This window comes from Podarcis vaucheri, assembly GCF_965113315.1.
Source record: "Podarcis vaucheri genome assembly, chromosome: 3".
Classification (NCBI taxonomy): domain Eukaryota; kingdom Metazoa; phylum Chordata; class Lepidosauria; order Squamata; family Lacertidae; genus Podarcis; species Podarcis vaucheri.
The window spans coordinates 22,436,779-22,580,957 of NC_138761.1; the positions used below are offsets into that span (position 1 = coordinate 22,436,779).

The window sequence follows — 144,179 nt, forward strand, 5'->3', positions numbered from 1 at the left end:
ACAGTTGCAATCTGCCATACGATTTCAATTTATCTGTAGTCAATATTCTGTCCTTAAAAGGAGGACCAAATAGACAGATCCACATATTAAATACATACATAAGAAGAGCTCTGCTGGATGATGCCAAAGGTCTATCTATTTCTGCATCTTCATTCCCCCTGTGGCCACCCTAGAGGAAGTTCACATGAAGGAAATGGCCATCTCTGACTTGTGTTCCTCAGTGACTGGTATATAGAAGTATGCTGTCTCTGATGCTGGAGGTAATATCCAGCCACCATGACTAGTTACTGCTTGCCTTGTCCTCCTTAAATTTGCAAAGGGTTGCATAATCCACTTTCAAAGTTGTCTAAGGCTATGTACACACTATACAGTGGTACCTCGGGTTACAGACGCTTCAGGTTACAGACACTTCAGGTTACAGACTCCGCTAACCCAGAAATAGTACCTCGGGTTAAGAACTTTGCTTCAGGATGAGAACAGAAACCGTGCGGCGGCAGTGGGAGGCCCCATTAGCTAAAGTGGTACCTCAGGTTAAGAACAGTTTCAAGTTAAGAATGGACTTCCAGAACGCATTAAGTTCTTAACCCGAGGTATCATTGTACCTTTAAAGCTCCTTCAAACCACATTTTCCCCTCAAAGAATTCCAGAAGCTGTAGTTCTGTACCTTTGGAACTCACACTCCAGGACAATGTGGCTGGCCATATTACTCCTGCACTTACTTTTTTTTATTAAAAAACCCCTTTAAAGACACGTTTTTTCCCTAAGTCTGCATTTGTGTACAGGTGTGGTAGGGATGTGATATCATACAAAGGGTTTTGGGGAGAAATATCTTTTTGAAATTTAGTAAAATCGTTAGCCACCATGTAGATCTTTCCTGAACACTGACATTGTTCACTATATTTGATGACCAGAATTCAGCTGCACCATATGAAGAGATGTTCACAATGGTGCTAGCTGCAGATGGACAGGTAATAGCAAGAAACTGGAAAACTGAAGACAGAGGAAAATTTCAGGAATGGAAAATGGGAATATAGCCAATACATTTTAACTGAAAGAGTGACACAGCTAGTAGAAACAATGAGATGAACAAGTATGGAATATGATTTCTTAGGATAGTGGTATGAGGGTCATTCTGTGGTCAAAACTAATGAACACCAACTTTGCAAGAACTTTCCTGGGGAGACTTGATAGGTTGAGATGAAACAATGCTTTGCTCTTCACGTTCTTATGTATTATGAAAATAAGAACAGTAACAAAACAGGTTGTATTGTATACCAAACAAACCAAACCAAATATGACTTTTGTGTATTGTAATTTTTTTGCATATTATTGTTCTATGTGGAAAATAAAAAGCTTTTTATAGAAAATCTGCATTTGGTTGAATTTTACTTTACTGCACTTGAAATAGTGCTGGGTATGTGTATGCATATGGAGCTCAGACTAAGCAGATGTTCCCACATTGCTGGCAGAGCAGAAAGAAGAAGAGAAAGAGAAGGAGAAGTAATAGGGTGTAAGAGAAGAATACATAACTATGCCCCCACCCCCGTCAGGGCACAGCGGAAGTGTCTCTCACAGAATTCTCTCTAGCAAACTTACAGGAAACTATTTGACAGAGGTCAGCAACCTTTTTCAGCCGTGGGCCGGTCCACTGTCCCTCAGACCATATGGTGGGCCGGACTATATTTTGTGGGGGGAAACGAATGAATTCCTATGCCCCACAAATAGCCCAGAGATGCATTTTAAGTAAAAGGACATATTCTACTCATGTAAAAACACACTGATTTCCATACTGTCCATGGGGCAGATTGAGAAGGCGACTGGGCTGCATCCGGCCCCCGGGCCTTAGGTTGCCTATCCCTGCTCTTTGAGCTTCAGCTCTTATCATGCACATAGCTGTCAACTTTCCCCCTCTTTTAAAAAGGAAATTCCCTTATTCAAAATAGGATTCCTGGCAAGAAAAGGGAAAAGTTGATAGCTATGATCATGCACCTATCTACCAAAACATGAATTGTTGGTTTGACTGCACTTTAAATACCTCACACTCCTCTGATTTGTTCTGTGCTGTGTATCACAACACCTGAATTCCAGTTGGACGTTAAGAGTATCCCTAAACTCAAGCATGTTTCCTGCAGATTTTTGTTTCTTTATTTGATTTGCACCTCCTCTTTGTCCTCTGCATGGCCACCATGCACATATGCATTGGGAGAAATACTGTGAAAGAGCAATCTAGAGGTGACCTTATGCATGAGCACCTGAATCACAGTTCTTTTTTTTTTTTGCCATACTTTAAAGTTGCACATCCACTCCTGCATGCTGGCAAAACAGCACACCAAAATAATATTGAGACAACTAGATTGTCAGACTTGCCTCAGTTATTTTAGTGGTGAGAGCTCCAGGGCTGGCTTATAATAACAATAAACACATTAAAACACAATATAAAGCATGTAATTTAGCAATTATAAACAGGATTTTCTCAGTCTGACTCAAGTCTAACTCCCCCAAAATATAGGCTTCGTATGCACCCCCTCCCCTGGTTAGGCTGAAGACAAAAGCATGAGCCATCTTTCTGCCTTTTTTGGCCATTCACAAAGGTAGCAGTGAGTTGATAGATCTTGCAAAACCAGTTTCCATGCTGTTGCTAATCCTGGATCTTTTATACAGTCAGAGGCTCTGGGTTAGAAGAGATCCTGTAAGGGCATTCAGACCCACCTCAAACTCTTTGACAGTATGAACACTCCCCTCAAATTTTGACTTTGCACAGGCACACTGTCAAGCATATGGTACATGACAATACATAGGTGCCAACTCTCCAGGGCCCTGGGTGCCTGAGCACCCACAAAATTCACCATGAAAGGGCTGGGCACCCACAAATATCTGTGCCAGGGCCATGCATGCTGCATGGCACCCACAACCCTGGGCACCCACGGTTGCGAGGCCAAGCTGGCACTCCTGTGACAATATCATGTGATGACTTGCAATGCCAGTGACTGTTGTGGAATAGGGTCAGAGAAACTTTAAGGACTACCAGACTGTCACTGTTTTCAGGTGGGACTCAGTCACATACCAGCTAATTCAGGTTGTGTAATTACAGTTGATTGGGAAGTCTTGCCTAACCAACCCCACTTCACCAAAAGATTAGACTTTTTGCATGGAAGAGAAGTGATGGGAAAATGCATTGGAAATGGTTGGATAACAACAACAACAACAACAACAACAAATACATACACACACACCCCACCCATCTGGCTGGGTTGCTGAAATATACTCGGAGTCCTGTAGTGATTTCATGCTCTTTAATGCAGCTTGTAAAACAGTGAATGAATTGCCCCCCAAACCTCAGGCTTTTATATACATTATTTACACAATGAGTCCTGTCTGATTGGCTGATTCTGCTTCCCTCCTGGAGCCTGATTGGTCTTTTCCTGCAGGCCAATCAGTTGTTGCATTCTAGGATCCTACTTGCCTATTGTTCTAGGAGCCAAGCTTAGTACATAACAATTGCATTGACACAACATCTAGCCTCCCTGCAAACATATCAGCACAGATGCTTATTAAATAGCCAACATCATCTAATCTCCCTGTAAAAATCATATTGAATGCTCGATAAACAGGAAAGCACACAGTGTGTAAACTTTTTTTTAAAAAAGAATGCAATTCCATGACAAAAAAGAAGTGTTTATTATACAAACAAATAAATTTTGGCGGTAGTTAGACTCATCCTGCTGCCGTGCAAGGCCCATCATTGGGCTCCAAATTGCTCCTTCCTCTTGTGCACCTCTTGACCATATAGTTCTCACCTTGGCCTCCATTCTCTAATGTAGTTCCCAGACAGGATGTTGTTTCCTTTCACCTTATCCTCTTCTCCATGACACAGCTAGTAACAGAAGCCCTTTTCATGTGTTAGCCCTTGGGTGTTCCTCAACACAAGAACAGGGATGTGCAGAGTAGCCTGGGTCCCTGGGCCTCTGCTTGAATAGCATGACCACCTGTCATGATGACGGGTGGTGGTGGAGATGGAGGGAGTCAACTCAGTCTGCAATTAGAAAGTAAGGTAAAGGTAAAGGGACCCCTGAACATTAGGTCCAGTCGTGGCCGACTCTGGGGTTGCGGCGCTCATCTCACTTTATTGGCTGAGGGACAGCTTCCGGGTCATGTGGCCAGCATGACTAAGCCATTTCTGGCGAACCAGAGCAGTGCACGGAAGCGCGGTTAACCTTCCCACCGGAGTGGTACCCATTTATCTACTTGCACTTTGACATGCTTTCAAACTGCTAGGTGGGCAGAAGCAGGGACCGAGCAATGGGAGCTCACCCCGTCGCGGGGATTCGAACTGCCGACCTTCTGATCGGCAAGTCCTAGGCTCTGTGGTTTAACACACAGCAACACCTACCTAATTTGCCCTTTCTGAAACAATATGCAGACCGAAACCCGGCTATCCTTCAAAAATTCACACTTCTATGAATTTTGCGGTGTAGTTCTCTAGTCAAGTAAAGTAATGGGTAAGGTAAAGGTAAAGGTACCCCTGCCCGAACAGGCCAGTCTTGACAGACTCTGGGGTTTGTGCGCCCATCTCACTCAAGAGGCCGGGGGCCAGCGCTGTCCGGAGACACTTCCGGGTCACGTGGCCAGCGTGACAAAGCTGCATCTGGCGAGCCTGCACCAGCGCAGCACACGGAACGCCGTTTACCTTCCCGCTGGTAAGCGGTACCTATTTATCTACTTGCACCCGAGGGTGCTTTCGAACTGCTAGGTTGGCAGGCGCTGGGACCGAGCAGCGGGAGCGCACCCTGCCGCGGGGATTCGAACCGCCGACCTTTTGATCGGCAAGCCCTAGGCGCTGAGGCTTTTACCCACAGCGCCACCCGCGTCCCCTTAAAGTAATGGGTACAAGAAGGTAAATGCTAGGGTAAAGTGTGTGCAAAAATGCACGAGTGAAAATGACATAAAAAAGGCATTGTGTTAGGGGAAACTGCTTTACGAAACTGTGTGCATTAATCAAAACCGCATACAAAGCATGTCGAGAGCAATCCACACTAAAATGCTGGTGAATTTTCATGAGGGCTTTAACAAATACATATCATGAACTGATGCGGAAATGTGGAAGACACATCTTAAGGGGGAAATGAAAAATTGAAATTGACAGATTCAATCATCGCTAGTTGTGATGGAATCTTTGTGTGGAACCTACAGAAGTTCCAGGTCATACAGAAGCCTTTGCATGTCTAGTTTTAAGTTAATCTTGTTGTTTCTGGTTCCTTAAACTCAGGTGCTGTAGAGGGTGGTGTCCCATCCTTGGTGCCAAGAGCAAGATCTAGCTGCCGGTTCAGTCAGCTTCTATATTGTGTGGCTGCGCCATTTTGTTTTTTTTACCTCAAGCACCAAAATGCCTAGTCCTAGCCCTGTCCAATTGCTGCATTTTAAATAGTTGTATTTATTTTACCTCAACTCTATTATTGCTTTGTATATTTATGTATTATAAATCTCCTTGGGAAGGTATCTACCCTGAAAGGTAGTCCAAAATACTTCAGTTGACACAAACAAACAAACAAACAACCCCACCCATGCTTAAGGGACCACTTCGCTTAGCCCACTGTACGTGCAGGAGGCAAAAGAAAAATGTGCTAGATGCACTGGATTGGATAGTAGCTAATAACAAGGAGAAATGCAAACTCGAACAATACAAAATCAATGTGCGGTTAGAGCTTCGGGAAAGCGTAATTTTGAGGAGTTTGCTTGAGATTGACCTGAGGGGTAAACGAAATCAAAATCTGGAAAGGGGGTGGGGAAATGATAAAGACAGTACTTTCTACAAATTGTTTGCCTCGGGTTAATGACATTACTGGCACTGTCTATTTTCCTTTATTTAAAAATACCTCCACAGACAAGCTTACATCTCACAGAATCAAAGTATGCATTGAACATGTCACATGTGTAATCCAATCTCTGTCTGTGGTGAGGTAACCATCTGCTCTGAACATGACCTGTCTGCCATCGGAGCTCAAGGAAAGGATGGGTGGATTAAAGCTGCAATTAATAAGGACAAGGGAACTTGGGTGCGACTCAGAGGTGGAGGTGGAGAGCTGTCGACCATTCCCAATGAATCATCACAGTCTAACGTTGCTTGCTCCCCACCCCCCACCCCACTGCTCCACTGCCTGCCTCTCCCTCCTTATTTTGTGGGTGCTGGGTATTGATTCTATAATGGAAATCTTCTTCTTTTACTATTTCTAGAGAGATTTCAATTTTTCCAGCTAAAATAAAACAAACATTTCCCATCTTCTAAAGCAATCGTCCTCCGGCACCAAGGCTAAACATGTTCTCTGTATGTGCCTCCTGTGTGGCTTGGGAGCTGCTGGGATTTGTAGTCGAAAACATCTGCAACAGGTGGGGAAGCCCTCTCTACAGGACTGTCTTTGAGCACATCCTTTCCCTTTGCTTTATTTGTTTATTTCATTAAAAATTATATGAAGCTTATATAAAACCACCACCTCAAAGTGGTTTACAAAAAGAATAAAACAAGGGCATTATGAGTAAGAAGCAACTGTTTAAGACATTAATTTTTTTAAAAAAAACCAACAATAAGCTAGAAATCATATTAAAACACATGTCAACATTCTAAATATGTGGAAAGGTTTGGCTAAACAGAAATGTTTTCAGCAGGTACCAAAAATAATACAGCAAAGGCACCCGCCTGATTCCAACAGGCAGGGAATTCCAAAATTCTGCCACACTAATAGATTAATTTCTTACACATGTAGGGTGAGTCATTATGTAGTACTTGTGGCAATGACAATTTTATCCATATCATTCTCATCTTCTTCCTCACCTTTATTGGGGCCAATGATGAGCAAGTGTCTGTGTTTACTCTGGAATGTTTAGAGTACCTCACTAAACCATTACCACGTGATTTCCCCATGCCTCTTTCTTTGCTCATCATCGTTGTCATTTACTACTTAGACCACACCCATCACTATATTTGGCACCGTACAACGATGACATGAGACTTGGCTTTGCCCATCGGCTTATAGTGTAATAAAGCACGACACATGAGGGAGAGGGAATTAGGAGTGTAGAGGGATAAATGTCAAATGTCAATCAAGCAAAGACAAAGGAGATCCTGAATGAAAAGCAAAACTAAAAAGGCGAGTTTTCAGTAACTTCTTAAAACGGGGGTGGATCACTTCAGGCGAGAAGACCAAATGTGGCCCTCTGAGCCTCCGGACTCTCCCCACCCCACTCCCTACCCAAGACGCACCCCCTCTCCCTAGGTCACAACCCTCATTAGTCCTTCATTTCCACTCCTTGGGTGTTTTTGCTGGGTTAAATGTAAATCAGGTATATTAAAAGGAGGATTCTCTGGAAAACAAGATCCTGGTTTGGGGCAAGTACTTTTTGGTGAGAGAATCCCAGGAGAGATTTAAAATCACAAAACATGCAGCAAAGTAAACCATGGGAACATAGGCTGTTAGACTTTTAAAATACCTCATTCTAAGTTGCTTCCAAAGTTCCCCCTTTTCCCTTAGCATAGAAAGAGACCCCAAGTTAAAAACGGTTTACTTACAAACTTTTCAAAGGTCAGATTCATGTGCTTTTCCATACAGCGTTCAGAAAACATGGACAACAAAACTTGGTTTTGTTGTAGTGGTGAAAGTTCCTGAAATGATGGTACAGGAAGTCAAGAATGGCTTAAAACATCATGGAGGTAAGGGTGGGAAGTCAATACGTTAAGGGAAATATGTGTTGCAGTTGAAGTTAATTTCCTAAAATTTCTGAAATTTTGTTAAAGTTAACGCGTGCACACACACAAAAGAATAGTTTGTGGAAAAGCCATGCAGTCAGAGCTTGAAGCAACTAGCTCGGACCTCTTTCTATGTGAGAGTTCACAATAGGCTTGATTTCCCAAGGTGAGGGGGAGTAACCTAGCTAAGCCTGGCAGGACAGCTTACTCTATGTCATTAACCCCTCCGTGCATTAATCGGATGTAAGCGTTTTGGTTACGTGAGGCTGGTGATCCTACAGTTTTTGCTTGGCTAGAATATGTCCTGGGACTCTGATCATACTGGTTGGTTTCGTGAATTGTTAATAAATGTATGTGGGTGGGTGTAGAAAGCAGCCTTTTGTACAAAAGCTGAAAATTGTTCTAATTCGTTACTCTGCCCTCTTTTGCCTCTAGCCCCACCCACTACTGGAATGTGGCCCTTAGAAATTTGCTCTGACGGGAATGTGGCTCTTGGGGTGAAAAAATAGTTCCGTATCCCTGTCTTAGACAAAGGAAGAATAAAGGCCAGAGGGACCAATGGGAGAAGATTTTTCTGGGCCTACAGGTAAAAAGAAGCTGGAAACTAGTTCATGAGAGAAGAGAGTTTAAAAAAATAGATTAGTATCTGAAGAGTGAAGAGACTAAGGAGGAGGATGAAGAGAAAGCAGAGATGAGAGATGGCAAGGACTAAGACCATGAAGACACTTAACAATGAATACCAGGAGCTTACAACTAATCCAGTAAGGAAGAGGGAGGCAATGCAAGTAAATTTATAAAGGAGAAGAGCAATCAGAATGAGAGGAAACAAAAATTAACTTAAGTGAGCAGAAGAATTCAAAACAGACATTAACGCCTAAAGAGAAGACATAAGGAAACCAAGCAAAAGGATACATTACTGCAATAATCCACCCTAGAAATAAAAACAAACTGAAGAAGTATTTCAGCCAGACAGATGATTAAAAATAGTTGGATCTTTGAAATACTGTGAAGGGAAATCTCATGCACATTAGAGCAACCAGTAGGTATCTGTATTGAATTTGAAATTGTTTTAATTGTTTTTATAGATGAAATTGTTTTGTAATAAGTTTTATTGTGGATGTTTTTACTGTCACCATCCTTTATTGTGAAATTGCTTTGAGATGCTCCGTAGGAAGCAATTAATCAATGACATGAAATTAACTGTCAAATGTAACTCCGAGACTTCAGGCCTGCTGCGCTGAATGAATTCCATAATTATTGTGAGCTGGTGGAGCCTGGTGACGAAGAAGCTGAGCCATGAATCTGAAAGACTCAAATCTCGGCTCTGGCATGAACTCACTTAGGTGGCCTTAAGGTGGTGGACTTTCTTCCCCGCCCCTGCAATGCAAGAATCTCCACTAAAGCATCCATGACAGATAGCCATCCAACCTCTGCTTAAAAACCTCCAAGGAAGGAGAGTCCACCATTTCCCGAGGGAGACCGTTCCACTGTCAGACAGCTCTTACTGTCAGAAAGTTCTTTCTGATGTTTATTCAAAATCTCCTTTCTTGTAACTTGAAGCCATTGGTTCTTGTCCTACCCTCCAGAGCAGGAGAAAACAAGTTTGCTCCATCATCCATGTGGCAGCCCTTTAGATATTTGAAGATGGCTATCATAGCTCGACAAACCTAGACAGCATCTTAAAAAGCAGAGACATCACCTTGCCAACAAAGGTCGGTATAGTTAAAGCTATGGTTTTCCTAGTAGTGATGTATGGAAGTGAGAGCTGGACCATCAAGAAGGCTGATCACTGAAGAATTGATGCTTTTGAATTATGGTGCTGGAGGAGACTCTTGAGAGTCCCATGGACTGCAAGAAGATCAAACCTATCCATTCTGAAGTAAATCAGCCCTGAGTGCTCACTGGAAGGACAGATCCTGAAGCTGAGGCTCCAATACTTTGGCCACCTCATGAGAAGAGAAGACTCCCTGGAAAAGACCCTGATGTTGGAAAAGATGGAGGGCACAAGGAGAAGGGGACGACAGAGGATGAGATGGTTGGACAGTGCTCTCAAAGCTACAAACATGAGTCTGACCAAACTGCGGGAGGCAGTGGAAGACAGGAGTGCCTGGCATGCTCTGGTCCATGGGGTCACGAAGAGTCAGACACGACTAAACGACTAAACAACAACATCATAGCTCCTCTCTGTCTCCTCTTTTCCAGGCTATACTCACCCCAATTTTGTTTCTTCTTCAAAGCTTGCTGCCCTGCTTCTTCACAGGCAAAACCTTCTCTGATATTAAGAGTCACTCTGTTTAGAGGTGTCAAGAGCTGCCATACTCTGGAGGTCGGCTCCTGCACCCGTCATGAAGAGTCAAGTGCCAGAGGCCAAAGCCTACAAACCCAACCATTTGTAGCGTTGTCCTTATAAGCAAGCGAAAGGAGAGGGTTGTATCTGCAAGGAGTACAAACACATCATGTTCCATTAGTTGTGGGAGTGATGGAGGCCATTGTGGTTGGTGGTAGGCATGGTTAGCGGCTGAACTCCACCTCCCTGACAACATGCACTGCTGCTGACATAGACCACTGCTGTCACTTCACACTGATTACGGGAAAGCATCCTATTAGCTAATAATTGCATATGAGTTAATGATATCTGAAGTCTTATCCCATCAGAGGAGGAAATTAATCCTGGCATGTCAGACACTAAAGTGAAGAGGTGTTGATGATCTATGGAAGTTCAGCGCGGCGTCTCACTGTTGATACTTTATAATTTCAGCCTCGTCGGACAAATCTGTAATGAAGCTAAAAACGGGGATTGATGTCTTGCTTCAGAAGAGAACTTTTGAAAGAGATAGGAAGGGAAAACGGGGTATTTAAAAACCAAGGATACATATAAGTCTGCATACACACAGAGACATTTCCCCCTGCTGTGTGCGGACCCATGCACAATTGCTTGAAAGGTTAAAACTGCAGATCTATGCACAATTGCTTGGGAGTCCAGCATTGGGGCTTTGCTGTTGTTGTTGTTTAGTCGTTTAGTTGTGTCCGACTCTTCGTGACCCCATGGACCAGAGCACGCCAGGCACTTCTGTCTTTCACTGCCTCCCGCAGTTTGGTCAGACTCATGTTTGTAGCTTCGAGAACACTATCCAACCATCTTGTCTTCTGTCGTCCCCTTCTCCTTGTGCCCTCCATCTTTTCCAACATCAGGGTCTTTTCCAGGGAGTCTTCTCTTCTCATGAGGTGGCCTAAGTATTGGAGCCTCAGCTTCAGGATCTGTCCTTCCAGTGAACACTCAGGGCTCATTTCCTTAAGAATGGACAGGTTTGATATTCTTCCAGCCCATGGGACTCTCAAGAGTCTCCTCCAGCACCATAATTCAAAAGCATCAATTCTTCAGTGACCAGCCTTCTTTATGGTCCAGCTCTCACTTCCATACATCACTACTGGGAAAACCATAGCTTTTACTATACAGACCTTTGTCAGCAAGGTGATATCTCTACTTTTTAAGATGCTGTCTAGGTTTGCCATTGCCTTTTTCCCAAGGAGCAGGCGTCTTTTAATTTCGTGGCTGCTGTCACCATCTCTAGGATCAGGATGTATGAATGTAGTTCACCAAATATCCTCCAACACATAAAATAATTTAGAGCTGCATTTGATTTCTCTGGCAAGAACTAGCACTCCTCCTCAGTTGTAGCAACCAGATTACCTTATTCACCAGCTTCCTGACACCCTCAAAAATCCAATCTATTTGTAATTTGTAAACACATGGTTTCTTATTTGCTACAAAAGCTGTTGTTGACTTATAGTATTATGTGTTTAATTAATCTCTTGATATCCAAGCAACATGAGGCCTTTGTTTCAAATCCTCTTTTTGCCATTCATTCTGTTGGGAAGTTTGCTTCTCAGTAGGTTTGCAACTTTGCTGATCACCAAAATGTCGGAAAGGAATTTGGTAGGCTTGTTGAGGTAATGGTTCTACATTTTTAGTTTAAATACCGGCTTAACCCAACATCCCATTCTGTGGGGGGGGGCATGCATCCTGCATCCCCCCTTTTTTCGCAAACCATAATTTAAATTAATCATAGTTCCCTTAGATGTCACAGGGAACTGTGGTTTGTTTAAAAATGAAAGCAAAAGTTGCGAACATTTTAGTTTCTGGTCATAACCAGCCGGTTATTTCCTACCTCCTCTTTCTGTTTTACCTTGACTACAGAGGGAAACTAGTTTACTGTTTTAAGAATATGTGCAATTTTATGCATGCTTTGGTATACAGTATGCTCATTTCTGCACTGCACTGCACTGCAAAGTCTGGCAAAGCGTGATTCTCTAAGGATGCTGTTCTCCATTCTGTGCATTGTTTTAGAAAGCAAAAATTAGGTAGGTTCACCTTTAAATGAGAACTGAATTGAATTTGTCTCCCACGCCCCCCTAGAGCCAGTGTGGTGTAGTGGTTAAGAGCGGTAGTCTCGTAATCTGGGGAACCGGGTTCGCTTCTCCACTCCTCCACATGCAGCTGCTGGGTGACCTTGGGCCAGTCACACTTCTGTGAAGTCTCTCAGCCCCACTCACCTCACAGAGTGTTTGTTGTGGGGGAGGAAGGGAAAGGAGAATGTTAGCCACTTTGAGGCTCCTTAAAGGGAGTGAAAGGCGGGATATCAAATCCAAACTCTTCTTCTTCTTCTCTACTGTGAACTAAGACATGTCTGACTTACTGAATCTGTGAACCAGAGCACTCCATGCCACAAGATTTTTTTGCAGCTCCCCCTTGTTATAGCTTGGTAATACTACAAAATACCACAAGATATCCATCATTATTGCCTTTAATAAGGCAGACACAGAGCTTCACATAATTACAGTACTTTACTGTGGACTGTTCCTATAGATTGTATAATTATATATCGGGATGTTCTCTAGACATAGCTTCCCTAGCTTAAGGAGAGAAAGTTTGTGTGTGCCTCTGTGTGTTTTAAACAAATCATCCAGTCCCACATTAGCACTATAAATGTTACAAACAAATCAAATCTATGGAAAGAGTGCCAGAAAACTGCACTCTGCTTTAAAAGTCGTGCCCATTAACATTAAATGTGAAACAACTCGATCTTAAAGCATCTCAGGATTTTAAAATCATAAGTTGTACAGAAACTTCCCTCGTGGAATTGCTAAAATGTTCAATTCATTATTATTTTACAAAAAAAGATTAAAAAATAATTTCTGAACATTAAAGGGCAATCAAGCACCACAGAAATTATTTAAACTTTTTCCATAGGAAAAAAAAGAGGCCACACTCTAGAAATTCTGCAAGGGTATTGATGTCTATTAAATATTTACTTTTCTCTCCAGCTCACACCAGAAAGAGTAATTTGTATTTGGCAGAAACTGGCTGCAATTACATTAGTCAATCCAAAAGCCCAACTTGCTCATGCAAAATGCAAACAAATTAGTTAAAATGGTCTAATTAGCAGACTGTAAAAATGCAAAGCAAGGCTGGCATATAATGGTGTGCTACCCAAGTATACTTTTTGCAGAATAAACAAAGAGGGAATATAAAATACCCTAATCAATCCCATACCACTGAAGAGACCCAACGGAAAACTGCTTACTTAGTGGGTTTCATTTTAGAGAAAACTTCCGAGGCTCATGTGAGGTTTATTATTCATCGCAGAGGAACTGAGGTTCTGCTCCAGATCCATCAAACTGGTGACTCACTGGGCCAAATGACGTATGCAAGTAGCACGTAGTTGTCCCTATTTATCAGGGACAGCCCCTACTTTCTTGGGACAGGGCATGGTCTGAAGATGCCTGGTACTGCAATCAGGTTGAAACCATATAAATCGGCATCTGGTCCCTGTGTGAATGGGACATGAGAACTTTGTTTTAACCCATCATTTTGCCACTCATTCTACTGTTTGCTTGTCCATTCAACTACTTCATGGGCCACTGAAAGATCAGAAAAATGGCCCCAGGTTGAATCCCCAGCATCTCCAGGTAGGGCTGGGGATGCCCCCACCTGGAACCAAGGAAAGCTGCTGCCAGTCTGTGCAAGCTACACTGAGCTAGATGGCTTCATGGTCTGACTCATTGGAAAGCATCTGCCTGTGTTCCTGATCTTCCTATGATGGATTCCAGCAACACCTGGAGGATCACAGGTTCTTCATCCATGGACCTCAGTTCTTGGCAGGCAGATGCCAGGCAGTGTTGGATTGGTGGGTCAAGTGTTTGTTATTCAGGCCTGGCCAACTGGAAACATATTGGTGATGGGAAAAGCTTGCTTTCCCCACACCCCTGAAAAAAACACCCTGGTCTAAAGAGAGACATTTATATGACTTGTGTATGTCTCCAACATCACCTATAAGGGGTGGCCAACTCCCAAGAGACTGTGATCTACTCACAGAGTTAGAAAATGGCTGTGATCTACCCCTTTTGGGGGGGTTCAGGTCAAAGTTGTTGACCTTTTTTTTTTTTTTGGATGGAGGAAGGCCCATTTTTAGGGGGAGGGTCAAAGTTGATTAGTCTTTTCAGGGAGGAGGTAAAGTGTTTAGCTTTTTTAAGGGGAGCTACTGTTGTTCAGCTTCTTTGGGGGGAGCTAATGATCTACCAGTGATCTACCACAGACGTCCAGTGATCTACCGGTAGATCACGATCTACCTGTTGGACATGTCTGACCTATAAAATTAGGATTTAACTATTTCCTTGCTGGGATGACCAGCTGCAAACAGCAACTTTGGGTAGGACTCGAACCAATGGCTTCAGGTCACAAGAAAGGAGATTCCAACTAAACATCAGGAAAAACTGTTTGACAGTAAGAGCTGTTAATAATGATAATAATAATAATTTATTATTTATACCCCGCCTATCTGGCTGGGTTTGCCCAGCCACTCTGGGCGGCTTTCAACAAAATATTAAAATACAGTACAGTGGTGCCTCGGGTTACATATGCTTCAGATTACAGACTCCGCTAACCCAGAAATATTACCTCGGGTTAAGAACTTTGCTTCAGGATGAGAACAGAAATCGTGCTCCAGAGGCACGGCGGCAGCAGGAGGCCCCATTAGCTAAAGGGGTGCTTCAGGTTAAGAACAGTTTCAGGTTAAGAACGGACCTCCGGAACAAATTAAGTACTTAACCCGAGGTACCACTGTAGTCTGTTAAACATTAAAAGCTTCCCTAAATAGGGCTGCCTTCAGCTGTCTTCTAAAAGTCTGGTAGTAGTTCTTCTCTTTGACATCTGGTGGGAGGGCGTTTCACAGGGCAGGTGCCACTACCAAGAAGGCCCTCTGCCTGGTTCCCTGTAACTTGGCTTCTCGCTGTGAGGGAACCACCAGAAGGCACTCGGCACTGGACCTCAGTGTCCAGGCTGAACGATGGGGGTGGAGACGCTCCTTCAGGTATACTGGACAGAGGTTTGACAGAGGAACTGTCTCCCTCAGGAAATTGTGGACTCTCCTTCGTTGGGAGCTTTAAAGCCGAGTGGCCATTTGTCATGGATGCTTTAGCTGAGATTCCTGCATTGCAGGGGGTTGGACTAAATGACCCTCGAGGTCCATTCCAACTCTACAATTTTATGAAGAACGGAAGGCATGAAAAACTGGTTCAGAGTCTGCTCACACCAGTGGGGTGGAGAAGTTTGCAGAGCCTTCTGAAAATTTAAACAAGTTACAGAAACCTTCCAGTACAATCTCTAGGTGTGGCAAAAGAGGTGTCTGTTTTGTTTTTTTGTGTTTTAATTTGGCCTGGCAGCACTATAAGGGAGTACAGCTTCCTTCCCTCCTGCCCAGGAAGTTGCGTTCCATGGTACCTGGCAATCGCTGTACAAATAAGCAAATGTATTTTCATTCCCTCAAGCTATCTAGTCACTTTAAATACTTGATGGGTCAGATTATGAAAGCACCACAATGATTCTGTTATTATAATATCGATACATTAAAGCGTAGCCTGCTGCCCTACAGCATAGATGGAAGATTGCTCCCTCTGTGGATTTTTAACTCTTTAATACATATAATGTTCAAACAATAGGCCTTTTGTCACTGAGAAACTGTCACATTAAAGCAGCTATTGTGTGGGAAAGGAGAAGAGACACTCCTGGTATTATCCACACGGTATGTAGCCGATTATGAGAGAAATTCACAAATTCCCTGTGGTCAACTGTTGATAGGCAGGCATTCCATTGTCCGTCAGAAACAGAGGTACTTGGAGAGACCTGTCAGGAGTAAGCATGGACCAATGGTACCAAATAGTATGGGAAACAGCCTTACTAGAAAAATTAACCAATAAACTGAAACTGACACGGGGACAAATAGAAGAAGACGCCTTCACCCCAGTATGGCTCCCCTATATCACACACACAGCCCAACAAGACAACGACAAAAATCCACCAACAGCATACGAATCAATATGGCTAACCTGATCCAAAACACCCACCCACCCCACTCATACATGAAAACAAAGACCACCACAGCCAACCACAAATGAACAACCACACCCTAGGCCAACCCCAACCTCTCTCACCACCAAAGGAACACAAGTGAATAGCAGAAAACCCGCACAAGCGACGCTGACACAAAACACCACATATATTAAGTAAAATAAAAACATCACCACCCCACCCCCACTCACCTTTTCCCCCTCCATCTCTTTCCCCCTTTTCTTCCTAATGTCTCAATAAATGAAACTGATCTGTAAAAAATGTTACTTGAAAAAAAGAGAGACATTGCACATACTTTTGTAAACCAAGAAAATCTTTAATAAAAAAAAGAGAAAGAAAAAAAGAAACAGAGGTACTGTTGCTCTCCCAACCACCACACAGGTATGGTGCTGCAATGACGATTTGGGTGAAAATTCACTATTATTTATGATTTAAAGTCATATATCCCACCTTTTGGGGGTGTTTTATGAGAAACATAGCAAACTGAAATTCCATAAAGGACTGAAGCATCTATTAAGCAATATGTAAACACAATAAAAATAAAAATGTACATGTAAAAAACCATAAACAGAAATAATTAGAAATAAGTCTGTGGGTGGGGCAGCGGAAGTGCTGGACCAATGTCTTGCCTTGGTAACGGACTGAATGAGAGCCAAAAACTGAAGCTCAATCCAGATAAGATTGAGGCGCTGTTAGTGGGTGGTTCCCTAGGCTGAATGGATGAAAGGTTGCCTGCTTTTGATGGGGTTACACTTCCTCTGAAGAAGCGGATACATAGCTTGCAGGTACTCCTGGATCCTTTGCTGTTGCTTGAGGCTCAGGTGGCCTCGGTGGCATAGAGAGCCTTCCATCAGCTTCAGCTGGTGGCACAGATGTGCCTCTATCTGGGCTAGGGATAGCCTAACTTCTGTCATCTATGGTCTGGTAACCTCGAGGTTAGATTACTGCAACTCATTATATGTGGGGCGGCCTCTGAAGACAGTTCAGAAACTTCAGCTGGTGCAAAATTCAGCAGCCAGGTTGCTCGCCGGGGCAAGATGGTTTGAGCATATAACACCAACCCTGGCCCAACTGCATGGGCTGCCAATTTGTTTTGGGGCCCAGTTCAAAGTGCTGGATTTGGCCTAGAGATCTTTAAACGGCTCAGGCCTGCAATACCTCAAGGATCGCCTCTCCCCATATGAATTGACCTGGACCCTGCAATCATCATCCAAGGCCCTTCTTTGTGTGCCTCCTCTACAAGAGGCCCAGAGAGTGGCAACATAAGAACGGGGCCTTTTCTGAGGTGGCTCCTCATTTGTAAAATGCTCTCCCCAGGAAGGCTCACCTGGTGCCTTCCTTAAATGTCTTTAGATAGCAGGCAAAAACGTTCCTCCATAGCAAGGCTGTTGACCTTTAATGATCTGTTGCTTTTCAGAAGTGGGTGGGATGTTTTTCATGTATTTCTTGGTCCTCTTGGTTTTAATGTATCAATGTGAGGGTTTTTTGTCTGTCTGATTGCAAGTTGATTTGGGTTGCCCTGGGCAAGATAAAGTGACTAACACATTTGATTATGTTGTTGATGATGATGATGTCCATTCTACAGGCTTGACCATCCAGGGCCCCATTTAGGGAGTGAGTGAGCAGCAGCAGTTCTCCCGGCATTTGAGTTCCCAACCATGCACACTGATTCCTCAGAAGTATTTGTGGGTACACTGAGGCATGGGAAATATTGTGCTAGTTTACCTGATTATAATGCTAGAGCTTCTGTCCCATTTTCTAATGTTTTTTGCACACTGCAATACCTTTTGCGTGATGGAACTGTGTGTGTGTGTGTGTGTGTATTACCAATAGACCAACTTGTAGCACTAAAATTCATTCACACCGGTGGGTGTGGTGCAACACAACAACGAATGTCATTGGACCCTCTCCACATATGCAAACTTCTGTTCCTCCATGGTTCCCCTGTGAAAATTGCGGGAAAGCACTTTACTCTCGTGATTTTCTATGTTATTTTATTAATATTAAGATGTCATTACCCCCTACCCTTTCAAAATTCTGAAATGGAACCCCAAGACCCTGGGCCCCCCAAAAAACATATCATTGTCTACCTTCTTGAAACAGAGACCATGGATTAGGTGGGGTAGTCTTCCCTAGGAAGGGCCTTCTGTCAACATGTTGTTATAACAGAAAAGGTCTGAAGAAGGAGGGATCATGTAGTTCAGTGGTAGGGGACATGTTCTACATGCAAGAGGTCCTTGGCATCTTCAGTAAGAAGGAGGAGGGACCTTCTCCCAAGCCCATGGAGCTGCTGCCAGCCAGAACTGTGGGATGTATCACCACTGAAGCAGTCAAATACAACATTTCCTGTTGCCTAGAGTGGACACACAGTGGGATGTTGTTCCAGACAGGGAGGACTTCCTGCCATACCTGATCTGGAGCATCCTCCCCCTGTGTGTGACCAGGTAGATGGGCGTGACCCTAGCAGACCCTCCAAAAGGGCTAGCCATGCAGCCATCTTCCTCTCTTCTGGCTTTTAGTCAGCATTTGGCTCACCCTTGCAGAGGATGGAAGCCAGAAGGTACATTTCTCTACAAACGTAACTGTAACCACAAGACAAAGCCTGCCTTCAGAGCACAGCTGTGAACTGAATGTAAGTGAACTTTGCTCTTACTTTTAAATTTACCAGGAACAATCCAGACTGGACAAGCCAGACTGGATTGCTTAACTTAAATGATTCTAATGAATCCATCAGCTTGCTTCTGGCAATGTGCGAGGGAATGGGCTCTGCTTTTTGCTCACTAGTGAGGAGGGATCATATTTAATCAATATATCCTCTCCTATTTTCCTCAACATTCCCACAAGAGCAGGCCATACTGGGCTACATAGGCAAATCATTTGACTTTGGGTATAAGACAGTTTCCTGTGACTATAGGCCTTAGAAGTATCTGTACCTGAAGCAAATTATTTATTTTTAATTTGCTTGTTACTGAATTTCTATCCCACTGTTCCTCCAAGGACCTCAGGGCCGTGTGCATCGTTCTCCCCCCTTTTCTATATTATCTTCACAACAACTCTGTGGGGCAGGTTAGGCTGAGAGCTGGCAAGTATCAAGGTGGTCACCCAGTCAGTTTCATGGCGGAGTGGGGAGTGGATCCCTGGTCTCCCAGGTCCAAGTCTAACACTCTAACCGACACCCCACACCACACTGTAAGAACACACACACACGCACCATCTTCCTAATTTTGGATTAGAAGATGGAGGCAGGAAAGCAATTCTGCTTCTTTTTCCAGCTCCAAGGTACCCACCATGGTAATAATTGTTGATTATCCCAGATGCCACGCAAAGAGAGCACACATTCCCCAGAGGTTTCCTGCCACCCAATCTTTTACTCGTGTAGGACATCTTCAAGAAAGGTGATCAGCATGCAGAAGCCTTGTTTGCATGTGTTGTATTAATCTCGTTGAATCGGGGCACTGGAGGATAGCTCTATTGTTGGGTACAAGCCATGATAACCACAAGAGCAACCTCCATGTTATGAGAAAGCATATCTCTGGCTGACAGATGCAGAGGATTAACAACAGGGGGCAGATATCACCTTCAAGCCCCGCTTATGAACTTCCCCGCAACGTCCTGACTGGTCACTGTCAATAGGAGGCTGAAACTGCATGGGCTGCTCATTTGGCAACTCACATGTTTTTTAACTAATCTCTCAGTGCTAGCGACTATAAAAAGACTTATTTAGAGCTTGTTTGTTACATATAATTTATTCCAGATCCACACAGGAATGCTTTTCTCTTCCTAAGCCTTGGCAGCCAGACAGTCACAAGAGAACGGCCTGTCTCTCTACATGAGGAGTTGCTTTTTCCTCTCCCTGTCTCTCTTTTTTTTGCACAGATATCAGTGAAATTGGTGCTGGAAATGCAACACTGAGCACTCACAAACATTGTGTGGATTCGTAGTACTCCCTGGAGGACTACAAACCAATGGACATTTTCGTAGCACATTAGCCCTCTGTCATTTGTGACACATCAACGTATCGATCAGGTTCTGCCTTCTGATTTCAATAGTGCCGCCCATTTTAATAAGCCATCAGAGAGGAATTTTATACAGATTAATGGCATTCACATAGCTGTTGCAGGATCCCAGTTTGCAAAGCGACATGAGAAACCAAAGAGAGCTTACTGAGTATGGATAGCAAATATTTCCATTCCTGCAAATATGGAAGATCAAAGCAAGTGAATTCATGAATAGGAAGGCAAATGGCATTTACGTCCAAGGCTTCACTCAGCAGAATGAGCAGGAGGGCCCTGAACACAGCAAACTTGGCTCCCCACATTTTGAAGCAAGGAACTAAATAGTGGGTGTACCCTATATGTGCAATAGCTATTGAGAATCTAATCCACTGAGTAAACCAACAAAGACGCAGAAGTTCAGAGTCTAAAATAGATCTAACTGCGCTGCTGTTGCTCAGTTTAATGTCTGAGCTGCACTTACAAACTAAGCAATAATCAAGTGTTCAAGTAATATACATGCATGAATCACATCACATGGGTGTGATGCAAATATGGTTTTGTCTTTTGCTTTAAAGAATATACTGCACACTGATGCAAGCTGTCTGTACACAAGTAAAAGTGTTTGTGCGAAGGATTTGTACAGTTTAGCTGTTGTGTACCTTGGTACATGGGGACGCGGGTGGCGCTGTGGGTTAAACCACAGAGCCTAGGACTTGCCGATCAGAAGGTCGGCGGTTCGAATCCCCGCGACGGGGTGAGCTCCCGTTGCTTGGTCCCTGCTCCTGCTAACCTAACAGTCTGAAAGCACGTCAAAGTGCAAGTAGATAAATAGGTACCACTCCGGTGGGAAGGTAAACAGTGTTTCCGTGCGCTGCTCTGGTTTGCCAGAAGCGGCTAGTAAAGCGAGGTGAGCGCTGCAACCCCAGAGTCAGCCATGACTGGACCTAATGGTCAGGGGTCCCTTTTTACCTTGGTACACAGACTGTACTCACTGAATGTTACACAGCTCAACCCTCTGTGTACACAGGTATTCAGATTGTTGAATGCCAATGATAGATATGGCTGTCATAGTTATTAGAGAAAAATATGTTGATACTGTGGTTTGAGAAGTCTCTGCTCCATTTCCTAATAATGCATGATTTCACTTAGTTTAAATTAATCTTATAAATTCTTACTGCCCAAACAAGCTCCTTCATATGTTTGTTTCATGACTGGATTGTTACCTATGAGCTCACAGATATATTCTCATCCCCCCCCCTGCTTGAAATCATTTTTATTTTAGCAGATTCGTTTGCTCTGTTTGGCTCCTGCTGGAAAGCCCTAGAAGACCCACAGCATGTTTTACACCTGAACTTCTAGGTCAGTGTTTTCTAATCAGTATACACCAACAAGTTTAGATATTTATTCATCTGCTTTACTCTAATCTCCAGAACAATAAAGAAAGACCTTTAAGGGTTGTAAGGAATAAACATGGTATTATTTAAGGAATAAACATGGTATTATTTAAGGGTTGTAAGGAATAAACATGGCTAGTATTGTTAGTATTGATTTCTAACTGGATACAATGAACACCTAATGGAAATATTTTGAAGTTATATTGAGGGTGACGAGTAGGGAATTCAAATATGACCTAAAATCAACTGGTTTGTTTTTTTTTTTAACTTTAGCGGAAACTCATTGTTAGGACTGGGTGATATATCATCCAAAACTAGTTTGAAGTCCATATTGTGATACTGGTTTCATAGTTTTAGGCCACACAAGTTTTAGGCTGGTCAATATATTGTCCAAAACCGGTTTCAAATCCATATCATGATACAGTGGTACCTCAGGTTACAGATGCTTCAGGTTACAGACTCCGCTAACCCAGAAATAGTACCTCGGGTTAAGAACTTTGCTTCAGGATGAGAACAGAAATCGTGCGGTGGCAGTGGGAGGCCCCATTAGCTAAGTGGTACCTCAGGTTAAGAACAGTTTCAGGTTAAGAACAGACCTCCAGAATGAATTAAGTTCTTAACCCGAGGTACCACTGTATATCACAGTGTTTAGCTGGTGATAGATTACGATGTCGAAAACCAGAAATCGCCCAGCCCTACTCATTGTTTAGGAAATGCTGACATTTGAGAGATAAACTGACTTCAAACAGTTCATTATTTAGGAGGAACATCAAGAGACAGTGGCATGCGTGGCAGGGTGGAGCCACCATTCTGACGCTGGCCTCACTTCTTCTAGCTTGGGCAGGGTGGCAGCAAGGTTGGTGCGACACTGTTGCATGAAGGAGACCACCATTGGTCCATACGGCACTCCCACCAGTGCACCTGTGCATGCCAACCTTGCTGCTGATGCACCCTGTCAAATATGCAGCTACTGGCCGCAAACTCCCCAAATCCATCTCATTGCTCCTTAGCTATCTGGTTGTACAGTACTTTCCTTGTTGATGCAAAAGTTCAGGTGGAGAAGGCTGGAGACAGACTGATGCATTCACCCACAGATATGTGAAACATTGTTGGATGAGCATGGAGAAAGTGTTCTGTTAGCCCGATACGAGCTCAGGGGTTTAGCTCAGGGGAAGGGCCATAGTCCATTGGCAGAGCAATTGCTTTGCATACAGATGCTCCCAGGTTTGATCCCCAGCATCTCCAGATAGCACTGTGGTCTAAACCACTGAGCCTCTTGGGCTTGCTGATCAGAAGGTTGGCGGTTTGAATCCCCACGATGGGGTGAGCTCCCATTGCTCTGTCCCAACTCCTGCCAACCTAGCAGTTGGAAAGCACACCAGTGCAATTAGATAAATAGGTACTGCTGCAGCGGGAAGGTAAACGGTGTTTCCATGCACTCGTGCTTCTGTCACGGTGTTCCGTTGCACCAGAAGCAGTTTAGTCCTGCTGGCCACATGACCTGGAAAGCTGTCTGTGGACAAACACCGGCTCCCTCGGCCTGAAAGTGAGATGAGCGCCACAACCCCATAGTCACCTCATAGTTGGTAAAGTCCCTTGCCTAAAACCCTCGTAAGCCACAGCCAATCAATCTGGACAATAGTGCACTAGATGAATCAACAGTCTGCCTCAGTATGGCAGCTTCCTATATTCCTATGAGCTGGGTTCTCTGCATTTTCAGCATTTGAAACTGCTATTTAATTTCTATGTGGGAATAACTGCATTGAGAGAAGCAAGTGTATTTTTTGTATTTCTTTTTGCAGGTCCTATTAAGAGAACATCTCTGAACCGGAGTGATCAATAAATAAACCACACACTCCATCTCTCTCTCTCGCACACACACACACACAAACATGCGCGAATACAAATTTCCCAATATTGCCACAGTTAATATCTTGACAGCATGGCTAAAAAGCTCTTTTTTATCACCTTGGTTAGCTTGTTGACACATAATAGACCTTGTTGAGTAGCTCATCTTGTTAATGATTCCCCGCTTTTACATATTGATATTAGAACCTGAAAAGGGAACATCTCATTTCCTGAATATGATTACCACTTACAAAAAAATCCATGTACAGAAAGAGGGAGAGAGGGGAATGTTGGCATGGAACTATTTTTAGAAATGAAACAAGAAGTTCTAAGAATTTATATTTCTCCACCACCACCCCTACTCTGGTTCACATCCAAGCACTAATATCTCTCATTTACTTTGTTCCTTCCCCCTTGAGTTATCTATGTCACACAGACTGGTCTTGCATGTCATGTTAACTATCTAGTAGGGGGTGGGGGGTTGAGAAGCTCAAAGTCTGCTTGTAACATTGCCCTGAGCTAGCATACATGCTAGGTGAAAGGACATAAAAAATTCATTGCTCTTCCATTTCAAGTTGCTGGGATATTTTAATTCCAATAGGAAAGAACCAATGTCAGCTAAAGATGGAGCTATAATTAAACTGATACGGCATTCATGGTTTCCATCAAAAACCCACAGTAGTCGTCATATATTTCTTCTCAACCCCCCACCCCATCTTTAAACTATATGGAAATCAATTATCTCAACAAACCAGCTGCAAGGACAGTATGCCAGCCACTTACTCCTGAAGTGAATAAATTATTTGAAATTCATTATTGATATGAACAACTCTCCAAGATTTAAAGCACCAGTCCATCTTTCTTTCTTTCTTTCTTTCTTTCTTTCTTTCTTTCTTTCTTTCTTTCTTTCTTTCTTTCTCCCCCCTCTCTTTGTCGTTTGTTCGTTCTCTCTCTCTCTCTCTTTCATTCTCTCTCTCTCTCCCCCCTTTCTGAGAAGAATTTTGCGCTGGATTTTGAACCACTGCTTTGCCATCTATTCTCAAGACCGCTGATTTCCACGCAGCCAAACTGTTATGCAAATAGCAAGATTTCAGGGCTTGGGTGGTGCACAGAGGCAAATGAAGCTTTGGCTGACAAAGTGCCGGGGAATTAATAGTCCTTTACATTTAGTGACAAATGTGCTCCTGATTTACCCCATCATGACAGATACAGAGTTAAAGAGGGACATCCAAGACTGAAAATACCATTTGTGTGTCAAGGATGTTAGCAACCTGGAGTGGTGATAGGCACTGGTGTGTACAGGTTATGAAATGGAGTTGATGTGATGTCATTTTGGGTCTACTGTAACCTGGTTATCTCTTGCCAAGACTTCATGTATGATTAGTCAGCTTGGAGAAGACAGCAAGCCTTATCAGGCACACTTCCTGACATCCCTGTCAACTTACGAAATGTGGTTAAGGAATTTAAGATGAGGTGTCACATCTTCATATCAAATCCCAGTGCACTCAGCACCTATGAGTTGGAAGATTCCTTCTAAAAACATTAATGAAAAGGAAAGGAAGTTAAGACGGGGTTTGACCTTGTAATGTGTTTTGCATGTACCATCTCCCTAAGTTAGTGTCTTTTATTTTTGCAGATTTCTTCTGAGCATGCCAAAAAGAAAAAGGAAAAAAGAGGGAGATGGAGGAACCTTAGTAGGGAGGGCTACATAAAGATAATCTTTCATTAAATACTAACAGGGAAGGGTATTTAGAGCTATTTGGCATGGAAAATATTAATCATTTCTGAGCCCAGAGAATACGAATAGAAATTATGTATAAAGTTTGCAATAACTTAAAAAAGAAAAAAACACTGAGCACTACATTTGGAATAGCTGAAAAATATCACGTCATAATGGAAAGCATTCTAACATTTTTTTAAAAAATCATCAAAGAAAATAGATTGTACGGTAGACTACCCTGCTATGTTCTTTCAAGATTCACCCCCTCCACAAAAAGTAACTATCAGCATGCTAGTGTTATGTTATTAACTCTAGCCAATTGCATGGTTCCTATTAATAAAGGCATTTACACTGGAAAAGATCTCCCCTGTTTTTCCTGCCTCCCGAACTTAACATTCACAGCTAGGCTGAAAAGATTTGTTACATGCTGAAAATCAACATATTGCATAAACAAGGCATACTTAAAGGGCTTGGAATATTTTACCATGTGGAAGAGCAGGCATGCCTCAGCAGTTTTTCATCTCTTCAGGCTTATTTTAACTGCATGTTTATTGGTTTTCACCATTTTGCCTCTTTTGAAGGAGGAGGGATGTAGAGGATGAGCCCGGCCTGCGTAAGTAGTATCTTAAAAGTTGTTTTGATAGCCAAGGAGCAGGGATAAAATGGGTTCAGTTCACACGTATAGGCAAAGCTATGTGATTCGCACTTCCCAGAACAATGCAACACAACCATCCATCGAAATTCACAGTGCTCTGAACTTTGTAATGCAGATCTCCAGACAAGCAATGTGTACTAAAATGTGTATATTAAGGTAAACAGTGCATTATACGTGCAAATAAATGCACATATAATACTGCATTCTATTTAGTACACAAGCAATGTGTACTAAAATGTGTATATTAAGGTAAACTGTGTGTTATACGTGCAAATAAATGCACATATAAAACTGCACTCTATTAGGGAAAACTGCTTTGCAAAAATGTGTATATATTGGGAGAAATTTGCACTAAGGTCCTAACGAATTTTCATGAGGACTTAAAAAAAATGCAAACTGATGCGGAAATGTGGAGCTTAATTAAGATTGGAAAAACAAGAAACTAAGAGAACCCGAAAATGACAGATTCACCATCCCTTTGGCAATGCAACCCTAAGCTTCTGTCCATCATTGCAGCTATGCTATTTATATTAATATCACAATAAACTCAAGATGGCACTCCTATGGGTCCCAGGCAGATTTCCATCCAGGCATTAATCAGATGAGGATCTCCTTGTTACAGCAAGTTTACTGTACCGTGTCCCTTTATGTTATGCTCTGGGATCAATCTTTTCAAACCCGGGCTTCACCTTTCATCCTAACATGTCCCCCTTTTAAAAAACTTTATACCACGGGCAGGCAATGGGGTACTCTCAAGATGTTGTGGACAACATGCATACAACAACGGCCGCTCGGATATTGCTAGCCCAACACTGGAAAGAAGAAGTCTCCACTAAGGGAGACTGGCAAACTAAGTTAATGGAGTATGTGTAAATGGCTAAATTAACTGGGAAAACAAGAAATCAAGATGACAACAAATATATAAAAGAATGGGAAATGTTTATTGCATATTTACCAAAGCAATCTATGCAAGTTAATACATTAGCAGGATTTTAAAAAAAACACTTGTAATGTGATGGACAATGTTTAAATTTGGAGGTAATTAGAGATAAAGATTTTATTGACATGCATGAATGAAGATAATACAAAGGACCCAAAGAAGGAGTAGAGGGAAGTTGGGGGATTTAAGTAGTCCTATACTGCAGATTTAAAATGGATTGTGTATACAGTTGTTATAAATGTTTTATTTTATGTTTTTCCCCTTTAATGATTTTGTTTTTTGTGTGGAAATTCATAAAAAATATTATAGCAAAAAAATTCTGTGGACAACAATTCCCATCTGCCCCAGTTCCATGGCCAATGATCAGTGTTAATGGAACCTGTAGTTCACAATAATTTGTAGAGCATCATGTTGGCTACCCCTGCTTTATGGGGAATGACCATATAGACCAGGGTTTCCCAAACTTGAATCTCCATTTGTTAGTGGACTACAATTCCCATCATCCTTGACCACTGGTCTACCTAGGGATGATGGGAGTTGTAGTCCAAAACCAGCTGGAGAGCCAACTTTGGGAAACCCTGATATATGTAGACCATATGGTGGTAGGACACTTGTTTTGCATGCGGAAGATGCAAGGTTGACTCTCTGGCATCTCCAATTGAACTAAACAGGTAGCAAGTGATGGGAAAGGCCTTCCTCTACCTGGGACCCCAGAGAGCCTCTGCCAGTCAGAGCAGACAATGCTGGACTCTATGTACAAAACATTTGTAAGGGAGCTTCCTCTATTCCCTTTCCTTCTCTCCTCTTCCTCTTAAGGAAATATAAACAACAGCACAAGAAAATGGTGGGAGAAAAAGAATGGATGCAACCCACCTTAGCGGAAACCATCATCTGAAGACTAATTATCTACTTGAGACAGGTGAAAGTGGCAAAAGGGACAGGTGGGCTGCATTTTGTGTATGATACAGGCTAAATACCGCAAGCTGGTTTTTCACAAGCACCATCATAGCAGCCGCAAAGGCAGAGAGACAAACTGTCACAAAAAGATGAGCTGGGTTGTCTCTTGATGCTCAGTCCTGGATAGACAACCATTAACAGCTGGTGCCAGCAAACAGGGGTTCAGAAGCTAGGAATACCTGTCAAGCTTTAACCGGGAAAGTATACGTCCTTTTCAGATTCAATGACTGTTAACTTAGTCATCATCCTCTAAAAGCCCTCTCGCTTTCTGTGAGCTTTCTGTGCAGATTCAGCAAGTGCAAGTGATGGCCCAGCAGTCCATGATCAAATATGGAGAACAATGGCACAGCACAGGTTGACTTTCTCCAGTGGATATTTATGTGCCTTCCTGATTGGCTGGCTGTGGGTGCACCAGCAGGGCCAGTTCAGAGTTCCCATTGGTGAATTCTCACCTAAGGGCAGACGAACCTGTCAATTTCAGCTTTCTCAGTTTCTCAGCTTCCCAGTCTTAAATTCGCTTCACATTTCTGCAGTCTTAAATTCACTTCACATTTATTAGGAATTTCTGATAACAAACACAATTTTTTGTATGCAGTTTTGACTAATGTATCTAGTTTTGCAAGCTTTCCCCCCTAAAAATGTGGTTTTGCATGCCATTTTTGCAAATGCATTCATTTTAATGCATATTTCCCCCCTAATACAGTCGTACCTTGGTTTTCGAACAGCTTAGTTTCCGAACGTTTTGGCTGCTGACTGTTGCAAACCTGGAAGTGGCTGTTCCGGTTTGCAAACTATTTTTGGAAGCCGAACGTCCGATGGGGCTTCTGCAGCTTCTGATTGGCTGCAAGAGCTTCCTGTAGCCAATCAGAAGTTCATGATTTGGTTTTCGAAATTTTTGGAAGTCGAACGGATTCCATTCGACTTCCAAGGTACGGCTGTATATGCATTTTCATGAACCTTGTTCAGCTGGAAAACCCTATCACAACATTTGGATAGGTGAGGATTTTGAAAGAGGGATGTGCACTGGTTCCCAAATCGCTCCAGGAAATGTGAATTTGAGATGGGGACGCTGCCACCACCACCACTGCTGTCCCTGCTGGAGGTTACAACTCTGTAGCCTGGCGGATCCTCAGCCACCCATCCAGCTGGCCATGCTGAAGAAAAACAGGAAGGAGAAAGTGAGCCAGGTCAGACCTGAAGAGAAGGAGGCAGCTGGAGGAGACCTTGGGGATGGGTGGGGAATCGTGTAGCTGGTGGGGTGAAGGTGGGCCTATGGGGGCTGGGGTTTGAGGGATAGGGGAGCAAGGATGCAATGGAGGTTGAGAGTGGGTGCTGGAGTTAGCTGGGCTTCAGAACAGGGTTGTCTGTATCATTAAAAACTTTAATAAAAATATTAGCATGAAGGAGAAAAAAAAGCCCCTGCCCCAGCAGTGATACTGATGTAAAATAAAGGTAAAGGTAAAGGGACCCCTGACCATTAGGTCCAGTCATGGCCGACTCTGGGGTTGCAGCGCTCATCTCTCTTTATTGGCCAAGGGAGCCGGTGTACAGCTTCCGGGTCATGTGGCCAGCATGACTAAGCCGCTTCTGGAGAACCAGAGCAGCACACGGAAACGCCGTTTACCTTCCCGCCGGAGTGGTACCTATTTATCTACTTGCACTTTGACGTGCTTGTTTTCAAACTGCTAGGTTGGCAGGAGCAGGGCCCGAGCAACGGGAGCTCACCCCATCGCGAGGATTCAAACCGCCGACCTTCTGATCGGCAAGTCCTAGGCTCTGTGGTTAAACCCACAGTGCCACCCGCGTAAAATGTAAAATAGAATGTCCTTATTTTCATCAGAGGAATGTTGGAGCGTATGTCTTTCACCTGTTGGGACCAATCGAATGTGTTCTGGTGACGTAAAACTGTTTAAGGGACCTCTGCATCCTTCATACTATAGTCTCCAAGGACAGCAGTTCCACAGCAGCACCTTTGCCATCTTGTTCCCTGGCTGAAATGATAGTAAGGATGTCTAGCTTCAGAGCTAAATAAAATCCCAAATGCATTGAGTGTCTGTCCCAGCCATGTCAGACATAGGCTTCCTGAATTGTAAGAGCCACAAGAAATCTTTTTTGAAGGCTGTTTGTGCTCCAGAAGAACGTCAATGGAAATGTGATTATCGACATCAAGAAGAGCAGCCTTTGAATCTTGGAATTGTTTCCCCCTAGGATAAAACACATTAGACCCACTTAAATAATTTTAAAATAATTTAGTTTAGGCTGGAACACATTGTGCAAGCTTTTATTCCATCGGAACATTATTCTGAAATTATTGCCTCTCTTATTATCAGGGCTATTGATTTCTTTTCTTTTTTAAGCATTCAGCTTATGTTATTTGTGGTGTCTTCAAGCAATACTATTGGTCATAATTTTTTATCTCAGCCAAACAAAAACACAGCACTTACATGTTTCAGGCACATAGCCACAGCTTGAAACTTTTTATTTTTAAGCAAAACAAAAGCTCACATTCTCTAGTTACATTGGGGCCTGGAGAAGCGCTGGATTTAGGGTGGTACAGGCAGCTTACCCACACTGGGTGCTGAGCTGAGGGGGCACAAAATAAAAATAATAGTAACAACAGCCATCTATATTTATACAGGTACCTACTGACAAGATCCGTTTAAAAGCAACTGAACCAAAATGACTTATTGTGAAAAGAAGAAATATTTGAGGAGGGGGGCAAACTGTGTCCTCTCTTAGGGTGCCATATTGCCAAGGTCCACCCCTGCCTGGAGGCATTGTAGGGGGATAAAGATGACAGCAGTGCAACCTCTCAGCCTCGTACTCCTCTTGATTCCAGATTCTTTCTTCATTTTTAAAGCCAAAACATCCACTGTCCATCTCCACCAGCAGGTAGATTTGCTGGGGAGCTCTGCCAGCCACCAGGGTGGTATTTTGGGGAGACACCAGGGTGGTGCTGGGGTAGCTTACTCAGGAACACTGCCCGGGATGCCCTCAAACCTCCCATTGGTCCGTCTTGGGTCTATTAGATTGTAAGCCCTTAAGAGCTTGGGACCAGTTTATTTGAAAGATCACCCTATCCCCACACAGTACAGTGATATCTTGGGTTACATACGCTTTACACACTCCACTAAGCCAGAAATAGTGCTTCAGGTTAAGAACTTTGCTTCAGGATAAGAACAGAAATCGGGCTCTAGCGGCGCGGTGGCCCCATTAGCTAAAGTGGTGTTTCAGGTTAAGAACAGTTTCAGGTTAAGAATGGACCTCCGGAACAAATTAAGTACTTAACCCGAGGTACTACTGTATATGCCAACTCAGCCACTTCAGTTCATAGAACCGGTCAAGTGCCACATAATGTTTGGAACTATTAGTGTAATGTAAGGAACTATTAGTGTAGTGTAGTGTAATGTAAGGAACTATTAGTGTAGTGTAGTGTAGTGTAGTGTAGTGTAGTGTAGTGTAGTGTAGTGTAGTGTAAGGAACTATTAGTGTGGCAGCTCTTTCATTTTGTTAGTTCCTGCCTATTGACACAAAGCAGGCACTTTTCTTGTTTCCTTTTTAGAGCTTGCTAAAAATTTCTGTTTAGACAAGGCTACCCAGACATGTAGGCACTATGGTCTAAACCACTGAGCCTCTTTGACTTGCCTATCAGAAGGTCGGTGGTTTGAATCCCCACAACGGAGTGAGCTCCCATTGTTCTGTCCCAGCTCCTGCCAACCTAGCAGTTCGAAAGCACGCCAGTGCAAGTAGATAAATAGGTGGCAGGAAGGTAAATGGTGTTTCCGTGCACTCTGGTTTCTGTCACGGTGTCCCGTTGTGCCAGAAGCTGTTTAGTCCTGCTGGGCACATGACCTGGAAAGCTGTCTGTGGACCAACACTGGCTCCCTTGGCCTGAAGCGAGATGAGTGCTGCACCCCATAGTCACTTTTGGCTGCTCTTAACCATCCAGGGGTCCTTTACTTTACCTTACCTTTTACCCAGACATGTAAAGCTGGTGTGTATTTTAATCTGTAAAACACAGATCCAGTACTTTCCCGGTGTGCCTGTTCAGCCCTGCACATTCCCAGTGTGTGGCAGCAATGCCAGGGTAGGAAGGTTGTCTTCATGGCATTGCTCCCCTGCAGCAGCCTTTCCTGCACACAGGCCAAGGCCATACCTGTGAAATTAGACATCTGTAACAATTGAAACAGAGGTTCTGGAATGAGGATCTGCCACCATTCAAAATGGGGTTGCATTGTTTAATTGTGAGCTCATTACAAAACAACAGTGAAATAAAAAAGGGATTAAGCTTTTGTGATATACCAATCACAGAAAGTGGCACGTCCAGCCTTGTTCCTTTTTTTAAAAAAAATTGCGCTAATGTCAGATGCCATTTTCAGATTTTAAAGCGCAATCAAGGGGAATTGCATACCAGCCCCACAAAGAGACCAGCATTTGAAGTTTGCTGGTACAGGGTTCAGAATATTAGTGTAATATACTCTGGCAGATGCCAACACATATTTTGAAAGCAGAATTTGTTCCAGGGCTAATAACCTGTTAGGAGAGGTTCACTACACAATGATATGCCAGAGCAATGACAGTACCCCATGCCTAGTGTCAATAATTCTCTGCATGCTAGTGAAATGCACATCCTTGCAAGGTGGTGTCAATCCCCATCGCCACCTCCCCAGGCAACTGGAAGGTTAAGGCAGACAGAGACCTTTCGTAGATGACATACTGTCAAGGGGCATACAAAAAATGAGCAGAAAAAGGAAAGTCTGGCTTTACAGTTGGGCATTATTTGAAGGATAAATGCTCCTCCAAAATCGTTCAGTCCATGTTCGTGGAAGGGGGCTTAGGGGAAGGGCTGTAGCTGTGTGGTAGATCATCTGCTTTGCATGCAGAAGGTTACAGGTTCAATTCCCAGCATATCCAGGTAGGAATGTTCCCTTCTAAAACCCTGGACAGTCACTGCCAAGATAGGCAACTTGAGCTAGTATCCTGTCGAGGGGCAAATTTTTGGATTCAGGCAGGTAATTAAAAAAACCCACCAAGTCGCTACATTAGCAGGGTTTATTTGCTAAACGAGAATATACAGTAAGGCACAAAAAAACAGAAATCTTGTATTCGTCTGAGTTGCTGGGAAAGCTGCTCCAGAAGAGCAGCACACCCTCCCATCCCTCCAGTCTATAAATGGCATTGGGATCTCCAATTAAGCAAGGGCCAGTACTGGGCTTTGTGCTATTTATCATCACATGATGATGTCACTGAACTTTTCCACTCTCCTGACTGGTGACTTCAAAGGACTGGCCGGTGGCCAAGGGTGACGTCTCTTTACTCCTGTGCTAACCTCGCGCATCGATGATGCCCAGGCAGCTGCCCAGTGCCTTATCTTTTGATGGCCTTTAAGGGAAGCCCACCACACTTAGGACTGCACTTTCCCACGCTGTGGTCTTAGCAGAAGCCCTTTCTCATGACATCACACATTTCTGCACAATTAATTCTGTATGTAGGACACAGCCTATGGGGATTCCATTACTAGTTACACAGTTTCAGTTAACATACAGGCCCTGTATATGTCCTGAGAGAGGGAACCTGTTGAAATGGCACTCTCTCATCACAATCATTACATATCTTCCATATTTTTCCCATGCAGCTAGCTGGACCAGTGGTCTGACTCAATGTAGGGTAGATTCCTATGTTCCTATCTACAGTGGTACCTCAGGTTCCGAACGCTTCTGGTTATAAACTCCACAAACGTGGAAGTAGGTTTCCCGGGTTGTGAACTTTGCCCCGGGATACAAACGCAATTCATCTTCCGGGGTTGTGGAAGGCCTATGTAGGGAATGCACACCTCGGGTTAAGAACGCTTTGGGTTAAGAACGGACTTCCGGAATGAATTAAGTTCGTAACCCAAGGTACCACTGTAATACGAAGTCTTTCTGTTGGTCATCAGGCAATGACTTTTCCACCTGCCTTGCCTCACCGTCCAGCCCTGGGAGCCTTTCCCAGACCACGACTTTGAGAACAGCAGGAGCAGCTGGGAAAAGAGGAGTTCAGGGATGTATTTTTAAAAAATAATTTTATACGTTGTGTGTCCTTGTTTCTCAATTTGACCATTTTACACGGTTTTGTGGTATTTTATGCATTGTGATTTCCTTTTTTTAAAAAAAATTATTATAGATTAGTAATTGTTTATCGTAATTGCTAAGAGTAAACTGTTTAATTATTATTTTCTGATTATTAATTTTACTGTTTACAATTGGATTTTAATGGATTATTGAATATTGCTTTTTTATGTTGTTTATGTTAATGTTATTGCGACTTTTTATATTGGATCAGATTGTTACTATTCATGTTTGATGTTTTATTATTATTTTTATATGTGTTGGAAGCTGCCCAGAGTGGCAGAGTGTAAATTATTGTTGTTGTTTGAAGTGACTATGTCTCCCACTTCAAAGAGGACAGCCCTCTATTTGAAGGCATCCTCTGTCTGAGGGGCTGCCTTGACTAAGCATGATTTAAATAACTATAAGAAGAGAGAGCAACAGCCAACCCCTGAACAGACTGAGTAGGCACAAAGGTCACTGCTAGGCTAGCTGCTATTTAAGCTGTGGTAAAAAAAATAAATGCATCTATACGTGTAAATTGAGGCCCTTTCTGGTAAATCTGTATCACCAGAAATTGGAGTTCCATTCTTAGTCTTGGTTTGATATAGAGTGCAGGAGAAGGAAACAGTCTCTGGCAAAAGAAGCAAGATCGTTGAGGTCAAATAAACCAGATAAGCACACTTTTTGTTTCGATCCAATGAAGTGTGCACAAGAATTTCTAAGGAGAGAAAAAGTGCATTTGTATTAATAAATTCTGCAGAGCTCCTGGGCAAGCTGTAGTGGTGAGAAAGAGAGAGAGAGAGAGAGAGAGAGAGAGAGAGAGAGAGAGAGAGTATTTTGGAACCTTATAGTGCAGAGACCTAGGCAAATGAAATCATTTATGAAGAATCAGATTCTAAAATCATTTTGAGAATGTGTTTAATGTTTAAAGTCATTGTGGTGTAGTGGTTAGGGTGTTGGATTAGAACCGGAGAGACCAGGGTTCAAATCTATCTCAGACTAACCAATCTCACAGGGTTGTTGTGAGGATAAAATTGGAGGGCGGGGACTATGCAGGGCACCTAGAGCTCCTAAGAAGAAAGAGGCGTGTATGAATGCAGTAAATAGATAAAATCAACAATAAAGTCAATGGCACACTTCCAAGTTGCTCAAGCAGAGCCTGTTGTGATATATGAAATAGTAAACAGAACAACTTTTGAGTTGTTGCCACATTGGCTTAAGAGAGCATTATGTACAGCTCTGTTGGAAAAGCTTAGCATTTGAAGGTACTACAAGGTGTTGCAGAATCTGAAATTTTCACTGCCATTTGGTGGATCTTCATAAATGCCCAATCTGCGCAGATATTTACTTGAAAATATCCGTGAGTTATGACCTTCCCTGGTATCTGAGACCCCCAACAAATGGTTAATTGTGGACCCCTTGCTCTTTGTATCCTTCTGACTGTGCCCCCTTTTGGTTAGTACCCCCAGACATATGAAACCATGGAAGAATCTGCTTCTTTGTTCTTTGTCTGAAAATACAAAATAAAACAAACTTTTCCAGGCTACCTTACAGAAATGCATGGATTGAGGGTGTAGGATCCAGTTACCTGGAAACGATGCCTTATGAGGAACGGCTAAGGGAGCTGGGCATGTTTAGCCTGGAGAAGAGGAGGTTAAGGGGTGATATGATAGCCATGTTCAAATATATAAAAGGATGTCACATAGAGGAGGGAGAAAGGTTGTCTTCTGCTGCTCCAGAGAAGTGGACACGGAGCAATGGATCCAAACTACAAGAAAGAAGATTCCACCTAAACATTAGGAAGAACTTCCTGACAGTAAGAGCTGTTCGACAGTGGAATTTGCTGCCAAGGAGTGTGGTGGAGTCTCCTACTTTGGAGGTCTTTAAGCAGAGGCTTGACAACCATATGTCAGGAGTGCTCTGATGGTGTTTCCTGCTTGGCAGGGGGTTGGACTCGATGGCCCTTGTGGTCTCTTCCAACTCTATGATTCTATGATACCTTGCTGATGCTAAACAGGTCTGAATCTGGGCAGTGCTTGGATGGGAGACTACCTAGGAAGCCTGTCACCCCACATGCTTTTGAGTTCCATGATGGGAGTCTGGTGGGGGAGTAGAAACGTACTAAAGAAATAAATGACGTCTTATAAAACCAAAACAACAAAATAAAGACAGACTTTTGCAAAAACACAACAGTAATCATTACACAGCAGGATAAAAGCAGCAAGGAAAACAGTCCCTGACACTGCGATGGCACTGTTTCCATTGCCACTTTTATCCTGCTGGGAAGATAAAAATCTGTGAAAATAAAAAGGTCTTCTGCTGGCACTAGAAGTTGGCACCAGGTGAGCCTTCCTAGGGAGAACATTCCATAAGAGAGTGGTCCACATACAAAAGAGGGCAGGGCTCCCGGACTTTTAATAGTTGTGCAGAAGTGGGAATTTCAACAGGTGTGGTTTGTTATAGTGGCAGATGGAGGCCAGAGAGAAAATCTTGGTAAAGCTTTGCTGAACAAACTGAACAAACAGTATTCAACTTCGGCAGAAAAGCAGTGGGCTTTTGTCTTTAAGGAAGGCCTTCTTCAGAGCAGGGTTACATATACAGTGGTACCTTGGTTCTGAAATGCCTTGGTACTCAAACAGCTTGGAACCCAAACGCTGCATACCCATAAGTAAGTGTTCCGGTTTGTGAACTTTTTTCGAAAGTGGAACATGCTCTGTTTTGAGTGTTACGTTTCCGATTTGAGTGCCACACTTACGTTTTGAGTGCCATGCTCCCATTTTGAATGTTACACTGAGTTCTGTTTTTGCTACTTATTTTGCGTTTTTGTTTTTGTGGCTCTTTTTTGTTTTGTTTTTGTGACTGTGTGGAACCCAGTTCAGCTACTGATTGATTGATTGTGTGACTGAAGTACATTGTTCATTGCTTTCATTTTATGGATCAATGGCCTTGTTAGATGGTAAAATTCATGTTAAATTGCTGTTTTAGGGGTTGTTCTTAAAAGTCTGGAATGGATTACGGTAATCCATTTTGCATTACATTCTATGGGAAAGCGCGCCTTGGTTTTGGAACGCTTTGGTTTTGGAACTGACGCCCGGAATGGATTAAGTTTGAGAACCAAGGTACCACTGTACTATCAAATATGCAGATGAATGTTCCACCAGAACAGAACAGCCAATCAGAGCACATGCTACCTCAGCAAAGATTATGCCATTCTGTCTAGCTGCTAAACAACACTCCGCAACCTTCCCCCTCTTGGCTGGTTGACTCTACATATTAACAGAATTAACTCATAAGTTACAAACTGAATGATCCCTGCTGTTGTTCTTCCAACAGTCACTACATCTTCTTCTACACAACAGTTCAAGATGCAAGAGCCTTGTCTTCTCTTGCATCTGGCCCCCCAGATTCCACCACAACCAACAACTTTATCTTTCCACTTCCGACTCACCTCACCTCAGATAACTTGAGACATTCAGAGCAGGTCCCCCAAAGGTAACCTGAGCATAGTGTGAGTTCGTGTAAGAATTGGACAGGTCCCAAGCCATTTGAGGCTTTAAAGATAACCACCAGCAGTTTGGATTGTGCTCAGAAATTATCTAGCCTTGAGCCAGTGCACTTGTTTAAGCACAGTCCAGCTCTGTTTCCATTGTCCAGCCCCAACTAGCGTCTGAAAATCCTTAAGCACAGCTGCAGCCTGGGATATTGCAGGCACGGAGAAAGGAGATGAGGCTAAGAAATCAGTGACTTCCCAAAGGCATAGCAAAGGCGAGATAAGATATAAGAAGAGTCCTGCTGGAACATACCCATAGCCTATGCCCCTAAGGGACGCAGGTGGTGCTGTGGGTTAAACCACAGAGCCTAGGACTTGCCGATCAGAAGGTCGGCGGTTCGAATCCCCGTGATGGGGTGAGCTCCTGTTGCTCGGTCCCTGCTCCTGCCAACCTAGCAGTTTGAAAGCACGTCAAAGTGCAAGTAGATAAATAGGTACCTTTCCGGCGGGAAGGTAAACGGCATTTCCATGCGCTGCTCTGGTTCGCCAGAAGTGGCTTAGTCATGCTGGCCACATGACCCAGAAGCTGTACGCTGGCTCCCTCAGCCAATAAAGTGAGATGAGCGCCGCAACCCCAGAATCGGTCATGACTGGACCTAATGGTCAGGGGTCCCTTTACCTTTACCATATGCCCCCAAGGAGGACAGGAGGGCAATTGTCCTCTCCTGCTGCTGTTCACTAGCGAGTAGATTTCAGAGGTATTTCAGAGTTCCATGGGAAGAGGAAAGGATTGGTGAACCATTCTTGGAACTGTAACTCTGTGAGAGGAATAGGGGTCTGCTAACAAATCACAGTACCAGGATTCTTTGGTGAGATATGTGACATAAGATCACAAGAAGGCCAATGGCCCATCCAGTCAGTGGCCAATCAGATGCCCGTGGGAAACCAGGATCAGAGCACAAGAGACCCTCTTCTCCTGTGGTTTCCAGCAACCAGCATTCAGAAGCATCCAGTGTTGTAGCAGTTGCCCCAGCTGCAAAATTGTTAGGGGTGTAAAATGTCAACACCCAGTGCTGCCTCAGTACAGCTGCATGCTTCTGTCAATGGTCTCAACTTAAAAAGGCTTCTTCATGTGAACCAGGAAGTGACCTCTCCAGACGACAGTACGACTCCTTCTTTTCTTATCTCTGCAGCTGCGATCTCCTGGGTGATGCAGATGCCTTAGGCAGTTGAATGTGCATGCATACTCCATCTGTTTCCCTCCCTTCCTCCCCCTCTGTGAGGCCCAGGTGCTGGCAAACCATGCTATGCCACTAGAAGCATCGCTGCCTCCACCTGTGGTGACAGAGTGTGGCCATCATGGCTAGTTTAAAGTGGCATGATACTACTTTAAAAATATCGTGCAGGTGGAGCCTCACTCAACTCAGTCTATTAAAATTCACATCCCAGCATTATCTCTCTCTCTCTCTCTCTCTCCTTGCCTGACTACATCTATGTACCTCTGTTTATGTACTCCACCAGGCAGATATTTTTGATGGGGCAACAACACAAGCAGTTTATGGTGTAGCCCCTGGTTTAAGGCTTAATTTTTATCAAATCCTATGCAGCCTTTAGAACACTCACACAGGACCTCTGTGGCATAAGGCGCACTCCACACTTCCGCCCTGTTTGAACAGCATGAAGGAATCCAGTTCTCCAAGTAACAGGCAGGGCAACTCGGATGAACAATGCTGAGAAGTGACAGCTTAATACCACAACACAGTGTTAAGGATTCGAAGCAATCTGTCACACCCAGCTAAGGATAGGGCGGGCTTGAGCAGCGCCAGCGCATTAGGAGTTTTGCAGTGCCAGTGGCAAAAGACACTCTCTCGGATGATTAAGGATTGGTATCTCTGAAGCACAAGGGAAGATATCATCTGATGAAGAGCTAATAACAGGGAGCCTGGTGATTATCTGACAAAGTCTCAAGATATTAGAAGAGATTATTTTTTTGGGGGGTGGAATGGAATGGGGGGGTGAGGGAGGTTTTTTTCCTACAGAAGGAGAAAAAGTCAGTGATGCTAAGGGGGAAGCTCTGAGGTGTTCATTATGCATTTTATTTCCATATCTTTCTCCCCTTCATTTTTTTCCTTCCTGCTGTTCTGAGCTGTATTTGCTGTCCACCTCTGCATATGGCTCTCACCTGTGGCTCCGAGAAGCTGTCAGCCTGCAACCACGGCCACACGTCAGGAATGGCTTTGACAGGCCGGTTAAACCAGGTGAGGGTAGCCAATGGGTCTCAAACCCTTGGTCAGTTAGGGACCTCCCTTGCATGCAAAGATAGGTTCTGGCAGATGAGACCAATAGTGGGACCAACGATCAATAAGGCGGCCTCTGCATATGCTGTAGAGGGAAATGAAAGGAAGATGGGGCTCACCCACCTGGAAAGGTAGCCCGTCTAGGAGCTCTGATCCTTAACCTCTGCTGCCTTTCGGGACATCTTCAGGAGAAGAAAAGGAGTAAACCCTACACAAATCAGTAGTGGAGTTCCTAAGATGGTTGGATGCCTCCTTCCACCAACTCTTGCTCACAAGCTGGTGTCAAGAGCATTGCTCAGCTTTCCTTTGGACCATATCAATGATGCCAAGAAGGGGGTCTCGTTGTCTGGGCAGCCCAGAACCTCCATACACACTGCCCCTGGTCTGTGCCCTGTGTGTGTCACTTCAGTGCTGACTTCACCCCCAAAGGCATGGTCCATTGTCTCTCAAGACAGATGGATGCCAACCAACAGTCAACAGAACCGGGGTGGGCAACCTCTGGCTTGAACAGGGTCGTCCAGGTGTCTCTCCAAGCCTCAAAAGCAATGATGACTCTTATCACAACACTTGCTGAGAGCAGACCCACTGATTTCAACAGGGCTACTCTAAGGTTGACTAGGGGTAGAGCCAATCCATTGTCTTTCTCCAGTCTTTCTTGTATTGGCATTTCAACCCTTCTTATTTTCAACTATACTTTCATTTTCATGGTTTCCCTTCCGCGTCCATCTCCTTTCACCAGAAAATCATAAGTTCAAACCCTCCAGTATCGCAGAGCTGTGAAAGTAATCCACATGTTAATATTTAATCCTATTTGCCTATTAGTTAATTAACCTTTTTTTAAATCTTCCAAATGAGTTATTTGCCCTCATGTCTCCTTTGTTGAAAAATTAATTTTTTTTCACCAGAATGTCTACTCATGTCTTAGACACCCCGCCCATCAGCACAACCAGCAATTATCTTCTTCATTGTCCATTAGCACAACTAGGACATTCAGACTGCAATCCTCAGTCTGCTTGCCTAGGAACTAGTTCCATTGAATGCAGAGGGATGTTGGAAGGGACCCCGAAGATCATCTAAGTCCAACCCCTGCAGTGCAGGAACATGCAGCTGTCCCTTATGGGAATCGAACCTGTAACCTGGGGAAACCCAGCCAGATGGGCAGGGTATAAATAATACAATTATTATTATTATTAACCTTGGCATTATCAGCACCAGACCCCAACCAACTGAGCTATCTAAGCTGACATGTCTAGGATTGTGCTGTTAAATGCTAGCAAACCTAAGTACAGGAAAGTAGGATAACTGAAAGTTTGGGGCTCTCTGGTTTAGGAAAAAAGATGACGTAGTGGGGGAGTCATGATCAAGGTACATAAAATTATCCACGATATGCAGAAAGCAGAGAGAGATTTTCCTCCCTCTCCTAGGGACAGCAAGGAGACATCAACAATTTGGAATTTTACCATTTGCTCATGAAATCCTGTATAGTGCTAACCTCGGGTTAAGAATTTAATTTGTTCTGGAGGTCCGTTCTTAACCTGAAACTGTTCTTAACCTGAAGCACCACTTTAGCTAATGGGGCCTCCTGCTGCCGCCGCACCACCGCTGCACGATTTCTGTTCTCATCCTGAAGCAAAGTTCTTAACCCGAGGTACTATTTCTGGGTTAGCGGAGTCTGTAACCTGAAGCACCTGTAACCTGAGGTACCACTGTACTTAGCTATTTTCTCAATGGTTCAGTTTAATTTAGAACGCAGATGCCATTACGCATATATTTTCACTACCATCGCACTGCCTTATGGTTTTCATAGTATTAACGCTTCTGTGGTTTTGGTGCACAATGGAACAGGAGTGGGCAGCAGACATTCAAAATTCCAAATGAGTGCTCTGGAGGCAAAGATGTTACCGACTGTGAGGTAAAGTGTGATTGCAGCAGATATTGTGGCAAAGAATACAGGTATCATGGAAAATATGGAATGCTTATTGATGTAGAATACAACCCACCCCCACAAACCATAGTATCTTTTTTGATGTGTATGCCTCATGCCTCATATTCACAGGCAGAGCAATCCAAATGGAGTGAGTAGAGAGAGAACCCCAAGGCCGATGAGCAAACTTCTCTCTGTTTTATGTGTGCGTTGAAATTGGAAGGCTAAGGGTTCTTTGGTTCCAGAACCCATCCATAGCATTTCTCTCTTTGGCCTGATGTAGAAGCTCCTAGGTTGGTAAATTAAGGTCCATAGAAGTTTCCACAGTAGTGGAATAGGGCTGGATGGGATTGGATGTCCTTGTTAACGGCATGTCTTAATCTTCATCCTCAGAGAGGCAGATCCAAAGCAACCTATTGCCCCTAAGGTAGCCTCCAAAACTGACTGACCATTTCCCTAATGCTAACTGAATTTTGATGTAACCTGAATTCTGTTATTAACCATTTCCAATAGTGACTGTACTTGATGCCCCAGTCAGGCTACCCAAGGGCAAATGAAACAATGTTAAAATGTACCTATTTAACATTAAAACGCAAGAAAGGACCTAACAGACTTTTAATCAAAACTTTCATATGCAAACTGTCACCTCCATATGGGATATATGCATGGAAAATGCCACACCAACAGATTTCTGCTAATTAAAAACCACTTGAAACCAGAGATTTCCAGCGAAAAGACGTCCTCAATAAAGCCAAACTTTAATAAATAATCCACCCTTCAAAGCTAAAGACCTCATTATTATTGTTATTTAATTATCGCGTAGATCCTTTGTACATTTCAGAATAGTTTAATGTCTTGCATACGAAATGATAGAAAGACAACTTGGGATATTGCATTTGTCTGTGACCGCCAAACCATTTTAAAAAACATTGACAATGTTGGAACATGATTTATGCATACATGCATAGCAGGCTCTCATGTAAAAGAAGACGGATCACTGTTCCTTAGCTAGAAGTTAAAACAACACACTTAAGAATTTATAGAAGAATATTCTTCACTGAGTTGTTTTAAGTTGGTTATCAGCAGTGGCAGACCTACATTTTGGGGGCCCTAAAGCTGGGACGCAGGTGGCGCTGTGGCTTAAACCACAGAGCCTAGGACTTGCCGATCAGAAGGTCGGCGGTTCGAATCCCCACGATGGGGTGAGCTCCCGTTGCTCGGTCCCAGCTCCTGCCAACCTAGCAGTTCGAAAGCACATCAAAGTGCAAGTAGATAAATAGGTACCGCTCTGGCGGGAAGATAAACGGCGTTTCCGTGCGCAGCTCTGGTTCACCAGAAGCGGCTTTGTTATGCTGGCCACATGACCCGGAAGCTGTACGCCGGCTCCCTCGGCCAGTAAAGCAGTTGGCCACGACTGGACCTAATGGTCAGGGGTCCCTTTATCTTTACCTTTAATGCTTGAATGGTTATTGGGGCCCTTTTGCAATTGCTTGGCAAAAAAAAAGGTGTATATAAGAAAATAATGTATACAAACACAAGTCTATTAGGAGCAATTCGCACAAAAATGTTTCACGGTGGCTTAAAAATATTAATAGTTGCAAACTGATGCGGAAATGTGAACAACTGAAGATGGGAAATGAGTGAAACTGAGAGAAACTGAAATTAAAAGATTCACCTATCCGTAGTAGAATGTCACCTGTCAACTTCTTGACAGAGAGGCAAGCAGGATGTATGCCTCAGCCCATGAAGACCTGCAGTTCCCAGTATGCTGACATTTCACAAAATGGCAAGTGGTAAGATAAGCGGGGAATGCTAGTCTTGCTGCTTGACTTACATCTCGGTCTAAAAATACTGTGATTTCAAACAGGAGTCATTTCCAAGTAAACATGCTCAGGATCAAAGTATTGACAGTCTCCATCTTCTTACGTAGCCCAGGAACTCAGTGGATAAGCTTCAGTTTAAGTATCCATTCATGCACAGTTTTTGAGATTTGCCCTTCAACAGTACATATTTCTGAAGTATCTCAGAATAATTCCCGTACCATCCACCACCTAAGCACACAAGGGAGAAGGACCCATCCCTGGTGTCCATGAATGATTTGTGAGCATGCCGCTCATTTTTGGAACTAATTAATTATGTCATGGAAAGAGGATTTACCCCCCACTTCCCCCTCAATCCTTGCTAATCTTGCATTCTGGATAGCAGGGGAGGGGGACGCAAAAGCATTTAGCAGTCTCAATTGTCTGCCGTTCCACTGCCAAAAGGAAGCTAAACTGCAAAACAAGTACAGATCAGGCAAAAAGATGTCTTGCACTGTATGAGCTTTCCCTGTAAGAATCATTTTCAAATATTAATTTTTTTCCCTTATTGCAATTAACTAACAAATTCCCCCCCCCAAGCTATATAATTAAAGAGCAGAATTTTCTAAGGGTTTTAAAACAGTCTTTATGAAATCTACTCCTGCCACTGGTAATTACAATGTACATCTTAATATACCTCTGCTAGGCCTGAGCTGGAGATAACAAGCCTGTGTGGATTGCATTTGGCTTGCGTATAGAAGGTAAAATCCTTTATCTTATCTCAATCTCCACACAACAACCAGCCTCTCTTCCAATTCAGGCCTAATCTTCTTAGTAAATAATACTGATATTTTTCACCATAACAAAAATGGAGCTGCCAGATTTGGCTCGATAACGCCTCTCATTTACACACCGTTCTCTGTCAAAATCTGCCTGATTTTTCTTAATCTCTTTAACTCATCAAAAATATACTTTTTTACATTCAGCCACGGTACGTTCCTTGCTACCAAATAATATTATTATAAATAAATCCAGTTGGCTACAGCTCTCTCTCTCTCTTTTTCTCTTGAAAAGATAGGGAGCCATCTTTTCACTGGCCTTTTTCTTTCCCACCGGTGACAAATTATTTGTTACACTATTGAATTTTACTGTGAAGTTTGGGGTTTCTAACCAAGTGGTCTAAAGTGAGTGTTCAATTGATATCATGCCCAGAAGGCATTCTTTCTTCTTTTCCTTTCTTTTACATGGCATCTCAGTTCAGTACTCTTGAGGAAGTGGCGCTTTCCCGTCTCTGTGCTTATCTATAAAACAAAAAGGGGTGCTGTAAAACTCAGTTCTTTGAGTCTTCTTTTTAGACAACACACCCTATGTTTCCCATCTTCAAGCTGTGAGTGTCATTGCTTATGCAATCAAAATGGCACCACCTCTACCCAAGGATGTGGTAACACCAGGCTTGGAGAAATCCTGATGTTTTGTAAAGGATACACAATCTTAGGAGGAGGGAAAACCCACAAAACAGCTGAGTGAGGACTGAACATGCTCAGTGGCCACAGGCTACTGACTGACTTGGAGGGTGGCGCTGTGCTCCAAACCACTGAGCCTCTTGGGCTTGCCAATCAGAAGGTTGGCAGTTCAAATCCCCGCAATGGGGTGAGCTCCCGTTGCTCTGTCCCAGCTCCTGCCAACCTAGAGTTGGAAAGCACACCAGTGCGAGTAGATAAATAGGTACCACTGTGGCGGGAAGGTAAACGGCAGTTCCGTGCACTCTGGTTTCCGTCATGGTGTTCCGTTGCGCCAGAAGTGGTTTAGTTATGCTGGCCACATGACCCAGAAAACTGTCTGTAGACAAACGGCCCACATTGGGTAAAAGTCTCTTGCACTGGAGGGGGATGGACAAGATGACCCTTGTGGCATCTATCTATCATCTATCTATCTAAACATACAAAGATACACATGCATAAACACACACTCATGTAAAAGTATATGTATATATTATAAGCAAATGAAGAATAATTCTAAGAAAATTATCTGTTGCATTCAGGTTCTACTTGTGGAACCCATGGACACCTAAGAGCTGAGTGCTGTGCTAGATTGGTTCCTGACCTGACCCAGCAAAACTCCTTTTATGCTGTTAATATTTTAAATGGAGCGTAGACCTTATCTATTCTGTGCGCAGCATTTAAGCAGGTTGGCTGGATATTAAGTTAACATTGCTTAGCTAAATGTTCCTTTCAGCATCTGCCTTCCAGATACATATTATCCCATGTCTACCCAGTGCAATTCCGCCCATGCCTACTCTGAGGTAAGGCTCGCTGATTTCAGTGGGACTTACTTCCAAGTAAGTGTGCGCAGGACTGTGGCCTTCAACTTTGGTTCTCCATGGGGAATGTATATTTTTGGATTGTCCTTTGAAGGCAGATCTTGTGCGACGGAAGGTAGAAATTTCAAAGTCCCAAGCACACATCTGACATTACACACAAAGCTTCGTTATGAGAAACTAATTAAATTCCTCCTGACCCCATGCAGCTCAAGCGGAACAATTACACTCCTGGCTGCCCTGCGCCATGCCACCTTCTGTTATGCTGTGTCATATAAAGCAACATGACATTGCATAACCTGCCATGATTTCTGGCAAATAACGTGCAAAGAATGCAGTGTGGCAGTAATTGGCGTTTTCAACGTCGAACGATAAAAAAACAACAACAGGGAAGCTGCATTGGGAGCGTTAAATGTTGTTGTCATTAGGCCAGAAGGAGAAGCCAATAAGAGTAAACATATCTAGGATGGAAACACACCTGCTACCATTTCCTGCTAGCTCTTCACAACATATTTCATTAATATTATGAGGAGAAGCTCGTTGGAGATGTGGAGCACAATCTCTTGAAAAAACACACGGAAATGAATAGTATATTGTATTTGCAACGCTAGCAGCTGTTGCCATATATGACATTGGCCCTCTGCCTTCTGAATATGCATGATCTTATACATTGATGGGCACAACATAAGATCTATTTATAGTAGCTAGATAGACAAATAATAAATTTGGGGTAGCAATTATAAATAGCATCTATTAACATATGTGACCATGCATCATAGGGCTGCTAGTCCTGGCTGTTCCTCCCCCACCCCAGCTTCCTTCTATTGCCTGGTGGGTCTTGCCACACTGATGTGTCCTTATGTAAATAGTGTCCCTGTTTACCCCCAAAGTCTGGAATGGATTGGATGTCCCCCAGGCCATTCGGATAAATGAGATTGCACTGTACTTCATTTCATTTCATTTCATTTCTCCAGTGCCCGGAGTAGATAAGGCCTATCTTCTGCATTGGAAGAGGTCACTCAAGAGCAACAAGATGGTCTTCCTTTCTCCCTATCCAGTGCATTTTTTTTTATTATAGCAGCAACCACAGTCCATGGATAGATTAAGATCCATTAGAATTGCTCACAGCACCATCTTAATTTCTAGTGTCTGTCAGCCAGGCTGCACAGGAAAAGCACGTGTCTCTGCATAGCAAATATCCTAGCCGGGCTATAGACGAACCGTCCAGCCATGAATGTAATGTTAAACATTAGAATGATGCTCCTTTTGTTGCTTGCTAGAGTATACTGCCTGTCCATATCAACCTGAATAAACATTTCAGTTAAGGCTAGCAATACGAGTTTTCCAAAGTATTGCTTTTAATAATAATAATAATAAAAGGAAGGGAAAGATCATTCATTTTATCGTGTGTATGTTAAAAAATGGGTGTTCTAGTCTCAAACCATGGGAATCCTTATGGGATGAATGGTTTCTGCTTACCCTTAAAAAAAGAAGAAGAAGGAACTACATCACAACATATTAATTGATTCTAAACCTGCAAATTAACAAAGAATACAGTTGTTTTCCAGCACGTCTGTGCTTCTCAGCTGGAGATGTGCTGTTTTTCATGCAGTACACAGCAGGTTGAAAATGGCTGTGTGCTCTTACGTGTGGGGAGGGGCAGGGGGTGCGCTAGCCACCTGACTATTTTGTGCTGATGGAGAGTTGGTGGAGGGAAGCGTAAATAAATGAATTTTCCTTGAATGGAATATTCTGTGATCTGATGCCGTATCATTTCATTTCTAAGCTCTCTATTATGATTGTTAACATGCAACGAACAAAGGAGCTGCCAGAATTTCAAGCACATGATAGTCACTTCCCCACTATTGCAACACAATGAGTCCATTAGCGTTTTTTTTAACCTTTAGTGTGTGTGTGTAATAATGATGCAATGAGTAAAGGTTTCGTTTAGGCCGAGGAACTTTTGTAGAAACACTTGGATCTGCAAATCACATAAAGTCCCCTTCCAGCCTTCTCTCAGCACCACCACTGCTTGCCCCTTCTCCCTCCAGCAGAGTCCGACCATTTCTCACAGCAGGAACACATAATAGAGAAGACATGTAGCTGAGTTTCAGAGCATCTGCTGTCCTCAATTCACTCCCTGGCATCTCTAGTTGGGCTGGGAGAGCCCAACCCTGGAGAGCCACTGCCAATCAGCGTAGTCAGTAGTGAGCTAGATGAACTGAAGGCCTGACTCGCCAGAAGGTGGCTTCCTAAATTCATACAGCCACTCCATGTCAATGCTCCACCCACTGGATAACACCAGGAGTTCATCTAGTCCAGCATCCTAATCTCACAACCAGATGCCTATGGGAAGCCCACAGGCAGGACCTTGAATGCAACAGAGCTCCTCAATCCTGCGTCTACCAGCAACTGGTACTGAGGCACAGTGCCTCTGACCGTGGAGGTACAACACAGTCATCACTGAGAGCCACTGTGGTGTAGTGGTTAAGAGCGGTAGACTCATAATCTGGTGAACCGAGTTCGCTTCCCCGCTCCTCCACATGCAGCTGCTGGGTGACCTTGGGCTAGTCACACTTCTTTGAAGTCTCTCAGCCCCACTCACCAAACAGAGTGTTTATTGTGGGGGAAGAAGGGAAAGGAGAATGTTAGCCGCTTTGAGACTCCTTCGGGTAGTGATAAAGCGGGATATCAAATCCAAACTCTTCTACTTCTTCTTCATCAATGGCCTTCTCCTCCATGCACTTGTCTAGTCCTCCTTGCAAGCCATCCAAGTTGGTGGCCATTACATTTTGTGGAAGTGAATTCCATAGTTTAGCTATGTATGGAGAAGTACAGTGGTACTTCAGGTTACATACGCTTCCGGTTACAGACTCCGCTAACCCAGAAATAGTACCTCGGGTTAAGAACTTTGCTTCAGGATGAGAACAGAAATCATGCTCTGGCGGTGCGGCGGCAGCTGGAGGCCCCATTAGCTAAAGTGGTACTTCAGTTTAAGAATAGTTTCAGGTTAAGAACGGACCTCCGGAACGAATTAAGTACTTAACCCATGGTACCACTGTATTTACTTCTGTCTGTCCTTCTTCCAAAAATCAGCTTCACTGGATTTCCACGAGTTCTAGTTTTGTGGGAGAGGAAGAAAGTTTTTTCTTGGCACACTTTCCCCATGCCATGCATGATTTTGCACCCTTCCATTGCATCACCTCTTTCTCGCCTTATCTCTAAATGAAAAAGCCCCAAATGTAGGCACCTTTCCTCATAGTGGAGTTGCTCCACCCTCATCATTATTTGGCTGCCCTTTGCTGAATCTTTTCCAACCCTGCAGTATCCTTTTTCAAGGTGTCCTAGGGTACGCAATATCCCAAATGCCATAGATTTGTAGAATGGTGTTATGGTATCAGCCATTTTGTTTCTGGTTCATTCCTTATGTCTCCCTGGCAAGGAATTTGCCCCTTTCACAGATGCTGGGTAATATTTATAACTTCACTTACTTCAAAATATGGTAAACAAGTCAGCAAAGGGTCCTCCTGCCCATTCTGCCATGTGGGCCCTGGACCTATGGCCAGAGTACTGCCCTGATGCATGAGGTGTGTGTTAATTTAATTCTCTGCAATATGTTGACATTTTCTCAGTTCTTCTGCAAGAGATCTTAAAACCCACTGGGCCTATGATCTCTATGCACCCAAATTAAGATGTAAGCGAATGTCTTTCTTCTTTTGGCTAGGACAGGCACTGCAGATCATATCTTTGTGGACTCTTTGTATGGTGCCCAACTGTTGCGGTATAAGATTATTTCTCTCCATTCCACCCAGATGGCTTTAGAAGATGCCCATGGGTGCACTCGCTGGGGTGATGCTAGTTGACACAAAGATTTTCTTTCCCTAAGTTATTTCACAGTTACATTGATTTAGACAAGCTGGTTTTGACATTCTGTTGAAAGCTGCTACCTGTTCAATAATTCTATGATAACAGAGAGATTTTCCAAGAGAAGTTCCCTTCAGTATATCTAGAAATGAGATACCATAATCTCAAGCGTTACTGTAGTCTGTGCTACTGATAGAAGTGGATTATGGGGCCATTTTACTGTATTTTGCAGTATAAATATTATGACCTTCTGCCTGGTTTGGATTTTATCTCTGAACTTTTTCTGGTTGAAGATGTCTACATTATAACCATTTAGGATTAGATGATTGTAAAATTAGCAGGCAAGGTTCATTGTCTTCCAACCCAGCCAGCCACAATTCATTACATCTGCCCAAGTGATCCACATCCAGTGATCCAGCTGAGCAAGTGAATGTGTGAAATCTGTAGCAATAGTCATTACAATGGAGGTGGTAGATGTGGGTAAAAATACTGCTGATCTTGAGTGAACCCTGTAGCAACCCTCTGAGCACGTACGGCAGTCATCCCATTTGTAAACCGGCAGCAAGTTTGCGCTCCAAAATTCAGTCTGAGTTTTCATAGATCTTTACAGGTGGAAGTTAAATGGTGATCATGCTCAAAGCTGAATTTGGGAGGTGGGGCTCAGGCTGCATGGTGAAGACCTATGATAACTGATCCAGCAGGCTCATCTTATGTTCTTAACAGCCAACAGATGTTGCTGGACATCATCTCCTACAATAGGCCATGTTCTCTGAGGCTGATGGGAATTGGCATCCAACAATATCTGGAGGTTATGCCATCCCTGCCCTACGAGGAAAGGTTGAAGGAACCATGTAAAGGTAAAGGGACCCCTGACCATTAGGTCCAGTCGCGGACAACTTGGGTTGAAGGCTCATCTCGCTTTACTGGCCGAGGGAGCCGGCGTACAGCTTCCGGGTCATGTGGCCAGCATGACTAAGCCGCTTCAGGCAAACCAGAGCAGTGCACAGAAACGCTGTTTACTTTCCCGCCGTAGCGGTACCTACCGTATTTTTCGCTCTATTACACGCACCCAACCATAACACGCATGTAGTTTTAAGAGGAGGAAAATCCGTAGGCATGCCACCCTTAGGCATTCCCTCCGTAACACACACAGACATTTCCTCTTACTTTTTAGGAGGAAAAAAGTGAGTGTTATGGTGCAAAAAATACAGTATTTATCTACTTGCACTTTGACGTGCTTTCAAACTGCTAGGTTGGCAGGAGCAGGGACCGAGCAGCGGGAGCTCACCCCGTTGGAGGGATTCAAACTGCCGACCTTCTGATCAGCAAGCCCCAGGCTCTGTGGTTTAGACCACAGTGCCACCCACGTCCCTCAAACCATGTACTGCCGCGAGATGTTGCCTGGTGTGCCGTGGGAAAAATTAAAAAGATTTTTTTTTTGTAAAAGTCAAATTAGGTCCTAATCTATCCCTCGAGCGCCCCTTGTCCGTTATTGTGACGCATGAAGCGTGTTCCCGCCCACTCCCCGCTCTCTCTTGCTTCTCTCTCTCTCTCTCTCTGTGGCGCTCTCCGCCGCTTCCTGCTGGGCATGCGCAGCTCGCCTCGCGCTTCCGTCCCGGCCCCTCCTTCCCCCGACTACCCCGCCGCTCCGTTCCTTTCTCTTTCTTGCGTGTCAGAGAGCTGCGGCGCGAGCGCGGCGGTTCCCTCAGGGCTGACAGAGGGCTCGAGGAGGAGGAGGCAGGACGTGGAGGCAGAGAAAGCGGCGGCGGCCACCCCCCACCTCCGGCTCCAGGCCCATGTAGAAAGCTGAGGGGGAGAGATAGATAGAGGTGGGCGGCGGCGGCGGCGACCATGACCAACCGCCACAGTAGTTTTAGCGGCGGCGGCGAGCAGGGACTCCCGCTCTCTCTCCGTCGTGTCTCTCTCTCTGTCTCTCCCGGGCCCGTCCGTTGAGTCTCCCGCGCGCCTCGGCTACAAGATGAGCATCGAGATCCCGCCGGGTCTGACTGAGCTGCTGCAGGGCTACACGGTGGAGGTGCTGCGGCACCGGCCGCCGGACCTGCTGGCCTTCGCCGCCGAGTACTTCGCCAAGCCGCGCTCTCCTTCCTGCCTCGCTTTGCTGCCTCCTCCCCCCACCCCCAAAGCTTGGAGGTTCCCCGGCGCCGACCCACAGGTTTGACCCCCTTCTCACACCTGTTCACGCTCCTTGCACGGAATGGGGCGGATGGGGAGGAACGGGGCTCGCCGCTGCCTCCGCTCGCCCTCCCCCCCTCCGCCGGCGGTCCCGCGATTCTTGGCTTTTTGACGGTTGGCACAGAAGGAAGGCAAGGGGGAGGGGAAAAAATTGAAACTTACACTTTCGTGCGTCCCTCCCGGCGTGACGCTGCGCGCTGTAATGGTGGTGTGCCTCGAGAGTTTTTTCATGAAACAAGTGTGCCTTTGCCCAAAAAAGGTTGGGAAACACTGATGTACTGTATGCTTATTCTGGGGGGGGTGGACTGCAGGGGAACATGAGCATAAGAACCAGGTGCCTATGGGAAATCTGCAAGCAGGACCCAAGAATAAGAGCATTCCCCCTTCTGTAGTTTCCAGCAACTGGTATACAGAAATATTACTGCCTCTGATCATGGAGGCAAATTATGGCCATCATGGCTGGTAGCCATTGATAGCCTTTATCCTCCATGAATTATTTGTCCAGTATCTAAGTTGGTGGGCATCAATGCCTCCTGTGGGAGCAAGTTCCATAGTTTAACACTGTGCTACATGAAGAAGTACTTTTCATTTATCTTTTCTTTTACATGGCAACAGCACACTTCGAAGATCTGAAGGGCTTGTCAGGAGCTCATCCTACACTCGAGTATGACCCTGGTAGAGACACATGCCCGACTGGCATGTTCTCTCCCTCCTGGTCGATCGTTCGGGAGCTATATGCCAACAGACACCAGCACACTTAGGGATCCACAGAGTCTTCGCAGCTTGCGTAACAGACCTCAGCAACTCAGCATTTTGGCTAATCTACTTTATTTACAAAGGACAACAATCCCACTTCACAGAACACAGTAACACAAACATTCTGTCTCCGTCACTTCCCACTCTGTGGAGTCAAAACATATACTGTCATGTGAAAGACAACAATCCCATGACTGCAATCATGGAGCAGGAATTCTAACAGGGCTGTCACATAGAAATACTTGTTCTCTGGTGCCCCAGAAGGCAGGACTAGAGCTAATAGGCTTAAGTTAAAGGAGGCCAGCTTTTTGTTAAACATTGGGAAAAACATCTTGACAGTAAGAGCAGCTCAACAATTACCTAGAGGGGTGGTTGTCTCTCCCTTGCTGGAGGTCTTTCTGTGGAGGCTTGGCAGTCATCATGGGAATGTTCTGGCTCTCCTGTACTTCCAGCACTGAGCAGAATTACATGGCTTGCGAGGCCCACTCCAACAGAATGATTATGCAAAAAGACAAAATTCACTAGATGGCCCCCTCCACAGAAGATAGAAGAACTCCTGTGCTAAGCTAAACCCAGTGCCCCTGGTGATGTTAATAAGCCAAGTGGATTGACAGCACTTGAAAGGATCACCCATTTATTCTGACAACTTAAAGTAGCTGTATGCTTCATGAGCAGATATCTCTCAGTGCATGATCTGGAAAAGAATCGCCTTGAGCAGAAAGGAACTGGCCAAAGTGTGCAGAATATTCTGCGCAGTTGAGGGTTTGCTGTTGTTTTCATGTTCATGTACGGATGCAATGCAAACCTTGAGAAAGTCCATCTTTCTTTGCTATAGTTAACATAAAAAGAAGAATCCCCTGGCTTTGCTAGGTCTCTAGTAGGGTTGGGGAACCTATGGTCCTTTAGATATTTTGGAGCTCTTAACATCTGTCAGGTCCAGGCAGAGTGGCCAAGGCATAGGGGTAATTGAGAGCCCTGTAACTTTCTTGCAGCCACAGGTTCCCCATCCAAGAATGGCTCCCAGATGATAGATAAGGTCCACCAATGGGGCTGCAGAAGCTACACATCAGATGAATCTAGAAGTCCAAGTTAGAACACAGCAGTAAATAAGACTCACTTCTGGGTCAGTTCCCATCTGCGCAGTCTCATACCACAGTCATGGCTTCCGCCTAAGAAACTTGGGATCTGTAGTTATTTAAGGGTGTTAGGAGTTGTTAAGAGACTCTTATTTCCCTGACAGAGCCACAATTTCCATACAGATTCTCAGGTGACCCCACTTTTTATGTCCTCCTATTATGAGAACTTCCCATTTATTCTTGCTTTCTGCTTCCAGCTCTTTAACCAGTTAAAGGTAAAGGTAAAGGGACTCCTGACCATTAGGTCCAGTTGTGGCCAACTCTGGGGTTGCAGCACTCATCTCGCTTTATTGGCCGAGGGAGCCGGTGTACAGCTTCCGGGTCATGTGGCCAGCATGACTAAGCCGCTTCTGGCGAACCAGAGCAGCACACGGAAACGCCGTTTACCTTCCTGCAGGAGTGGTCCCTATTTATCTACTTGCACTTTGACGTGCTTTCAAACTGCTAGGTTGGCAGGAGCAGGGATCGAGCAAAGGGAGCTCGCCCCGTTGCGGGGATTCGAACCACCGACCTTCTGATCGGCAAGTCCTAGGCTCTGTGGTTTAATCCACAGCGCCACCCGCGCTGATCCATAAAATGACCTATCCTCTTATCCCAAGGCTTTAAGCTTGCTCATTAGTCTTTGGTGAGAGACTGTATCAAAAGCTTTTTGAATGTCCAAGTACACAACGTCTATTGGATCACCCCTATCCACATGCTTACTGAAACACTCATCTATTAAAATATTAGTTATTTCTAAAAAATTATGTTTGTGGAAGCCATGCTGATCCTTCCTCAGCAAGATTTGTTCTTCTAGGTAAGTGGCAATTGCCTTTGCTTATCTTGACCACTCCCTTTGTGTGGTGGCACAGATTTGGCTCAGAGGGACAGGACAAATGACTAGGGAGTAGCAAAACTGTTGAAGAGGAAGTGGGCTACTCAAGGACAAGAGGCCCTCGAAGGTTTCTTGCCCAAATGCCCCCCAAACCCAGAGCCAACACTGGTCAGAAGCTGGAGGCAGGTTTTGCCTGGACAGGAACAGTGTCTTGGAGTGCAATGCTTCACTTTTGCATACTGCTGTGAATGGCAACCATTTGCTTACGTCCACAGTGACACCAAAGGACATAAGGGAGGCACACTTCCTCCCTTATCCTGGAGTCCCACCCACAGAGAATTAAATATGTTCTTATCTACATAGCCCAATCCTGGCTTCTGCTTCTAGATGGCACTTGTGAGTGACAGGAGAGTGCGATGGCTTTTATTAGGATGCTTCTGATAACTAGGAGCAGTTGAAAGCTATTGTCATTCCTCTTTAGTAGAGGAATTCATGCCAGTGCTTGATTAACTGCTGTTGGAAAGTGTTGAGCACTCTGAGCTCCCAGGCTGTGCTAAATTCCCGAAACAGCATCCCAGCCAATCATTAATGCCTATTCCTAGTGCCATGGACACCATTTACAAAAATAATGGTGCTTCAGATGGAGCTGTAACATAGACACCCCTCTATTTGAGGAATTAGATTAAAATTTTGTGACTGTGGCTTTTTGTTGCTTAGGTAACCACTGTTAACATGGCCTCGTAAAGGTCTACTTCCTCAGTTGAGACTGAAGAGGTAGAATTAATCATGAATATATTGACTGCTGCACTGTTAGAGATAACCTCCAGACAAAATGTCCCCAAATTACTGAGGCTGTCAGTTGATTAGATTTTGTTCATTCATTAATCACCTGTCTTTTAATTGATTAATTGATTATATTTAAATAAATCTGAATACTAGAAAAATCTTAACACATGTTCCTTTTTAGGTCATTTTGCTTGATTTATCTACTAATTAAATCTTGCAACCCAACAAATTACCACTGGAATTTAGAATCTTGTATGTGGCAGAGTTAGTAAAACTAACAAATATCCTACGGATGTGTAATGGAAGATAAAGTAGCAATAACTTTAAATCAATATAGTCTATTTCGTACTGAAAATGTATTTGTTAACTCTCTGGAAGGCTCTGGTTGAACTCAGTGAAGTTTAGTTTTAAGTAACTTGGGGCTAAGAATAGAGTTGCATAATACTGTATTTTGCTATCTCATGGTGACATAAGGTCTCTTCTGCACTTTCCCTGGTTGAATTACATGGGCAATTCATCATCATCATCTTCATCGTCATTTTATTTGTATGCCGTCTTTCCACACACACACAAACACAAAATCATTCTCCTAGGAGCTTCCCTTGGAATACAACAGCTTTAATCAAGCAAATATTGATGAATATGTTTACATACTAGATCTGGCAAAAGAAGCAGCAGCATGAAATCACTTGGTAGATTTTTCTTTTTTAAAATCAGGCTACAACAGATTGAAAGACCTGGGGAAATCAAAATATATTTGCTTGGCACTGAAATGACATCAAGGTAGGTTCCAGGTGAGCCTCTCAGAATTATGCTGCTGCCACTGAAGGCCCTCATCCTGAAACTACCTTTTGCACCTCATATTGTGAGGAGGGTCCATGTAAGGCCACCATGATGTTCCACATAGACACATATGGAGAGAGCTTACACAGAAGAGAGAGACTGTTAATGTCATCTATTAAGCCAGGAGTAGTCAATGGGTTGTCTCTCCAGATGTTGTTGGACTCCCATCAACCCTAGTCAGGATGGCAAATGGTCAGGGATGATGGGAGTCATAGTCTAACAATTTCAGCAGAACATAAAATTTGCAATCCCTGCACCAAGCTGAAATATGGTTGCACATTGCTTTTCAGGTGTAAGATATTTGCTAAGCTGCTGCAATACATGGAATGTTCATAAATATCCTAACTACCAAGGGGAAAGGTTTCAGCAGCTCCATGTTGAAAAGCAACACTGCTTTTCTGAGAAAAGTGAAAGGTCAGCTTGAGAGAAAACTATTCCGTGACCTAATGGAATCGCTGTGTGCTTTGGCAATATCTATGGAAAGGCAGATGCACCATAGGCCAGGGTCTATGTCAGAGTAGACACAGTGAGTCGGAGGCTGAATTTCACATATAGATTTGATCTAACCATAAGAACATTTAGCTGTACACCTCCCCACCTTTTTTTGTTCCATATGAATATGCCTTTGTATCTATAAAACTGCATCACTACAGAAATTTAATACAGGGAGAAATGGTCATGTTTTCGCTTCATCATCATTTCACCAAGCTGACATGGTGTCATCTCAATCAAGATTTGATACATCACCTTCACCACAACCTGGACAGCAGCATCTCCAAACTGATAAGCTTTTTCGGAGACCGAGACTTGAAGATACGCCGACACTATGCTGACTCTGCACCTAAACAGACTTGGGACGTGTACTTTCTAGCCCAGTATAACTATGGAAGGGTTTACTGCAAGAGACAGTTTCTCTGTTATTTGAGCACACGACATGACATGAATTGTCATAACTATTACTCAGTATAATCTGCTCGGCCTGAATCTTGGCTTTGTCAGACACAAAGGTGCAATTTACACAACCATTTCCCCCATGTGGTGGTTGCATGATAAAGTTGCAGAATCAGACGTTTGGAAAGGGCCTTGGAAACCTTATAGTTCAACCCCCTGCCCCATGCAGCAGCATAGCTGTCAACTTTTCCCTTTTCTTGCAAGGAATCCTATTCGGAATAAGGGAATTTCCCTTTTTTTAAAAAAAGTGAAATGTTGACAGCTATGTGCAGGAGACAATGACAGCAGCCCAGGCATATGCTCACCCAACTTCTGCTTAAATACTTCCAGTGCACAAAGGCATTGAACACAACTGGCTTTAAAAAAATGTAATTAGTATGGGTGCTCCTGTATCAGGATAAATGGTAATTCTTCCGTTGGAGCAAAAGTCAGTTTGTGGGGAAGAAGATCCATTGTGGTGCAAGGGTGAAAGGGTTTAATGCCTCTTCCTGTGTGCTATGCCACACACTATTTCTGTATTCGATTTTTTAAAAAATCTGTTCAGTACCACAAGATCTGCTTATGGTCACTGATTTATTTATTTTTTTTAAAAAAAGAGGGAGCAGCAATGGGTACCAGCCATGATAACCAAATGGAACTGCCAAGTTCAAAGTTCTGTGTACTTCTGAAGAACAGATGCTGGTGACCAACAACAAGGGAGGGAAAGTTGCCTTCAGGTCCTGCTTTCAGAGGCGTCCAGCTTGATCATGTTTAAAACAGAATGCTGGATTGTATGGCATTTGGTCCAGTCCAGGGGAGGTCTTCTTATTTCTTGCAAATCCCACTTGCTCCCAAGGAATATCCTGACTCACCATTTGCCTCCAAGTGAAGTCTCTGGAGAAAATAAAAAAAGGTATGCACTTGGTATTCAGGATACAGAGCGCTGCAAAACTCAACTCTATGGCACATTCTGGAAAAGTGAATGCAAATCAGACATTTGCCTTTCATTTGACGAACACCCAGCCTCCCCCGGATAGTTCTGAGTGGAGTGATTGATTGAATGATTACTTTATAATGATACTTTATAAGCTGTGCCTGTTAATATAGCAGTTTGTTTATAACAGGCACTTATATATAATGTTGTAAATACATAATGCATCAAGAATGATTGAGCTCTGTCTGGAATGCAGCGAGAAACAATACGGTGTCGTGGCACTTCGGGGTATTTTCATTTAGGGTATACTGGAACGCAGTAAGGAACAACGGGATGCTGCGGCAGAGAGGTGTGTTCAGTTGGCTAGGCATGTAGCGAGAAGCGTTAGAGTGCTGTGGTAGACATCTCTGTCTGCTTTGGCCTAGTATGGACTCTGGAATGTAGTCAGGAGCAGCACTATCCTGTTGTGAGTCTTTCCAGGACACAGTAAGAAACAATGGAATGATGTAGCTTGCAGGTATGTTCTCTTTGTTAAGTATGCAAACTGCCTGGCATACAGTAATAAACAACACAGTGCTATAGTATGCTGGTCTGCTCATTTGACAGAGTGCAAATTCTTGAATATGCAAATTCTTGAATCCATGAGGATGTGTTTCTTAGTCTAATTAAATAACTTAGTTGGATTGTTACTGCAGTGAACAGGGCCTTGGCCATCCAACTCAGTATTATCTAGCTCCACTAATGGGCAGGATTCCTTTTTTAAAAATTAAAGGTAAAGGGACCCCTGACCGTTAGGTCCAGTCATGCCTGACTCTGGGGTTGCGGCGCTCATCTCGCTTTATTGGCCGAGGGAGCCAGCGCACAGCTTCCGGGTCATGTGGCCAGCATGACTAAGCCACTTCTGGCGAACCAGAGCAGCGCACGGAAACACCGTTTACCTTCCCGCCAGAGTGGTACCTATTTATCTACTTGCACTTTGATGTGCTTTCGAACTGCTAGGTTGGCAGGAGCAGGGACCGAGTAACGGGAGCTCACCCCATCGCAGGGATTCGAACTGCCGACCTTCTGATCGGCAAGTCCTAGGCTCTGTGGTTTAACCCACAGCGCCACCCGCGTCCCATATACGTTTCTTAGTCTACTTAAATAACTTGGTTGGATTGATACTGCAGTGCACAGTGCCTTGGCCATCTAACTCAATATTATCTAGCTCCACTAACAGGCAGGATTCCTTTTTTTAAATTACTTTTTATTAATGTTTTACCTCCACCTTTTTAAATGTTTCATTAATAACAATCCACATTAATACAATACCAAACCATGCCAAATCTTCATCAAATCTTCATCAAAAGAGCCAATTAAACAATTCCAAACTAAACATTTTTGGACTCTCCAGGACTTCTGTCCCTCAGTCCTATCTGGGGATGCCAGGGATTGAACGTGGAACCTTCTGCACACAAAGAAAATGCTCTTCCAATCAGCTATGGGCATTCTCCATGTGGCACGGTGCAAGGAGAATGCAACTGTAGACAGTGGTGCAGTGGTAAATTGCAAAGTGCAGGAGCCCATCATGACAGTCAACATAGCTAAGCCCACAAGGAGAGTCCAAAAATATAGGCAGCTTGGTTTATTATGTACTCACACACAGAGAGAGAGATAGGGCATCAATACATAGCATAATACCCAATATATTAAGATCAGCAGAAAATCATGGAACAGTGAGCTGGGAGCTGGGAAAGGGTGGTGTAGTGGTTAGCCTGCTGTGACTGATCAGCATTTTGAGAGTCAAATCACTGCAAATAGGTTGCCTGGCTTCTCTTCAGATCATTTCAGACTGCCATCTTTTTGCAATAAAACCACGAGGATGAAGTATGAACTCCATCAAAAAAAGGGAACTAAGTATGCAACCTGCTTTTTGGATTTTCCACTGTGCTAAGCTATCAGAAGCAAGAGAGAACTTGGAAAGCTCATTAGCACTGCATTCATCTGCCAGAGCAAGGAAGATCCATCAATAACCCTGGCATTTTGGCACATGAGGCCATCACCCCCGCTCTGAAAATAGTCTCGGAGCAGCACTCCCTTGTATTCCACTTCCACTAAATCGCTGGTAGTAGACAGACGTTCATTTGGCTAAGCTGCTGTTTTAATTGGGGTGGCTGAGCAAGGGGTCACAAGGAATAACTGCTACCTGTTCCATCTCATGTGGAGTTCAAGATGAAGTTCATTTCAAACTAAAATGTACATGTCACCATAAATCCCAGATAGTTATGTGTATACACACACACACACACACACACACACACACACATTGTGCTTCTTGCAATGTTGTTGCCAGATGTTATCTTTGCTGATAATGGAGCCAGTTAAGACTAGAAAGAGCTATTTTGCTTGCTATATTAGCACTTCCACTTTAGAATAATCCCTCTAGCATGATTCCGTAGTATTTACAATTTTTGTAAGTACCGATTATATTTTCAAAGTCAAAGTGGAATAAAATTAGTGCATTGTAGACAGTCATTGTGCTTTCTTTAGTAGTCAGCCTTACACGTATTTGAATAATGCTTTATGAATGTAATTTGAAAGGTAAGAGCTTGATTCCTTCCCCCCCCCTTTTTAAAATAAAAAATACACTTACATGGGCAGTGTGAGCTCTTGCTGAGGATCTTCGGTGCATGGCTATTGTGTCCTTGGAGAGTTAATAAAGAAAAACTTGGTTACGTAAGTTCACAGTGGCATGTGGGTGGCATTCAGGTAAATCAGTATTTATTCGCATTCTTCCAGTAGCCAAGGGGGGGAAACCCCTATTTTGATCATGCCACTTACACAGCCAGTTTCAACTTGAGAAAATGAACAGTATAAATATCTCATTCACAAATGTCAAAAAAATAAGGGAGAGGCTTTATTTTTGGCCATCACCAGCAACTGATTTTTATGAAGGGGCATTTCAAAGGACTTCGTTCTCCATCTGCGATATATGAATAGCTGTCCGCAGAAATGATTTAGGAGCATGGGAAACGGTGCTATACCAGAACACCATGCATTTAAAGCACTATAATACCACTGTAAACGCTCCCCCAACTCCAAGAATTCTGGGAGCTACAGTTTGTTAATGTTGTCGACAGGGCTTTTTTTCAGCCGGAACTCACCGGAACTGAGTTCCAGCACCTCTCAGGTGGGCGCCATTGCTATTCTAAGCGAACAAGGGAGGTGTTCATGGTCAGTTCTGGCACCTCCTTCTCTAGAAAAATGGCACTGGTTGTCAAAGACCCCTACTCCCCTTACAGAACTACAATTTCCCAAGTTGCTTAATAATCATCCTTCTCCACAGGGAATTCTGTTTTTGTTTTTTAAAAAATAATATTTATTACTTTTCCAACAATTTAAACACCACAAAAAGAAGAAAAAAACAATACAATACCAAAACACTACATAACACTTAACACATTAAACTAACAAAACAAAACAAAAAACACATCAAACAACATCGAACAACATCAAATCAACATCAAACAATTTCAATATCTTATCTTTCATTCACTTATTTCAACAACCTCCTCACACCTCCCTTTTTGTATTCCACTTCTGTTAATTGTTTCAACAATTCCTTTCCATCTTCCTCTGTTTTCTATCCTATAATTATCTTAACACATTCTAACCTTATTTTTTCCTTTAATACTCTATTAATTTTATACCTAGTTCCTTATAACATTTCTACTAAAGCCATATAACTTCAGGGAATATACTAAAGCCATATAACCCAGGGAATTCTGGGAACTGCAGCTCCTTGAGGGAAATAGGGAGTCTCCTAACAACTCTTGGTATCCTTAGCAAACTACAGCTCCCAGAATCCTTTGGGTGAAGCTAAGTCTGTTTAAAGTGTAACATAGTGCTTTAAACGTATGGTGTGAATGTGGTCTCTGACCAGCAGCTGAGGTCTTTGAACCTGTCTACCTGTTACCTGATGTTTTAAACAGGTGAATGAACCTGGGGCCTTCTGCATCCACTATAAGCGAGCCATGGTTTCTCCACATTTGGTAGCAAATGACTTTCCAAATAGGTGCCTTATAAAGTACTCATGACCAATGTCAATAGATTACTCTTTGGCAGCTGAAATACATCTCTGACACTCTTCCCCTCCTCCCCAACCACCACCTCCAATATTATGATGCTGTGGAGCAGGGGGTGGAATTAACAAGCAATGTCATCACTCCTTGTAGATAAACACATGCGTAGAGTGTCAGGCATAAGTAGGAGATTACAGAACGCATCTTCCTAAGTGCCACTTATAAATACAACACGTGTAGCTTGCGGAAAAATGTCATCTAAAGAGAAAAGCAAGACTTTGCAACCACGGTGGATTATATCATTAGCCAAACTGGAAAGTAATCGCTGCTTGTGGCTGCCAGAATATGTCACTATCCTGGAGTCTGCTGCTTCCTGAGCAGAAAAACAAATCACCAAGTTTAAATTAATACACCAAAGAGCAAGTGGTAAGCTCTATAAAAGGGATATGTAAATTAGAAATAGCAAGTGTGTGGGAGAATATGGGAGCAGAACATGGCTTAGGAATGCCAAAGCAAACTTGCGAGATGTGGCAGACAAAAACCTATTTGCAAATGCTTATTTGCATTTATTTATTTTCTGTTTAAACCTGTATCATAAAGACAGAAGGGATCTGCTGGTGCTGTGGGCCTCTCACAGACCTCTAGTCGATCAGTGTGAGAACAAGATGCTAGATGGCATCTAAAACTAGCTAAATTATTTTGGCAATACAATGATAAAGAAACAGTGATGTGCTGTCCTTTCATGACACCACACAACAATTGCCTGAGACAGCCACCTCAGTCTGCCTAAAGATACAGTCATACCTCTTGTTATGTTCAGTTCAGGTTACGTCTTTTCAGGTTGCATCCTGTGGCGACCCAGAAGTACCGGAAAGGGTTATTTCCGGGTTTCGTCGCTCGCGCATGCGCAGACGAGCAAAATGATGTAACGCACATGCGCAGAAGCGGCGAATCACAACCTGCGCGTGCGCAGACGTGGGTTGCATTCCTTTCAGGTTGTGAACGGGGCGCAGGAATGGATCCTGTCTGCAACCAGAGGCCAGTTCAGATAAGCTATTTCATGCCACCTTTTACCAGCTGAAAGCAAAAACAAACCAACAATGGCAATGTATGGACTCCATTATTTTTCTGGCTCGTTTCAGAAATCTATATTGCCATTGTGCAAATCTATTCTGTTGACACTCTTTCATAAAGTCCCAATGAATCGTACCAACAAAATGAACTTGCTCTTCTTCAAAAGTGAAGCATGCACTGGGTCTCACTTTGTTTTAAATGCATTATATATACTCAAAGTAGAACCATACTTGTGCAGAAAGTAAAGAGAGAGAGAGAGAGAGAGACTTGACGGCTTTATGTTTGATTCACAATCGAAACCACAGTAGACGTCACAGGAGGTTTAAGACCAAGCACACACACATATACTTAGTGCACTTGATTACAGATCAGCAGGGAATAAACAAAAACACCCCCTTTTTGTTATATTAAAATCATACTTTTGTTCCCATGTTAGATGCTCATAACACCGCTCTCTCAGAAATGGAACAAGCAGCACGAAGTCGTTGCAGCTGCAAACAAATATCTCATTTACCATTTTCATTTAAATGTATTCTGGAAGGAAATGGTAAGGAGGGTAGCACACTCATTCTTCAAATGAGAAGACGTTTTAGGGGGAGAAAAAACAACAACCCAGAGTCCTTAGGAAGTCTGTCGTAATATGCATAATCCCGAATAATACACAACAATTGGGGAGGGGGAGAGATGAAGAAGATTTGCAGCCACCTCAGCAAACACTCAGGATGCAGGAGAAAATCAGCACCTGCCTAGAGGGTGAGGATGAGCCTGGAAAGCAAGTCCTATTATGAATGGTTGAAAGAGATGGAGAAAAGAAGATTAAGGAGAAACACAACAGTAGCCTTCAAACATCGGAAGGGCTGCCCCATAGAACATAGACTGTGTGCGCACCAGCACATTAAAAGCACACTTCTCCAAAGAACCCTGGGAACTATAGTTAACTCTGCAACAGAGATACAATTCCCAGGACCTTTAACAAACCACAATTCCCAGGATTCTTTGGGGGAAGTCACATGATTTAAATGCATGGTGCACACGCAACTTTGTGTGTTCTTCCAGGGCTGGAAATAATGGGTAAGAGTAGCAAGGAAGCAGATTTTGGCTAAAAGCATTAGCAAAAACCTCTGGTGGACAGCAGAGCAGGTTGCAAAGCACTCCTGCACTGGAGGGTTTTAAGCAGAGGGAGGATGGTCACCTGCCAGGAATGCTTGAGTTACATCTTGCATTTATGTCATGCAGTGAACAAGGGAGGTAAACTAGATGTAAAATTCTACAAGAGGAGAATTGGAAAGAGGAGCCAAAGGACAGAGGGGGGGTGGTTCTGAAGCACCAAGTAGACATTATAATGTATGTGTATGAAGAGATAATTCATAGTTATTAGACATGGGCATTATCAGGTGATGAGTTTATCGTTTAATATGTTGCCCCCAATGCCAGTTATCCCACTACTGCAATCTGTGGTGACTGATATCTGATAGCCATTTCACACAACCAAGCCAATACAGTGGTACCTCGGGTTAAGAACTCAATTCGTTCTGGAGGTCTGTTCTTAACCTGAAACTGTTCTTAACCTGAAGCACCACTTTAGCTAATGGGGCCTCCTGCTGCCACTGTATCGCTGCTGCGCAATTTCTGTTCTCATCCTGAAGCAAAGTTCTTAACCTGAGGTACTATTTCTGGGTTAGTGGAGCCTGTAACCTAAAGTGTCTGTAACCTGAAGCATCTGTAACCCTAGATACCACTGTATACGATAGTTTACAGTGATCACATGCGATACACACTTTATCAGCAGAAGTGATTTGGAAAACATCTCTAAACCTAGGGATGTTGATGATGAAGAAGAATTTCATTTATTAATTGCTTCCCACTAGGCACCCTGAAGTGATTTACAAAATAATAAAAACATATATAAGATAGTTACATAATACAGATGGAGACCACACTTATATTGGGTTGGTGGGTTTTTTTTAATACATTGGTCCCTTCAATCACAAGGGAGCATCAGGATAAAGACTCCCTGGAAGAGAGGGGAGTGGTTGTGGGCAGGAGCCCGAGCACCGCCCCTAGCAGGGGGCATTAGCCCCCTGCCTCCTCCTCCCACCTGGCTGGCGCCCACGCCCCCTCGGCAGGCATCCAACCAGGTTCCTTCGAGGGGGCGTGTTCAGCAGCCTTTTGCGGCGGCGCCAGCCTCTCCTCGGCCTCATTCCCTTGCGCCTAATCTTGGTCTGCCACACGGTGTTCGGGTTTCCTGGTTCTCGAGAAGAGGCATGAGCTGGGAAGAGCTTATGCCATTGCTGTGGGAAAAAGTCGCCACATTCGGCCCTCCCGACATCCTTGTCATTTAATTAGGGGAAAATGACCTTGCTTACAGAAGGAGTGCAGACTTGTTGTGGAATATAAAAAGAGACTTGGATGCGTTTGCTGCCTTGTGCCCCAGAACAACGGTGTTCTGGTCCTCCTTCCTGAAGAGAATTTTTTAGCGCGGTGCGCTGAGCTGTATGGCCATTGAAAAAACCAGGAAACCTGTAAATCGGGCAGTGGCCCGTTGGGTGCGCTTCATGAATGGCCGAGTCATTTATCATGACCAAATCCGGATCGGCGACCGGGCCTTATACCGGAATGACGGGGTGCATCTCTCAGGCCTGGGGAACGACATTTGGCTAGATAGTGTCATCAGCAGCATTAGGGATTGGTTGCAGCCGTGAGGGTATTGGCGGCGAGCCTTATTGGCTCGGGTGGCGGTTAGGCATTGGAATAATGTGTTGCGGTGTGTCGAAGTGCTGGGTGTGGCCATCGCCTATGCCTTCAATTTTTGGGTATTCCGTTAAAGGAATCTGGCGGTCGTGTACTCTGTCTGATGCCTGCTTGGTGGGAGGCCATGGCACGACCCCCGGTGACATCAGGGGAGAGCCTATAGTTGGATTAGCATCAACAGGCTCCACCTACTGTTGAATAAACCCCCTTGTTTTAGACATCCAATGCCTAAGCCAATACCTTTTCACTGCTGTAATCAATAAAGTTGTGGCCTCTTCTTGCCCATTAACCTTATATCACGTGTCCTTGTGTATTTATTTCACATTGCGGGGTCGGGTCCTCGAACCACAATCAGAGGTTGCAGTTTTGGACTGTGCAAATCTTTAACTAAACCTTGCCCCGATTGTGCAGCACACAGTTGTGCCCACTCTCCAACTTTGCACCCTGTGACCGTTCAACCAAAAACACCAGCAGTATGGGCCTAAGGTTGCAAACATGAATACGTAGTGGGGCCATATGGTCACTGAGGTTTGTTCCAATAGCTATTGATCACCTGAAGGTAGTCTCTCTCTTTCATGTTTGCCCAGAGGGGCGAGAATACCAGGAGGACTCTGCAACAGACAATTGTGTATCTCTGTGAGGGTTTCTGGTCTTCTAGACAAGGAGCTACCCTGAATGTATTTTGTTGCTGGAAATGAGGGGATATCAGGATCAGTCCTGATGGATCAGAGGAAAAGCTAATCTAGTCCAGCATTCTGTTCTTACAGTGGCCAATGAGAGAGAGAGAAACTTAAAAACATGGTGGATGGGTGAATAGAAAGGAAGAGGGAGTTAGAGTGTAGCCAAGTGGTTGGAGTATTGGCAGAGTGTTGGAGTTTGAGAATGGAGAGCAGGATTAAAATTCCTGTACATAGCATGATGTTCCATGGGTGACATTAGGCAGCCTAATTCTGGTCACATTCCACATCATACATTTAAAACACATTAAAAGCAGTCAGTGTAGACAACACAAAGATGAATGGACCAATGGGCTCCCATGGTATGAGGCACCTTCCCACTATCTATTATTAATTATTATATTATTATTATTATTATTATTATTATTATTATTACTATTATTACTATTATTTTCTTTTAGGATATGCTCATTAGGGAATATGGTAAAAGATAGTGACTGATTACCTCATGTGCCCCTGAAGTTGGCTCTAGAAGGTGGGGTTAGGAGAACCCCCAGAACAGCATATGGGGGAGAAGAGAGGGTAAGCCAAAATGCATGTCCAGATGGAATGATCGCCTTGGTGTGACACTGAATTCCTCCCTTGGTCTTTCTGTATTCCTAGATACGTTCTCCTGTGAGCTACCCATGCCAACATGAAACAACCTACACACACACACACACACACACACACACACACACACACCAGTGCAGACTCATATAATAGTTGAGTATGTATAACTCATGGACGTGGGTGACGCTGTGGGTTAAACCACAGAGCCCAGGACTTGCCGATCAGAAGGTCGGCGGTTCGAATCCCCACAACGGGGTGAGCTCCAGTTGCTCAGTCCCTCCTCCTGCCAACCTAGCAGTTTGAAAGCATGTCAAAGTGCAAGTAGATAAATAGGTACCGTTCCGGCGGGAAGGTAAACGGCGTTTCCGTGCACTGCTCTGGTTTGCTGGAAGCGGCTTAATCATGCTGGCCACATGACCCAGAAGCTGTAGGCTGGCTCCCTCGGCCAATAAAGCGAGATGACCGCCGCAACCCCAGAGTCGGTCACGACTGGACTTAATGGTCAGGGGTCCCTTTACCTTTATGTATAACTCATATAACAGTGCAGACCAGCTTCCTACATATAAACTCAAGCTAGATTTCTGTTATATACGCATTCATATACTGTACGTATATATTATAATTTGCAGCTATATGAGGGTTACTTAGAAACAACAACAACCTGTATTCTTTCTACCCTAGCTAACAAGTTTGTAATTCTGCAAACAAATCCCAACCTGAAAGCAACTGTGCAGGAAGGCGATTGCTGCAAACACGCCACGTAATGAGAAATTCCCATTTCCTGCATTACGGCGTTAGGCGAGTTGTGTGATATTGCCATTACACTTTGTCGATATTAGGAGAGGGGCCATATTTTAAAAACGTACGCTGGAGTGGAGCACACAAATGGCTGTTTGGTCTCTCCCCCTCCCCCGCCACCCAACAAATCGGGAAGTGGCATTCCGGAGCTACGATGCGGCTGCGATATCTTACAAGTCAATTTGTTCGTCTCATTTTCAGATGATGCAGCTATTTATCTCACATGACTAGGCCTATAGCGAGGTCCCTAAAGAGGAGGCACGCCACCTCACCGACGGCAGCGACAAAAAGGTCAGGTTGTTGGACAGGTCCCTGAAAAAAACATCTCCCTTGTCTTGCAACTTTTCCCTCCCCCGATCTACTGGACATGTCCAAACTGAAAAGGTCTAGTTTACCTAAGGGACCAGCACCTCCCCCCCCCAGCCCCATTTTTATATTGCTGTGGGGTTAATAGCTATGTCGTGTGGGGTCAGGGAAGACATCTGTGTCTCAGATAATATGCTTACGGTGATTACCACACATAATTGACTGACCTTCCCTCATTCTTCGCTGGCTGCAGGCCATGCCTGATAGGAGGAGATGCTCTGGAGGAGTTTATTTTCCATCACACACAATTGTGCTGCTGAGCAAATATTTTAGCAAGCTTTGAATGCATCACCTCTCAGGCTCTGGGCTTGACAGTTAAAATATGAAGGCTGCGGCCAACTTAATAATATTAGATTTTAAATCAGCTTGCAGAAGGGAGGGAAAACATGAGCAAATCCTACTTAAAGTACGTTTTTAGATACACCTAAATAAGTGCTGAACTCTGGCAGTGGGGTTTTTTTTGGAGTGGGTGGGTAGGGGGGAGAATCTATCTGCCTTGGGTTTCTTTCCTAGCTTCAACCCGCCTTGCCTCAAAGCATCCGAGAAGAGCTGTATCAAAAGACAGCAGGGGGAAAACTGCAAATAAACCAAATCTGGGAGATGCTGAACCGCAGGTGGTACAAATATGGCAAATGCTGTGTTTGTGCAGCTGCACATTTAAAGTATACCTAAGAGCATCAGGGGAATGGCTGCAGGAGCGGATTTTAATCTCAGAAGACGTGTGCAAAAAAAAGGGGGGGAGACTTTCTGCCAAGTTCACCTGACACCTAAGCAACAGTTTGATGCCCTCTCAAAGCATTTCACAGCATCTTCAATCTGTTGTTGTTGTTGTTTAGTCGTTTAGTCGTGTCCGACTCTTTGTGACCCCATGGACCAGAGCACACCAGGCACTCCTGTCTTCCACTGCCTCCTGCAGTTTGGTCAAACTCAGGCTGGTAGCTTTGAGAACACTATCCAAACATCTCATCCTTTGCCGTCCCCTTCTCCTTGTGCCCTCCATCTTTCCCAACATCAGGGTCTTTTCCAGGGAGTCTTCTCTTCTCATGAGGTGGCCAAAGTATTGGAGCCTCAGCTTCAGGATCTGTCCTTCCAGTGAGCACTGAGGGCTGATTTCCTTAAGAATGGATAGGTTTGATCTTCTTGCAGTCCATGGGACTCTCAAGAGTCTCCTCCAGCACCATAATTCAAAAGCATCAATTCTTCAATAGATCTTCAATCTATTGTTTACCTAAAACCCAAGATATTATCATGTGCAAGGGTGCATTCAGACTTGGGGATTATTTCATTAGTTTTCCTGGTTAGAATGCCAGTATTTCTATCCCAAGGTTTCTAACATTTCTTTCATACTGTTCCTTTTAACCTGTTGCATAATGGAGCTGTGGGTGTTAAAAAATTGAAATATGTTGTGCTACATTTAATTCAGTCCCATGGTCGTGGTGTGGCACAATAGCAGATGCCATTGGACATGTCATCACTCATTATGAACACGGGTGCTGCGTCTGTTCCCCCATGGTGAGAACAAAGTGCATGCCAGGAGATCACCCCAAATTTCATCCTGCAGTTTTCCATCTTATATGTGTGTGTTTTTTCTAGATGCAATTAACATGGGAATGGGCATCAGACTTCCACTAGATTTCCAGAAGTAGCTTTTACATCATATGAAAGATCACATTAAAAAAAAGAAAGTTATCAGGTAAGGAAATGTTAGGAAAATGGAATAAAGTGCTGTCTGAATGCAGCCCAAGACAAGAAACACAATTGATTAAAAAGACACAGCTGGAACAGCTCCACTTCAGTTTTATCATTGGGCCCCAGCACAGTAGTGTTGGTCTCTAGAGAGGGATCTCTTTGTCCTTTTCCAAAAAAGCTGAAGAAAGATAACCAGATGATGCTCCCTTCAAAAATCTTCTGCAGACAATGTGCCACTACTAAGAAGACCCTGAACTTGATAGCCAGCCACTGGCAAAGGCACCTGTAATGTGGATTCGACTGATAATTAGCCAGAGCAGAGGGAAGAATATAGAAGGAAACCTTGAATGTTCCTCCACCAGTGACTTCAGGGCCAGTGGAATATGAAGATGGGCCACAACTACAGCAGGGCTGGCCAACCACATCTGGAAGTTAATACAGATTACTTCAGAGATGATCCCTGTAAGACCAGAGTTTAAAATTACCCACCTGCAACACTACCAGTATACCAAGTTTGCTTATTAAAACAGCAACAGATAGATGGCAAGTGTGTTTCTGCTTCAAGAGAACTGAAAGAGAGGACACGTTTTAAGGAAAATTTCTGTTGACTTGGAAAATTGGAGGTCCTTTTTGGTGTGTGTGTGTGTGTGTTTTTTTTGGGGGGGGGTTCAAAAGAACATGAATCTTCACAGCAGACACATTACCATTGCTGATACTCCCAGTCTTGTGTCACATTGAACTGAGGTGGGCAATGAAACTGTCACGGTAGAGCAAAACAAAGAATATTGCCCTGCAACATGCCGTTGGAAGAACTAGGTCAACACTCCCATTCTTGCCATGCTTTTTCATTGCTTACCCTCACACCACAGTGCAGAAAAATGGGAAATTTATTCCCCACATCAATAAATTATCCTTTGTGTTGCACTGCCGTGTGAAAACAGGCAATGGAACTGTCACAAGGCAAAGCTGGAAATCTGATTGGCACTCTGCCTCTCTGACATCATCACAGTGAACCCTGACTGGCTGGGATCATGCAGTGGTTGAGAAAGTTGGCCTAATAATAGGGGAGGAAATATCACTGAAGGAGCAACACAACACACTGGGGACAAGCTTGGGGAAACGTTAAAAAGGCTAGGAGGGTTTTCAACACCCACAAGAGCAAACCTTACCCCCTCAAAAAGTGTTTGGAGCGCATACTTGCTGCAGCTCTAGTTCTTACCCCTACGACTCCACTCTTCAATCTCTCCTTCAGTTAGGGATCCTGATACCTCTTCCACACTCCTCCATAGTGTTGAGGGACCCACCAGAACACTATAGTACTGTATTTTTCACTCCATAAGATGCACTTAGTGTTTAGAGGAGGAAAGCCCCGTTTTTGGGGGGATCAGCTCGCAGCTTCTTTTGCAAAAGGGAAAAGCCCCCTTTTTGAGGATCAGCTCAAAGTTGTTGAGCTTACTTTGCAAATGGAAAAAAAATCCTGTTTTTATGGGGTTCAACTCACAGTTGTGCAGCTTCTTTAGGAAAGGAAAGAGTATCGTTTCTACAGTTTCCAGACAGATAATCTAATCAGCCAGTCACATGTCGCTGGGGAAGCAAACGGCCTCTGTCTGCAGAAGAAGAAGAGTTTGGATTTGATATCCCGCCTTTCACTCCCCTTCAGGAGTCTCAAAGCGGCTAACATTCTCCTTTCCCTTCCTCCCCCACAACAAACACTCTGTGAGGTGAGTGGGGCTGAGAGACTTCAAAGAAGTGTGACTGGCCCAAGGTCACCCAGCAGCTGCGTGTGGAGGAGCGGAGACGCGAACCCGGTTCCCCAGATTACGAGTCTACCACTCTTAACCACTACACACAGAAAGAACATTCAGCAATGGAGGCCTGGGCAAGGGGGCGGAAAGGGAGCCAGAGATCAACCACACATTCGCTCCATAAGACGCACAGACATCTCCTCTTACTTTTTAGGAGGAAAAAAGTGTGTCTTATGGAGCGAAAAATACGGTAGGTGTTGCGGGATCTACCAAAATACCGGTGAAGGAAGCTGCAATGGGTGGAGGCAATCAGCAAAGTTGCCTCCCTCCACAACAGGAAGTTTCTGCTGGGTATAAAGCCTTCCTTCAATGGAAGGAGTCCTTCCATACACAGAAAGTGAAGTCTGGATACAGCTCACCTTGATATATGTTACTGAAGGCTTCATGAACTAAGGGATGTTCTTTCAAATAGAAGAAGAACAGGTTTCTTGCTCCTTCTACAACTTGCTGAGTTGCAGAAAATCTTGAATGATCTCGCCATTTCAAGTTCTGATCTTGTAGAAGAGCCCTGGAATCAGGCCGGGAGCCTTACATAAGCCATCTTGGACACCAAATAATGGAAAAGGATGGTATGAATGTTATAAATACATTTAAGAAGAACAGGGTGGCTTGCTACTTTGACCATAAACATGGCAAGATGCCTTATATTGAGTAAGGCCATTGGTCCATCTAATCCAGTATTGCCTACGCTGACTGGCAGCAGGTCTCCAGATAAATTTTTTTTGCCCCACCTGGGGAACTTCTGCATGTGGTTTCATAATTTGTTGGAAGCTGCCCAGACAGTAAAACAACAGTAAAAGTGCAAAGAAATGTATGCACAGATGTGTGTTCTCCCTGCACGGAATCTGCGAGTGGCTGGGCCCATATCGTGGTAAAGGTAAAGGTACCCCTGCCTGAAGGCCAGTTGTGTCCGACTCTAGGGTTGTGCGTCCAGCTCACTTAAGAGGCCGGGGGCCAGCACTGTCCGGAGACACTTCCGGGTCACGTGGCCAGCGTGACAAAGCTGCTCTGGCGAGCCGGCACCAGCGCAGCGCACAGAAACGCCATTTACTTTCCTGCTATAAAGCGGTACCTATTTGTCTACTTGCACTTTAGGGGTGCTTTCGAACTGCTAGGTGGGCAGGAGCTGGGACCGCAGACGGGAGCTCACCCCGCCGCGGGGATTCGAACCGCCGACCATGCAATCGGCAAGCCCTAGGCGCTGAGGATTTACCCACAGCGCCACCTGCGTCCCCGCCATATCGTGGTAAGATACTATAAATACACAGGACAAACATCAATCAATCAATTTCCTTTATTGGCATAGTAAGAGTACATCATATACATGGATCAGAACACAACATGGGTAACAAAACATAGTAGGAGGTACTTTAAGATAAAACTGTACAGACATTGTGAGGTACAAAAGTGGCTCTTAGGACTTATAGCGACGTAATTTCATGGCATCACTCAAAAATCTTGCCACATTCTCCACAATGTCCTTCTTACAATTATTCAGCAGGTAGGACACGCAGGAAGAGTCAGTGTGATAGATCCCCTCCTTCAATAAAGGAGTCAAATACTTATACATTTTTGCATAAAGCGGGCAATGAAATAAAACGTGTGTGATGGATTCGACCTGTTTTGTGCCACAAGAGGCAGTCCCTTTCAGAATATGGGATTTTTGAGAATGCACCTTGCAAAACTGCAGACAGCAAAACATTAAATCTTGCGAGGGAAAGAACTCTGCATAAATGGGGATCGTAAACATCCTGGGTTCGAACAGGCCACAACTTTACTGATTACAGATGCAAGTAGCTTTTGGCATAGGTATGTATCCTGAATCAACCACCTTGACTGCTGGCTGGCAGACTATTTTGCAGGGTCAATCCTGGGTTAAGGAATTCCCTGTGAAGTATATCAAATAGGGGTGATCCATTCAGGGCTGCCACTTTTGGGGGGAGTGTTATGGCCATCAGCAGGGACGCGGGTTGCACTGTGGGTTAAACCACTGAGCCTAGGACTTGCTGATCAGAAGGTCGGCAGTTCGAATCCCCGCGACAGGGTGAGCTCCCGTTGCTCGGTCCCTGCTCCTGCCAACCTAGCAGTTTGAAAGCACGTCAAAGTGCAAGTAGATAAATAGGTACCGCTCTGGCGGGAAGGTAAATGGCATTTCCGTGCGCTGCTCTGGTTTGCCAGAAGCGGCTTAGTCATGCTGGCCACATGACCCAGAAGCTGTACGCCAGCTCCCTCGGCCAATAAAGTGAGATTAGCACCGCAACCCCAGAGTCGGTCACAACTGGACCTAATGGTCAGGGGTCCCTTTACCTTTATTTATGGCCATCAGCTCCCAAATGGGCATCCGGATAGAAGCACCTCCCCCTGGACCTCTATAACATGGCACCCCTGATTCCTCGAGGCGAGGGTAGGTGGCTTCCCAAACCCCTCCATCACCTAGACTAAAGATCCAATCCAATGCCTTATCCGCCAACAAGTTGTAACAATTGCTAAGAGGTTGGCAATACTCTCCATACAGGCCCAATTCATCTGCAGGCAAATTCCTCCCTGGCCCCAAACACGGCAACCAAATATTTCCATAGCAAGGGCATATTCAGAACCTGCCTGCTCCCCACCACTACACAGGGCGGGAGGATGGGGAATCCAGCTTTGACTGAGCTAACGAGTCTTTATATGCCCAGTGAGAGGACCTGAGTGAAGACCAGGAGCTGAGGTTCTCCACAAAGCCAGGCCCACCCCCTGCTTGCTTCTGATAGGTCTGTTCAAACACAGCTTGCCTGTGATAGGTCCTATTGAATACAAGCCTCCCAGCAACCTACATAACCAGAGGAGGATGGAGTGTTGGCTCCCAATGGTCCTGCAGGGCCAAAGGTTTGTCCCAGGCTAACACCATGGTCATAAAGGGACCCCTGACCATTAGGTCCAGTTGTGACCGACTCTGGGGCTGCGGCGCTCATCTCGCTTTATTGGCCGAGGGAGTCAACGTATAGCTTCCAGGTCATGTGGCCAGCATGACTAAGCCGCTTCTGGCGAACTAGAGCAGCGCACGGACTATGGTCATGCTGGGCCACAATTGCGGCTTACCATCATACAAAGGTATGATAATGATAATGATAACAACAACAACAACAATTTATTATTTGTACCCCACCCATCTGGCTGGGTTACCCAGCCACTCTGGGCGGCTTCCAACAAAGATTAAAAATACATTAATATGTCACACATTAAAAACTTCCCTGAACAGGACTGCCTTCAGATGTCTTCTAAATGTCAGGTAGTTGTTTATCTCTTTGACATCTGATGGGAGGGCGTTCCACAGGGCTGGGGCCACTATCAAGAAGGCCCTCTCTCTGGTTCCCTGTAACCTCACTTCTCACAGCGAAGGAACCACCTCTGGTGAGACAGTCCATGGGCAGGTAGGGTCTCAGCCTGCGTACCAGGTGGAGCTGGTAGACAGCTGCCCTGGAGACAAAATTGACCTGCACCTCCATGGACAGCTGTGAGTCCCAAATGAGAATTCTTTGTGAGTAAGGAAGCAACATATGCCCAAGGGAGTGCTACAATTTCAGCAAACTGGATCAGGGCAATAGCTGCATGTTCACCTCCGGTGGGGGACGGCGTGCCACTATTTTATTTATTTATTTATTTTTTGCTTTCTCCCATTATTTCAGTGCTATGCAGGTAAAACATTTCCCAAATGGCTTCCAGGTCTGGTCATTTCATAGGTCAGCAATTAGCATTGTGTCTCCCACATCACGATATTTATTTTTTCCTTAATTGTGCAATGCAGATGCAGGGAATGAGTCTTGCATCCTCAGAAAGCCCAAAGGAAACATAGTCTATGACTCAACCCTAAGATCATGAACATTTTGTACTGTAGCTGCCACTTACAAAAAAAATATAAAAAAATCTGTCCGAAATTCGAACCCGTCATCTCTCAAACATTTAAATATAATTCATTAAAAAGAGAAAGGGAGGGGAGGGAATCATGTAGCAACTGCATAACAAGAAGAGGGAAAATGTACACATTCAAAACATATGGGTGATCTTTAGAAAAATCTCAGCATCACTTCATAATTATATACTACAAGTTTTAATTAACTAAAGCTCTGAAAATCATAATGCCTTATTAAAATGCAATTAATCCTTTGATTAAAAAACAAAAAGCACAAGTATTTACAACAAAAACACAAGTAGAATAATTACAAATATCATGTACCCATTTCTTTTATTTGGGTGTCACTTATGATGTCTCACATTCCCTTCATTAATTCAAATACACACATTATCTCAAATCCACAGCCGATTGAGTGACAGTGGCCACCAAACACACAGCACTATATCCTATTGATTTCGGCAAATCCTGAACAATGCCATTTGCATGCTTGTTTCTGTAATAATAAAGATATGCCATTCAGAATTAAAGGACCGGCCAGACTAGTGGCAACTAATTGTGTTGTGTGTAATGAGTGCAATTTCAATTTGATATAACCCTCAGCTTTTCTTGCAGCACTCGCTAAGTACTTTCAAGTCTTTGTGGGGAAATAATTGATTTTTTTTGTGCTGTGGGCACAAGAAAATTATTATGATCTTTTGAATAATGCCAAAGAAAGGACCATGAATGATTTAAATTGGTATGTGAAGAAGGCTTCACTGTGGATTGCAGTTTGACTGACACCCTACTAATGTAGTATCTAGATTAGCAATTTTTAAGGAGGCAGCCAATGTAAAAACTGGTAAAACAGAAAAACATTGCTAACGGGGATTTTGATTTTGTTCTCCAGCAAGGGAGAACAATACGGTCATTTCATGCATGTCGGACAAGCACTACACCATTTATTACATAAATGCCCTCGTTTTTGTCTTTATGCCATGTGAGTTGGAGGTTACATTTCAACTGATAAGTTTTATATTATATTAAAAAAAAATTCTAGATGCAATAGCTCAGTGCAAAGTTACCCCAGCAGCTGAAGCCTATTGGGCATGAGGGGCTGCTGTGGATATTTATAACATCTATTCCACTGTTCAGCTTAACCCCGAGAGAGAGAAAATTGGGCGAGCCCTTTTTGCCTAAAAGAAAATTATCTTCCCCTCCTTTCCGATATTGCTCACCTTCTCCTTATCACACATTCTTTGTCATATTATGTGGCAGAGATCTTCCAAGCCATCTCAAATCTGAGACAGCTGGCACTCTATCCTCAATATACTTTTACTTGGAATTAAGTCTCATTGATCTCTGCTGAGTTTGGTTCCAAACCATTGTGTTTCAGATCACAGCCTATGTGTGTGTGCCTGCGTGCTATCTGCCAGTCCAACATCAGAAAATTATTAATTGCACAGTTTTTAAAGCATTTAATTGATCAATTGATTAGGCTTAAATAAATTAACCCAAAAAATCACCTAACATTTAATAAACAAAAGCAACATTTATTGTATAAAGATAAGGTCATATTTAAAATTTCCTCCTTGTTCCTATAATACACCAAAGTCATTATTATTATTTTTTAAAAAAATTTATAGTTCCTGAGCCTTCAGCCTTGGACCTCAATATTTTAAAAATCCCCATTGGATTCGTCATGGAACAGCTCAACCCTATACATGTCTGCTCAAAAGTATGTTCCACTTACTTAAGTAAGTGGATGCAGGATTACAGCCTTAAAAAAAAAAACTGATTAATTCACCAGCTGATTAGAGTTGGTGGTGTCCATTGTAAACTTCTGCATTGATTTTAAGCAGATTCGCACAGAAGTAAATTTAATTCAAATTGATGGAACTTCCTTTTATGTGACTAGTATGGCTGGGAGTGAAATATCCCTTAATAATTGCAGTGTGTGTGTGCGTGTGTGTGTGTGTATTTAAATCACCCATCTGCACATAACCAAATATACACATTCTCCAAAATGTATCACATACCTATAATCAAACATGTATAGGTAGGTTTGGATCAAATCTACATGTTCATCAATGGCTACTAACTAATTGCATCTACAGGACACAGGCTTCTTCTGTTTAGGCCTCTTGCTTCTTTTCTCCGAAATGCAGAACCTATTTTCTTAGGCAGCCCCATCGCCGCCAAATGTGTGCATCTCGTGAGAAGCAAACAAGCACCATCTCTCCCCTGTTTTCAAATACAATTCCACCTTAAAATGCATACCTTCCAAACCTTATTCTTCAGAGGCGGGAATGTTGTTAATTTAGTTGGTCGTAACTAAATAGTTTCTAATCTGGAGCAGGAGTCTGCTGAGAATATTGGACAGTTTAAAGGTTAATCACCATCGCCTGGTTACACAAGTGAGGCAGAACTAATTCCTGCAAAGGCAAATGGCTTCCAGTTTTATCAGCAGCGCAGATTAGAAGTGTTAATATACAGAAGAGAATAGATGCTCAAGGGCCAGTTTTCCCCTTATCGGCAAACTTTGCAACAGAACTCGGCTACTGCACAACCTCTGCACTTTCTATAATAAGGCGACTCATTTTGCCTCTCGAGCAGAACTATCAAACAATCCTCCCCAAACCACTGCCACCAAAATCAGGGTATTACAGACCACAGCTAATTGGAAGATCACTATAATGAAGTAAAAAGATAAAATACTTTTGGCTGCAGGCCTAAAACGTGGATCAGCACAACATAGGAAGCTATCTGGCTATGTCACATTCAGAGAGATTTACATAAACAATAAACTCAAACCGACTGCCCCTGCAAATACATCTTTGTTTACAGCTAATGCAATCTAAAGCACTGGTTGTAGAAAAGAAGAAAGCAAGGCGGGGGGCGGGGGGGGAGAGGGAAGGAGAGGGGAGAGGAGATGTATTTACATATTTCAAGTTATCAACAGATCCAGTAGCCACCGACCCAAACAGCCCGCAACCCTGGTTATTTTGAAATGTACTCCATGCAGAGAAAATGTGCTAAGATATGCAAATAGACACGCTATACAGTATTTAAATATGGGTGCTCTTCAACGTTCGCCTGTGTTTCCTTTGCCGGAGGAGAACGGGCACCTGCTCTTGCCTAAATGCAGCTCTTGGGTGGAGGAAAGCCAGGACAAGCAAGGAGGAGAAAGCGAGATCCATCAATATTGCAACCGCTATATTTCTCAAATAAAATTTATTGACAGGGGACTTGGTGGGTTTGATTGTTTGCTAAGGGAACGCTTTCCAAACGGCTGAAGACAATGAGAGGGCAGTGCATAGGAAAGAGTCAGATTAATGCAGAATGATAACAGTAATTCTGTCTCCGATGCTAATAGCTGCACTCTCTCCGCTCTTAAAGACCTGATCCAGTTTCTATTTACTGTCATGGTGACACCGGTCCCATATTCTAGCGTTCTTAGATAAAAGCCAGAGGAGCTCAGAAAGGCATGCAGTTTGATTTATGAGGCAAGATGCATAGTTATAACTGCAACAGCAATAAACTGGTTGTCACTTGCCTGCCACATGTTGCCACCTACGAGCCACATCTCCCACAAGTCGTAAGCCAATGCATTGTAATGGCATGGGATTTTCGTGGAAGTGTTAACGAAAGGTGACAGAGAAAGCACACCGACAAATTCTGCAGGGGAAATAAAAGGACAATTGGTATATGAAAACCTTAAAGAAGGCTTAGAGACAGAAGGGGCTCTTTGTGGAAGACAGGAAGGCGTATTGGGTTAGTCAAGAAGAGGGAGAACTTAGCAAGAACAAGGGAAATCTTTGTCTGAAACTCTGCTTTCCCTGCTAATAATGTCGAAATTTATATGCATCACATCACATCAGTGGCATAACATATGCATCACGGACATCTGTAATCTATTCCCATGATTCTTCCAACTCAAAAGATGGAGGTATTATGTACACCTGGTGCACATCTTATTGTACAGTGACAGATTTACATGGCCTCCCGTAACACCCTGCTTACAATATCTCTACATTTTTAGTAATGTGAATCAGCCACAATATTGGAGATTCTATTGATCTGTTTCCCACTTAAAGCAAAAGCTGCAAAGAGGGCACAAAACTGAAATCAGACAAGAGAGTGAGTCTGTAATTAAAAATACAATGAGTCACACAACTAATTCAAGTCCATTGATGCCAGTGGCTCTGCTCTGATTATGACTCAGGACAGCATTCAACTAAATAATTGTGCAAGTGCAAGGATTGTCACTACCACAATGGGGCATTCGCTCCTCTTGTCCCCGCCCCCGTGCACCCCGCGTGGTCTCCAAACCTGCTCCAGAAGGTTGGAGGAAAACCTAGAACAGATGTGGTCATTGTGCTGGGGGAGGAGAGTGTTCAGTTGCACAAAGAGAATTCTTGTGCTGATGTAACCTTAGCAATACACTGAACATCGTTCTCTGTTGGTTACAATGCAACGTTTCATCTCATGTTGAATCCTTGGACAGGGTTGACATTCTGTGGAGCTTGCTGGCTTATGGGAGGCCCCCGGTAGCCACTTTCCGAGAGTCCGTAACATGTATGTTTCAGCGTTCAGCAGGCATTCGATGGAAATATTGACATGGGGCACTTCAACATGTAGAATCCCAAACAATGCAGGTGGTCTCTTGGAGCTAGTCCCTGTGATTACGAAGAGATGAACTTTGTGAGGATAATATGAACTGAGAAAATTTGAAAAACCAGGGGTTTGGGGAAATAGGGGGTTATCACCAGAGGTTGCATACAGCTGAAATAATAAAGGGAGAAGGGGAAGCATGAGAACGGCACTGTGAACTTAAGACACACAAGAGTTGTAGCATAGCAGCAAACTGGTATATCAGCTAGCTCTAAGGAATGAGTGAATCTGTTGGTTTCTCATTTCTTTTCAGTCTTTAGTTCTCCCCAGAGACATCTGATTGGCCACTGTGGGAAACAGGACCCTGGGCTAGATGAGCATTTGGTTTTATCCAACAGGGCTCTCCTGTCTTAAGAACATAAGAGCCCCTTTGGAGCAACACTGCCTTGGGATGGAAGAAGCTCAACTGCCTCCCATCAAAATAGATGGTTAAATGTGCCTATGCATTTAATGTGTCTATTTTCTACTTTAAAAAAACCCACCAAAACAGTTATAGAGTTTATCAGGAGAAGAACCATGGTGAGTGAATGAATGGAAAGTTAACCTTGTCCTTCCAGCATGATGAATAGCCACCACACACCAATTTCCCAGCCTTTCTCCCCAGAAGAGAAGCTAGAAATATGTGGAGCTGACTCAACCACTGGCCAGACCTTCGCTGACTTGTAGCAGTTCTCCAGGATTTCAGAAAGGAGTCTTCTCCTGCCCTATATGGAATTGAACCTGGCAGCTTTTTTTGCACACATAGTATGTGCACTAGCACAGAGATATCGTTCTTTCCCTGATGCCAATGGCAGTTTACTTCTCAGGGGACCCAGCAGCTTGGAGGAAGGAGGTTGACCGATACCGTAGCACAGGGAGAAAGCATGCAGATGTTTGCGCACTTTGAAATTATATACCTTGGGTGTGGGGACTAACGGGTGGACAGCAAAAGTGGATCCTGCAAGCCAGAATGGTTGCAGAGACTTGTACTTCCAAGGTTGCAAGGATGAACAACCACCTGGTCTGAAGATCTCACTGCCCCTTTCTGTATTTGAATATATAGCTCACCTGCCTATCTGTTAGGACACATGGACTGCTTATATTAATGTTTAAATTAGGACTGATGGATTATTCATATTGTTAATGTGAGCTGGCATTGTTTCCTTCTCTCTCTCCCCCCACCCCCTTTTCTGTTATACTTGCAATCACAAGTATTTTAAAAACCACTGCTGGCAGGGAACAAGGCCATCTTGCAGGATCTTATGGCATGCGGATATATTTACATTAGTTTCCTAACTACATAATTACGAGATATTACTTAAATCTTAGATCAAATGCATCACGTATTGTCACACTATATCATATTATAAGAACACCCATAGTTATAATTTCTTCTCTCTTTTTTGGTACAGAATAAAAGACCACCAGTTTTGTTGAAAAATCTGGAGTGTTTGCATTCTTCCCTCTCAAAGCAGTTTCTAAGTAGTGATTGCCATCCCATCCCACAGTTTCCTCACCTTCCTGATCGATTTTTGGAAGATTACTGCTTCTCCAGCTTTTTGCTACCATTATCAGAGCTGTTATCAACACATGTGATACCAAAGCCCTTTGCTCTTTCTTTATAATTTATCTACTGGCTAATGTGGCCTAACGGCATCACAATTGGATTCATTTGCAGTTTGCGCCTCTTGATCTCATTTATGGTGCTTCTGATGCCTTCCCAAAATAGCCTGCACAAGTAGAGAGGAACCTTTGGGCCAGGATACTCCAACTGTGTCTCAATCGACTCTCCTAACTCTCCACAAGCCACACCCCCTCCCCAGTCACGCCTTCAATTGGCCCTGCTTCACATCCTCTGTATTTTTGCTTGGCTGGGGTGTGTCCTTGAACTTTGATAAGGCCTCTTACCAGAGTTGCCGGGGTGCCTAATAATAATAATAATAATAATGATAATAATAATAATTTTATTAGTTACACCCCACCCATCTGGGTGGGTTTCCCCAGCCACTCTGGGCAGCTCCCAGCATATATAAAACTTGAATAAAATGGGGGAGCAGGTAAGCCCCGGCACACATAATCAATCACATGATGTGGCATACATGAATGGCAATGCCCATGAATTTTGGGGGGGGGCTGGGGCCCTCAAATATTTTATTGGGGGAGCTGAAGACCCCTCAACCCCTAAGAGTCAGCTCCTATGCCTCTTGCTTACCTGGAATGAGGATAGAGATCTGAGTTCACTGTCTTATGGCTCTGTTGGATTTTGACAACTTCTTATGAGCAGCTGCCCTTCATTATTTTAAGGATGAATTTGATGATATCTCTTTTTACCCTTATTCTTGCCGTCTTCTCAGACCCTCCAAGTGTCCCTATTTTCCAAGGACAGTCCCAGATTTACAGAAGCCATCCTGGTTTCTGATTTGATTCCAGAATGTCCCACTTTTCCTATTTTCATTGGAGAAATGTTGGAGAGCATGGAGTTATCCGATCCCCCAGCCAAGGAAAAAAAGTAACTATACAACCTTTAGAAGACAACAGAAGGCAGCCCTGTATAGAGGAGGTTTTCTAAAAAAATGTTTTATTATGCTTTTATATATGTTGGAAGCGACCTAGAGTGGCTGGAGCAACCAGTCAGATGGGTGGGGTATAAATAATAAAATTGTTGTCGTTGTTGAATAGGGTGTCCATATTTTCATTGGAGAAATGTTGGAGGGTATGTCTTTATACTGAACAGTGGGAGCCTATAAATTTACCAAACAGATAATTAGAATGGCCTTCACGAATACACATCTTTACCATGGCGAGTAGACAAGATGGTTTCAATCCCCTTTGCGGTCCAGGGACCTCTGTCCAGATACAACCAGTGCTTAAAAATAAATTGCATTATTTATCTCTGCTTCCTCCCACCACCAACAGGCAACCTAGCCATCCTCTTCTGTTGTTTAGATTTTCATTCCAATTCCATCACTTTCCCCTTCCCACAGACAAGGTTCCTCAGGAAGCCAGCCTTGCAGCTTTTCAGAAAAAGATTAGACGCCCATCTTCCTGGGGTGCTTTAGAATATTGTTAGGGTAACTATTGTGGTTTCAAACCACTGTTAGAAAAAAGTATGGGTGAAAGACTAGAGTTAACAGGATGAAGGGACAAATGTTGTGCTTTTTAAAAACAGGGATGGGAAGCACCTGACTCCTCAGATGTTAGGCTACAAATCCCATCATGCTTGGCTATGGACCATGCTGGCTGATGGGAGTTTGAGCCCAGCCACATCTGGGGATCCACAGCTTCCACACCCCTGATTTAAAACAACAACCAGATACATTTATTTTTAAAATTATTAGCCCCTTCATTTGCAACTTAAAACACCATGGGTAGAAATAACAAAAACAACTAACTGCCTCCATGGAACTTGTGACACAAGAGGTTGTTGGCATTATGAGTGGAAGGCTGGCATATTCCTAGCTTATTTTAGCCTTGAAACAAGACCTCCCTCTGTTTTTGACCCATCTTCCATCTTGAAACATCCAAAACAATAGCTTTCAGGTGATTAAAAAACCAAGCAGCCTTCTAACACACTCCAGGCATCTTGGGGTAGGCCGCAGAATGTTTTCTGCCTTGTGTAAAAATCACAAACCCGAAGGCATTCCCAAATAATTATTCCCTTGGCCGTGTTGCAGTCATCTCTGCAAACGCTTGAGCTGTCAGCTCCATCCCGCCAGTGACGGCTCCCTCTCAAACTACATCTGTTACATTAGGGATTGCATGATGACCCTGACTCCAAAGATGAAGCAACGTGCCCTGGAGCTGGCAAATCAATCAGGTTACACGCCTCCACTTTAAGCCAATTTCCAATTATTTCAGGTGCAGGTTTTAACATGTGCGGCTTGCCCTCCCACACTGTTCCCTTTCTTAATTAGCATATTAAGACCCCATCTTCCCCATTTCCACCCCAAAATAGGAGCCTGAAGGCATCTTGCAAAGCCAGTGATTCTCAATTACAGCATCTCACTGATAGCCACGATGGCTTCTTCTTCTTCTTCTTCTTCTTCTTCTTCTTCTTCTTCTTCTTCTTTTGCAATGGGTATGACTGGGTAGATATGCCTGAGTAGCTGCTTGGTACAACTTATTTCAATTAAAAAAAATAAAAATTCCTTCCAGTAGAGGAACCTTAGAGACCAACTAAGTTTGTTATTGGTATGAGCTTTCGTGTGCATGCAGACATCTTCAGATACACTGAAAATGAAAGTCCCCACTCTCTCACATATATAGTGACAGGGTGGGGAGGGGTCAGAAGGGTGGTGGGAATGGGTGATTGGCTGATAGGTGTGGTAAACCTGTTGACGACAGTTAACGACTGCAAGTGGTCTTACAGGAAAAAACAAGGGGTGAGATGGCTAAAAATAGCTTTACCCTCTCACTATATATAAGGGTCTGGTGACTTCTGTTTCAGTTGGCAGACCAACACAGCTACCTACCTGTAACTAGAATTATTTCAATTAGTTGCTCAAAGGAAGAGCAGCAATCTGAATTAACAACTGACCTCCCTTCCTATTGGAATGCCCAGCTGAAGAAGGGAAGTGCATAGCAATGGGTTTCCTTTCTTGCCACTCCAGAAGACAAGTTGCTGGGAAATAAATGGCTATCAGCATGTGTGTCATAAGACTAGCAAACAGAACAAGTTAAAGGAAGAAAGAAGACAAAGGTTTGGATCCTAATTTCCCTTTTGTGAATGAACAGACCTTGCTGGGGTTGGATTAGATTACCTTTGGGGTTCCTTCCAACTCTACAATTCTATGATTCAGTGACCTTTCCTACCTCTTCCTTCCTCTGTATCTCCTCTCTCTCTTTCTCTCTGCGGGTTGGAAGAGACCTTTCGGAACAGGATATTTTCATTGGAAAGGGCTACCTCATTCCCAACAAGAAGCAAAATAAATAACAAGGCAAAAACCTCAGTCAGTGGTATGCAACAGGTTGATTGGTAGCCGCTGGAAGAACAGGAGGCGCTAGGATTAGCAGCAGAAGCTAACAGCTGCTCTTAACAGAAATGGTCTTTGTAGCAGCTTCCATTCTGTGAAACCTCACTTCCCCTGGAAGATCACCAGATCCCTAGCTGGAGCACATTTCAGAAGCAATAGGAGAGTTCTCTGATTGGGCAGGCCTTGGTGTGGAGCAAATAGGAGAGTTACTTTCATGCAGCCAGATAATGCAGTGGCTATGAATGGGAAAGGCCAGAGCCATGATCTCGCTTATTATCAACTTTGGGCTTATTTGCATGCAGAAGGTCCCATGTTCAAACCATGTAATCTCTAGGTCAGGATGGGAAAAGCACCTGCTTCAGACTGTGGAGAGTGGCTGCTAGTCAGTGGTGTAGTGGTTAAGAGCAGTGGACTTGTAATCTGGTGAACGGGGTTCGATTCCCCACTCCTCCACATGCAGCTGCTGGGTGACCTTGGGCTAGTCACACTTCTCTGAAGTCTCTCAGCCTCACTCACCTCACAGAGTGTTTGTGGTGGGGGGGGGAGGAGATTGTGAGCCGCTTTGAGACTCCTTCGGGTAGTGATAAAGCGGGATATCAAATCCAAAATCCAATCCAAATCTAAACAACACTGAGCTAGATGGACCAATGATCTGGGCTCAGTGTTAGGTAGTCTGATTACCACCTTGGCCATGAATCCTGAAAGACCTGCTCCCTGCCTTGCAGACATCTTTCCACTTGGGTAGGAGGATGGAGCACCGACTGACTCCAGCTACAAAAGCTGAGGATGCTGAACAGACTTTTGGACTAGAATGTTGTTTGGGATTTTTTGTGTGTGTTGGTTTTTTGCATATTTATTTTAGATATTGTTGCAATTAATGTAGAAATTGTTTGGTTTGGTTTTGTATTTTTTAATGTTTTGTTTCTTGTTTATGACTACTTTTGTTATGTTATGTGTTTTTTACATGTTGTAAGCTGCCTTGAGCGTGGTTTGAACTGTGGAAAGGCAGCATGCAAATAAAATTATGTATGTACAGTGGTGCCTCGCAAGACGAAATTAATTCGTTCCGCAAGTTTTTTCTTCTTGCGAGTTTTTCGTCTTGCGAAGCACGGTTTCCCATAGGAATGCATTGAAAATCAATTAATGCGTTCCTATGGAAACCGCTTGCCAGGCTGGCGGTGCGGAGAAGGGCTTTTCTCCCCACCGCAAGCCTTCAGGACAGGTACGGGAACAGAGGGGAAGGGGCGCAGCGCTTCTCCTCTGTTCCCGGGGCTTGCAGAGGGAGGAGGTTTTTTCCTCCCCACCGCCAACATTCAGAACAGCATTCTGAATGTTGGCGGTGGGACGGAAAACCCTCCTCCCTCCGCAAGTCTTCAGGACAGCCATCCGAAGGCTGGCGCGGGGAGAAGCTCTCTCCGCCCCACCGCCAGCCTTTGGAGCAGCCTTCCGAAGGCTGGCGGTGGGGCAGAGAGCTCTCCGCCCCACCGCCAGCCTTCGGAAGGCTGCTCCAAAGGCTGGCGGCGGGAGGAGGGCTCTCTGCCCCACCGCCAGCCTTCGGAGGAGGTCCGAGGACAGTGGGGAAGACGTGCTGCGCTTTCCTGCTGTCCCGGAGATTTCCCTATGGGCTTTCGTCTTGCGAAGGAAGCCCATAGGGAAATTCGTTTTGCGAAGCGCCTCCAAAACGGAAAACCCTTTCGTCTAGCGGGTTTTCCGTCTTACGAGGCGTTCGTCTTGCGGGGCACCACTGTATGTGTGTTGTTGTTGCTGTTTAGTCGTTTAGTCATGTCCGACTCTTCATGACCCCATGGACCAGAGCACACCAGGCACTCTTGTCTTCAACTGCGTCCCGCAGTTTGGTCAAACTCATGTTAATAGCTCTGCCACTGAGGCAATGTACACCAAACATTTAAAAACAGCTAAAAACACATAGGCACTAAAAATTTAGTACCAAAGTATTAAAAAGGAGTACAAACAGTGCTAAATAGGAGTTCATCTTCTATTTACTGAACTGCAAAAGCCTGGATAGATAAAATGTTTTGAGTTGGTGCCTGAAAGAACTCGATAATGTGAGAGACAGATACGCCTTTGAGGGAAGCTTGTTTCAGAGTCAAAGGCCTACTGTGGAAATGGCCCTTCTGTGAATCATCATCATAGCAGGACTTGCTCTCGGGTAGAGTCAAATAGGTTTTTTCAAGTAGATGTATTAATTCAATAACTAAATATTCTCCCACAAATCAGAGTTAAAAAGGAAATATCGGGGGGATTCAAGTGGCACCACTGTGCTGACGAAAAGTATCAGTCAGCCGAATACCAAGCAAGGCAATTTTCAGCACTCCCCACCCTCCATAGCACCTCATCTCCCCAAGATCTGCTCTGGAGGGTTGAAGGACCCCTTGGAGCAGATTTGGGTGGATGTGGCAGGTTCCAGAGGGAAGAGGAATAGCTGGAAGCTGTCTTCCTTCCTGTTGTAGACTGACTGGACACAGAGGAAAAGTGGGAGGCACCAGCTGGGGAACCCCCATGGGAAGAAGACCAGGTGGTGGGACAAGTGGTCAGAAGGAGAAGCCTGGGAGGAGGTGTCAGAAGCTGAAGAGGTAGCAGGGCGTGGTGAGCAGGGAGAGTCAATGGCAGAGAGAAATCCCAAATCAGAAGCAGAGGCGGAAGCCGGAGAAGAGGGAGGCCAAGAGGCAGAGATGAGTCAGGCTGGTGACGAAGCCAGGGTGTCTCCCCCTCTGGCTGTGACCATCTCTCCTCCCCCTAGTCTCCCAGGACCAGAAGAGGGAGGGGCAGAGACAGGCATGTTGGGCATAGTAAGTCTCTCTGAATTCCAAGGGGCTTACTCCCAGGTAGACGGGTATAGGTGTTTAAAAAGAAGACATGTGCCAATGATTGTGCAGTTTCAGTGCATGCTCAAAACCTGCCTGTTTACAGAGGCCTTTGATTTATGCAAAACAACAGGAATTTTCACTACGACGCCTCCACATCATTTGGCTTAAGATATATTTAGTTACTGCTTTCATACATTGCAATCCCTCGTGGGGAAAAACAGTTCACATAGAAGGATGATGCATCCAATGCACACGGAACCTCTGAACACAAACTTTGTCCTAGCGATGTGCCAAGATGTTTCCCAGACCATTTATCCTCAATGAATGAGAAAGTAAACTTAGTTAGAAAATTATCCAAGCGAATAATGAGTGGGATGTTGGCTTTTTATTGCATTTGCCTTACTTCCCAGGTGACCAGTGTCTTCTTTCTCTTTCTTTCTTTCTTTCTTTCTTTCTTTCTTTCTTTCTTTCTTGATCACTCATAGCCGAGTAAGATTGTCTTCCATAAACACGGTTTTAACAATGAGTCCATAAGTGACTGTGGAGGCCAATTCTGGATCCACACATCCTTCCCCAGTGGGGACATTGGTTTCTGGGCAGGAGTTGATCACAGTGTGGATTTGCCAAGCGTGCCTTTCCTCTTAGCACATTTCTCCTTTGTGTCCTGAGTTCGAGTGTCTTCAAAGCCCATGACACCTTTGGTAAACGCTGTTCTCCAATTGGAATGCTCGCATTTTTAAAAATTTGCCTTGTCTTTAAACCTCTTTTGTTGACCACCAGCATTACGCTTTCCATTTTTAAGTTTGGAATAGAGTAGTTGCATTGGAAGATGATAAGCAGGCACCCAAACAACATGACCAGTCCAACAAAGTTGATGTTGAAGAATCATTGTTTCAACACTGGTGATCTTTGCTTTTTCCAGTATTAGTATTATTGGTATTAGTTCACCTGTATTCCCAAGTGATGTGTAAAAAATTTCGGAGACACTGTTGATGGAATCTTTCAAGAAGTAGGAGATGGCGTCTGTAAGTGGTCCATGTTTCACAAGCATACAGTAAGGTTGGTAGTGCAATAGCTTTGTAAACAAGCATTTTGGTTTGTCTAACCTTTTGTGAGTGCATTCTGCCCATCCGCACTCTTGCAGTCTGCACCCTTCAGCCTTCCAAAGTGCCTGCACTCACCGGAAAGCGCAGCGAACATGGACATCATGGAGCTTTTAGGAAGTGTGGGCTGGGAAGATTGCAGAGTGCCAAGAAATAATTGCACAATGAAAGAGGCTGTTCACTTACTCACACCCGCTTGGCCACGTCATGTGTAAGGCAAGTGTAAACTGCAAATTTTGTGAATTTCTCAAGCCTCCTGAGAAAGAGGCAGAGACAAGAGGAATCCAGCCTCTTTCACATGGCACAAAAAGTCATCTGGAAATCTGAAGGCAAGATTCGTCATAGCACTAATTGGTAGCATTAAATTCTTATCTCCTTTGGGTGTGCATGTGTGGCTTCAGGTATCCCTACTGCCACACTCTTGCCGAGAGAGAGAGAGAGAGAGAGAGAGAGAGAGAGAAAATGTGTGTGTGTGTGTGTGAGAGAGAGAGAGAGAGAGAGAGAGAGAGAGAGGGGTGATCAGTATTATCAGAGCTGATCCTTGAATGCAGCAGCTTATACACAGTCCACTGCTTCTCAAGAGGAACTCTGAATTGGGGCCAGTGGTTTGGTCTGTGCCCCCACCCTGCCCCCTCTTCCTTTTTTTCCTTCGTTTTTTTTTTGTAGACTTATGTTTTGCAACATGCTGTGAATTCTGGCCTATTGATTAATGGGTCTTTCAACAAAAAGCAACCTTAATCTTTCCTTAATTGCCTTAATGGCTGTACAGCCTCGCTTTTATTCTTTCTTCCCACAATGTTGTTGCAAATGCTTTTGTGTCTTAACTTGGTGCCCAAACTAAGAACTTAGAAGAGACTGGCTCCTGTCTATTTCTCTCTGTGCGTGTCTCTTTCTGTGTCCTTCAAATTCCCATTCCCAAATGCCTTTTCATTTCCTTAGCTGATGGATGGCCCCTTGCTCGATGGCAGATTTTCCAAACTCCGCATAAATAAGCCAACACTTAACACAGCAAACAGTACGTCATGAAGAAAGGGCTCCTTTCTGATTGTTTTCAGTTCTACAGTCTGGATTCAGAGATCACGCAGGCAACTCCATAGGCACATGCTATATGTAAGTATTTTGTCACTCAGACATCAATAACGTTCAAATCCACACTGAGAATTTCCATTACGGCTATAATCATTCTCCTGCTAAAGACTGCATATGATTTGTGCATTTGAAGGCCAATCTCAGACATAAATACTGTAGATTTCGAACAAATTCTAAGAATTTACCCATTCCATGGTACTATTCAATAATATCCAACAACATCAGAGTAGACCCCTTGAACTCAATGCACCAAAGTCCATTGGTTTCAATGGATTTGCTTTGAGTCCAATTAACATTGGATACCCCACACGGACTATTAATATGTGCCTGCCCCATGCCTGTAATAGACATACCTTCCAACATTCCTCGGATGAAAATAGGGACATTTCTTATTCCCTGCCAACTGATCTTCCTTGGCCCCCACATTTTTATGCCCCCCCCGGGTATTTCCACCACCACTACCTCAATGGGGCACACACACCCTCCAGGCAGAAGTCAGGCAGGCACCCCAGTGCTGGCAGGGGTCTCTCCCAACCCCACCTTGCAGTGCCAGGGACTGAACCTGGGACCACTGAGCTATAGCCCCTCCCCATTGATTTCAATGGTTCTGCACTGATTATGACTAGGTTTTTCTTCAACCCAGTGTATAATTAATGATGATGATGATATTATTAATAATAATAATAATAATAATAATAATAATAATTATACCCCGCCCACTCTGGGCAGCTTTCAACAAAATATTAAAATAGAGTAGTCCATCAAACATTAAAAGCTTCCCTAAACAGGGCTGCCTTCAGATGTCTTCTAAAAGTGTGGTAGTTGTTGTTCTCTTTGACATCTAGTGGGAGGGCATTCCACAGGGTGGGTGCCACTACCAAGAAGGCCTTCTGCCTGGTTCCCTGTAACTTGGCATATCGCAATGAGGGAACTGCCAGAAGGCCCTCGGCACTGGACCTCAGTGTCAGGGCTGAACGAAAGGGGTGGAGATGCTCCTTCAGGTATACTGGGCCGAGGCCGTTTAGGGGTTTAAAGGTCAGCACCAACACTTTGAATTGTGCTCGGAAAGGTACTGGGAGCCAATGTAGGTCTTTCAAGACCGGTGTTATGTGGTCTTGGCAGTCGCTCCCAGTCACCAGTCTAGCTGCCGCATTCTGGATTAGTTGTAGTTTCCGGGTCACCTTCAAAGGTAGCCCCACATAGAGCGCGTTGCAGTAGTCCAAGTGAGAGATAACCATAGCATGCACCACTCTGGCGAGACAGTCCGTAGGCAGACAGGGTCTCAGCCTGCGTACCAGATGGAGCTGGTAAACAGCTGCCCTGGACACAGAATTGACCTGAACTTCACTCTTCTCTTTTCCAGGCTAAGCATACCTGGTTCCTCCAGCTTTCCTCTCATGGGACTTTCCCCCCACCGACCACCTTCATTGTACTCCTCTGAAACTGTTCCAGTTTGTCCAGATCAAGGAACCTTTTTTGACCTGATGGGCCAGATCGCTATCTGTCCTCACCCCCCATAGGCTGGTGCTGACAGGTGGGCTGGACAACCCTCTTGTCAATCACCAGGCATCGTTATGTCAGATGACTGACAGGCGGTTTGTCCCACCCAGGTGTCCCTTGCGCAGCACTTCCCAAGGACTCAATAGCCAGTTGGCTGCCAGGTACTTGGGAACGATAGCGCATGGGGTTTTGCCGGCCCTTTGCTTGGCAAAGCTGCTCTCTGCATGGATCGACTCTGTGATTTAGTGTCTCTCCCTGCATCACACATGACATCACATAAGACATCAGGTATAGGGTAGGTGGGTGTGGTTTGGGGGAAAGGCCAAATTGGGATCTGTGTCAGGCCAGAGGTTCCCCACCCGCAGTTTACAAGCTTTGCACAGAAGAATTCAAACTGCAAGATCCAGAATTGGACACTGTACTTCAGATGATATATCGCTAGTGCAGAACAAAGTTCCATTAATTCTGCGTCTATTGATGCAGCCTAAAATTTTGCCCATCCTTTTTGGAGTCATACCACACGACTGACTCGTGTTCTGATCACCTACAATCCCATAGCACAAGGTGGTCCAATGCAACCCTCAAGGCATTTTGGGCAGCCCTTGGCAACATCTGAGGGGCCCCTCTCCACAGGCCTCAAACTGCTTTCCTAAAGCTGGGTAAGCAAGATGCTAGATTCTTCCCACCTCCTCCCCTAAGTCTAGTTAGCACCTTCCCAGCTTTGGAAAGGCTCCTGACAGAGCCAGAGGCAAAGTGGATGGAACAATGAATGTTAATTTTACCTTTGTATAGTAGGCTGGGGTCTGGAAAGTCAGGGGGCAGCCTGGGGACCAAACAGAGTGCCAAATGAGGAGGAGTTTTCCCACCCTGAACCTATGACTAAGCTGCATTCATTTCACTGAAAAACACTTACGACACAGGATCTGATGCATCCATTCAATGCAGCAGAGATGACCAATGTCTCACTGTGCATTGGTGTACACTGTACACTGTACATACTATTTACCAGATTGCCTAAGAACATTACTAACCAGTAAACTTTACCTGTAAACAAGGCACGGCCTTGTTTGGCAACTGCATCTGACACACCTTCAGGTGCCAAATGAAAACATACCTCTGCCTTTGCAGGAGTCTGATGGCATTGATGGGACTCTCTGTCAAAGTTTTATGACAGTCCAGAGTTAGAGATGATAACTTCATTTGTTATATTTTACCTGCTTTCATTGCTTATTTGAGTGTGATGGCACCATTTTATTTTTCTACGCTGTAATCTGCCCTGTTTTAGCAATCTGAGTAATGAATAAAACAATAAAATTAATTTGCTGGCATGTACTACATTTCAAAATCTTGGCTATTTTTGTTAAGAGCAGGGAATGGCGAATATGCCTGTTTCTAATTTTTCCTGTCTTGAATTCAGTTCTCAACATTTCCGCAGCAATTTGTGAATTTTGGTTAAAATGCAAATACAAATTTATAAACATTTTCGTGCACATTCCCCCAAATGAACACACTTTTCATGCAGGCACACATTTTTGGAAAGCAATTTCCCCTTACTATGATGCATTTTGTACGTTATTTTCACTAACCTATGCATTTATTTGCACACTTTACCCTAGTATGGGCATGTTTGCACACCTTATTTGGCTGGAGAACTGAACTGCAAATCTATTAAAAGTGCAATTTTTGAAGGGTGGCCTCTTTTTTATTTCCATATTGTTCAGAAAGTTTTAATTAAATGCGAACTGAACAGAAATTTCTACCCCATCAATAGTTACGAGTAGAATGAGTAAGAAAAACCATGTAGATTTGTTAGATTATGGCTGATGGCAGTGGTGGGGGTGGGGAGATCACTAATAAATTGATGGGAGATAGATAGATGATAGATAGATAGATAGATAGATAGATAGATAGATAGATAGATAGATGATAGATAGATAGATAGATAGATAGATAGATAGATAGATAGATAGATATAGAGGGTAGACAGACAGACAGACAGATGAATGTAGCATTATTCATGTGTTTAGTTGCTATAATTCTAGTGGTCAGTCCTACAGAAAACCTGGGCTCAGTAGGGCTATCTGAAGACAATATTTCTAGTGCAGGAGGTTTTTTTAATCATTGGTGGAAATTGTTAAGCCTAGGGAATTAATTGGATATTGATTACAAATGATGGTTTCTTCTTTCCTGTACAAGTCCACGAATTATCTCCAGGAGGGTTCACACATTTATAGCACAATTTTGTTTTATTTTTATTAAAGATTTTCTTGGTTTACAAAAGTATGTGCAATCTCTCTCTCTCTTTTTCAAGTAACATTTTTTACAGATCAGTTTCATTTGTTGAGACATTAGGAAGAAAAGGGGGAAAGAGGTGGAGGGGGAAAAGGTGAGTGGGGGTGGGGTGGCGATAGTTCTATTTTACTTAATATATGTGGGGTTTTGTGTCAGCGTTGCTTGTGCAGGTTCTGTGCTATTCACTTGTGTTCCTTTGGTGGTGAAAGAGGTTGAGGTTGGCCTAGGGTGTGGTTGTTTGTTTGTGATTGGCTGTGGTGATCTTTGTTTTCATGTGTGAGTGGGGTTTTGGATCAGGTTAGCCATATTGATTTGTATGTTGTTGGTGGATTTTTGTCATTGTCTTGTTGGGCTGTGTATGTCATAAAGGGGAGCTATACCGGGGTGAAGGTGTCTTCTTCCGTTTGTCCCTGTGTTCGTTTCAGTTTATTGGTTAATTTTTCTAGTAAGGCTGTTTCCCATACTATTTGGTACCATTGGTCCATGCTTACTCCTGACAGGTCTCTCCAGTGTCTGGTTATGATGTGTCTGGCTGCTAAAAATAGGTGGGTTATGAGTTCTTTGTGGTGTAAGTGGGCATTATTGTCTTGGAAGATGTTTAGTAGGGCCAATTCTGGGGTGATTTCTAATACTTGCTTAGTTATTTTACATATTTCTCGTATGGCTGTTGTCCAGAATTGTTGAATTTTGGGGCACTCCCACCACATGTGGAGGTATGTGCCTGTGGAGGTGCACCCTCTCCAGCATTTTGGTGAGGTTCCTGGTCGCATTAGCGCTAGTTTTCTTGGTGTTAGGTACCACCTGTAGGTAAGTTTCAGAGTGAGTTCTTTTCTTTTTGTTGATATGGATTTAAAGGGGGGTTTAGACCACATTCTGGTCCATTGAGTGGGGTTAATCTCATAGCCTATGTCACCCTCCCATTTTTTTTTTATTGCATCTAGGGGGTTCGTGGGATTTTGGAGTAGTATTTTGTATATTGCGGATACCATCCCTTTACCGTGTCCCTTTGTTGTTAGGAGAAGGTTTTCGAAGATTGTCAGGGGCCTAGTTGCTGCTGATTTTACTGCTGGATTGTTTAAGATGACATGTAATTGGTGTTGTGCTAACTAGGGCATTTGGGTGTCTTCTAGTTTGTCCTGTATTTCTTGTGTTGACAAAGTTTGTTATTTTTATAGAATATTAGACGATATAAGCCTTTGGTTTGCCAGGTTTTTATCTGGAGGTTTTGTGCTGCATGGTGGAATAATGGGTGGTACGCCAGGGGATGGGGTTGGGGATAGTTTGCCTATTTCTGTTTTCCATGCTTTGAGCATGGTCTGTGTGTACCTGTTAAGTGTTGTGGGAATTTTCCTTAGTTTGGGAGGAGTGGGTATGCTGTGGTGCAGGTATTTTCAATTGTGTCCCTCTCTAGGTGTATCCATTGTTTTGTCTCATCTTCTAGTATATATGGGATTATATGGCATATTTGGTTGGCAATGTAATATGCTTCTATGTTGGGGATTCCCCATCCTCCTTCTGAGGTGGGGAGGTGCAGGTATTTGGGGCTTATTCTTGGCTTTTTATGTGAAAAGAAAAAAAGAGTGTACTTTTCTCTGCCATCTGCGGAGTTGGATTGGGGGAATCCAGATTGGGAGCGTTTGGAATAGGTAGGTTAATTTTGGGAGGGTGATCATTTTGATCATGGCTATTTTGCCTGAAGGAGTGGAATTCATGTTGTTCCATCTCTTTAGGTCTTTGTTAATTTGTTGTCACAGGGGCTTGTAGTTGTGGAGGTAAAATTTATTGAGGTTTCTGGTTATTTGTACCCCTAGGTATCTGAACTCGGTGTGGCAAAGTTTTATTTTGGTGACATTAGTGAGTTCTTTTTGGGTGTGAGGAGGGGTGTTGAAGCACATAGCTTCTGACTTTGCAAAGTTTACCTGTGGGCCCGACTTTGTGTTGTTTAACGAACCAATGGGGTTGCGCTGACCTAGCGAGTGGTGGGTGGGGGACTAGTGGGATTAGGATTAGATTTGGGTTAAAGAGTTGGGGGTAAATTATAAAGAGTATCCTATATGTAGTCATATGGATGTTTTAGGGGTATTTTGGGCCTTCTGGTGTTTAGCCGGTTGGTCCTAAGTCTCAGCTGGTGTGGAGGGCCTTGTTCAGGGGCAGGCCGTCCTCCCTGTCATTTGCGATAGGGGATGGTCAGTGAGACGGTGTTAAGCGTCTTTGTGACACCAGTGTTGGGTATGTTGGTAGCCATGTGTTGTGTTCTGTTGGTTGTTACAATGAGGCAGAAGGGGAAGCCCCATCGGTACTTGATCCTTGCTTGTTGGAGATGCTGGGTGCATGGGCGTAGGCTTTCCCTCCGATTTAGGGTGTCCTGAGATAAATCCTGTAAAGCCAATATTGGGTTGTCTCCGTATCGAAGGTTGGTTGAGTTTCTGAAGTTGTTCCATGCCTCTTTTTTCTTTTTGTAGGGTGTGAAGCACACAATTATTATTACAATGATGTCTCTTGGGGGGGGGCATATGTTTTAGGGTTCTGTGAGCCCTCCCCAGGTCGTCTACCTTGAGTGCCAGGTTTCGGATAGTATTTTTCAACCAGCGAACAATTAGGTTTGCTGGGCTTTTCTCTTCCACTTTTTCAGGAAAGTTGTAGAAGTGGATGTTGCAGCAACTACTGCGATCTTCGGGGTCTGCTTGTTTGATTTTCATTTCTGTGTTTTCCGTTTCTATTCTTTCCAGGTGGGTTTCTAGTTCAGCCAACTAATGATTAAAAAAGGATGTGTACAAAAAATGGAAAAGGGGGGAAACCACCAAAGAGGAATTCAAACAAATAGCCAGCACATGTAGGCACGAAGTCAGAAAAGCTAAAGCACAGAATAAGCTCAGGCTTGTTAGAGAAGTTAAAAGCAACAAAAAAGGCTTTTATGGGTATGTCCGTAGCAAAAGGAAGAACAAAGAAACAGTGGGGTCACTCAGAGGAGAAGATGGTGAAATGCAAACAGGGGACACAGAAAGGGCTGAACTCCTCAATGCCTTCTTTGCCTCATTCTCCGATAAAGAAAACAATGCCCGACCTGAAGAATTTGGAGCAAATGATTCAGCAGAGGAAACACAGCCCAGAATAACTAAGGAGATAGTACAAGAATACTTGGCTAGTTTAGATGTATTCAAGTCTCCAGGGCCAGATGAACTGCATCCAAGAGTATTAAAGGAACTGGCAGATGTGATCTCAGAACCACTGGCAGAGAATTCCTGGAGAACAGGCGAAGTCCCGGCAGACTGGAGGAGGGCAAATGTTGTCCCTATTTTCAAAAAGGGGGAAAGAGAGGACCCAAATAATTATCGCCCAGTCAGTCTGACATCAATACCAGGGAAGATTCTGGAGCAGATCATTAAGCAAACAGTCTGTGAGCACCTGGAAAGGAATGCTGTGATCACCAATAGTCAGCATGGATTTCTGAAAAATAAGTCATGTCAGACTAACCTGATCTCGTTTTTTGACAGAATTACAAGCCTGGTAGATGAAGGAAACGCAGTGGATGTAGCCTACTGTAATGAATATAGGGGTTGCTCGTGCGTAAGTTGCCGCCACTCCTGGCTATGTTGCCTTGTTAAACCTTTTCTGTCTGGACAGCCCTTCACTTCGCGGCTGCCTCAGTCGCTAGCAGAATCTGTCAGTGGGCGTTTCTTAAACCTTTTCCAGCATAAAAGCTGTTTGACGCCAAGTCTCCTCCTACTCTCCCTGCGCGGAAGTCTTCTGCGCAGGGAGGGTGTGGGTAGCAGAGGACCCGTGCTCTCCCCGCTGGTGTCCAGCGAAGAGTCCTGGAGCCCTCTCGCCGATTCCCCCATCTGCCCCCCTTTATCCCTAGTGTTGCGCTGATTTCCTTCCCCCACTGAGCTACCTCTCTCCCTGCTGGGTCCCTCTCCAGCATCACTTGAGAGCCTTCCCTCCGCCTCTGGCTCCGATGTCAGTTCCCTGACATCCACCTCCCCCCCAGGACCCCCTCCACCCCCGGCCCGACCTGTTGACCCAACTTCGTCCCTTTCTTCGGCCGACGATGCGGGGAACCCCCGGAAGGAGCTGTCGCCATCCTCTGAGGATTCAAAACCCGCTTCCCACCTGCTCTGATCCCTTCCCGCGGGGTGGGCCTCCCAGTCTGATTCTTCTTCCTCCGAAGCCTCTCCTCCCTCCTCTTCGGAGGCAGAAAACCCCACAAAATCCTCTTCATCGTCTGTGGTTCCAAATTGCTCCTCCCAGAATCTCGCTAGTGGTTTGGGTTTATCTGGGAACAGGTGGTGGAATTCCTCCACACGATACCCGTCATTGATTGCCTCCGCGGGAACCCACGTGTTTTCCGACCCGGGTTCTCCCTCCCAAGCTACCAAGTACTCCACCTGGCATCCTCGCCACCTTGAATCGAGTATTTCCGTGGGCAGGTTGTGGTGTTCCCTCTCTTCTATCTGCGGGTGCGTGGTGACTTCTCCCTCTCGCCCTGGGAATTCCCGCCCCTCCCTGTACGGTGAGAGTAGGGACCTATGGAACACCGGGTGTATCTTCATGCTGTCCGGCAATTTGAGCTTGAATGCCACGGGGTTCACCTGCTCTGTTACCTCAAACGGTCCCAGCCGCCTTGGCTGCAACTTCTTGCACCCCCCCCTAAAGGGTAACCCTTGGGTTGACAACCACACCCGGTCTCCCACCCGTATGATCTCCCCTTCCCTACGGTGCTTGTCTGCCTGCCTCTTGTAAATTTCCTTGGCCCGTTCCAAGTTCATTTTAAGTTGCTGGTGCAGGGCTTCCATTTCCTCCACAAACTGCTCTGCCGCTGGTACGCTCCACCCTTCCTCCCCACTCCCCAGGAAGGCCCTAGGGTGACACCCATAATTGGCCAAGAACGGGCTCATTCCCGTGGACACATGTTCAGCGTTATTGTACACAAATTCAGCCAGCGCTAGTTTCTCTACCCAATCGTTCTGCCTCTTGCTGACGTAGCAGCGTAGGTATTGCTGGAGTATACTGTTCGCCCTTTCTGCCTCCCTGTTGGTTTCCGGATGTCTCGCCGTCGAGAAGCTCACCTCTACCTGCAGCAAGCTCATGAGCTTCCTCCAAAACCGGGAAGTAAATTGTTTCCCGCGATCCAAAATTACCCTCGAGGGAGCCCCATGCAACCTGAAGATGTGATCCACAAACAACTTGGCTGTCTCCTCAGCAGTCACCGCATGTGAGCAAGCTATGAAGTGGCACATCTTTGTCAGTAGATCGACTACTACCATGACCGATGTCTTCCCCCGGGACTTGGGCAAATCGGTCATAAAATCAATGGACACCACCTCCCAGGGTTTTCCCGGCGTGGGTAAGGGTTCCAGTAATCCTGCGGGGGCAGCCCGCTCCCCCTTTGCCCTTTGGCAGCGGTCACACCCCCGTACATATTCCCGTACATCCTCCCTCACCCTGGGCCACCAGAACTGCCTGGTGACGAGCATCATGGTTTTGTGCTGTCCAAAGTGCCCAGCCGTGGGGTTGTCGTGGAGTTGTTTGAGTACCTTCCCCCTCAGGGTCTCCCCCGGTACATACAGCACCCCCTTATAGTACAGCACCCCTTCCTTTTTCTCAAACCACCCTTGTTTTTCTCTTCCGTCTCGGAGTTCCCGGACTTTAGTTTGTGTGAACACATCGTTTCTAGTAAGCCCGGCCAGTTCTCGTTTTCCCACCAAGGTCCCCCCCACACACACCCATCGGTCCTCGGGGATCACGTGTCGTATCTCCGGCGGTCCCTCTCCTTCCATGTACTCCGGCTTCCGGGAGAGAGCATCTGCTCTTACGTTTTCCTCTCCTGGCACGTATCGGATTTCAAAGGAAAACTTGGAGAACTCCTGTGCCCATCGAATCTGTCTCTGGTTGAGTACTCATGCGTTCCTCCAGTATTCCAAGTTCTTGTGATCTGTACAAACCTGGATCTTGTGCTGTGTCCCTATTAGCAGATGTCGCCATCGACAAAACGCCGCATAGATCGCAAGCAGTTCGCGGTCATACACAGTATAGTTTTGCTCCGACTTGCTCAGCTTTCTCGAGAAAAAGGCACACGGTTTCCATTCCTGCTTGCTCCTCCCTGGCTGCAAAAGAACCACCCCAATGGCTCTGTCGGACGCGTCGGTCTCTAGCCTCATGGGTTTCTCCAGATCCACATGCAGGAGCTGCTCTTCCGAAGCGAACGCCTTCTTCAGTCTTTCAAAGGATTGCTGGGCCCCCTCTGTCCAGACGAACTTCCTTTTGCTACTGAGACAATCTGTGATGGGCGCTGTCAAGTGGGCAAAGTTCTTGATGAACTTCCTGTAGAAGTTGCTGAACCCTAGGAACCTCTGCACGTCCTTCCGGGTTTTGGGGGCCTTCCATTCCAGCACTGCCTGCACCTTGCTTGGGTCCATCGCTAGGCCTTTGTCTGACAACTTGTACCCCAGAAACTCAACTTCTCTGGCGTGAAACTGACATTTTTCCAGCTTGACCCACAAATGGTGCTTCCGCAGTCTCTTTAGCACTTCCCTGACGTCTCTGACATGTTGCTCCTCATTGTCCGAATAGATTAAGACGTCGTCCAAGAAGGCTATGCAGTTCTTGTACAGCAGGGACCCCAACACGTGGTGCATGAAAGCTTGAAAACAGGCGGAGCCCGACTGTAATCCAAAAGGCATAACTAGGTACTCAAAGGCCCCCAGGGGTGTGAACATTGTGGTCTTCCATTCGTCCCCCTCCCTCATCCTAATCAAGTTGTATGCTCCCCTGAGGTCCAGCTTGGTAAAAAAATTCCCCTGCCTCACCTGTGTTAAAATGTCGTCAATTCTGGGCATTGGGAAGGTCACGGGTTCCGACACCAAATTGACGGCCCTAAAGTCCACAACGAGCCTGGGTTGATTTGTGTCTTTTTTGTCCACAAAGAACACTGGACTGCCACCCACCGCCTTTGATTCTCTTATGAAACCTCTTTTCAGGTTCTTGTCAATAAATTCCCGCAACTCCTTCATCTCCCTGTCCGACGTGGCATACAGTTTACCCACCGGCAGCTGCGCCCCTGGGAGCAAGTTGATTTGGCAGTCAAAGGGTCTATGGGGGGGTAGTCTATCCGCCTCCTTCTCGCTGAAGACCTCCTGCAGGTCAGCATATTGTGGTGGCACCTCCCCTCTCGGCTCCACAGCTATCCCAGCCACCCTGGCCATGGTCATTCTTGGGGTTTCCCCCCCTAGACAGTGTTCCAAGCAGTAAGCGGACCCAAAGGTGACCGTTCTCTGATGCCATGCCACCACTGGATCATGTTGTGCTAGCCAGCTCATCCCTAATATTATTGGGGGTCCTGCCAGTGAGGCTACGTGAAAGGCAATATCTTTGTGTGCCTGGAAACCCTCATCCTCATTGGTGGGGTCTGGTGTGTCACTTCCCCTCCCAGAAGCTCCCTGCCATCAATGGTGGTCACTTGCAAGGGAAAATCCAGGGGCAGCAGGTGGAGCTGGTGCTCTAGTGCGAAGTCCTTGCTGAAGAAATTGTAGGAACTGCCTGAATCCAACAGCCCCTTCACCTTGACTGGGTGCCTATTCGGGAGCTCTAGCACCACCTCTATGGCTATAGCCGCCCTGGGAGGGTCTGGTTGGGGCACTTCTATTGGTTGCTGGCCTGGCTGCTGTGCCCGCTGAGTGGCAGCCAAGCGTTGGCGTTTCCCTGCTCCTGCCCCTTTTCCACCTCCTCCTCACCTCCTGCAGCTCCCACCATCCCTTGCTAGGCCTTTCTTTGAGGGCAGACCCTGGCAAAATGTCCTGGCCGCTGGCAGAGGAAACACTTCTTGGTGGTTTTCCAATCCTTTCCCTCCCTCTTGCGACCTTCACTGGAGTTTGAAAGCTCCCCCCGCGCGTGCCATCTATTTCCATTGGCTCCGCCGGCGGGGAGGGCTTCCTGTCTTACACCAATCGCAAGCACAGCCTTGGTCAGCTGATCCATCGACTGCGGGCGGGGCGCGCGGGAAAACTCGTCCTTCACCGTTGGGGACAACCCCTCCTCGAACAACATCTGAATGGGTTCAGAGTCCAATTCCCACCCGAGCCGGTGGACTAACATTGCAAAGCGTGACCAGTAGTCTCTAACTGACTGGTTCCCCTGTTTACAGCCCATCAGTTCCTGCCGAGTCACACTTTGCTGTACATCACTGGAATACATCGCATCCATCCCCTGGAAGAATTTCCTCAGGTCTTTCAAGGCGGCATTCTGCGTTGCCATTAGGGGCCTGATCCATTCCCTGGCCCCATCCTGCAGATGTCCCACAATATAGGCCACCCTCTCCGCATCGTCCGCAAAATCCTTATGCTGCAGTTCCAAAGTGTACTCTATTTCCGTTCGGAACGCGTTGTAGTCTTGGGGCCTCCCCCCAAACTTGTGTACTAGTCCCGGCACTTTCCTTGCTACAGGGGTGGGTCTGACCTGTGCATCGTGAGCCCGCCTTTCTTCCAGCCGCGCCGTCAGAAGAGCCACATGCTGTTCCAAATCTCGGTTCCTCTCCACCAGATTTTGCACTCCAGCTGCTCCCTCCGTAGCGCCGGCTTCTCCGGTCTGGCTCATGATGCTGCCTGCCTGTCACTGCGCACAAGCAACGTCAAAGACTGACGGATTGCTGTCATGAATATAGGGGTTGCTCGTGCGTAAGTTGCCGCCACTCCTGGCTATGTTGCCTTGTTAAACCTTTTCTGTCTGGACAGCCCTTCACTTCGTGGCTGCCTCAGTCGCTAGCAGAATCCGTCAGTGGGCGTTTCTTAAACCTTTTCCAGCATAAAAGCTGTTTGACGCCAAGTCTCCTACTCTCCCTGCGTGGAAGTCTTCTGCGCAGGGAGGGTGTGGGTAGCGGAGGACCCGTGCTCTCCCCGCTGGTGTCCGGCGAAGAGTCCTGGAGCCCTCTCGGTGATTCCCCCATCTGCCCCCCTTTATCCCTGGTGTTGCGCTGATTTCCTTCCTCTGCTGAGCTACCTCTCTGCCTGCTGGGTCCCTCTCCAGCATCACTTGGGAGCCTTCCCTCCGCCTCTGGCTCCAATGTCAGTTCCCTGACACCTACCTTAATTTCAGCAAGGCATTTGACAAGGTGCCCCATGATATTCTTGTAAAGAAGCTGGTAAAATGCGGTCTTGACTATGCTACCACTCAGTGGATTTGTAACTGGCTGACTGACCGAACCCAAAGGGTGCTCATCAATGGTTCCTCTTCATCCTGGAAAAGAGTGACTAGTGGGGTGCCACAGGGTTCTGTCTTGGGCCCGGTCTTATTCAACATCTTTATCAACGACTTGGATGATGGACTCAAGGGCATCCTGATCAAATTTGCAGATGACACCAAACTGGGAGGGGTGGCTAACACCCAAGAGGACAAGATCACACTTCAAAACGACCTTGACAGATTAGAGAACTGGGCCAAAGCAAACAAGATGAACTTTAACAGGGAGAAATTTAAAGTATTGCACTCGGGCAAAAAAAATGAGAGGCACAAATACAAGATGGGGGACACCTGGCTTGAGAGCAGTACATGTGAAAAGGATCTAGGAGTCTTGGTTGACCACAAACTTGACATGAGCCAACAGTGTGACGCGGCAGCTAAAAAAGCCAATGCAATTCTGGGCTGCATCAATAGGAGTATAGCATCTAGATCAAGGGAAGTAATAGTGCCACTGTATTCTGCTCTGGTCAGACCTCACCTGGAGTACTGTGTCCAGTTCTGGGCACCACAGTTCAAAAAGGACACTGACAAACTGGAACGTGTCCAGAGGGCAACCAAAATGGCCTGGAAACAATGCCTTATGAGGAACGGCTAAGGGAGCTGGGCATGTTTAGCCTGGAGAAGAGGAGGTTAAGGGGTGATATGATAGCCATGTTCAAATATATAAAAGGATGTCATATAGAGGAGGGAGAAAGGTTGTTTTCTGTTGCTCCAGAGAAGCGGACATGGAGCAATGGATCCAAACTACAAGAAAGAAGATTCCACCTAAACATTAGGAAGAACTTCCTGACAGTAAGAGCTGTTCGACAGTGGAATTTGCTGCCAAGGAGTGTGGTGGAGTCTCCTACTTTGGAGGTCTTTAAGCAGAGGCTTGACAACCATATGTCAGGAGTGCTCTGATGGTGTTTCCTGCTTGGCAGGGGGTTGGACTCGATGGCCCTTGTGGTCTCTTCCAACTCTATGGTTCTATGATTCTATGATTATTCACAAGTGTGTTTTTCTCTTGGTACTCCTCTATTATTCTTTCTTGTATTTGGTTCTTGTTTTCTAGAGTTTCCACTTTGGAGGTCAGGTCACTGAACGCTTTCAGTAGTTCTGTTAGTCTTGTTTTCACTTCCTTCAGTTCTTGTTTTGTTGCTGTTTCATTCTCATCTTGGTGGGTGGTGGTGGTGTTGTGTTCTCAGTGATGTTTGCCATCTCCCTGGTTGGTGTCAATGCAGTCTCACTGATGTTTTTGGTTTAAGGCCTGCTTGATGTCCTCTTGGGGAGGAGGGTGTTGTGATTTGGAGTGGTGGTGGTGGTGGTTCCTTGATGTTGCTGAGCTGCACAGGTGTTGTTGACTGGTGGCTTTTACAGAACATCTGGATTAGGCGGTCATTTGTGTCCCATCTGGGTTGTGTCTTGAGGGCTTCTCTGGGGTTCCCGCAGTCTCCTCAGTGGTGCGTACTCTCCTCTTCTTTCCCGTCAGCAGCAGCGATGGCAGCAGCAACAGTAAGGTTGGGGCTCCTTTTTCTTTCTCTCTTTCTCTTTTCCCCTTTCCTTCCCCCTCCTCGTGTTAGCTCTGCGGTCCTCCTGGCCCTGGAGCTCCTCTGGGTTGTTGGGTGAGTGGCCTTCCCGGCTCGATCAAAGTTGTTTGTGTGTGGGGTGTGTGTGTGTGTTTCGGCTCCTCTGATAAACACACTGGGCACCCCCGATTCCTCTCTGCTAGCGGCGCTGGCGGCAGCAGTCCTGGCAGCCCGGGAGCCAGCCAGCCAGAGCCGTTTAATTGGCTGGGTTCAGGAGCTGTTTTCTGCTGTGGCGGCCACCATGGTGCCTCACCTTTATGGCACAATTAAGGTATAATTCTGAAACTTCTGAATGGACTGTACTGCCATAAAGAGGAAGGGTGGTGTGTGACAAGAGATAGCATACATTTTTTGAATACTTACGGCAGCCTGGACCAACCTAGTGCCCTCTATGTGTATCTGCAGGCCACCTTGAAACTATTTGTGTTGTAGAGCAGCACTCTTTTTTAAAAAAATAAAACATTTTGGACTACAGCTCCCAACAGTCCCAATCAGCACCTATTGATAGGGGCTGATGGGAGTTGTAGTTCAAAGTGTATGGAAGCACCAGGTTGGCCAAGGCTGACTTATGGTGTCAATTACCTTTCTGTGTGATTATTTTCAAATACATCAAATATATTTGGTCCACATGCACACATAGACGTGCACAGACATAATGGTTTAATGCTGGAATGGGAAACCTGGATGTTAGCACGTCCAAGAGTCAGAAATAGTTGGGCTGCCAACAATGCCTGGAAGGCCACAAGTTCCTCAGTCCTGGCCTAATGGAACAGTATTTTTGGGCTGCATTTGGGTTTATGCTAGGGTTGCCATATTCCCAAAAGTGAAAAACATCTCCTCCCAAAAGTTTTTGGCCTTTTTTTAATTTTTATTTTTTTAAAAAAATTATCTCCTCCTTTGCCATATGTCTGGGTTTCCCCAGACATTTATTTCCTCCCAATTTGCTGAAAATCTGCCTAGATGCCATTTTCTGTCCGAATTCCCTGATGTGTCCAGGAAAACCCAGTCATATGGCAGTCCTTAGCTTATGCACATTTCCCTGGGAGTAGACACATGTTCTAATTCTAGAATTACACTGTTGTTTTTTCCACATATATAATCACTGCCTCCTCTCTCTCTGTTTTGTGATATATTTGGTGCTTGACGTCCCCATCCTTCTTGAAGCACCAGACTGGCTGTCAAAATGTAAGATTTATTAAGTCACAAGTTGTAAGATTGGTCACAAATTGTGAGAACCTAATTTATGGAACCCGAATACTCGCTGAGACACAGGTTGCTAAATTGCAACCCATAAACCCTGTTAGATCAAATCAAAGGCCTATCTAATCCAGCAGTCTATTCCCATGGTACTCTCCACACAGATGATTCCTAGCAGCTGTTATCACTTCCTATAGCACTGGAAGTAATATTTAGCCATCATGACTAGTAGCTATTGATCACTTTATGCTCCATGAACTTGTTTCCCCCCCTCCTATTATAGCCATAGGTGGTTATCGCTACATTTTATTGGTAGCAAATCCCATAGTTTTAACTACGGGCTGAGTTAAGAAGTACTTCCTTCTGCCTGTTCCGAATCTCTCACCATTCACTTTCTGTGGCTGAACCCAGGTTCCAGTGTTGTGAGAAATAAAGGTGGAAGGAAACACTTCTGTATATCCATTTCCTTCACACAGTACACAGATTTTTGCAGCTCTATCATGTCTTCCCCTTTGCCTGCCATTTTTGTAGACTGAAAACCCCCAAACCCAAAGAACCATCCTGTCTCTCTAACATCCTCATAGCCATGCAGGTCGCAACATGACTTTTCTACCACTCATCTTCCACACCTGTGAGCTAGAGTCACCAGGAATCCAATTTCATTTTATACTAGCTCAAGGTGGGTGTTGGCAGTGATAAAGCTGAGACCACTCATGTACCCAGAACGACAGATTGCATGCACCAATGTGATGCTGGTGAAAACAGCAACCTCCATATTCTCCCTCTCTATTCTGCCACACATCTGCATGACACAGCTTCACCATCATGTGAGTCTCCTCATCCACATTGGTTGGGCAGGGAAATAGACAAAGTAAGGCCATCAGATACTATGTGTTGACTACATGTTTGGGGCTGACGTCAACACGAAGGGGCCATTTTTAGCAGTAATGTTTAGGTCTAACTTAGGGATGGGGGAACTTATGACCACCAGATGTTATTGGACTGCAACGCCTGTTATCCCATGCTTCATGAGGCTGACGGGAGTTGGAGTCCAACAGCATATGAGGATCAACAGTTTCCCATTCCTGGTCTAACCTATGACATCTTTCACAGCTGCGGGGATGTTGAACAGATAGACGGATCCCTGTTGTGACTTCCCAGGTCAATAGGAAAGGGATCTTTTGAAGCTGGCATGTAAAAAAGCCAATAATTCTTAGGTGGGGCACGACACCAAAACAAAAAGACATCACAGTAATCTTGCTCACTATGAAAAAGCCTTGTTTACTTATGGAAAAGCAAATATATCTATTTTCTTTTTTCAAAGATTCAAGACCATGCCAGCATGCCATGACTAATGATCAGTGCATATGATTTTCATGGATCAAGGCCTAATAATCTATCCAGGGCCTTCAAATTAGGGACTTGAAATATAGTGTACATTGCAAAGTTTTTGTACATATTCTAAGCAATGACTTTAAATAAATAAATAAATACACACACACTGATTTGCAGAAATTTGTTTAAGCATAAAAACCTTTTTTTAAAAAAGGGGGGAGTATCTTGAATATTTATTTTGCTGGCCACAATATGCATCTTAAAACTACCCTTCCAAGTAAATTTGCTAATCAGGCTATTAAGGGAAAGAAGCATATCTTGAAATATTAAAATTGTGTCTGGCAATGACACATTTTTTGCTATTAAAACATGTATAATGACTCTTAGATTGAGCTTGCCAGATATGTTTAATACATAACTTAAATTGCTAATCCTCAGAATAGGAGCAGAAGAAATTCAGAACTGCAGAAGGCAGGAGAAAAAATGCAGCACAGCAGAATTTGTAAGAACATTTTCCAATTTTATTTACCTGGAAATTGGAAGTGCATTTTAGTTTTGCATGCTACAGTTCATACACTTTCTTCAGATTCGTGATCCACCTCTTTAATGAGAGTATTTTCCACACACACACAAATATATACATATATGCAAAGCGATGATAATTTAGCATTTTAAAAGTTTTTCCCAACCATTCAGTTATATACCCCAAACCAAATATCCACTGCAAATACACCCTCCTAGTGACTGCATGCATTGAATTAATTGTATACTTAGAAGAAGAAATCAGAAATGGGAACTTCTTTTCTATGCACACTTACTTGGAAGTAAGTGTCATAGACAAAGTGGTTTTTCCTTCTAGGACTGGTCTGTAAGTTTGATATATTTTCCCAAGGGAACATTTTTTTTTAATTGTTTCAGACTGAATTCCATCAATTGTAAAAAAGAAACCGTATAGTTTTTGAGCAAATAAATGTAATGTTTTTATGTTAACAACATTGACGGGGGGGGATGGGTGTCACTTTTAAAAACCCAGCCTAAAGTTTGTTAGGAAATAACAATTTATTAAGAATTATGATATTGTTAAAAGTCTAATACAATTATGTAAGAGTATTTGAAATGGCTACTTCTAGGCATTTCTAAAACACTACCTTGGTTGTGATCCTAAATTCAATGGAATTAATGGAATCTTACTTCCAGGTACATATTTTTTAAGAATGGGGTGTTTGTCGAAAATTATCCATTTTAGTTACACCAGGACATATTTCTAAAATTATATGGGGTGAGATTCTCTTAATCTGTAAATATTGTGTTGTCCATGGACATATGTCTACCCATTCAATGCCATTTTTTACATCTGCTTGAATAGAAATATTAAAATATAGGTAGCATCACAGGGCTGAGCTTATACTTGGAATTACATCTAAGCAGTAATAGCCTCTATTTATATATCAGCTAGGTGCATAACTGATAGCAAAATCTTCGACATTCTGATACATTTGGAAATATATTTTTCCTCCTTTTCTGGGTAAATTAATACTGGATAAAAAGCACATACCTCAAGCTAAAAAAATTTCTCTTTCTTTAATAAATATATATATATATTGTAATAAAAGTTCCTTTATTGCAAATTCTCTCTCTTCAGATTATGCTTTTTTTACAAGTTGCAAATACAGTGTACTGTATTGTGATACTTCCACTTGTAGTGTTCTTTACTGCAAACTTGTGATTAGTATTTGGTGTGTTACATTTTGGTGGTGTTAAGTCATTTATTTGACTGCAGTTGTTAGTAAAAGGTGCATCTCCATGTTGTTGTTGTTTTTTTTAATGAAACAAAATACAAACACAAAGCTATAATACATAACTGATATTTAATGCTTCTGAGCACTGCTGTAAATTTTAAAATAGAACAGATTGGTTAAATAGTTAAAGCATGAAAGAAAGTGCTAGCAATATGGACAGATATGAAATGTTAGTAACTCAATAAAGAGACTCACACCATTCTACGGGCATGTTTTCAAGTACACCAAATTATCATTTGGAGAGCTCACCTTTTGCTAAAAGGAGTGGAAAGCTGCATAAAACATGGGGCATCTGAAATATCTCTGAATGCAAATGCTAAATTGGTTTTAAACGGAAGTATGTTTTAACTCGGCTGCACCATTTCAAATAATTCTTTATGTAGCAAAACAGAATCCATTATTCACACATGAAAAAGAGAGTGTTAAGCCTACCTTTTAAAAAATTGACTGGTAGGGTTACAAGTCGCTGCCGCAGTTCTCTTATGCAAAGACATCAGCTTCTCTGCTTGTTTGTTGCCAAAAGGGAGGGGGGAAGGATGGGGAGGGGGAAAGAGAATAATTATTTTGTGTCTGAGCAAAAAGAAGAAGAAAAACCACTCTTTGATAACAGCAGATTCTCCTGTGCATTAGCAAGGCTGTTGTTCCCACTTCCCGAAGATTATCCACCTTTTTTTCCTAAGGCATCTTGCTCAAGAGAAATAAATGGGGAGAAAACCCAGGACAGATCAACTTGCAACCCCAAGTCAATGAAACACTTTTGACTGATGTCTGCTGAGCAGAATTAGACCCCCCAATCCAAGATAAATATTTCAATATTCTGCCCAAGACAGAATGAGAGACAATGAAGCATTTATCCAAAACAGACCTGGCTTCGAAACAGAGGCAGAATGCCTGAATCAGGAAGCCTTGCTATAGAAAAGTCTGCCTTTTAAAAGCTTCTAAAAATTGAATGAGAGAACGGGCAGATAGATCTGTGGACATTAGTGTTCCAAGCAGGCTATGCCACTGTCTCAAGACAGCCGTTTCTTTCTATCAAGGGCATTGCAGCATCACAATATGGGTGCAATTGCAGAAAAGTAGCCCATCAGCTTTAAACTGCACTCTCTTCTCAGGTACAAAACTGAACAATAGTTTAAAAATTGACCTCTGCAAAACAATTGTGTGCAAAAGGTCATTTATGAACACCACTGCTTCGCAAAATGATGAAATTAGATACTCTCTCAGTTCTGCATCCATGATGCGCTCCCCCTCTCTCTCTTTCTCTATCCAGAAATGAAACATGTAGCACAATCAATTCTCTGCATGTTTACAAAAAAAAAGCAAGTTCCACTGTATCCGTGGGGTTTACTTTGTGTTAAGTGTTTTTAGGATTACAGCCTAAAGCTCTCAAAATGTAATGATAATGACTTACTTGTCTTATTTGAAAATGAGCATTAAAATTAACTTTACAGCCTAATTGCACATTAAATATCACACTGACATCATCACATGCAAGTGATCTATAGCCTCAGAATCAAACACAACTCTGTGTTTCAATGAGACTTACTTTTAAAAAGCATGCTTTGAGACTTTGCTGTCAGTTCCTTCCATTTGGATGAGTTTAGGCACAGATTTTACTTTTATCTCCTGGGTATGGATCATATAGGCAGCATGAACATTACAGCAGCATTGCAGCTACAGAGTGTGATCACTTTCCTTTCGGAAATTAATTTTTAAAGAAAAATTCACTTGCTATGAGCCTTGTGGAGAAGAACAGAACCATTTAACAACCTTCCTCTTAACAAGCTGCAGTCTTCTGGGGTAAAACAAAACAAAACAAAGCCCCACAGGGAATAAATGTTAATAATCTGGGTTCATTTGCAGCAAGAACCATGGATTTTCAAAACAACTTTTAATGAGAGATAAGAGAGCAAAGGAAGTGTCGCCGTCAAAATCTGTGATAAAACCATGTGGGGGAAATGATAGATACTGACAGACAGACAGACAGACAGACAAATAGACTGAAAGACATATAGACACAAATAGACAGATAGATAACCCATCTGTGCAAATGGGTCTGTTTCCTAATTGTCTTCAACAACACTATTAATTATTTAAGCAACTATGTGATGCTTTTGCAGAGTTTCTACATGCCGGATAAATAATAGGCAGGTCTCTTCCCACAAGGCGCTTACAATCTAAATTAGGCTATGGGAAAGGCAACAGAGGTGGAAAAGAATGATGGATGGATGGATGGATGGATGGATGGATGGATGGATGGATGGATGTGTTCCTGAACAAATGCAGATGTGTTGCATTTGGAAACAAGGACAAACTTGCTTTATTCCCCAACAAGAATGTGAAAGTGGATGGCATGTAGACCACTATCTGCCAAGGTACAAGTGCCTATCTATATCTGTATCTGCTGTTTAAAACGCCTACTTATTTGGCTCATCTGTTTATTCTGTTGCTTGTTTTGTAAACCTCTTTGAGGCCCTTTATAGTGAAAAGGGGCCTACAGAAAAAAGAGGGAGCTATGTATAATATATATATAGACGTATAAATATAGAAATAAAGCCTTTCCCTATTTTTCTCTCTGCAGATGGATTCAGAAAAAGGTATCTTCCCATGTCAAGCAAGCAATATGCAAATAGGTCGGGGCCATCTTGACCCGCAGCTTACACCTGTACCAACAACAACGCTGGCGCAATTTCTCTTACCTTAATGAACTTACATCTTTAATTTCACAGCTTGGCCCCTTTTGCGCTTGGCCTGCTAAACAAAGACGCCGAACTGTTTCCAGTCCGTAGGCGCCACCCTCCCCTCCAAACAGCTGTGGAAACTTTAAACCATGACAAGGATTTTTGCCCCTTGTGAAACTGTCAAAAGCAATAAATATTTTTCTTTTCCCCCCCATCATTAGACACTCTTAAGAATGCCTCCTCCATTGTCCACTGTAATTCCCAGCGCTCACTGGGCAGAAGCTTTATTGTCTAAAACGAATCTTGAAGTGTGAACAATACCGTGGGGGGGGGGGGTTTGATGGTAGAAGGACCTACACTTTTTTCTCTCTCTCCCTCTCTCAATCTCTCTCTCTCTTTTTTCTGTAGAGGGTGTAACCGTTAGGAATGTGGTGCTTCTCCATAGACAGCTTTGCCAAAAGAGCACTTGTGTTTTTTAACACTGGTCTTTCAGAAAGACGCTCAAGTTAAAGCATTGTGCCCCACTGTAAATAGATGCACTCACTAGAATAGACCTTCTTCACTCCTAATTAGGGAAGTAACTCTAGAAAGACAGAATGTCACTTGCAAGACTGGAGTCTTTGTTGGGTTTGTGTGCGTCCCCACTATGTGAGGTAATTGGAGTTGTACCTTTTAGAAAGCTGCTAATTTCGCATAGGAAGTGCTAACAAGACCTTTGTGTAGCCTGTTTTCCTTCTTCTTTTTTAAGGAAGTTACAGACCTTGAGTACTGGGGGGGATTGGCTGGGCCAAGGCCCGGCGAAGGAAGCCGCAGTAATGAACCACTTCAGCTTGCAGTTAGGAAAAGGAGGCCTAATTTTCAGGCCTGAGAATACTGGGCTTGACAAAAGGTTCTGTTTAAGCTTATTATACGGGACATTCTTACGGCCTATACAGCTTCCCTTTGCAATGACCCTCTCAAAATAAGTGCATCAAGTTTGTGCAAATAGAAACATGCAACTTTCCAGGTTTACGGTATAGTTTTCTTTACAAAGCCATTTGTAATATAATGCAAGCTGCAATTAGCATGGACCTGGAGCAACAAGATCCAGCCAGAAAAGTTCCTTTAACAAAAGGCAGAGAACTGGAGGAATTAAGTAACAGTTAAATATTAGCTGGCCTGTCAAACCATATGCCACTATATATAACAAAATTAAATCATTTCACATCCTCAGATTAGGCAGGCGCTTTTAAGTTCACGATTTATTAATTCTGCCAATTTTAAATTATTCCAGCAGGGTGGGGGGCACCTGGTTTTAAAACAAACAAACACTCCACCTTGCATTCAGCTTTTATAGCTGTCGATGTCATCAAAATGCCGACTGGAACTACATGTAAAACATCCAGATGCAATGAAATGAATTTCATTGCAGGGATGAAAAATAGTTTCACCAAAGATTTTTTCCCCCTCCTCATGCTTGAAATATAGAAGTTATAAAAAGAACTAACTGCAAAGAATGAGAAAGTGACCTTTTCAGATCAGGGGCTAAAATGAAAAGTCTTCTGGTAAGAAAAGGGAGGGAAATTCCATTGCTCATAATAGCTTTTAATGCTTTTTTCCTACACACTGTCTATTCGATAATAATGGCAAGGTTAGGGTAAACAATGAAGACTATGTTTGCACATATTCCACTTTTGGCATTCTCCATATAAATTTTCTGAAACACTTAAGAGAATAAATACATAAACCTGTGACCTTCAAATGAGCTTTTTGATATTGTCGACACTTTGGATTATGAAAAAAAAGAGGTCACAAAATTGAGCCATTTTTGCATCGTAATGAATTCCATTCTGTTGGGTAAACAAAGCTAAATTTTAAAACAGGGGCCTGACATCTGTCTGGCTCAATATGCTTTCCTATTCTTCAGAGAGGGGAGGGAAAGTGAAATGTAAGTTCTTCATGCAGGTTGTAAATGATTATATATACATAAAAAATAACAATCCAGCAAACACACAAGGAGGACATCCAATTCAGTATTTTCCAGACAAAGGCAACCAGAAAATGTTCCATTTTATGGCTTTATTTTTCAAAAATAAAATAAAACAGCTTACAAACAACGGTCCTGCAATACAATAGAGGGGCCAATGCTACCATTATGGCGCTAACTCTTATTGACAAGAGCTATGAGGGCCTCCAAAAGTTACTCCTATTTCCGCCGTGCCTTTGTCCGTCTGTTGTCCTCTCTCAAAGGCTCAGTTTGGTATTGTTGCAAAAAAGAAGGGGGGGAAACCCCAACCACCACAAAAAAACCCTCTGCACCCACATTTATTTCCACCATCCCACCCCCCACCCCTCCCTTCTAATTCATACTCCGCATTGTGAAGTTTTGCCATTCAGGAATTGATTGGACAACAGCAAATGAGAATGGCCAAGTGATTAGTCTCCCGGCAGGGGCCAGGATTGTGGGTATAAACCTGGGGCTACGGCTTCAGTTCTATGTGGCATTCAGCTCGGCTTCCTCCTCCCCGTCCCTCTCTGGTTCCTGATCGCTCATGCATCCTTTGCTGCAGGTAGCACATTCCTTCATACCAGGAAACTGAATCCTTATAATTAGCCGGCACAGTAGTGTCCACTCCCTACTTGAAAGTCGAAGGGCTGGTGGCCCTGGAAGCAATCTCACTTTGGTATTTATGAGAGCGAGGCGGGTGGGGTAGCGCCGAATCCTCCCCAGCCTGCTTCTTAATACATTTTTTTAAGAAGATTGATTTGAGAGCAGTTGCAAGGGGGGAACGGACCCAAAAATATTTTCATACAGTTACCACGGCGTGGATTGCTGAGGTTATATTCAGCCAAGTCCTGCTTTAGAGTAGACTCGCTGAATAAAAAGAAACCATATTCACTAACATCAATGGGTCTACTCCAGGCTGGACTAGCATTGAATACCACCCATTGGTGTTGCGATTGAATTTAGCTGGGAACCCCTAAAACAGCCCAGTAAGGACGAAGTGTACTTAGTGACTGTGGAATGCTGACTGGCTGCAGAGAGAAGAAGAGGACCGTCTCTTTCCTTAGGAATCTACCTGGACCCTGAGATCATCTTCTGAGGCCCTTCTTCATGTGCCTCCTCCACGAAAGGTCCAGAGGGTAGCAACACAAGAATGGGCCTTCTCTGCAGTGGCTCCTCGTCTGTGGAATGCTCTCCCCAAGGAAGTTCACCTGGCGCCTTCATTATACACCATTGGGCACCAAGCAAAAACGTTCCTCTTTAACCAGAGGGTAGCAACACAAGAATGGGCCTTCTCTGCAGTGGCTCCCCGTCTGTGGAATGCTCTCCCCAAGGAAGTTCGCCTGGCGCCTTCATTATACACCTTTGGGCACCAAGCAAAAACGTTCCTCTTTAACCAGGCCTTGGGCTGATTGACATCCAATGCCCTTTGAAAATGTGTTGGGGGAGGGGGTTGTTTTTGTTTTTGTTTTGATTATGTATTTTGTGTCTTTATATTCTGATTTTATGTTGTAACCGCCCTGAGACCTGCGGGTATAGGGTTGTATACAAATAATAATAATAATAATAATAATAATAATAATAATAATACCAGGACAGAGAATGAATGGTACTTTTAAACAGTAAGCAACCCACACTGCGACACTGTGCTGCTGATCCACCATGTATTACATTTATTATATATTTTTTGCCTTGCCATTCCCCCAAGGAACTCTGGCTGGTGTAATGGTTCTTTTTCTCTCCCTTACAATCTTCGCAACAGCTGCCTGAGGTAGGCAAAGCTGAAAAACAACAACGAATAGACCAAAGCCGTCCAGTGAACTTCATGCCTTGAGTGGTGAGATTGACACAAACCTCCCTGATCCTACTCTGGGGCTGTAACCACTATACCATGTTGTGTTCTGTTTCTTAGTCACACCAGCGTATGATTAATTATTTGAAACTGGTTTTATTAAAAATACTTGTTCACCCATTGCACTCAACGTAAGTACAAGTTGTCTCCATGCATGTGCAAGTGTATAGTGTGAAAAAGTGTACTCCTGCTGATTTATATAGCTCAACTGGTTTGTACACTAACTGACTGCTCATTGAATCTAACGTGATGACGACCCTACAGTTACTTTATATAGAAATGCTCATCCATCACTCACTCATGGGTGGGATATCAAAACAATTAGTATCCTTCTTGATAAACTAGAGCTCTGATGTTGTCAGGATCTGTGGGGTCTATCTGAGACTGCACCGAGTAGTGAATCCAGTGCTTTTTTTTCTGGGGGAACACAGGTGTATGCATACCCCTACAAATTTTAAGTTTGGCCTCATTGAGGGTCTTCAATGAGTATTTCAATGAGATGTACCCCTAAATATTTTTTTAGAAAAAAAGCACTGGGTGAATCACTTCACTTGCAAGAACCTTTAGGCTCATAACCGACTACCATACCCATGGTGGCTCATGGGATCTTCCTGGGCAGGAAGGAATATAAAGACTTCCTGTTTCACTTGCTTGACCTTACCAGTGTGTTATTGTACCCTTGGATATTTGTTGGTTCTGCCTCCTGCTTTATCTTACGGTTTATGACTTGCTGCACAGTTCTGACTCCTGACTTGCTCTTTGGCATAAGTAAATATGGAGTATAAGAAAAAGACATTTGCACAAAAATACATGCAATTTGTAAAAGGCAACACCGGAAGCAAATCCCAATAACAGCAGCAGAAAGCGCCTGCAGCACAACTAAAAGCGAACAACATCACCATAGTCCATCGAAAGCCCAGAGCAGGGGAGGTATATTTTTACCTGACACCAAAAAGATGTCAGTACAGGTAGCAGGTGGACCTCACCTGGGAGAGCATTCCACAAATGGGCAAGGGAGTTGCCAGGATTTTTGTTAGGGAGGCAGAACCTAAGTTAGTTAAGTATTTTTATTGATTTTGGAGGGCAGCTGCCCCCGCCCCCCGGCTATGCCCATGCAAATAGGGAGCCACAACTGAAAAGGCCCTCTTCCTAGGCTCCAAATCAGTGCAACAAAGGAGCTGGGGGTATTTGTGGTGGCTTGCCTTTGAATACCAGCCCGGCAATGAAATCCCATTTCATTTTTTTTTTTAATGATATTTATTGAGAATTTAAAATTACAGAGAAAAAAAGAAAAACAAAAAAGGAGTTAAACAGTACAAGTCAATAAAAAGAAGAAAAAGAACAAAACACACAATACATCAAAACAAAAAACAAAAGCAAACAAAAAATTAAAAATAAATCCAATATTCCCAAATCTTTATCTTTCGTTAACTTGTTTCATCGACCTCCTCGCACCTCCTTTTTTGTATTCTAGTTATTAATTATCTCAGCAAATCCTTTCCATCTTTCACTATATTCTGTCATTAAATTATCTTGATTTATTTTAACCTTATCTTACCATAAAAAGCCCTAAAACATAAAACTTATTTATACATAACTCCTTATAGCATTTCTACTAAAGCCAAATATTTTCATTCCAACATTTTTTCTAATACTCATTAATTTTACAATAATTCTCTAAATGAATTTTTAAACTTTCTTCCAATCTTCATCCACCGTCTCTTCTTCCTGGTCTCGGGTTCTGTCAGTCCTTTCTATCCATTCCATCTAGTCCATTAACCTGGTGATCTTCTATCCGAGGCTCTTAACTCTTTTCCATGTCCATTCTGCAGGTCTTCTTCATATTTATACCTGCACTTTACTTTGTCTTCTGCTTGTCTTGTTCTCAATTTCCTTCCTTTGTCGCTGAGGAGTAGATCTCGGGGAAACTCCAACCTAACAATGTCTTTATCCCTTCTTGACAGGTCAGCCCATTCTCCATAGTCAGCACTAAAATCCAAAAGGTATTTGAAGGCATGTTTCAAAGTCCCTCCAGAGTTAAAGGCCCCCACAACTCCAGACTCCCCCTGGCTGAAAACCAGATCCCAGAAGCCAGAACATCCCTGCATAGGGGGGTCTATCCAACTTCCCATCTCCAAACCAAACGAGACTCCATCTCTCCAAATCTGACTTTCTCCAGATTCAGCCATCAAAGACAACAGCTTATGTTCCTGCTTATGTTCCTGCAAGGCCGCGACTCTTTCCACTTGTATTACTTGAGGTTCAACAACAACCTCCTCCTTTGTCTTCTGCACAACTTGCCCTGTCAAAGCAGATTGCTGGTTCGGTTCCTGAGTGGTTTCTATATAAGTATTCACTGTTTGTCCAAAATTATTAACTGCAACAGTCATCAAATCCATCTTTTCATGTAGCTGTTCCAGTAAAGCGCTTGTCTTGCAAAAAGCAATCACTAAGGCTTCTCCTGCGCACATTCTTGTTCAAGGTCAATGTCTAGTTCTCACGATCTTTAATCTCTGCAGCTGGAGAATTCCCCAGATCGACTCCAACAACAGTTTCAAAAGCTCCCTCTAGAGGAAAACATTTTCTATTTGTATCCGTCCTTTTGAAAGCAGATCCAGCAACAAAGTTACTTTCGTTTTTCAAATACTTTGTTCCTTTTAAGTGCAAAAGGAAACATTGGAATCAATATGTTTCTCTTTTTTAACTATCTGTCAAATAACATTTTATTCTCAGTCAGTGAACTTTCCCAAAACTTCTATCTTCCTGGCACCCCGTTCCCAGGTTCAAAACGGTGAAAATTTATCTTTCTTTACTCTCTCTCCTGCAGGCTTAAACAATTTAAGATTTCCCCCCTCTTCTCCTGCTTCCAAGGGGGGTTTAGTAGTTTTAGCCAATGGAGATTTAGTCCTTTACAAAAGATTTTCCAGACTTTAGCTTGCAATGTCTTTGCTTCAATCTATTTACAAAAGCAGAAGGCGGACTTCCTGTTTAGAACCTTCCCGCTTCGGTGCCAAATTAAGATGTTTCAAAGTCCAATTTTCCGTTCTACTCACGGGTAGTTGTTTAAAGTCCAATTGTCCACAGGAAAAAGTCAGCGCTCTCCGGCAACAGCAATGCGGATCCACTCCATGAAAAGAGCAGTTGATTCGAAGCACCGCGCCGCTCACCCCATGTCGCTCCGGATCCCCGAAACCGGGTTTCCCCGCGAGTAGGGGAGGCGCAAAAGGTGCCAGCCAAATCCCACGTCCACAGGCTTCTCCTGCCTGTGGTTTTTGGTGGGTCTCCGCCTCGCCGTGGCGGTCCAGACCCTATTTTCCACGAAGCGGATTCCTCCCGATCAGAGGAAATCCGCCATTGCCGGAGGCGCTAACCCGGAAGTCTTTGAAATCCCATTTCAGCCACTGCAGGACAAATATCTGTTTCCACTGCAGCAACCATAACAGCACATGGGATTGGGCAGGTTTCCATTGGACTTACTGCCTCTCTTAGAAAAAGCATTAATTCCAATGCTTTTGTAGATCTGAGCAAAGGATGACTTTCCCCAACCCTTCTTATACCTCACTCTTACTTTATGTGTAATAAAGCAGAGCTTTGGAAGTTGTTAAGTGTACAGATGTCAGTCTAAGCGTTTTACATGTCACCAGCCTGAATTCATTTACATTTATTTTCCTATTGTTTTATATCTCTTTATGACAATGTACCGCATAATACAGTTTCAATCTTTAATGTACAACTAATTCTCTACCATTAATTTGTCAACATGATTACTGGATACGCCACAAGTAAAGCAGGATGATTTGAAATATGTACCAGACGTTCCCCGTTCTCTCAAGGAGGATGAAGTGACAAAGATTCAGAGAGGAAATTTGTTTTTCTGCCTTGGGACTGTCTATAATTTTTTTGAAAACTACAATTTGGTTGTGATATTGCAAATGGAAGAATTCTAAACCCCAGTCTGAAATAAAAATAAAACATCCATCTAATATATTAATTACCTAAGTTAGAGAGTCCCAACAGAAATGTGAGTTGAGAAACAGTCTCGGAGTGAAGAAGACTGACATCGTGCTTGACGGTAGCAATTCAATTCTAGGCCAAATGTTCCTTTAATATCTCACCTGCCTGCTGTAGGCCTTGCTCGTACTTTGTATAAGGCAGAGCTTCTCACAGCCTTATAGGAGAAGGATTCAAGATTGAGGCGTCAGTCACTAATTAGGGGTTGAATTTGCATGCACAGGAGGGGGTTAAGTACAAAGACAACATTGTTTTCCAGAAGAATGAGTTTTATTCTATCTTTATTACCTATGGGGAAACTGAGGTTTACCCAAGTATGTCCACAGGAGGCGCCACGTCCCGTTTCACTGCTTGAGGTAAAATGAAACAAACAACCCCACCATGCTGTCACCACTGATCCACGCTGCCAGCCTCCTTTACCTTCATGGCATGGCAGAGCTGGAATATTATGAGATCTTGTGTGGCCTGCAAGATCTCATGAGATTTCAGTGAGTGGGGCAGGTGGGGTGCCTAGGACTTTTGCTGCTCAAGGCAGCTGCCTTACCACGCCTCATGGGCAGGTCAGCCCTGCATGTTCATTGCTTCATTGCAGAACCAGGTGGTGGCTTGCACAGGTAAGGGGGACATCACACCACAGACCCAAGGCTTTCCAATGGACTCCATTGACACTTTCAACTGTATTGTGTGCCGAATGTGTGGTCAGGTGCAAATGTGTGAGCTGGCCCAGAGAGGGCTACTTAAGATCTATGCCCCCCCACATCAGATTGACTCTTTTGTTCAGAAACGAAATATCTTCCTGCTCATTATTTTTTTTTTACAAGTTGAACTGCACAAGTGTGGCACTTTCTCTCTGCCTAACCTACCTCACAGGGCAATTAATGAGGATAAATTGCTCCTTGGAGGCAAGGCACAATATAAATGTGATAAATGAATGAATGAATGAGTGAATATAGGGCTTAAAAAGGTCTTAACCTCCACTTTTGAATTATGTTTGGAAGCAGACCATTAGCCAGTGTAATTGTTTCAACGCACAGTTACAGTTTTGCAGATCTCTCCTACTTGATCGGAATGGGTCTCTGCAAATTTGGCCCAGTCTGTGGACTCAGAAGAAGATACATGCCAGGTACATTATCTGAAAATTGTATCCCACTATTATTTGTCATACAGTGGTACCTCGGGTTACAGACGCTTCAGGTTACAGATGCTTCAGGTTACAGACTCCGCTAACCCAGAAATAGTACCTCGGGTTAAGAACTTTGCTTCAGGATGAGAACAGAAATCGCACAGCAGCAGTAGGAAGCCCCATTAGCTAAAGTGGTACCTCAGGTTAAGAACAGTTTCAGGTTAAGAACAGACCTCCAGAACGAATTAAGTTCTTAACCCGAGGTACCACTGTACAGGTGATCTTCACTATCCCATAGGAAATCCCAAATGGGGGGCTTCTTTTTCCCCCTTGTGGCTACACACACCACGGTAAGTGGGGCCAATTTAGTGGTCGATCACAACCAACTGCAATCCTTAGAAAATGTGAGGAGCTAGACATAGCAGGCAAAAACTGAGCTACTTCCTCCATTGAAAAGTCAAGGCCAAGCTGATTAAAAATTCAAACAGGAAGGTTGGGGGGGGGGGGAGAGAAATAAAGATATTCTGTGAAAAAGAAGTGTTTAGACACAGGCTGTCTGCTTCAATTCCCCTACTAAGTAAAGCCTTCTTGCCCTGAGAATGACAGTCGATTCCATAAATTAACTGGAAATCCCTCTTCTCAAGAGTCTAAGTTATCTCTCCGTTGCCTGCAGCTCTGATTTAGAATAGGAGCTCGTTTGTTTACTGTTTTAATTAATGCTCCTTTTCAGCGTGGAGCCGGGGAGGGGGAAATGAACTGACTCGATAAACAGGTGTAGCTGTTTGGTGTTATATTTGTGATCGTTCAGGGCTCGGTCCAGATTAATGAAGCTTGACTGGACATGAACCTCCCAACAGAAAAGGTAGATCAACTCCACTAGATGCCCAGTAGGTGAGGATTATTTTAACTGCTAGCCTGTGATTGGAAAGGGTTAGAGAAAGACAGCCATCAGCTGGGATTTCTCTCTCCCTCTCCCTCTCCCTCTCCCTCTCCCTCTCTCCCTCCCTCTCTTTTCAGAGTACATTTTCAATCTACACTACAGAGCAGTTAGGAAGACTTAAAGGATGCTTCTGACAAAGTGGGGCCTAATCCATCAAATCTTGTGCCATATAATAAATCTGTTAGTCTTAAGGACACCACAAGATTATTTGTTTTCGGTGCATCAGACTCATGTGACCAGTGCCGGATTAAACCCTGTGGAGGCAGCCAAAATCTTGGGGTCCCCCCTCACATTGAACTAAGAAAGCTTGATTGTAGTTTTCTTACAAGATCAAATCAATTTTATTTTGATCCATTGTCGCAGGGCCCCTAAAAGGCTGTTGTCTACTCTGCCTATTTGGTAATCTGGCGCTGCATGTGGCTGTCCAACATTCTGTCCTCTGGAAATTGTTCTAATGAAACCAGCAACTTTTCCTTCTCCTCTTTCTTGGTTCCCCCTCCCCAGTTTTGAAGTAACAGCAGAGTGTCAATACTACTGCGGGGAAAACAACATTTTGCATGTTGCATGGGGAAGGAGACAGAAAAGACTTAAGTACCTGTACACACAGGGGCTTCCAGTGTTAATCAGTACACCTTTTGGTTTCTAACATGCTTTTGGAAACTTATGGATAATAATAATAATAATAATAATAATAATAATAATAATAATAATAATAATAAATTTTATTTATATCCCGCCCTCCTCAGCCGAAGCCGGGCTCAGGGCGGCTAACAACAATAAAACAGTACAAAATACAGTTGTTGTACTAGGTGATGCAGATCTTGATTTGAACCACAGTTCCTAGAAAGATGGATTTAATCCTAATGGTCTGGGGAATGCCTTTATTTCACTTTCCCCCCTGATCCTGTGAACACATAGGACCCTGTGTAAAAGCGACCCTGTGTAGTTCTGGAGCAGCTTTGTAGCTAAGGGCCAAAATGTATACAGCTGCAGAAAGCTACTGATCAACCATATCGTGACATTTTCATTTTTACTTAAAAATAGCTGGAGAGGGGGCAGGGAATACATATTTTATTGCAACAGCAATTGTTCCTCTCTCCCTTTTTGGGGGTGGGGGGAGGTGTCAAATTGCCATCACCACCAAGCTGGTCCATTTTCTCTGTGGTGGGGCTATTTGCATTTTGGAGGAGGTGGATGCAAAGAGAAAAGGCTATAGACTTCCTTGCCCCTAAACCCATTCTCCCATGGCTTATCTATTTTTATTTTTATTTTGCAAAAATTGTTCTAATGTAAGAGCAAGGAACTCTCTGATCCAAAATCATAGAGCTGGAAGGGAACTTGAGGCTCATCTAAACCCCCTTTTATGCAGGAATCTCAACATGAGATCTCCCATCCCATTTGAAACCATACTGGATTCTGCTTAGTTTTGCAAATGTGCTAGCAGTTTTATTGCTACAGTACTAGGAGATAAGCCCTACATATTCTCCAGTGGGCATGGGGAGGTCCTGCATATCCCGTCTTCTCCATTTGCTTCAGTGGAGGAGACTTCCATCTCTTCAAGAGCAAAGAAGGGATGTCTGCAGAAGGTTGCCTCATCCATTGAACTGAAAGGCTGAGGCTTTTCAGGCAGCAGAGCTGTTGGCTCCATTGTACCTGCAAGAAATTGGATCAAGCGATAGAGCAGCACTGCATCATACGCTGCCCTTGCTTTCCCACATAACAGGCAGATGAAGCCAGGAACCAAAATCACTTTAAAGCACACCCACACGCACAAATCAGCTTCTGCTTCAAGACAACATCTCACATCCTCTAGGGGGAAAGTGTAGAACAGAAAAGGAGGAGGCTTCTGTGGAAACAGCCAGCATGCTCATGTTAGGGGGTCCGCATCCCTAGATTAGCAACCACATGATGCATTTTAAATAAATATTGGAGAGAAGGGAGAAATGGGAAGGCGGGCAATTGTGGAAACAGAGTCCGTTGTATGACAGCCGCATCCAAAATATAAAAAGTGATTGCGTATGTGCCTTGGTCAGGGGTCAGCAAACTTTTTCAGCATGGGGCCGGTTCACTGTCCCTCAGACCTTGTGGGGGGCCAGACTATATTTTTTGGGGGGCGGGGGAATGAATGAATTCCTATGCCCCACAAATGACCCATTTTAAATAAAAAGGATTTTTATTTTGCATTTTAATAATATGCATTTTAAATAAAAGGACACATTCTACTCATGTAAAAACACACTGATTCCCGGACCATCCACGGGCTGGATTTAGAAGGTGATTGGGCCGGATCCGGCCCCGGCCCCCGGGCCTTAGTTTGCCTATCCATGGCCTTGGTAAACGAAACTCATTTCCACAAGAAGTTAACGATGAAAATGTTAATGGTCCTATTTGTGATTTCATTCAATATTTTTTCAAAGAAATGTGTGTGATCATAAGCACCCTTGCTTGGAAATAAGTTTCGCTGAAATCGGCGGGACTCGTTTATGCCTTAATATGTTCAGGGTACAGTTGGTAGCATACCACGGCCACATACCTAGGGGTGAATGTGGCAAAGCATTTGCTTTGCATGCAGAAAGTCCTGGGTTCAATTCCTGACATTTCTAGGTAGGGCTGAGAATGTCCCCAGTCTGAAACCCTGGACAGCTACTGTCAGTCAGTGCAGACCAGTAGTTCCCAATCCTTTCCCCCAATGAACCACTTGAAAATGGATGAGGGCCTTGGGGGTCACTCAATGATTTTTCTGCCTATTCTAGCAATTGTCAATAAATAAATAAATGAAACTACCTACCTACACACGAATCCAGTTGAAATACTCTCAGTATCTTGTGTCACACTCACAGGATAGCTCAGTCGCTAGAGCATGAAACTCGTAATCTCAGGGTTGTGGGTTTGAGTCCTACGTTGGGCAAAAGACTCCTTCACTGCAGCGGTTTGGACTAGGTGGCCCTTGAAGTCCCTTCCAACTGTATGAAACTTTTAACATTTGGGGAGGGGAGAGAGTGGTACCTCAGGTTAAGAACTTAATTCGTTCTGGAGGTCTGTTCTTAACCTGAAACTGTTCTTAACCTGAAGCACCACTTTAGCTAATGGGGCCTCCCGCTGCCACTGTGCGATTTCTGTTCTCATCCTGAAGCAAAGTTCTTAACCCGAGGTATTATTTTTGGGTTAGCGGAGTCTGTAACCTGAAGCATCTGTAACCCGAGTTACCACTGTACTGCGTACCCATGAGTACCCCCCGGGGGGGGGAACCACTTGGGTGGATAGAGGATGACCAGCCATACAGTATCAGATGATGGGGGCAGTGGCAAGCAGGCCTGGCATTAGCATCTGGGCTGGCATGGGCATATTCACCAGGGCTGCTGCTGGTTGCCACAACTTACTTACTTACCGTTCTTTCTTTCTTTCTTTCTTTCTTTCTTTCTTTCTTTCTTTCTTTCTCTCTCTCTCTCTCTCTTTCTCTTTCTCTCTTAAAATAAAAGTAAATAATAATATGTATTTACTTTAAATTATATATTAATCTTTTCCACAACAAAATTATGTGCCCCCCAAGTAAATGTGTTTAGCAATAGGGCAGCAGCAGCAGCAGCAGCAGCAGCAAACCCCATTACGTCCCTGTTGTCCAGATGGTGCTATTATTAAAATGAATTTAAAAAACCAAAATTGCACATGCTAAGAGTATCCCTACGTTTACCAGGGTGAGCAAGCTTTACTTTTTAAAAACATCAGGAATGTAGAGGCTGTTGTAGGACATGGGAGGGTGAGGAAGAAATATTTATTGTGTGCTTCATCCCTTCCGAGGACCATCTAAAACGATGGTCCAGTTTAGGTTCAGGTTCTAGCATACGCTGCTGCTATGCTGCTATGCTGTGCCTTTTAGAAGACATCTGAAAGAAGCCTTGTAGAGGGAAGTTTTTTAAGGTTTCACTATGCTTTTATATGGGACGCGGGTGGCGCTGTGGGTTAAAGCCTCAGCGCCTAGGGCTTGCCGATCGAAAGGTCGGCGGCTCGAATCCCCGCGGCGGGGTGCGCTCCCGCTGCTCGGTCCCAGCGCCTGCCAACCTAGCAGTTCGAAAGCACCCCCGGGTGCAAGTAGATAAATAGGTACCGCTTACCAGCGGGAAGGTAAACGGCGTTCCGAGTGCTGCGCTGGCTCACCAGATGCAGCTTTGTCACGCTGGCCACGTGACCCGGAAGTGTCTCCGGACAGCGCTGGCCCCCGGCCTATAGATGTGAGATGGGCGCACAAACCCCAGAGCCTGTCAAGACTGGCCCGTTCGGGCAGGGGTACCTTTACCTTTACCTTTATGCTTTTATATATGGTGGAAGCCGCCCAGAGATGGGTGGGGTACAAATAATAAAATTATTATTATTATTATTATTATTGATTTCCCACACAGGTATCTTGGTGGCCACTGTGAGATCAGGATACTGGACTAGATGGGTCATTTGTCTGACCCTGCAGGCTCTCCTTATCTTCTTCTGTATGATTTGGAAGAGAGAGCAGGAGTCCAGAGGCTGCTAACAAAGAGTTGGCAGGTTCATAGAGGGCTATGGTGCTGTGTAAGGGCTTGATAGATTGCATCTGTGAAATGGCGACTATCTCGTCAAAGCTGCTCTTCAGAACATGGCTGTGGCACAGCTGCCACAAGTAGATCAGGCATTGCCCTGGGGTGCTAGAACAGTTCTTGAATATCTCACCCACAGTCCAGATATTGCAGGAGACACCCACAGCATCCATTTTGGGATGCCACCCAATACTAGCTCAAATCCACACCCTTCATTTCAAGGGCTTTTAATACCACTTTAACAGTGGTATTAATTTAACCATTAGCTTCCCCCCAAAGTATTATGGGAGCTGCAGTTTATTAAGGGTGCTGAGAGTCGTTAGGAGACCCCTTCGTACTGCTACAATTCCCAATATCCTTAACAAAGTGCACTTGCTGTGATTATTTGGGGGCAGGGGGTGGCTACAAGTGTTGAAGTAATGCGAGAGCACTTTAAATATATGATAAGGATGTGACCTGCATGAACTCCAGGTGAAAACAGGCGAGAAGCCACAGGGCTTACCGTAATTTAAAATTGAGTTAGTTTAGCAGGGTTAAGAAGAAGAAGAAGAAGAGTTTGGATTTGATATCCCGCCTTTCACTCCCTTTAAGGAGTCTCAAAGCGGCTAACATTCTCCTTTCCCTTCCTCCCCCACAACAAACACTCTGTGAGGTGAGTGGGGCTGAGAGACTTCAGAGAAGTGTGACTGGCCCAAGGTCACCCAGCAGCTGCATGTGGAGGAGCGGAGTCGCGAACCCGGTTACCCAGATTACGTGACTACCGCTCTTAACCACTACACCACACTGGCTAAGCCCCGGATGTAATAATGAAGGACAGATCCGTCTCAGCAAATGTGCACAGGTGGTTGTTGTTTTTATTCTGACAGTGCTCTTGTGACTTTAACATCTACATAATAGGATATATATATATATATATATATATATATATATATATATATATATGCCAGCAAATATATTTCCCCAGCAAGGGTAGGACCTCCTCAAATCCAACACCACCTTCTTAAGCAATTCTGAAAGCAATAGGAGTCCTGTAAGGAAGGCTGCGTGTGTTCAAAACTATAAGGGTAAATCCAGGTTGTCTTCTGATATTGGGTGAAATGCTCCTACAGTGGTGCCCCGCAAGACGAATGCCTCGCAAGACGAAAAACTTGCTAGACGAAAGGGTTTTTCGGTTTTGCGTTGCTTCGCTAGACAAATTACCCTATGGGCTTGCTTCGCAAGACGAAAATGTCTTGCACTTTTTTAAAAAAGCCGCTTGAAGAGGCGCAGTTGCGACAGACCGTGCTTTGCAAGACAAAAAACATCGCAAGACGAAAAGACTCGCGGAACGAATTCTTTTCGTTTTGCGAGGCACCACTGTATTACACACACACACACACACACACACAAATTCTGGCTTAACGATACTGTAATGGACAAAGCAGCTTCTTAACAACTCCCATCTTCCCTCTCCTGATCCCAGATAACGGGCATGAAATATAGGAGGCAGGTTGGTTACTTTGACCCATCATGTGAACCCAAAATAAATGACTTTTTTTTTTAAAGAAGAGAGTGGGAGAGGAGAGAAGAAAAGAGAGGCGATATCAGTAACATTAAAGTATCTTGCAGCAGCTATCAGCTCAGGCTTCATGATGGTGGCTGATAGAGCAGGCAATACCTACTGTGCGACAATAAACCATTTATCTTATCTGTGTTTATATAAGGCTAAATGCTGCCCTACTGTGTTAAAAACCATGGGGGAGCCCAGGGAAACTGCTTGGCAGTGTCTTTGTGGAGCATCGATGATTCTCAACAGACTTCCTTCCTTTATTTCAATTTATGCCATGCCATTCTACACGTGGCACCCGGGGCAGTTAACAACAACAATAAAAAAAAATACAAATAAAGTTGTTTTTTAAAAGCCAACACACACACACCACTGGAGCTTCCTACAGTATAAGTCGCTTGTTTAAAAAACTTGCATAGGGAAACAGGAAGAAAGGTGCTGAAGTCCAAGATGTAGGTCTTGAGAGTTGTCTTGGGAGTTCCCACAGGCATCTGCTTGGCCACTGTGAGAGCAGGATGCTGACCTAAACGGGCCATTGGCCTGATCCAGGACCATCAGGCTCATTGTATAGCCTTATGTTCTTCAGAGTTGTTTACACTGGGCATCTTTTACAGCTTACCATATTGGTGTTTGCTGCCCTGGGAGGAAGGGCAGGACAGAAATGTATTATTATTATTAGGCACTGTGCTCTAAACCACTGAGCCTCTTGGGCTGGCTGATCAGAAGGTCGGCGGTTCGAATCCCCGCAACGGGGCGAGCTCCCATTGCTCTGTCCCAGCTCCTGCCAACCTAGCAGTTCAAAAGCATGCCAGTGCAAGTGGATAAATAGGAACTGCTGCAGCGGGAAGGTGAACGAACGGCATTTCCGTGCGCTCTGGTTTCCATCACGGTGTTCCATTGCGCCAGAAGTGGTTGAGTCATGCTGGCCACATGACCCGGACAGCTGTCTGTGGACAAGCGCTGGCTCCCTCAGCCTGAAAATGAGATGAGCGCTGAACCCCATAGTTGCCTTTGACTGGACTTAACTGTCCAGGAGTCCTTTACCTTACCTTTTACCTATTATTACTATTATTACTATTATTATTATTATTACTACTACTACTACTATTACTACAGCTACTACTCATGACTCTGACCATCACATTTAGTTGGTGCTATCTGCATCAAGTTACATGCCACATTTCAGATATCACCATATGTCCTTGTGGTTATTTTTCCCCACTAACGGTACTACACTGGTACCTCGGGTTACAGACACTTCAGGTTACAGACCTCGCTAACCCAGAAATAGTACCTTGGGTTAAGAAATTTACCTCAGGATGAGAACAGAAATTGCGTGCCAGCGGTGTGGTGGCAGCGGGAGGCCCCATTAGCTAAAGTGGTACCTCAGGTTAAGAACAGTTTCAGGTTAAGAACGGACCTCCAGAACGAATTAAGTTCTTAACCTGAGGTACCACTGTATTTTTAAAAGGCAGACTATTAAAAGTTCATAGAAATCCCCTCCCCGGCTAGTTAAGATCCTAATGCATTTCGTGTAAACACAGCGCTTATGAAAAGAATATTGCTTGCCAAATGCTCCCATAAGAAAATGAATAAACTTTAGTGCCTTACATCAAGCACAGTCCACTTTTGACATATCAGGGAGTTGCATGGCAGTTGGTTAGAGCATGGTGCTGATAACTTCAAGGTTGCAAGTTGGATCAGCTGCATGTTCCTGCAATTGCAGGGGGTTGGACTATAGGATCCTTAGGGTCCCTTCCAACTCTACAGTTCTATGAATCTATTGTTCTACTTTGTGAGAGCTCACACTCACTGGCTGCCTTTAGACCTAACATTAAAGCATGCTTTTGTTCTATGTGAATGAGCCTAGCAATTTGGAAGCTTCCACTGCTACTGTAGTTTAAGCAAGCCAGCTTTAGTCAACTGCAATCTGAAGTTGGCTTGTTTAAAACTAGCCATTGTTAACGTCAGCCGCAGTTCATTGGTTTGATTTACCTCACAAACTAAAAGCAGAAGCTTTTGAATTCCATTTTTCAGCCATCCAGGATGAGGAGCAGGGATGGAGAAGTGTGTGAGGCTGACAAGAAGCTAGGTTTGTCTGTTGAATACGAAACTATGATGCATCCAAGTTTTTCTGTAAACGTGAGTTTGCACGCTGATCAAATTTACCTTTCTCAATAATATTTTTTTTCTTAAAAAGAACGAATCCCCTTTAATGTAATAAAAGTCTCTTAGAAGTTCACATAAAGCAATAATATTTGGTGAAATCCCCTAAACACTAGACAAAGCATATATCTGTATAACATCAATAGGCTGGAGCCCTGTGACAAACAGAGAATCAAAAGGTAAAAGTCAGAGTCCAGGAAAGCTTTGGGTAAACACATATGTTTTAAAGAGGTCAAAGGTAACTACTTTTCTACGTCAGAAATTACCTGAAAGCAGATGTTCAGAGGGCAGGGGCTACCACCAAGAAGGCCTACTGTCGCCATCCACTGGTTGTTGAACAGCTAACAGGGCCTGCAGCAGGGAGTTCCAAAATTCAACAAAGTGCAGATTTCGAAGGATGGCAGTGTTTTGTTTCAGAAGCTACAAAATTAGGGGGTTGGGGAATCACATCACAATCACAGAATCATAGTGTTAGAAAGGACCCCAAGGATCATCACCTTTAAATGTGAACAGAATCAAATTTCTCCCCCATCTCCAACCGAAACCCAGGTATTGATGACGGGAATGGGGAACCTGCAGCCCTCTGAATGCTGCTGGATTCCATGAGATGCAGCAAATCTGTGGATAGCCACAGTAGGATAGCCACATGCTATGGGTCTGCTGCAGCAAATGCAAGCGTAACACCTGTGCTTCCCAGTGAATGTGTAGAACTTCCCTCTCCATGGTGGACTTCCTTGGAGGTTTTTAAGCAGAGGTTGGCTGGCCATCTGTCATGGATGCTGTAGTTGGGATTATTGCATTGCAGAGGGTTGGACTAGATGATCCTTAGGGTCCCTTCCAACTCTACGATTCTATTATTACTATTATTTTAATTTATGGATGTAGTGTTTTCCCTATTTACACTGGTCCTACAAGATTGCAAGGTTCCATTTTTCTGCATTCAGCTTTATAGCATCTAAGAAGCTCTCCTTGCATGAACTCCTTCAGAGATATTCTGCTAAACACCACCCCCACAATGACATCAGTGAAAAGTCTGAGGAGAGATTCTTCCCACTCAGAAGGCAAGCAGGGATTTTTATTTCTTTTTATTTCCTTTTTTTTTTACAGTACTGGATGAAACTCCCTTTGTCTGGTCAAATAATAAGAACAATTTCAAGCCTTTGGTGTCTATCTGCACTCACAATAACCTGCTTTTGTGGTTCGCATTGGATCACCTCTGAAAGCAGTTTACAGTGATTTTCTGCTCCCATAGTCTTTCCATTGAATGCCGTTTTCAACATTGCCCAAAGTATGTGTGTTCAAGGAACAACTGCAGATAAAATGGGGCGGGGGGGGGGAGGAAGGAGAGGATGGGGGAAAGTGAGAAAAGATTCTTGCAAAGGAGAGAGAGAATTCTTTTCTTTGCCAGCTGCCATAAAGACATTTCATCTGCCATCCGATACTTTGCTTGCAGAAAGCAAATGTGTTTAGAGAGATTTCCCCCTCTTTTTTTGTTTTTGTTTTGCAGTTCTCAGCGTTCTCCCCCCCCCCATCCAATTTATTAAATTTTGAATTAACATGTGTTAGAACGCAAGGTTGATTTTGTTTGCTCTGCCACATCGCCTGCTTTTCTAAGCACTTAGTAATAGCTGTAGTTAATCTATTGACCGATGGCTTAAGCAGCAGGTGTCCCTAAGACCCAGAGGCCAGCTCTGCTGAGGCCCAAGGAAAATTCCAGAGGGCTCTTTGTTACCTGGGCTGGAATGGAGAAACTACTTGTTTGGAAGATGTTTCTCCTCCCTCACAACATCTTCAGTATTTAGAGCCTTTTGTGAGCATAAGTCTGAAGAGGGGGATTATGAGGGATAGCCTGTCACTGCAATTGTTTCTTCTAGACATATAGCATACAAGTGAGCGGGAAAGTTTACAAGCTCACCATAGATAATTCTAATTCAAAACATTATATACAGCATTTATAATAAATTAACACTCTGGGGCTTCTGCAGGTTTAAATAACTGACAAAAAATAATAGTAATAAACTTGTCTCATGCTAGCAGAATCCCTAGCAGAAAATGTGCTAGCCTCATTTAGAAAGCAAACAAGTTGTGGCATCCACATTTTTATCTAAAACAACAGAGAGTCTTGTGGCATTTTTTTTAAAGGGACCAAAAAATTTATGCCGTAATAAAATTGATTAGTCTTTAAGGTGCCACAAGACTCTTTGTTGTTTGCGCTGTAACAAACTAACATAGCTACCCCTCTGGATATTTTTATCTAATTTCTACAGTCATGAGTGTGGGATTTAATAATATTCCTATAGCAGCCGACAACTTACATTTTATTGTATTTGCAACCATCTATCATGATTGAATCTTAGCGGGGGGATGACTTGGTGCCAGAAAGCTTAAAGATAAGGATTAGCTAGAGGTTATTTTGTTCTTCATAATGAAGAAGAGCAGCGATCCTGGGCATGCTTACTTGGAAGTAAGTCCTGCTGTGTTCAGTGGGGCTTACCTGCTTGTAATATATTTAGGATCGCAGACCTAACAACTATGTGAGGTATGTCTTTGTAATCCCCATCATGCAGCTGGAGAAAGAGAATGACAGTCAGTGATAGCCATATTAACACATCCACAGGAAAACGTGGCTGAGGGAGTGAGTGCCGAAACCACTTATATGTCGGTGAAAACACTTCTAGCCTGAACTTATCTACGGTGTGTAAGTATTTGATATGCAGGGAGATTCTGAAATGTGGGAACTTTCCAATAGAACATTTCAGAGCCAGTCCAAGACATTTTGAGGCCTGAGGTTTGGACACCAAAATATGCTCTCTCTCCCTCTGTCCCTGCCCCCAAGGGAATACCAAAGGCTGGTCAACTTATTTGGGCACCTGAGGCAAAAAAAAATCTCACAATTTGCTGCCCTATCACAACACCTAAATCTAACTGCTTGGGCCAGCTGCTTCACTCTGCCTATTGGTAGGACTGGCCCTGGATCCTTTCTATATTACAAATGTAGAGATGGATTCAGACCTTCTGAGAGTAGACTCATTACAATTAATGCATCTAAGTTACTCAAGTATATTATAAGGTTACCAGATTTTTTTTCACTGAATCTGGGGACACATTTCAGCTTCCTACTAAATAGATAGATTTTGTCCAGGGACTGATTTGTAAATCTGGGGACTGTCCCTGGGAAATGGGGACGTCTGGTAACCTTAGTATATTAATTTTAAATAGGCTCTACTCTGAGTAGGCATCTGTCTTCAGGAAACAATGGAGTTTGCCTTTGTGGGGAAAGTCAAACTGTTGCAGAGTTACAGCACCTGCTGTGGCTTTAGAGATGGATACAGGAGAGACATGTTTTGTTGCAGCTGGGGCAGATGATGGTGTGTGGTTGTGTTGCTGTAGGTGCACCATGGTGCTTTTTCTTTCTGTGTGGTCATTCCTCCTCTGGTCACTTCTGTGGATGCACAACCTGACTGACTTCTGAGTGGGGCTCTGGACTTCTGGCCCCCAAACCTTCCTCTGTAAGCACCGCTAATTCTAAGCCCAGTGAGTTTCCAGAGTTTGTATGACAGGTGGTACATATTTTGATCTCGTCTTTGCGAGCAGTCGAGTAGCATCAGTACCATAGCTTGGGACAGTACCTGACTTACCATATGTATCCTGGGTCAAAGGCATTTGACTGGCGTGCTTCATCCAAATTATCACCTCAAAAGGAGTTTTCAAGTGGTTTCAGAAATCATTCTCCCCACCCCACATGCGATGATTTTTATGGTTGTGAAGGTAGTCCAGTCAAACATGGGTATCTAATTATTAGTATTTGTTTATTAGTTTTCTTACCTCCTCTTGATCACACAGTACCCAAGGTAGGTGAAAGCAATGCAAAGCACAATATTAAAATCAGTTAAAACAATTGAGAACAGGGTGGGTCCTAAATTTAGAACAGGGTGGGTCCTAAAAACATACACCTCAGGCGTCAAATATCAAATGTCACCACTCTTTGGATATATTTCTTACCAAAAACTGTTGTGGCAGTTCAGGCCCCTCACATATTGAAGCCCCCTCAGATGAAACATTTTTGACATGATAATCAATTTTATTTTTGACTTTTGGCTTTCAAGCTAGTATGGGCCCATAAAGCTGTATGTGCCTTAGAATCACAATATCTCAAGGACTCCTCTCTCCACATGAATCAACAGTGGACCCTGCAATTGTATCAGAGACATCTAAGTGTCTCCTCCATGGGAGGTGGAGGATGACTCTGTAAGAACTGGCTTGTTCAGTGGTGGCTCCCCATCTGCAGAACGCTCTCCCTAGGGAAACATGCCTGGCCCCAACATTGTCAGATTTTACATGCCACGCTGAGACATTCCTGTGTGCCCAGTTGTTAGCATAACCCATATTTTTATTTAACATGGGCTGTTTTGGGTGCTCTTCTTTCACTGGGGAGATGATGATGATGATTTATTAAATTTGTATACTGCCCTGTAGATCTCAGGGCACTTCATGACATTAAATCACAATATTAAAAAACAGAAAATACATCCTGTAATGAAAACAAAAACAAAGAAAACCCCAAAATTGGTTCAGTTTATAGCTATTGTTGGATAAGCTCTGTCCTATTGCATTTGGTTTTAAATAATTGTCAAGCTGTTTTGTATTGTATGTATTTGTAAGTTGCTCTAATACCTTTTTTTTGTAGTAAGCGATGAAAAAGGTTAATAAATATTATTGTTGTTGTTATTACTTATTGGTACTGTTCTGATAATGTGTGTTAATGGACTTAGGAATTATGTATAGTCCTTGTGCAGATATGAGCTTTAATTTCATTATAAATCGCCAATGGCTCAATAAGGCAGCCCCACAAATTACGGAGTGAAATCCTAAGGCAGGACCAATTCCTTCCACTTACAAAATAGGGCACAGTCTGAAAATCAGTGAGTTCTTCCCTGGACCCAGTCTGGGTCCCAAGGCCTCTGCCTTTCCCTCAGACTGCATTGCAGTAGCATCCCACTCTTCCAGGTTGGTCAGCCATATATATCCTGTGTGGGACTGGCAATTGTCAAGAGCTGTGACGAAGGCTGTGTCAGCCAGTTCACGGGAGAAGCACATTTGTTTTCATTCTGCAACAGGTGGGCTTTGTGCTTGATAACTTGCAAACTAATTAAGGCCACAGGCTTTAGGCCTATTCACTCTGGCATTAGCCCTTGCAGGGGGAAAATGTGTCAGCAAATTGGTCCATTTTTCAAGGTGTCAGATTGGAGATGGAAGTTTGCTGTTTCCCAACCCAGGTGTGGAAAAGATGCGGGGGATTATTTTCCTCCCATGGGGCAGAAACAAAGGATACTATTAAGGGCTGATGGGATGGAAAGAAGGTTGCCTGCAGGGGGGCTAAATCTCCCTCTGGTGAAACTTGAGCTGTTACCCATATTGGTACAGTTCCTGTCAGGATCTGCGATGTGAGGGGAGCTCTCGCCTGAGTAGGGAGGAGGGATGGAGACACAGAGAAGACTGAAGGAGGATAAGAATGGGATGGGGGGAAAACCAGGACAGACTGTATTCTGAACCCTAAAAGAGAAAAATTACCACAGCTTCAAGCACTTGACTGTAGAATGCCCTGGTCTAGTCTGGTCTAACAAAGCGTGTTCTCACTAGCAGAGAGCACGTGTTGCGGTTGTGGAGCAGGCCACCATCATGACTAGGCAAATTTGGGAACCCAAGATGAAAAAAGGGTTAATTGGGTCGCTGGGGAATTTTGGGTGTTGCAAAATTGGAGGAGGGGTTTAGAGTCTATAAATTGAGGAGCTAGACTAGGAGACTTCCTCTTGGCCGTTTTGCATCGGATCACCCGCCCCCCTCCCTTTTATAGGGTGGTTCTTGGGTTCATTTGACCTTGCTATGCCTGTCATGGGGTCGTTCGCCTTTGAGCGGGGGCCTGGTAGGAATTTTGCCATTTGGCTGATTGGCTCTTGCCACTTGGTTTTTGCCTACTGCGTAGCAAATCGTCACAACTTGTAAGGTTGGCGGTTAGGCATTGGTTAAATTGGTGCTTGGAGGGGTAAGGTGCCTATCCCTCCAAATGATGTGAATGGGAATTCCGTTAAAGGAATCCAGGGGCTTGCCATCCTTTCATCCTTGTCCGTGGAGCCGGACTTGGGCCGGGCAAGACCCCACCGGAACATGAGGGTGAGAGGTGTTGGACTGCATTTACCCAGCCTCATTTCTCCCCAATACTTGTTTCCCACGCTGGCTTCCGGTGGTGTCCGGAAGTGCCAGCTCTGTCCTTGGGGGGGCAAGGACAAATAGTCATAACCAATGCCTAAGCAACCACTCACATTTTCTGTATTTAAATAAAGTTGTGGCCAAAATTATGCCAAAAACCTTAAACAAAAATTAACGTGTGCTGTGTGAATTTTTGGGGGGTGGCACTGCGGAACTCAACACGCAAGTGGTGGCCCCAAACACAGATATATGTCCCCCCTTCATATGCAAAAAGGCATCCAACCAGGTACCAGGTGAGCAACATGATACAGGTGGGACTGTGTACTCTCAACCCTAGTGGCACATCCACATCAGTAATGTGTACAGAAGGGGGGTTACATATGTGCTACCTCCAAGTCGATTGGGTCCTCAATGTTTGGCACGACCTCTGTCTTTTCTGCAGATATAATGTGCATCCTTCAGTCGAGTCTACTCACAAACAGCACCCTAGCTAAGAGGTAGCTAAGCTGTGGCCCTCCGGATGTTGTTGGACTCCATCCAGCACCCATCACCCCTGACCATTGGTCATGCTAGCTTGGGATGATGGGAGTTGGAGTTCAATAGCATCACCGGGTAGCTAGCTCTGCAAGAGCCCAAACATCTTTCATAGCACCTGTATTTATTTTCAGTGTTGATGTGTTCTTCATGACGGCTCTGCTGACTCCTGAGAGGAAATTTGTACCTCTTTAATGAGTAACTGGCTTTATGGCAAGTTAATTTGGAAAATAGTGACTCTAGAGTTTTCATTGGCTACTGTAACCTTTCACGGGGGCTGAATCGTCAACAATTCACAGTTGATATTCCTTACATTTATGCTGGAAAAAGCCTCAACTGATAATTCTTGCTGATGAAGGCACTGTGGTTGAAAAACTGGCAACCCTAAATGGAGCATCAACTATCAATGACTCCAGTTATATATTTCTAGTCCCAGGCCCAAGTCTGATGTCACACAGTGCAGCGCACTTGCTAATGCTAAAATGGTCTGGGTCTGGCTTTGCTAGTGGCTAAAAAAATGTAGTATAAATACTGACAACTGGGAAACACTGGCCTGCGAGTGCTCCAGTTGAAGAACAGCCTTTGCCAAAGGTGTCATGGGCTTTGAAGACACTCGAACTCAGGACGCAGGGGAGAAATGGGCTAGGAGGAAGGCACGCTTGGCAAATCCACACCGTGATCAACTCCTGCCTGGAAACCAATGCCCTGGTCTAGTCTGGTCTAACAAGTGGTGGCCCCAAACCAATGTCCCGACTGTGGAAGGACGTGTGGATCCAGAATTGGCTTCCAGAGTCACTTACGGACTCATGGTTAAAACTGTGTTTACGGAAGACAATCTTACTCGGCTACGAGTGATCGCCAAATAAAGAAAGAAGATATGGGGGACCAGCTGGAAACCTAAGTAGCTAAGTAATACAGCGTATGTTTTGTGTGTAGAAGGCTGCAAATTCAGTCCTTGGCATCTCCAGTTAAATGATCAGGTAGCACAACATGTGACATGAAAGACGTCAGCCACGGATTCTCAAGAGCTGCTGCCACTCACAGAATCATAGATCTGTAGAGTTGGAAGGGACCCCTAGGGTCATCCAGTCCAACCCCCTGGAATGCAGGAACCTCAGCTAAAGCATCCATGACAGATGGCCATCCAGCCTCTGCTTAAAAACCTCCAAGGAAGGAGAGTACACAACCTCAGTGTCAATGACATTGGGTTCAGTGGACAAACTTTCTGATTCTGTACAATGCAGCTTCTGGTGCCTGCTGCTCCTTGTCTGAAACTCTCTTATGAGATACAGTTAATCAACTAGTTCAGGCTTCCCCAGTCTTGTGTCCTCCATATGTTTTGGCTGGCAACACTAATCCGGATGGGTGTTTTAGTTAGAAACACCAGCTTTGGGAAGGCTGGGCTAGTTTCATAGGGTCTAGCCATTGCCCACTGCAGTTACCTTATAGTCAGACTTCTGTGCAGGGGTCAGCAAACTTTTCAGCAGGGGGCCGGTTCGCTGTCCCTCAGACATTATGGGGGGCCGGACTATTTTTTTTTTTGGGGGGGAGAACGAATTCCTATGCCCCACAAATAGCCCAGAGATGCATTTTAAATAAAAGGACACATTCTACTCATGTAAAAACACGCTGATTCCCAGACTGTTCACGGGACGCATTTAAAAGGTGACTGGGTTGAATCCGGCCCCCGGGCCTTAGTTTGCCTACCCATGCTCGTGTGTATGTCTTTTTTTTCTTTTAGAGTTAGGCCCGTAAGGCATTCCAGACATGGTCGAGTTCTGATACTGACACTCCATTGTCCTTGGCCATGTCACCTATCTCTGCACCTCATTGGCCCACACAGAAAAAGGAGGGTGCGGGGAGAGAAACTACAATTACTTATCTCATAAGACTGTTGTGGGCATTAATTAGCTAGTTTGCAAAGCCCTTTGAACATGAAAAGGTGCTATGTTGTGAACATTCTGTGCATTATTATGGTTAATTAAAACACACCATAATTGCTCCTCACTGCTTCCTCCGACTTTGATGTACTTTGTTTACTGTTTACCAGGGCTCCCTCCTCTTGCCTTGTTTCTGTTTCAAAATCAAAAGCATTTCAAATCAGGAATCCTACTGCCATGATTAATTTTTCCCTCCCCACTTTGCATATTTGCTTCCTAGAGGAAACAAATCCACAGCTAAGTCTAATGATTGCCGCTATTGTCTCTTCATTAGTAAGAATGCTGAGGCTGATGCTGTTCCTGATAGGAGCGCAGGCTTTCAGAATTTGGCTCCACACCCAACCACCCCAAGGTGCTTCTGGGTTGGAGGCTAATTCTAATCTCCCCTAGGTTGGGCAATTTATTTTTAATGGTCCACCTCTGAGACATTCATCTAAAACTTCTGCTATTACATTTCATAGATTAGAAGAGTCACTAATAGGAGTATTAGGCAGGTTTTTACACATTTAAAGCTTTTAGCATTACGACACCACCACCTGAGTCAGTCTGAAAGGCAAAAGGTTTCTTGGGGTTGGGGGGGGAGTGTGTCGCTCAGTTATGTTTGTGGATTTTATTTTACTTTAAGGAAACTGCTACGCAAACATGGAAAGTGGAAAGTGGTTTATGTTCCTGTTTAAAAGAGATCCAAAAATGTGCAGGCCTTGTCAATTAAACACGGCATGTTCATAGACGAGTGATCCCTAAACATGCATTATTTACACTAATATGATTTAGCTTGAGAAAACCACTGTAAGATTTATCAAAATTAAAAGACTTCACATGAGTGAAAAGAGAGTGAAAATATAATTTGGCTCATCAAATCTTCATGGCAAACTTCATATTTTAGCAGAAGAAGAGCTATAATGGATGTCTTTAAAGACCATTTTCACACTGACCTGAGGGTACAGCTGGAGACTACTTAGGATAGGCAAACAGATACGAAATTCAAAGAGACCTTTTCTGAACTGCTCTGCAGTGTTAGGGATCACTCCTCTGCTGAGATTTATTTACTTATTTAATCTTTATTTCAAAATTATGCAGCACTCTGCATTTCAGAGAGTACCCATGCAGTGTATGGAAATAGAATATAAAATACGATACAGATTGTACAACATCATTAAAATGTTAAAACCAATCAAATTGGAATTAAAACTGCATAAATGGGAACAGAAAATTTGGGAAGGCTTTGGAGAAAGGAAAAGTGTTCAGCAAGCATCGGAAACAAGAATGCTGGGGCTTGCTTCACTTCAGAGCAAAGGGAATTCCAGAGAACTGGTGCTCAAAGCAGGTTCTACAGAAAGGCAGCTTGACAGATATCTTGGTCCAGAACCACATCGGTCTTTATACACCAGTAGAAAAAGCTTGGATCCATCTCTGTAGCAAATGCAATGTGCAAAATTCCAGTGCTATGCTTTCACTTGAGGAATCACACATTGTCGATAGGTTGCCACAGAGAGCAGTAATGCTGCAGTGTTCTGCTCTAGCTTCATCTTTTGGGCCAAATTAAAGGGCAGCCCAATAATAACAATAACAATAATAATTTATTATTTATACCCCGCCCATCTGGCTGGGTTTCCCCAGCCACTCTGGGCGGCATCCAACAAAGATTAAAAATACATTAAAACATCAGTCATTAAAAACTTCCCTAAACAGGTCTGCCTTCAGATGTCTTCTAAAGTCAGAAAGTTGTTTATTTCCTTAAGATATGACGGGAGGGTGCCACTACCGAGAAGGCCCTCTGCCTGGTTCCCTGTAACTTGGCTTCTCGCAGTGAGGGAATCACCAGAAGGCCCTTGGCGCTGGACCTCAGTGTCCGGGCAGAACGATGGGGGTGGAGATGCTCCTTCAGGTATACTTCTCCGAGGCTGTGAGATATATAGAGTGCACTGTAGCAGTCAAGTCAAGAAGTTGCCAATGACTGGACTCTGCTTGCCAAGTTATCAATGTCCACGAATTGTCATAGTGATATATTACCGTATTTTTTGCTCCATAAGATGCACTTTTTTCGTCCTAAAAGGTAAGGGGAAAGGTCTGTATGTCTTATGGAGTGAATGTGTGGTCCCTGGAGCCGAATTGCCCAGGGGCAAAAAGCAGATTGTGCTTTTATTTTTATTTTTTTGAAAGAGGGAAGTGGGTGTTGAAACAAAGCCACTAATCACCAAGCGATCGGGGAGGGAGATAAGGGAGCTAGAGATAAAGGAGGCTGCCTGGGAGGGGGGAGGTGAAAGCCCATGGATCCTCAGGATTTTTGCATTGGGTCACCCCAAATTCACCATCAGATCACATAGCATGTCCATGACTACAGCCTGCACCAAAAACACACATCCACTGTTTCGTGGGGCCACAATGGAGCAAAAACGTTGTTACAAAGCACGGATCCACATGTATTCTCAGGATTTTTGCATTGGGCTACCCCAAACTCACTGTCAAATCACATGTCAGTGGCCGCAGTATGAACCACAAAAATCACACATCCACTGTTTCATTCAGAATATCCCCCCCCCCCTGTTTTCCTCCTCTAAAAACTAGGTGTATCTTATGGTCAGGTGCGTCTTATGGAGCAAAAAATACGGTAGTTAAAGCTTGTTAAAGGAGGCACTGCTGGACAATGAAGGCACTTGAGCCTCCATTGGCAATGCTGTGGTACCTCCAAGTTGTTGTTATTTACATTTATTATTTGCTCCCCCACCCCACCCCCCAAAAACCCTCAAAGCAACTTACGAGAATGAAAATGAAAAACAAGGATAAAACAACCTTTAAAAGAGGATTAGACAAATTTGTGGAGAATAACTCTAAGAACATCTACTAGCTGCAGTAGCACAGTGTTTACCTTCCACTGTTGGAGACAGTATGTCTCTCAGTAACAGTTCCTGGCAATTATAGGTGGGCAGATCATTCAGGTCCCACTTGTGGGCTTTTTTCCCTATTGCAACCCTATCCAGAACCCGATCCAGAATTGTACAGGCAACTGTACAATTTCCTTGACCTGGGACCCTCTAATCAACAGAATCTCTGCCTTGCTGTGATTCATTTCCAGTTTATTGACTTTCATCCAGCCCCTTAATGGGTCCAGACACTGGTGGATTCAGGACTTGCACAACACCTTCAGAAGCTACAGAGAACTAGAGTTCCATCAACATCCTGATATCTTGTAGACATGCACCTTTAAATGTCCCATCTGAAAAATAGTCACCTGTGGTTGGTAGAATTGCCTCTTTTGCAATATTTTGAATTAATAAAATATATTTGTAAAATGGATTATTATGAAAAGGATTAAAAATATCACAGCGAATTTCACAATGGCTTCGTGTAAGCCTACGATGTAGGGCATATGAAGCATTGTCGACTGATCCAGCCTGCCCATCAAAAAAAGAGAATCATTAAAAAAAACAAAAAAACTCCATCAGAATGACCAAAGAGTTCTAGCCTCTTTTTTTGTGAGGGAAAAGAAAACATTTGGAGATTGCAAGTTTAGCGGGAGGGGAGAAAGGATGATGAAGGGCCGTGCATGAAAATGTAAATAAATAAAAATATTTATAGGCTGCCTTTCTGGACCATGTCTACCCAAGTCAGAAAGCAGTAGTGCAACCATAGAACAACACAGCACCACACACCACAATAAAACTTTCAAGATTCTAAATGCGAAAACAAGAAGACCTTAGAATATAAACCAACATAAAACAATTCTGAAAAGCCATGGCAGCAAAACAACGAAACAGCAGCATTCCCAAAGGAAATATCAGCCAAAACTCAATTGAAAAATGTACATCTTAAAAAGTTTTTCTGACTATTGCATCCAAATGACCCAAATTGCAGAGAAGACCCTGTCTCTTGTGCTCACCTGTCAAACTGGTCCAATGAGCCAGGGCTTATGAACCGCAGTCTTAAAGCATTGGAAACCTCAAATGGACACAATTAAAAGTGTTGGTGCTGACCTTTAAAGCCTTAAACGGCCTCGGTCCAGTATATCTGAAGGAGCATCTCCACCCCCATCATTCAGCCCAGACACTAAGGTCCAGTGCCGAGGGCCTTCTGGTGGTTCCCTCACTGAGAGAAGCCAAGTTACAGGGAACCAGGCAGAGGGCCTTCTTGGTGGTGGCGCCTGCCCTGTGGAACACCCTTCCACCAGATGTCAAAGAGAACAACAACTACCAGACTTTTAGAAGACATCTGAAGGCAGCCCTGTTTAGGGAAGCATTTAATGTTTGATGCATTACTGTATTTTAATATTTTGTTTGAAGCTGCCCAGAGTGGCTGGGGAAGCCCAGCCAGATGGGCGGGGTATAAATAATAAATTGTTGTTGTTGTTGTTGTTGTTGTTGTTATTGTTATTACACTGGCAGTCTTTTGAATAGCCCCACGTGACGGACTATAAAAGGTTCAAAACAAAGTTGATATTATGAATGATAAGGAAAATGTGAGCAGAGATAATTTTTTCTCATTTTCTTATTATACTAGAGCTTGAGGTTTCATAAAATCATGGAATCACAGAATCATAGAATTCTAGGGTTGGAAGGGACCCCGAGGTTAGAGGACTAAATCCAAGTAAGTAATTGTGCAAGTGAAACAACTTCTGGTTGCAAAACAAAATTTCCCCTTTCCTTTCTGTTCCCCACAATCTGTTCAGGAGGCCTGGGGGAAGCTCCCAGAGATTTTGGGGAGGTGTGAGGATCACATGGGAGTTCAGAGAGAAGTTCCACTGCACAGGTGGAAATAATTTTACTTGGTCAATGACTTAGGTGGATACAGCCCAGAAAGGGGGAAAGAGTACTTCAGACAACTTTTTTTTTTAAAAAAAAAAGTGTGTATAAGGATTTATTGAAAATTTTCTACACAAGTACAGAAATACCAACCATTAAAAGTCCGTTCACATCAAGAGGAGGCAGGTTGGACAAGTTAAAACAGGTAAACCATGAAGTGATCCAGGGCTAGGTTTAAAAAATAATCCGTGACCTTGGAGAAAACACTGCTACTTGTTGAGAAATTCTCTTTTTTAACCCGGAGATTACTTGCTCTGTTCATCGTATTAGCAAAATAGCATCTTAAAACATGAAAAGTGCTACCTCATGTATTTTCACACAAACTTCTTGTGAAATTCAGAATGCAGTGTATCACTGACAATTGTTTTTGTCTTTAAAAAATATATATTATCTACCTTTTTGTATTTTTCTTGAAGACAGTGCCCTGCCCACATGTAATGGCAGATGTAAAACACAGATGGACAAACTATGGCTTGCCGTAAGCAAGCAACTATGCTCATATATTACGCTCACCCCTCAGATTCCTCCTGTGTTTTGTTTGGAGAAAAACATACCATGGGTGCTGGTTCACTAAGCCAGTGTTTCCAACCACCTGGGGAAAAGGAGGAGAAGCACAAATGCAATTTGAACAGTGTGCACCACCATTTACGGTTGCATGTTTATAGTAAACCTTGAGCTTGTTTGGAGGTTCTAGCAGGGGAGCGCAGCTATCGTATACCCTTGACCGAAGAACGGT

General features: G+C 44.0%; 2 long non-coding RNA genes across 6 annotated transcripts; one reads left to right on the forward strand and one right to left on the reverse strand.

The window, feature by feature from the left end:
* Positions 1-57,504: 57,504 nt before the first annotated feature.
* On the reverse strand, positions 57,505-111,898 carry LOC309529745. Of its 5 annotated transcripts, none has more exons than XR_014218405.1 (7): positions 111,795-111,898; positions 109,528-109,597; positions 72,019-72,167; positions 71,356-71,461; positions 70,344-70,423; positions 60,459-60,509; positions 57,505-57,786 (listed from the first exon to the last, which is right to left on the reverse strand). It is a non-coding gene; the product is annotated as an uncharacterized lncRNA (long non-coding RNA). The 5 variants fall into 5 exon arrangements; XR_014218406.1 differs by having other exon boundaries at positions 109,528-109,600; positions 111,795-111,870; XR_014218407.1 differs by lacking the exon at positions 111,795-111,898 and adding an exon at positions 110,642-110,880 and having other exon boundaries at positions 109,528-109,600.
* LOC309529787 lies at positions 74,706-111,898 on the forward strand. Its single transcript, XR_014218458.1, has 4 exons — positions 74,706-74,752; positions 89,129-89,303; positions 90,027-90,197; positions 111,825-111,898. It is a non-coding gene; the product is annotated as an uncharacterized lncRNA (long non-coding RNA).
* Positions 111,899-144,179: the final 32,281 nt, after the last annotated feature.